The following is a 144,179-nucleotide window of genomic DNA, read 5'->3' on the forward strand; positions in this document are numbered from 1 at the left end:
TTCTACTGAATAATTTAACAGAAATAAAATAAGTTTAATCTGATCAGAAGAAACTGAGATTAGTTGGTTGTTGTTAAGTACAAAGTTGCATGATGAGCTATTTGTACTCTGCCCACCAAAGATGAATTGAAACCCGATTTTTAGTATCATAACTCTGCAGTCCTAGTGCTGAGTCACTTGGAGGACGAAGTAACTGTTGTATAGTTACATACTAGAAAATATTCAGATTTAAATATCATATTAGCAGGGGCATCGAGAGGCAGATCGGGCCCCTTTTTGAAGTACCATAAATTCATGGTACATTCATGGGTGTATGAAGAATTTTTCTGGTGGGCGGATGCCAAATGTGTTGAGAATTTACATTTTTTGATAAAAACGTATTTTTGAGGCAAAGCTAGTTCCTGCAGTATTACGATTTTTTCTCAAGTATATCATAAAAATGAGAATACATTATTATTTATCCCATGTTTTCCCGGGCTGTAATCCCATGACCCCCCTCCCATCAGGCCCACTTGTTGGTTTCGAAATAATTTTCTGTTTTATTGTCATATATATATATATACATTCTATCGTAAACTTTATTAATTTTATATTACTTTTGCATTATATTGTATATAGGTGGTTAAGAAGTTAAATAACAAAATACACATTTACAGTTAATTCATTTTGCGAATAACTTAAACGCAATAATTAGGCCTGAAATGTTTTCAATACGGTTATGCTGTTACATACGAAATACTTTTTTTCTGTAATATTTACTCATTTTATACTTAAAATACTTCAACGAACTCTCCTCATCTCAGATGTTAACAAATAATTGAACATATTTGAAAACGCAATAAACTTTAAACGAAGGAAATGATGCAGTGAAGAACGTGTAGTTCTCGTACACGATCTCTGATACTCTGTTATCTTCTGTGCGCTATTGCAGGCGTCTTTGACACTTGACAGTACGTTGCCAAAAAGATTAATTTAATACACAAAATACAAGAAAACTGTTTTAATCATTTTAACACCTAAACGTTCCATTTTAGTATTTTTTTATTTCTTTTTCGTATTGTTATAAAGAAAGAAACTGAAAAAAATAAGCCCAATAATATAGTATAATATCACATTATTTTACAACTTAGCCCTATCACACTTTGAGCTTTAACGCTATCTCTTATGAAGACTAGTTAGGTCTTAATTTGCCAAGTACAGAAAACATAAAATATGAAATATATATGTTTTTCATGTAATTTAAGCTCTGTATATTAAGATACCAGCCGGTTCCCTTGGCTGTGGTTTCGCTAGATAGACAGGGACAGTGGGAATCTCGTTAATCCATTCATACGCGTCACTAATTAGATGACGAGGCATTTGGCTACCTTATGAGAGTCATAGTTGTGGTTAACTTCAAACAAAGAAACAAAATGCATCTAAAGTTAAATACACACATATACATACACACGTACCTTACATTTCTACAATAAACGATTAACCGTCCTTATCCTTCTTTCTAAACTAGTTATATATGTTTGTTTGTTTTTTTAATTTCGCATAAAGCTACAAGAGGACTATCTGCGCTAGCTGTCCCGAATTTAGCAATGTAAGGCTAGAGGAAAAGAAACTGGTCATCACCACCCATCGCCAACTCTTGGGCTACTCTTTTATCAACGAATAGTGGGATTGACCGTTACATTATAACGCCCCCATGGCTGAAATAGCTAGTATGTTTGGTGTGACGAGGATTCGAACCCGTAAACCTCAGATTGTGAGTCGAAGCCCTAACTTCCTGGCCATGTCAGTCCAAACCTACATGTCTTCAACTAAAAATTTTTCTTAAACTTGAAATTACGAAAACATTATATTTTTATCACAAAATGTAAGGTTCTAGTCACTAGTCGAATTGGAAATTCGAAAATTAATAGATGACTTAATTCCTGCACCAAAGTTAGTTTGGCTTGAATACAAATCTAAATTTAGAAATGATCAAAATATTTCCTTTTACTTTATAATAAACTTTAAAATATATTTAAACATACAATATCTATCCGTAAAACTAAACAAAATAAACGATTTTGGAGGAACTGCTATATTTTACTGATCAGTTTTGTTTGAATAAAATACTTTACGTATTTTGATGAAAATATAGCCACATTGCTTGTACCAGTATAACCAAGCTACATATGTTTGGTTTGTTTAATTTTTGAATTTCGCGTAAAGCTACTCAAGGGCTATATGCGCTAGCCGTCCCTAATTTAGCAGTGTAAGACTAGAGGGAAGGCAGCTAGTCATCACCACCCACCGCCAACTCTTGGGCTATTCTTTTACCAACGAATAGTGGAAATGACCGTCACATTATAAGGCCCTCACGGCTGAAAGGACGAGCATGTTTGGTGTGACAGGGATTCGAACCCGCGGCCTTCAGATTACGAATCGCATGCCTTAACCCAATTGGCCATGTCGGGCCCTAGCTGCATATGAAAGTTGTGTCATGATTACATGAACTTTATTTCGTACAAAATATTATATATGTATATATATATTCATGCATTTCGTTCATTACACGATGATCATTACATGCACTTTGAGTATATGATTCATATATACATAATTTCGTTGCAACTAAACTTTCTTAGTCCAGATATCGAAAATTGGTTGTAATGTATTTCATTGTTTTATTAATGTAAGGTGATACGTTTGAATTTTATGTGTTCCTATAGTCTTGTTGTTAGAAGAAACATTAGAGGACACTCACTAGAGGGCATACTTCCACAACCTGGAGTTGATCATAATAGGTTCTAAATAAATAAGAAAATGTGCACTATGGCTGTTGTCATCAATGGACGCGGACTGTTTTTGGTATTGCAATGAGGAATAAACTTTTAGATAGTTACACTAAGTTTAATCAAAATCTGATCATTTACAATGCTAAAATCAGGGGTTTGTTTTCCCACTGTGGACACAGCAGATAGCCCAATATGGTTTTGCTATAAGGTTTTGAATAAGCACAAAGTTACATAATGGGCTATCTGTGTTCTGCCCACCATGGATATCGAAACCCGGTTTTTAGCGTTGTAAGTTTGCAGACATGCCGCTGAGCCACTGGGGGGCTTTGCTATAAGAAAGCACACACATTGATAATAAGGTAAACAGGGTTTTAGGTTTTATACATAGCAGTGTTGAATATAATAAGAGTTTAAGTTTTATACATAGAAATATTAATTTCTCTGATTAGGCCTCATTTGTTTTTTGCGTTCAGTTTCACCATCTTGTCAAATGATGCAGAATTGTTGGAGAGATTAAAAAAAAGCTATTAGGATGTTTCTGGGTTTGTGAAATTATGAGTTGGTTTGTTTTAACACAAAGTTACAATGGACTATCTGCTCCCTATTCACCAGGGGGGAGGGATAGAGCTCCAGGTTTTAACGTTGTAAGACTGTAAACTTGTTGCTGACACATCAGTAGGTGTAACTTGAAATATTTTACACGTTTTAATTAGAAAGAAAAAGGGGTTATAGGGATATGATTAAGATATTTGTGGTTATTAGAGGTTTTGGAATACATAGTAAAAAAGTTCATTCAAACAAAGTAGACGGTGCAAGATAAAGATATGGAAAAACATAAACAAGAATACTGTTAGTTTAAGACGGTGTTATTTTTCTAACAGAGTTGTCGCTTTATGAAATAATTTAAATTCAGTTGTAGTAGAAGCTGTAATGCTATAAGAGTTTTAATTAGAGATTGGATGAGTATGTTGCCAACTGTGGTTGTGCATTACAAAATATATATATTTCTCAAATATTTATTTAGTTCGCAGTAGAATTGTGGTAGAAAAAGGAATAGTCTAGATTGTTCAAATGGCTCCAGGTTATATCTTAAATGTTGTTGTTTGATATTAAACACAAAGCTACACAAAGTTTATCTGTGTTCTACCCACACTGTTTATAATACAGTATAAGTCCGTAGACGTGCTGCTGCATCACTGGGAGGGCTGTATCTTAGAAATTAAATAGTGTGTGTTTTTTTATATCAAAGCTACAGCAGGCTGTCTGCTGAGCCCAGCGAGGGAAATCGAACCCCTTATTTTAGCGTTGTAAATCCGTAGACTTACCGCTGTACTAGCGGGGAACTTATGTATTTTATGCAATAGTAAGTTGGTGAAATATATTTCACAAGAATGTTTTTAAAGTTATTTTTGAAGATTTTCACAAAGTGTTAGCAAATAAATTTTGAAAACTAGATTAAGTTTCAGCTTAGTTTCAAATGCTGGTGCTATTTTTCAAAATTTGAATTGTGATATTAGCGCATAATAAACGTTTTGAAATAACAAATGAATAAAAAGGTAATGTGTTCTTGTTCAAAAATTTTATTTGTTTGTGATATTAATTAGAAAATAATATCCTGAAGTGGTAATCTGTGTTTTTCATTAGATATCATTGGCACAAGACTATATATATTTCTAATGATACAATTGCGACAAAAGCGACGCGTAGTTTGTGTACTGTGTAACCGGTTAGTGTATCTACACGTAAGGAAGAAAGTGATTTAGCAAATTTATAAATAGTGGAATTTGATAGCAAGTCCTTTATTTCCTTTTTATTTCTGCCGTTTACAATTTATAAACATCAGCGAAAGTAAAGGTAGGCTTAAGGTTTAAATTAACATCTAAGTTGAACTAAATTTAAATTTTCGTACTGTTCAGTACCGGTAGGTTCCACATAGTATATCACGTTGTCATTAATTTATTTTTGTTTGCTATGTTATGACACCCGTTATAAAGTGTTGATGAAATCATTCGTATTGTATACAAAAACTTTTAATAAAATATAAAGGGATCCCCATCATTAATGAAAATATCGTTCCTGAGACTAATTGCATTTGCTGATTTCTGTTTGACCTTTTCGTGTAACACTAGTGGTAATAGTATTTTGCACTTTTATTTTAGTATTTAAGTTTTTAATACGTTTTTAACGAAGTCGCATATCCACAAGTTATTATGTGCATAAAAGTTTAGAAAAACTTCTTTAAAAAGCTAAATTTTGACCCAATTAATAATGCAAGGGTTTAGTCTAATTAAATTTTTAGGTTTTTGTAAGGTTTTTTTGCTTACATATAGTGATTTACAAGATCTAGAAGTTAGAATCTAAACTCTCAAAGGCAAATCTTATTTTCTGTATTGATAAACTCGAGTGTTGTAGAAATACTTTAGTAGGTTTTAGTAGTGTGTTGCAAATACAATGGGATTTATGCATACATAAAGACAAATCTTATTATGAATAAAAATTTGTTTAATAAATGAAGAACCTAGTGTCAAAAGTCAATATTTGTATAAGGGCATTCATTATTTCAGAAGGAAGGTTAGAGCATTAATTATATTGGTATGATATAAAGTTGAACTTAGTTTGAATGCCAGCCAGTAAAATAGAGAAAGTGAAAACTTAGGTGAAACACAGAAGAAAATTCTTGGAATTTGGAGAAGATGGTTTCACTAGTACTAAGAAATGAAATATTCACCTCCTATTTGCTTAAGGGTTTGAGGGTCTCACCATAGGAAATGTTACAGAAATAAGGCCAAAGTGGTGAATATGATTAGCATTACATAAAATAACTGGTTAATCAAAATTACAATTAAATTAACCAGTCATAAAAATAAATTATTAATTAAAATCATTGTTTCTGATTATTGCTGTTTTTGATTATTTCATATTTATCTTAATAATTGATATATTGCCATTATGATTTTTCTGTCATGTTTTCACTCAATTCAAATTGTTCAACTTACTTGACTGGCATTAAAACACAAAAATAAACTACTAATCAAAAGTAATGTTTTTGAATATTCCAACTGTCCAAATCTTATGGAAATAATCAGTTGATTAAATATAATCAATTAATTAGGCCAGTGATTAATAAATTAGCAAATTCCACTAATTGTGTAACTATAAGAGTAATTCTGTAGCACATTTCATCATGATTTGGACAACTATATTTCTTACATACAATAGCTTCACATTTTTATGTCCAAATAAACTATATTATTTATTAAAGTTATTTTCAGTTTTATTAAACTGAAAACAAAGTGGTAGAAGCTTTGTTTGCTTTAGGAGACATTCAGTTACTTTTGTTCTAGATTTATTAATAACAAGCTTTGTTTCAGTAATAAAAATAAAAAGGGCTAGCACAACCTAGCTGAGCATTAGTAGGTCCCACAGTGTAATGGGACATTATTTATATGTGCTGTATAAAAATTTAAAATTGTGGTTTGAATGCTGAACTCTAGCAGGAGATTGAAAATTCATGTGGCCAGCATGTAGTGAACTATGCATAAGCAGGACAAAGCCAGAGAAAATTGGCAGAGGTTTGCAAGTGATACTGGAGTACTGATTTCAAAGGAGACTGTTTCTATGACTTACAAGAGATATGAACTTGCATCAAATATTTGCAGTACTGCATGAATTCTACAGCAGTTCTACAATGCTTGCTGTTTTACATAAATGTCTGTGAGCATTTATTATGTTCTTCCAGAACTTTTGGTTGAAGTTATGAAATATCTTCTTGTATCGGTTCAGGTTATCTCATTTGATTGAAGCAAGTTCACTAACAGCTTCATATCAATAAAACTAAAGTTTAAACTGATGGCCATTGTATGGTGTACCTCAGGGCTCAGTATTGAGACCTTTGCTCTTTTTCGACTTTCATCAGTGAAATAGATGAAGGAATAGTCTATAAATTGCTCACCTTTGCAGATGACGCTAAGGGCTTGGGTATTGCTATCCATGAAGAGGATGCTGCAGTTGTATAAAAATATTTATACTTGGTGAGTTTAGCAGGTAAGTGAAACATGGCTATTAACTATAATAAGTGCAAGCAATGTAATACATGTGAGTTTTAATTTGACTAATTATGATTACAGTATCCTTAGCAGTATAACAAAAGAAAAGAAACTTGTTTTTTTGGTGGGTGAGCCTTTTAAACCATCCAAGCAATGTACTGTTGGTATGACAAGATATAGACAGTTTAAGGGCTCTGAAATGGTTTTCTCTTTAAAAAAGAAGGAAGAGTTAGGAGTAAGTCTTAATGATTGTTAAGGCAACTGATAGAATCAATACATCACTTTTTTCTTTTCATACTCAACAATGAGAAAGGTAAGACTAGAAGATCACCAGTATGAATTTTGGCAGGGTAGGAGTTAACTTCATCCAAGACGGTTTCACTTTTCTAGCAGTGGTCGGTTTTTGAATGAATTGCATTCAGATGCAGTAAATGTAAATGTCTTTAAAGGAAGGCTTGATGAATATTTAATGGTAAAGGCTGACCTTGAGATTTTATTTGTTAGTTTAGTTCAGCAGATGGGATAGCCTGGATGGAACAACAAACACCTTGTTGTTGTTAAATATCATATGTTAGCATTTGCTCTGTAAATTGCGGTAAAGTGTAGATTTCCCCAAAATGCAACTCACATCAAGAATTTTTAGTCCATGTAAATTATAAACAATATTTTATAGAAGCCTTATTACAGGAAAAACAAACATGACAAATGTTCTTAAAATTTATTTAAGAGATGAAGGAAAACTGTTACCTTGCTTATGAGAAAAAGCTGTTTTAGAATATTGATGCCACTAGTGAAAGGTTTGGTATTAGTTAAATGTTTTTGGGTGAGAAAAGATACATTTAGATAATTTAATATTTAGTATTTGTTTCTAAGGGTTGAGTGCTATTCTACCTCATCACTCAGTCTATTACTTTTACTTTTTTTTTTCAGATCTTGTGTATATTTCACGAACTGTTACACTATCACATGAATAATGTATTTCCATTTTGATTATTGTTCTGCATAGATGTGATTTTCATATACAAATGGCATTCCTTTGTGAAATCTTGCACTAGAAGAACCATCTAAATAGATGATTACTGTTTGTAAACATAAAGCCTATCTAATATGTATCTAGTTGAATGAAGCACTGAATTATGAATAAACATGATATTCAAATCTAAGGTTACAAGAAAGTGTACATACAATATTGTATTGCATTGAACAACAATAATTAAATATTTACTTGTCTAACAGCTTTTATACACATAGAACTAAAGTCAGCAACATGCAAAATGTCTACTAACCCTTCACTATGGGTCATGGGTCAAAAGCTTTGTCATTTCATTTGTTGACTTGCATTCAGAATTCTGTTTTACAAATTTGTGTCAGTAAGTTTGAAATCAAATTGTAGATTATATTTCAAACTTTAATATTATATGAGTTAATTTCTTAATTTAAAAGTCAATATTAAAAGAACACCTAGTATGCTGAATGCAGTGATGTTTAGATGTTTCTGATGTTAAAATTCTAAGTCTGTAGTTTTGTTCAAGTTAAGAAATCAAATTACTAATATCTTTATTTTGCTGAGATGTGGCTTATGTGCTGAATCAAAAATGGTGGCCCCATTCAATTTTCATTTTTTGAAACAGTCTCTTCTGTACTATTACTACAGTATATGACATGTGAATAACCAATCAACAGCTTAGGATGTACCCAGAGTGGTTTTTCTTAGTCCATTTTAATCTGTTAAAAGTCTACCACATTTGTTTAGTCAAGTTGACAAGAAGGTACATTGTGTCTTTAGTCTGCTGGAAGTTTCATATATTTTAAAACCTCAATACATCTTACTTACTAAGCTTAATATATTATAAGGGAATTTTGTGGTATCAGTGTAGTTATTTATGACTTTTTTGTCATTCAACTGTATATATAAAACCTTTAAAAAAATTTTTATATCCTACACATGTAAAATTTTAAAAGGCTTAGCAACATATGTCTAGCAACAACCGAATACAAGGGTCATTATTTATTTATTTATTGTTCTATATTTTAAGAAAAATAAGTCATAATATAATAATCAAAATGACTGTGTATTACAAAATAATAGTCCACTAAAATCCAGCCAAGACATGGAAGACTAAAGGTCAATTTTATATTGACAGTGCGAGTTCAAGTTATGTAATGTTAACTGGGCATTACTGGAAGATCAGTGCATAAAATGTGTGTGTTTATGTAAATGTGTAGCATTATGAGACTTGAGATACTTAGACTAAATATTTGTATTTTCATAGTGTAATATATAGTCATTATTGCATAAAAAGGATAATTTATATTTCCTACTTTTTATGATGGTTACAAGGTTGATTAAGTGATAGACCCCACACAGAGATTAGAAAATAACAGAATATAAAGTACTACTGAAAATAAATGTTTAAAATGTAGTTAAGATGTTTCAGAGATGAAGTAACTAATATTTGAGATTTTTGGAACAAAGAATATTTTTGATCATTAGATGAAATCACTTTGCACTCAGACTAATAATGAAAGAGACTATTTTCACAAATTTTTAGTAAAAATATTTCATTAAAAAATCTGAATTTTTGTTTACAAAATACTTGCAATCATTACTAAAAGTCTACCAAACTTTGTGAAGGTACACATGCTGTATCAAAAGTTATAGTGCAAATACTTAACATGTGCAAATGTGTAGACTAACTTGTGTATATTATACTGAGCCTGTAATGAAAAGAAAAAGAGGTAAAACATAGATCACAAAGTTTTTAAAACTATTTCTACATTAAGTATTACCACTCTGAATTCAGTTTATTGACCAATTGAAAATATCTTCTAACAGATAGCCTGTGCAAGTTCCTTATTTTGAGAGTATGATAAAATTATCTCAACTTTTATGCAGGATCAAAAACAATTGCAACTACTCATGAATCTTATCATAACTCAAGACTTATTGAAAGAGTAATTATAAATGTGAAAATGGTTTTCGTGCATGAAGTTACAGGTTTAGTAAAACCCTAAATGTATGTCCAGATATTCAGCTATAGGTACGTTTTTCTCACTGTTCACACTTCTAAATTTTATTGTTTCTAGCCATTCCAAGCAGTTCACTGGAATGTATGTTACTGCCAAACCACAATTCAGTTTTTTTACCAGTGGATTACTCATGTGCCTCTAGATTTGCTATTAGCTAGCTATATAAGCTTTTGCTTTTTTCTTACATTTTATATGCACTTCATTATCTCGCATATTTTCTAGTACTTTTATCAGTTCAATTACCTCATCATTTAACTAGCATATTTAACTTTCATCTTGAACAGTTCTTTCTCAAGAGGAGATGAAGCTGTTCTTTAACAAGCACAAGATTATAAGTCTCCTCAAAACTTTATTTAATCCTGTTTCTTTTAATTTTTCAGTCTTATTAGTTGATTATCCAACATAATTGATGCCATGTGTTCCTTTTATCCTTTTAACAACAAAAGTCGCTGTTGTGTCAAACAGTGTGGTTGTTTGAGTTGTTAAACAAGTGCCTTGATAGCAACTACTAAAGGGTTAACCCTTTAGCTCAGTTGAGCACTGGCCTAATGTACAAGAGTTCTGGGGTTCAGATCTGAGCAAACAAAATGATAAAGAAAGGTTTACCGTACAACTATTTTTTGAAAACCAGTGGGTCTGATAGCATGAAGTTTGATAAATCCGATAACTGTTAAATTTCTTAATTAAATTAGCTGAAATTTTCTTGTAACCCAAACAGGATAAGTTTTATCATCATAATATGTTTCTCTCTTAAACCACAAATAATTGCAGTACTGTAGCTTCCTTTGTATTGTCTGATAAATCCGGATAATATATATTGTCATAAACAAAGGTCGTAACTCTAAGCTGGGATTGTTACTTTAGTAAATGCATATAGTAGAAAATCATATGATCTTGCATGTCTGTTTATTCAGAATATTTTCTTTATTATCTTTTTGCCCAGCAAAACCTCGGCTATTTTTATCACCTGTTTTAGAAGAGTAGATGACTTGAAAATCTGTTGTACGTTGCAATTTTCTGTGCATAATGTCATATCTAAACTACCAGCAATGAGAGTGATAATAAGTTTTTTTAACTAATATTATGAGTGTAAAACTGAAGAGCAAAGTGTATGTATAGAAAATTATTTTGTGTAAATACTTGTATACATAACAAGACACTTGTAAACCACAAAACAAAAATTAGGAACTGCACACATACTAGTTGTTTACTAACTTTCATATATTGCAAAAAAATACTGTTTTATTTATGATCACACATGTTTTGATAATATGTAGCAGAAATAGTATTTTTTATTACTATTATTTAAGGCTCCCTTTCAAACTTATAATGATAAAACTTGCAGTTTTGCATGAATCCAATCTCAACTGTGGATAGTCCAATGGGACTTTTGTGCTTAAAAAGCAACAGTGTTATTGTTTAAGTCATCAAGATATTAAAGCATCAGCATTGTGATTGTAAAGTAAAACATGAGGATATGAAAAACCATAGTCTTAAATTTAAAAAAACATCCAAGTAACAGACCATATGACATCTGTTTTTTAAACACTTAGTATTTCAATAAAATGGGAATCTACAGAATGAGCCTTTAATTCTCCTATACTTTCTAACTTAATTATAAAACTCTTCCCAAATTTCCTTATCCTAAGTAAATAATCCTGTACTTTTCAATATTAAAACATGCATTTTTCTAATTTTGAGAGTTAATTGTCAGTAGAAAAACACTGTGTTTGTTCACTGTTGATACCAAAAATGAATATTGTTGAACATTCAGTTGTTTCAGAACTTTTGTGAATAATTATGAAAAATTCAAAACTATAAGAAACTACTAATGTAGCTAAATAAAGTTGCTGTTACACACAAACATGTCAGTCAAATGTGTATTATTTCACACAAGTGTCAAATCTGCATTATTTCTCATTCACTTTTGATAGTATCACATTTTGTTGTTTAAAGGTTCTGCTTTTATTATTGCCTGACCTATTTTTATTTTATTTAGATGTATTGTGTAGGAACTTGCAAAATTACTAGCTTTTTTTTTTAATAAATTAATCTGCAGTGATAAAATATAGTACAGAAGTGACAACAAGTATTTTGCAACGTACAGATTAAAGGTACCTAAAACAGCATATGTGTCCTGGAAAGTTGCCTGTTATACATTTTTTATTTAAAGGATTTTTTTAAATTGCTGAAATAAACAAACTAGCCTTGGGAAAAGAATTTGGTAGTATTCCATTACGAAAGTAAAATACTTGCATGTGTAAGAATAGACACGTACACAACTGTGCAACTGTTTTAATTATTTTTAATTAAACAATTAGTAAGTTAGTTGGACTTTGAAAAAATATTTAAGATAAAAGAGGCTTTTTTTTGTATGTGCATGTTGTTAACTTGTTCCAAAATAAGATAAGATTTTGTTACATGTTTAAACTGATTAGTTATCCATACTTGTAACCAGACTGATACACTAACAGTTAGTTGACATAAATATTAAGATAAAAATATATGACCAATAATAGTAAGCAATGTTGTAAAAAATTGTTGCCTTGTTGATATGTATATATACCTGTGTGATTTATTTTATACTAAATCATATTGAAACTGACCTATAATTCAGGTAGGGCCTTTTAAGTTTGTCTTTGAACTTTCTAGCATATTAAACTGTAGAATGGCTTTGGTTAGTTTTTATAAAGGCAGAGTTTTGGACATTTCTTATATCAAAATAATTCTTCTGGATGTTATATAACCTACTTATAATGAGTTGTAGAGTTGATAATATACAAAAACAAAACAAAAACTATCTACTCATATTTCAACTACTTGGTAATGGAAGACTTGTGAAATAATAACTAAAACATCTCATTGTCACTAATAGTTTTGAAGTTTTAGTTGAATGTGTCAATTTTATTTGTAAAATAATGTATGTAACCTGACTGAAAGTTTGAAAAGATTCAGTTGGAGCTTTTCAATAATAGTAATGTGGTAACCTTTTAATCATTACATTAAACTAATTAGTTATTTTCAGGTGAAATTTGGGTTGTTGGAATAACTGAATAGTAATAAGTGGAAGCACCCATTTGATTAATTGATTATTTTTGGGACATGAGTTGGTATAATCATAATTTTGATTAACTGATTATTCTCTGTAAGAAAAGTAATTTATGCTCATAAGTAGTCAGGTGTATCGATTAATGAAGTTAACTGTTCAGTGTTAGTATACTTTCTTGTGTCAAAAATACATAAAAAATTATGATTATTTGAAATCTTCATGTAGAAGTTTTAAAGATTTGTGATTGATCGTACCTTTAAGATTAGTAAAAACTTATTCTAAAATGGATTTTACGTAAATAGTTCAACCAAGATACCTTATTTTTATTTTTTAACATACTGCAGTGTTTCTTGATAGCTGTCCACTTAAATCATATTTTCTCTCAGAAATATGTATAATATAAATTACGTAGGATCAAATATAGTTAAATGACTGTTTAAGAAGCTTCATAATTGGTTGTTACTGGCTGTGAGGATGTTGTTACTGCTTTACAAAAGGATTTCGATCATTTAGTGAGTTAAGTTGGGTTTTAATTATAATAAATGTGAGATGATGCTTGTGAGTTATCATAATTTGAATTATAAATATAATTTGGATGAAAATAACCTTATGTCATGAAATGAAAGGATCTTAGTATGATAGTTGATTGCCATTGGTTGCCATCCAAGCAATATGCTGTTGCTAGTGGTAAGACAAATAGGATTTTAGGTTGTATCTACAGATATATTGAATACAAATGTAAAGGGGTGATGTGAAATATTGTGTCCATTCTTGGGCTTCTTACTTACAGAATGGCTTAAAAGAGGGTTACAAGAATGATGCCCAGGATGGAGGAGGAGTCATGTCAGGAGAGGTTAAGCTTTCAGAAGTTGTTTTCTTATTAGAAAAGAAGAATTAGAGGGAATCTTATTGAGTTATCTAAGATTGGAAATTGATAGTATTAATATATCTTTTTTCATATGTAATGGTGTGAATGGTAGGAGTACAGCACAAATACAAATTATGGCAAGGCTGGAGTCATCTTCAGCTAAGACACTTGTATTTTTGTAACAGTTTGATGTTGTAGAGGCAGAACATTTAAGTGAGTTTAGGATAACACTTGATAACTACATGAATGATAAGGGTTGCCTTTTGAGGATTTTAAATAGTTTTAGTTTAGAGAATGGGACAGACTATATGGTACCTTGTTGTCCATGACTATTATGTTGAGGTTTTTAGTTGTCTTGTTTCTTGTATTGTGGTTTAAATAAATGTAAGATATATTAGTGTGTATGTTAATTCATTAAAACGACAGTCACAACAATTTATTTTTTTTTCTGCAAGACTAAAATGTGGTTATCGATTATCAAAACTGTTTCTGTTAAGATAACTTTACCTTTATTTCTCTTTTAATTCATAGAATAACCAAATTCTAGATCCGTAAAACTTGTGAATGATTAATTGTGATTCCTGTCCTTGTATTTTAATGACTATTACTATGATTTCTCAAATAAACTTGATTTTTAACTCATTAAATCCAAATAACCAAATGCATAACAGTGGCACATTGCAGCATCTGATGTAACTATGATCAATCATTGTATGTAATGTATAGTTTTAATTGCAGTGAACAATGTAATCTGTGATCTGTCAAATGTGCCATGGTCTTATATGGTAGTCAAATAGATGTTAGCCTACTAAGAATAATGTTTCTTATAAAGCTAGAAGACATGTTAAAAGATAACTTCTACATGCAAAATGAGAAACAGCCAGTTGCTGAAGGCCCAACATTGATCTTTTCTGCCTCAGTTGTTTTTTTCATCTCCCACAAGTCATCATGGAGTCCTATCTCACACTAAAATGGGCATTTTCTCCAGATCTATGGCTGACCAAGATAGATGTCTCCAATGCTTATCTGCTTATTCCCATCTCTGTATGATTTTGTCTTTATCGTCAATTCATCCATTGAGAGACTGCATTTTCATTTATACATGAATGACTGACTACTTCTGGCCCATCACAAACAGGTGTCTGCCAGTCATACTCATCAGCTCATTTTTCTGGCTGTTAGGATGGGCTGGTTGGTCAAATTGGAGAAGTCCTTCCTACTTCTTACCTTATACTTTGTGCATTTAGGTGTATTTTTCAGTACTTACCTCAGCTGGGCCAACCTACTCCTCTCTGGCTCCATTCTGTGAAACTGTCAGCTCACCATACTTTGTCTGCTCCCTAATTTTCTGTATGCAAGGTTTTGTTACTTTTGAGAATGTGGTCTTCTATAATCCTTCTTGGCCATGCACACATGCACTCCCTTTAGTGGACTCTGTACAATCAATGGAATCTTGCTCAGAATCCCTGGATGCTCCCATTACCATTCCTTCTTCTTTTGTAAATTATCTTTTTTGGTGGTTGGACAAGATTTGCACATTGGTGGGTGTATCGATTCCTTCTCCTCCTCTGGAGTTGCTTCTCTTTACAGATATACCCTTCAGGGCTGAGGTGCATGGATGGATCACAAAGAGGCTTTGGGTCATTGATTGTCAACAAATAGTCTTTACATAACAACATCCTTTATCTCCTTGCCATTTGTCAGGCTTTGGAGCACATTCTTTCCATTGCCAGACATTGTCTGGTAATGGTCCATTTTAATAATTTAATGGTATCAATCACCAAGGAGGCATCTGGCTAAGATCTCTGTTTTCACACAATTAATTTCCTATATTGGTCCCATGTGCAACATATTCATTTAACTGCATATTACTTCCTGAGTTTTTTCAACTTTGTGGCAGATTGTCTTCCTTGCCCTGATAAGATTTACTTGATGGAGTGGTCCTTTCATCCTCTTGTTTTCAGGTGCCTTTGTAATCTGTTTTCTTCACATTGATGCATTCACCACCACCCTCAATCACCAGTTACCCCTCTTTTAGTCCCTGTTATCTCATCCTCATGTTTCAGCTACAGATGCCAGGATTGGTCACACAAGTACTTGTATGTTTGAAATCTTGTCTGATTGCTTCATTGGTTATTTCCCTTATTCATGCCACTTTGTGCCAGGCCTTTCTGATTGCTTCCTCCTATCTAGCTCAACTGTGATTTCCTCATTTACTTATCTATAACTATTCCCTCCTGTACCACATCCCATATTACCCAATCCCCAGTTACCAATTCTGTGTCTTGCACTTCATGTTCTTTGTCTTCACGCTTGGCTTTTATCCAGTCTTTGGAGAAGAGATATGATTTCTCTTATTGTGTAGGTTTTCACTTGGCTCACTCCATCTATCCTTCCTCTGTAGGTGTGTATCAGCATTTTGTAAATGGAAAAATTCTTAACCTTGTCTGAAGTCATGTTATTGTAATGAAATTTCTACAGAAATTCTTGTAAAGCCAGTACTCACCAGGAACTTTAAGGACAACTAGCAGATCTTCACTCAAAACTACAAATATCTTGGAGGACAGAAATCAGTAAGTATGAGATTCAAAGCTTACTAGCAAATGTGGAAGTGTTCAAGACAGAGAATCAAATGCAGAGAAAGCAAGTTATAAAAGAAGATAAAAAATAGTTTCTGTTAATAAATCAAAATTCTATATGGCTAAAAGAAGAAAAGCCTACCTTCAACATTTATAATGTGTTTAGTGCTCACTTCAAACTATTCTAATGATTAGCTTCCTCTAAATGAACAATAACCAGTACTGCCACAGCTGTCCTCTCAAAGTTAACATATTGACATGATAAGTCTGTCAAAAATGTTTACTGCAAGATAACTGAAGACTGATACTCTAGAAAACCTCCACAGTGATAAACCTTGACAAAGCAATTTGTCAGGAGCAACTCAGTGCAGGGTGATAAAGCATGATCAGTTTTAGGTCATTGAATATTGTTTACAGAGAAAGGGTTGAAATGCAGAATAACAAAAATGATGAAAACAAACATGCTGAGGACACTGAAAATGTTAGTGATGATGATGAAGAGGGTGCAGACTATAGAAGTTACGAGTTGTGGTAGAGAACAGTGAAATTGATGATGATAAAGCAGAATATCAAAGGAGAACTAAGGGTTGAAGAAGAATGTATGATGTAGAATGACTTCTTCATAAAGCTGTTTTCCATTGTGAACCAAAGAGTTAAATTTTGAGCAGTTGCAAAACTGACCATAACTGGTTGGACAACAATTACTAAAGTTAATTTTATGAAATACAAAACCATAACCATCATTTCCACAGAAAAAGCCACAACTAAAGAGTCTCCAGATAAATCCCAATACATTTATTTCAACTTTTTCAGATTTATGGACCTTGTGTGGACTCTTTCTTACCAAAAAAAAATTACACAATTTGTTTGATTAACTTGGAGATTCATTGTAAAAACTTGTCTTTAGTCTTAGTTGTTCTGAACAAGAATGATATTTTGTGCTCTGAAATCAAAGGAAATCGTAAGACTGTCAGGTATTAAATTATCTTATATAAACTCTGTGTGTGTGTATTGTATGGATGAAAGTAAAAGAAAATACAATGGACTAAAATATTATAGATACCTAATTATTTCTCTTCGAGGGACATATGTATGGGACCAGGGGCTACATTGTTGCTTATGAGTTTGCCAGAAATGTATGCATTTTGCAAGAGAGTAATACAACAAATTTATTAAGTTTTAAAATGTAATATGTTAGTGTAAATAATCATCACAAAAAGGAGAGTAATGTATGGTACCCTTTACTACAGTTGTGATTGGTGCTTTTTGTTTATTCTTTAAGTAGAGTGTAGTAGATCATATAAATAGATGGCTTTGTGCTGCAAGTGAAAACAAACAAACCTGGAACAAAATAAAAAAAGAAATAGAAATCTAAAGAAAGGAAGTGAAGGAAAAAAACATACTGTATTGGAATTGTTGAAGGGCTCTATTATTCTTGTAGACCATTGAACTTTCACTTTGTTTCATTTGCATTAACTGCATGTCTCAAGGATAGGATTTAGCAGCACACTTGTGAGCTAAACTACAGTATGGTATAAGTTTGTAAGAACTAAGTACACTAATACTCTACTATATATGGCATCACACCATGAAATTTACCTTTTTAACTTTTTATGATTCAATTTTCAAATCACTAAGTTGAGTACGGTGTTAATGGATTGTGTTATTGAATCAGGTTTTCTAGATGTATGTAACAATATTCATAAAATCTTAACAACTTGTATATATTTTATTTACTTTGTTTTTTAATTAAACCCTTGTTAGTGCCCTTGTTCATACAACATCCAGAATATCATACACTTGATTTGGTCAGGATTTTCAAGATTCAAACTGGATTAATCAACTTGTTATAGAATTTAAAAATTTGGCTTGTACCCAAATGTGGCACTCAAAGTAACATATACTTCAGCCTTGAAAGATTTGATATTAACTATACATAGTATCTCAGAATGGCTGGTAGGGGTATTTACACTTTTATTACATTTTGACTGTCCTAGGTAGAAATGTTGTTTTCTGCTTTATTAGTAAAAGTGTCAATGCCATATCAGCTGTTCTGAAACCTACTTGAAGTAAAAGGTTTCAAATATTGAATATCATAAAGAAGGGATATTACTTTTCATAGTTTACCACTTTCAAGTTTTGAAATAAGGAGTAAAATATTAAAACATGTCTCTGTGTTTTGGATTCTGTATCTGAAAATAAACCTGTCTTTAACAAGGTTGTGTAACAGTGAAACAATGAAAGAGCTGAAGTAAACTCTGTAATTTTTTTTATAGGGTTACCTTATTGGTGTAATCATTATGATGACATGATACACAAGAATGTTAGTCTTTAGTCTATCTTTATTTGTGAACCAGTGCTTTTCAATTGACTGGCAGAGGAAGAGTAGTTATGTTACTAAATAATGCTTTAGTTTTGATTTAATGTAGTACCAAATCTTGTTTTATTACTCTGTGTACTTGACAGGTACTAAAAATTATGGTTTTAACAAAAAAACCTCTTATTTAAACAAAAATGGTCACTCATGGAATTTCTTTTAATTACTTTTCAAATTTTTGAAGATGGTGTTTTATTTCTGATAGTAGATTATAAATGTTATTTTGAATAAGGTTGTCCATCTCTCTTACCCCATCTTCATGAAAATAAAATCAGTATTTTACTTTATGACCTGCAGTCTCTTTTTACATGAATTGTTTATATCCTGATAAACTTCATGATACACACACAGTACATGTATTATCCCCACTGAATCTAAAGAAGTCATAAAAGGGGCTAATAAAGAATTTGTGTTAGTAAATTAATATTCTCTTTGGCCAAATCCAGTTTATACCCTTTACAGGGCACATAATGCAACATTTACTTTAGCCTTAAAAGATTTTATATTAACAGTACCTATAACACCACTAACCATACATTATCACCAGCATTGCTATAAGAAAATTGAAGCAAGGAAAATTACTGAATGAAGTGGATTTTAATATTTCCAAAATTCGTGCAGATATATATTAACATGTGAAATATTTTTGTAAAATGTCATATAAAAGATTTTTCATAGGGTTGATAATGTCATACAAAAGAGGAATTTGTTTTTGTTGAAAACTCTAAGTTGAGATGAAATTTTTGTAGGAGCCTGTGATATTATTGATACTCTTAAACTTTTAGTTAATTGATGGAAAGGAAGGTTTAGTGTTACTCTTTGTTCACAGTGTATTAACACTGTTTTGTGCCAGTGCACAATTACCTGGCAAATTTTATCATTCATCACCACACAAGTATTGGTGCAATGTGTTTGATGTAACACTTACCTTGACTCGTAGTTTGTGTGGGAAGTAGCGTGTCTTGGCATCCATCCAAGGTTTTGGTTTTCTTTTGTGCTTTGGTTACTACTATTACCATACATGTATGTGAATCCAGACAATATAATTTGTAAATACTGTATTTAATTCAGACTGATGGTTCTCTGTTGTGTATATATTTGCTAATTATAATTACAGAACTTTAGGCTAGAGGTAGGTTAATATATTCAAACTGTTAAATTGCATAAATAATTAAATATAGTTGCTGCTTTTCTGTTCCTTTGATTTATATATAGTAGGTGTCATAAAACCAAAATTTCAGTTTTATTTTTTATATATTTTAAATATATGCTAATTCGTCATCACTATCAGATATAACTAAATTTAAAATGTAAGAATATTGGCTTGAACTATACAGTTCTCGTATGGTGACTCTTACAGATTTCTGAACACTAGTGTAGGAAAGGTGTATGAGATTGAAGAATAGATGTGGGTGATTAATTTGATTAATTGATGTAAGAAATTACCTATGAGCATAGATTTGTGTCATGCAAAAGAATCAACTAATTAAAATTAATGTTTGTAATTATTACTATTTTCAGTTATTTCAGTTATCAAAGTAATAAAATATTACCATTATGTATTGTTATTATTTTACATTAATTCAATATTGTTCAGAGTAACTGATAGTCAAGACTCAAAAATAATCCACTAACTGAAATTAGTGTTTCCAATTATTACTGTTCTTTATTATCACTCCTGCTATTCATGTGTCGTTGAAAAAAATCAATTAGTTGAATTTAATTGATGTACAAGTCTGACATCTAATTGATCAGCAAATTCCTCTAATTATCACCCATCTCTGTTGTTGATGGTGCTTTACCTTTTCTACACTTTAGAGCTCTAGGTGTGTTGTAAGAGTGGCAGCCAAAATTCAACCATTTGGTTAGAACTCATGGTTGGTGCTGTTGGTTAGATGCTTTCTTTTCAGTCTATTAGTTCAGTATCAGAAATGGTAGTAAAAGGTAGCCCTTGTGTGGTTTTGCAAGACCATCATAAACAAACAAACCAACACTAGTAAGAGAACAAATAACTTAAACTTATGATTCAAACTTAATTTCATTTCAGTGAATAGCTTTCAAGGAGAAAATTCTAAAGTAATGTTATTCTGACTTAATCAGGCCTAGCTAAAATGATGAAAAACATGATTAATGAATGTTTCATTCTTTCTTCTTTTTTTTTTACAAGATTAAAATACAGGAAATCAAGGTAATAAATTTGGAAATATTAATAATTTATGTTTTGATTATGTGGATGTGTATACCTGAGGTAGATGGTAATAATTTTTGACCAATTATGAGTAAATTACCCACATGCTTGTGAACAGGAGCCAAGCATTGCCTAAGTTTGCTTAGACTATGAATTCAAGGGTTCATGGTCCACATCATGTTTCTCCCAAATGTTAATGGACTATAAAAGTGACAATCAAATCCTGCTACTTGTCATGCAATAATAACCCAGTAGTTGGTAGTGGGTGTTATTGACTAGCTATCTTTTTTTTGTATTATGCAGATAGTCCTTGTGTATCTTCTCTCAAAAAAGTCTAAAGCACAACACCAGTACACATAGTTAAGTGGTGTTTAGTTTTGCTGTTGTAAGTGGCCCTACCACTTTCATACATATATAACTACATAACTGATACATGGAATGCAGTCTTTCAAGTAAAAAATTAGTGACTGTGTAGAAGTTTACTTAGCTGGTTTTTTGTTTTTAAAGATATAAACTTTATTTACCTGACTTAACTAAGGAAAGCTTAAGTATACAAAACATTTAGGAACAGTATTAAGTATGGTTGTGAGAATATAACTGTTTTTTTATTAAGGATATGAGTGATGGGCTCTATACATTGCCTCTGTGGAACTTTGGGCAAATATCTGGAGAAAAAAAATTGTATGCTTGAACATACTTATAAATTTACAAACCTAAGTGATTAATTTGGTATTTTGAGTTTATATTCTAGTTTGGCTTTGGTTATATTTTGTATGATTTTTAGCAATATTCCACTGTGTTATTCTAAATATCAAGTATATATTTTTAAGGAAATTTATACCATTAATATTGGCTCTTTAAGTGCATGTTTTCCCAAATAGCATCCAGATACAGAAAGGGAAATTGTTTTTCTTAAATATGTTTTTGGGCTAGATGTCATGTATATGAATGTACACATATAATATGGAAGGTATCAATGTTTCATTACTTAAAAGATAAGTTTACGGAACTTATTGTGTGTGAGCTTATTTCACTGGTTTTTATTTGAAACATTATCTTTGTTTCAACTGATTGAAAATAAATCTGTAGAAAGCATTATTAGAAGTAAAAGGCTTCACAGATGATAAATATTAGTAGTTTTGAATGTTAATTCACAGATCTTTAACTTATTTTTTCTCTGATTGCTCAAAAATCAGTAGACAAAAATAGAAGTAATTCAATATATTTTTAGCTTTTCAAACTTTCTTTTTTCATTATTTGTAGGTGTTATTCATAAGGAGCAATGGCAGCTATTGCACCATTTGTGTTGGGGGTTGCAGCATTCTTTTTTTATATTTTCTTCAAGGTTAGTAAGTATAAAACTGAATGTTTTCCTCTGTGAATCACTTATTCTAATCTGCGTTCCTTTGTTGTTGTGTTTTTCTTCTGTTATTCTATTGTGGTAATGAATCTCGTGACCAAAATCAGTTTTCATGTTTCTGTTTATACACATGCTGTGGAATTAGTGGTTTTTCCAGTAAACTCAGTTTGAAACTAAAATACTCAGGTGAAAGGTTAAAAAGGTGTGTTTTATACACTAAAAACTAATTATGTGTCTTTTTGTTTATTGTATTTCTCTCATCTGAGATTGTTAGTGTTTGAAAGAGAATTTTGTCTGGTATTCAGTGCATGATAAAAACTGGTTTAGAAGCAACCAGTTATTATTTTTTAAACATTTGATTTTATCAGTTGTGCATATGTTAATATAAATTGCATCTAATGAGAGATGCAAAATTTAATTTTACTACTGTTGGCATCTCCCACAACCAATTTTGATTATACTTTGTAGATTTGCCATAGGGCTAGGTAAGTATCCTGTTGATTTTGAGATTGAAAGTTCAAGTTCATTATTTTAAAGAATAAATTTGGTATCTGTGCAAAAGAAACTATAACCACAAAATATACACACACAGATGCAACCTATTTGTCAATGCACAAAATTAAACCAAAACTTAAGAGTTCAAGGGAACAGGCATTCTACTAATAGATATGTTTTTAATGTGGTTTGCAGCTGACATGGAAAATTTATTGAAATGGGAATTTTAAATGAATGTGGTGCAAAGGCCCAAAATGATCTAAACTTCTGGGTCAGATACTGCATATTTGCCAGAGGAAAATTAACAAAAACTCCTGTGTGAAAGTAGATTGTGCATGTCTGTAGTAATATGTCTAGTTGTCAACCACATTATATCTGCTATATTCAGTGCTGACAAGGCCTTTTGCCCAATACCAGGGCTTTTCAGGCCAGTTGAGACAGACAGATATAGCAGTGGTTGAGATGCTATTTATATTAGCAAATTGCTTATCACCATATATTACAGCGTGAACTGGGTAAGTTGGTGAAGTGTAATTTTTCATCAGTTTTCTTTATATTTCAATACATTGTAATTTATTCAAGGATTTTTAACTCTATTATTTATTTAAATTTAATGCCATATTTTATTTGGTAAATATTTCAGTTAAAAAAAAATTTCCTCAGTTGTGAGAATCAGATAATTTAAAGATGTGTTTGTTTGCAAAAAGTCCAAACCATATCTAATCTTGTTTTGATATAGGAATGTGTTTCACATGGTAGTGATGGAAACACAGTGTGGGAAGGAATAAGTATTTATAAACCTACTAATTACTACATTTTGTGAAATTGTATTTTTAATACTGAACATTATAGGAACCAAATTCCACAACTTTTAGTAATTAACTTTGATATCAGTGTGATGAATGACAATGCTCATCTCAACTATGCTCACTTGGTTGAGAAAGAGGTATCTTCCTGAATGAAGTGTACATTATGCTTATGGGATCCCAAATCCAATCAAGCATAGATAGGATGATGTTGGATGGGAGATGCATCATATTCCATTCCATTAAATGATTTCAGATACTAAAGATGCCCTGGAAATAAATATTTCAGAAGATAGGTTGGTGATATCTAAGGACTGTATCAAATACTTTCACTTTAAATTTGCAACTTTTATACTGGTCTCCTCTAGCTTTCATGCTGACCATTTCTGGAATTTGTATTAAAATAAAATGTCACAAACTTGAAAATGTGAAAGCTACTTTAATCAGATGTTCACAAACTAATTACCAATTATTTGCATGATGGATAATCATGTATTGGATTTGCTTAAAAGTGAACAGAGGGAGTGATTACAATTATAACTATAGATTTCCTTACCATTCCTAAAATATTTTGAATTCCAGTTAACCCTTAATTGTCTGGTTCATTTTAATACATGTGGTATGTATAGATCATTAAATCTGTGAGGAGACTGCATTCAAAGCTGATTTTCCCACCAAAAATTGCCCCAAAAAGAATTATATATACATTCTCATACTTATTGTGTTAGGAAATTACATAATAATTGGGTTGACTTAACAATTGTTCTGTGTTTGTTATTTATTAAGTTCCATGTTTATATATGCACACACATGCACAAATTTAAGAGGGAGAATATTTTTCCTTTAAATTAAAAGTTTTGCAGTTACATTTTGCATTGCTATTCTGCACATAATTTTTTAAATATTCATTAGGTCCAGAGTTATGTTTTGTTTTCAGTTTTACATAGATTAATTCTCTGTTCCAGTATGTACTAAAGCAAAATGCATCTGAAGCAGATGTTTCCACTGAAAAACAGGAAAAAAGTCTCATTGATTCAACACAGTCTGAAGCAAAAGAAACTGGAAGTGAAAAACAAACCTTAGAGGATTATGGGAATGAAAAAGGTTTTATATAATATATATAAATGTCATATTTTGAAATTTAATTTCTGTACCAAAGTAGGCCAATTCATTGTTTTTAAAATATTTTTTTAAATATTTGGTTTATAGGGAAATGAACTTCCTCTTCAATTTTTGTAAATCACTAAATATTAAAAAACAAATTATAAAAAATTAATAATTTACTAAGTGCACAATAGGAAAATAATCAAAACAAAAGTACTAGTTTTTAGTAATTTGTTTCTGTAAAAGGAATGTTTTAGTTTTACATTGAACCATGGTTCTGTTTTTTATCTATATTGTAAATTATTGATCTTATTAGATTTCACACATTTCTTTAACATTTTATTTTATTAAAGAGAACTTGTGTTAATTATTTACTGATAAATGTTAGTTTTATTTTTTTTTCTTTGAAATGTCTTTGTAGTTATCCTATAAAACTCTTGGTTACTTAAAAGTTTGGGTATTTTTAAGCTTAATAAAAATATTATTAAATACAACTTTCACTTTCTTCATGTTGAAAAAGACAGCAGAGGTATGCAGTAATCTTTAACTTGTTTTTATCATGTGAGATTGTTAGTACTCAAAAGAGAATTTTGTCTAATATTTTCATATTAGATATTCAGTAAGTGCATTTTAATTAACACCACCTTTCAAGAAGCGTGTTTTTTCATGTCTTTTTAATGTTCGTTGCACCATCTAATTAATGTGTGTATTTTTTATTAGTTTAATGCCTGTGCGATTTTATGTTTTGTTTGACAAACGTACCTGGGACTGTATGTTTTGACGTACTCTGAAACAAAAACTCTGATATTATAATTATGAAACTGTACTTAACAAACCAAAAGAATTAGGTTGCATTATCCATATATAGTTAACTCTTTAATTTATAATTTTTCAAAGTACAATTAAAGGAAGAGTTGTATTTGTTGTTTCACATCAATTTTTCTTCAGTTGGTTCAGTGCTTTAAGAAAGATTCACGATCACCATTTCTTTAATTTTGACAGTACACGTTTCTAGCATTACTGCTGCTTGTAGGCATTTTTCTTGAGCTTTCAGCATTATAACTATCTTCTTGAGACTTAAAAACTTCATTCAGATAAATTCTAAAGATGTATTGAGCAACAAAGTCTGTTCCATGTGATAATAACTGACAATGTTTGAGAAGTTGTTTTCCCCCCATCTTAAAATAGAAGGTGTGGAATTCTGGCCAAGCTGAAATTAGAAGTAAAGATGTTGAAAATATTTTAGCAATGTGTGACACATACAGGAAATTGTGTTTTTATAGTGTTTTCATCTTACAACTCTTGTAAACAGGTCTTTAAAAAAAACAACAGAGTTCTGAAGTAATCTCTGTAGAGTATTTTGGTTGATGTATACAGTATCAAGGGATAAGATCTGGAAAACTACCAAAAAGTGAAAGTAGTTTAAATGAGTAGAGATTCTGTGTATGTGATAGTTTTTTTGTTATGTTACACACACACGTGTATATGTGCGTATAGAAAGGAGTAGCGAATGAAAAGTAAAGGAGTATACAGTTTGCTTGAAACCATTTAATAGGTGGGATCATGGACATGGATGGCATTTGCTTGTTATTTTGATTCAACAGTGTTAGCATAGGAGATAGCTAGCTAGAGAAAAGATAATTTTCCTGTGTGTAGCAGAGAAAGATAACATTATTTGATAATATATTTATTAATTACAGATATCAAAGTATAAATTTATATATTTGACTAGTTGGGTTAAACAAGTAGTGTGCATATTGTACAAAATAAATGTTTTTTAAGAGAGTATTCCTTTGGCATTTACTTGTTTTCTGAAAGAACATTAAGAGATGTGTTTATAATTAATTGTATCTGAGACATATAATTTAGAATAGAATGCATTAGTTATTGAAGAAATCAAGCATTTTGGCTGTTCCATTTCAGTTGCTGATGTTTTGAGAACTGCAATGTCGGAACTTTCCTCAAAGTCGGTGAAAGAAAAACCTAAGGAAGAAGTACAGGTATTGCTTCTACTTATGTATTTATCTCATTGTACTCTTCACAGTTTATAATTAATGGCAGTTAATACTGCAGTGATACTGTATTGATTGTAACATTTCTTTGTCCTTACATAATTTGCCAAGGTTTTGTATTCTCGTTACTTGTTAGTGAAGCTGAGTAAATGCCGTTCTTTATTAAATTTGTTTTGTTTATTTTTATTGTTTTTGAAGGATATTCAGGGTTAAGTGATAAACTATACACAGAAAAGATGATGTTTATTTGGTTAAAATTTGAAGTTAATTGAAGCTTTGCTTCATGCTATTGTTTTTATTAATGTTAAATACTGATCAGAACAAGATATTTTTTTATTCATCCCTAAAATTCTAAAATAACAATTTTTCTGTTTTGGTTATTAGTTTACTAATCTTTCAGTATCACTGTAATCAGAACAAATAAATGCAGGGTAAGTCAGCTGATGTGTTAACTCTTTAAACCCATATTCTTTTGCAAATTCTGCCAGAATTATTGTTATATGTCCTAATAATTATAACTATACCTTTATAAAATTTCCAAGCTATTTATAAAAGGTGGTTTGGATAGGTTTTCCATCAGAGTGACATAAATTTTATTGGATATTGTCATCATCTGTCTAATGGATAAATCTGAATTTCTGGCCAGATGCTGGTAACATCTGCTCAGGTTTAAAGATTTACTAGACATGTTATAAAGATAACAGTGAACAATGTTTTATTTTAACATGAAAATAATTCCAAGCTTGGTTAATTTGTCTGTGAGTGTATAACTTACACACACACACACACACACACACACACACACACACACACACACACACACACACACACACACACACACACACACAAATGTATAAAACAAATCACAGATGACTTTTTAAGTTACTAAAATATTTGTAAGATAATTATTTGATTATATATTTTTGTTTCCAGAAGGTTGAGGAAGTAAAAGATACCATGAGCCAAACTGTCAAAGAACAAGATATGAATAAAGATGTTGGTACAGCTCCTACAGAATCTGTTAACAAAGTTGAACCAAAACAAGAAGAAATAAAAAAAAGTGAAGAAATATTAGACAGTGCAAAAACACCTGAAGTTCTTACTGAGAAGTCTAAAATTGTGTCAGCAACTCCTGTGGAAAGTTGTGAAAAACTTATTGTAAAAGAAGCTGTAGAAACTGATTCAAAAGAACCAAATAAAGAAGTAGCCAGTCAAGAAGCAGTTCGTAGTAATGTTCATGAAATACCAGTTACTCAAACCATTAGTCAACCTGTATCAGGAAAAGATGCTGACCAAGTACATCCTGCTGAAAGTTTAGTTGGTGTTCCCATTTCTGAAACAAAACCTGAACCACCTACTAAAGAAATTACCGAGGTTCTTGAGAAACGTCCAGAAAAGGAAGTTCCATCATCTGAAAAAACTGATAAATTACCAACTCCTGAAGTACTGAATAAGTGTTCAGTTACTGGTAAAACCCCTGGTGAAGTTGAAGAAGTTTTAACAGAGAAAATTGAACCTATCACTGAACCTGATCAAATTCCAATGGATAAAAATGTTGCTCTACCTGAACCTTCTGAGAAAACTTCTGATGAAGTTAGCAAAATACTTGTTGATGAAGGGGTTCTACTTAAAGAATCCAACCAAACACTATTGACTGAAGGAATTACCGAGCTACCAGCCTCTGGAAAGACTCCTGTTGAAGTTCAAGGACCAACTGCAAAGTCTAGTGTACCTACTGAAGAACACAGTCAGGCAGCCTTTGATAAAGTTGATCTTATTCCAGTGTCTCAGGAAAGTCACAAGAATGTTCAGTGCACTGATGAGTCTAGCACTACAAAAGCTACTGATTTACCAGCTGCCAAGACAGCTGATGATACTACTAATAAATGTGAAGAAGTTCCAGTGTCTAAGGTTATTGTAGATGAAAGTAGCCAAGCAATGACTGCTGGCATGAATGCTTCTGAAAGTGTTCAGAAAAGTCTTGTCAGTGGTCAAGAAAGTAGTGTTCCACCTGCAGTTGAGGAAGTTAAACCTCAAACTGTTGGATTAGAAACTCTTTCTAAAGAAGTTAGTTCTGTTAAAGATACAGATACACAATTATTATGTTCAGATGTTACTACACAGAAGAGTATTGACTCTTCTAGCAAAGAAACATCAGAGTCTGCAGTGACACAAGTAAGTTATGATCAAATCTTAATGGTTTCCCAGTAAACTTAAGAGATTTTAAGAAAATGCTTGATAAGTGTATGAATAAGGTCACTTATTTTAATTTAGTGTAGAGGATGGAACAGCCAAGATGAACCAGTTGGCCCCATGTTGAAAAAAAAAAAAAAAAAAAAAAAAAAAAAAAAAATTGTTTGTCCCCAATTTCAGAAATTTCTGATGTTTTATCTCATTGTGTCCAAAGTTTATAATCATCCAGTAGTTTGTAGTTGTTCAGTGCTAGTTTATCAACATAGTAGTTTTCAGTATCTCTATCTTATTACAAGTCCTATGATTATATGTAGCTACAAAATTTGCAGTATTAGTATTTTATGATAACAATTTTGAGCTTTCTATTTCTTTACGTCACTTTCTTAGTGTTTTTCTCATTGTTATAGTTCCAACAGCTAAATGTTATTACTTGCTGTTATGGTATTGATTGCTCTTTCTATAACAGTTTCCAATTCTATTATTATTATTACATTTCTTTTATTATTTTTTTTATAACAAGTCTGTGATTGTATCTAATCACAAGAAAAATGTTTCTTCCTTTTTCTAATAATTTCCATCTTTATGTACTTCTATAAAAACATTGTATTTTCACCTAATTATAATAGTTTACATTTTATTTTGTTATAATCCTATTTCGTTTATTTTTTTAAAAAGAAATGTTTTGTTTAGTTGGCTTTAACCTGTTCATTGCCGTAGACGAGATAACTCATCCAAGCCGATGGGTAACACAGTGCCACGGACGAGTTAATTCGTTCTCAGTAATACCTAACTTCAACGCTAGTTGTCAGCAACATACATGCATTTGACCTACTTACAAATTGTTACACTTTCGATCCAAAATGGCGTCACAAAAAAGTTACAAAATGAAGAAGCATTAGAGTTGTATTGTAGCAGCTGAAATACTTGGCAGTCAACAGGTTAAGAAACAATAGTAATATGTTCTGCATTTATGTATCAGTTTCATTTCTCTGTTGTGTGGTACTTAAAGTCACTGTTTGAATATAATAGTTCTATAAATATTAGTTTATCAGAATGACAACATATTTTTATAATGAATCACTGTAACAAATACCAGTAATAATATATCAGTCTGTCAGCTATAAATGTCATTATGTCAGTTAGAACTGAGTGACTAGTGAAATTTGCTTTTTGATTCAAAATCTGGCTCATTATGGATTATGTTCAATTAGCGTGTCATTGTTACATAAAACTTGGATGGCTGAAATAGTCAGGAACACTAATTTTCTTTAGTTGATCATTTCCGTGAATTGTGGCACTAATCCATTGAGCTGAACAACTTTGAATTAATCAAAAAGTAATAATGAGTAATTGTAATGGAAGTATTTCAGTTAGTTAGATAGTAATAAGTAGAAATACTAATTTATACTACTTGTTTATATTTGTGGCATTAATTTATTTCATTATAATTTTAATTAATAAATTGTATTGTGTTGCTCTGATCAATATAATGTATACTCACAAATACTGGATGATGTGAATTAATCAGTTTTGCTGCCTAACTGTTATATTACTGTGACATTGTATCAGTTTAACAAATACTAGCAATATCATACTATTATAGTAGTATTTCTACCAGTATTAATGTTATAAGGTTAAGTAACAAGTCCATGTTGGGGAGTGTATTAGTCTTTCCTACTTTTGGAAGTCTGGTTGAAATTAGCAGCCTATATATTTTGAACACAGTAGCACTCACACTAGGACATCAACAAAACATAGCAGGAAGCCCTTTATTAATTAAGTACAAAACTGCTTCTAGAGATTTTTTCTTTGTCTAGAAAACTGACTGAAGAAACATATATTTCTCCTTCTCTTCTTCCTTTCTGTACAGTGTGCGTACTTCCAGGCTGCACACACAATTGCAAATGTATCTTTCAAACCTAGAGCCTTAAGTGATCCATGATAGGTTTAACTACAGCCCAAAATATATACAATGAGAGAGATTGTTTAATATTGCCCAATTTGCATATAAATCAATAGATGGTGCAACCATCTTCTGATGTTAATGTTATCAGATTCAACATGTTTTGCAACATCATGAAAAATAATTTGTATGTTTATCAGGGAGCAATGTATCAATCCCTACGTAGAGGATGGGTCTGATTAAAATGTTGGCTTAAACATTGCATCTGATAGTTTATACACCAGACCTTGGTAAATCCCAGCCAAAAAATAGAGACTATAAGCCCTTCACTAATTAAGTACAAAGTGCTTCTCAAGTTCAGCTAATCTTCTTTAATATCTAAAAAAGGGGGCCACAAAGACATCAGTTTCCTTCTTGTTAAGCTTTAACTTATAAACTATAGAGTGCCTACAACAAACCTGCACCTTTTCATACATAGGTTAGTTACATAGTGTACTAATTACAGCATCTGATCAGTAAGTCATTATGTACATTATATGGAAGTATATGATGTGCAATATCTTGGTCATGACCTGTATTACTTTAATAAGTAACATTTATAGATTATATTATGACTTCCTATAGAATAGAAATGAATAAATTGGTGAAATGGTGCCTTCCACCTTGAAGTCATAGTTCAACAGAAAGTTAGTACTTTGACTCAGAAGAAGTGCATAAACTAGTTTCAAAAACCATTATCCAAAAATTGTCAGAATGGTAAAAGATCAGAAAATAACAGTTGGGATGGTTGGAAAACCTTTTACCCATTCCTGCATTCAATCACCCATACACTGCCATTCACAGAGTGGGTGGCTGAATGCAAGGATGTGTAACAGACTTTCTTTACATCTCAGATTCTAGTTCCTGATCTTCCATCTCACCAGTTTTGTATTAGTGTAAATGTTGTAAGTTTTACTACGTTGTTATGACTGTCTCAAATTTTAGATATCTTTATAAGGCTGCTCGGTGGGACACAATTAAAAATGTTTTCTGTATCTTTTCCTCGATGTATATCTTTACAAATGTGTTTTGGATACTTTGAAAATTACAGTTAGTGTTATTACTTTGTACTATATGAAAGTGTTAGGAAAAAATTGTTTTTTTATTAATTTTTGTATGTTTAATTAATTCTAAAAAAAAATCTATATTAGGAACCAAAAAAGGAACTTCAGGAACCAAAATCCAGTAATGAAGGTTCAAGTCCTGATTTAGGAAGCTTTATAGTTACAGATACTCAACTAAGTACCACATCAGACCCTTCTGTAATTGTAGAACAAAAAACTTCAGTAGAAACTTGTCAGGAATCAACTGATAAACAGACTGAGGCTGTAGAAAAAACTGGTGGCACAGAAAAGAAGTCTACCTCATCAAGAGAGGGTGAAATAGCTGGAAATGAGAAGGTTGAACAGCTTTCCTCAAAGGCTGAAAAGGTTTTATCCATGATTATTCAACAGCCTGATGATGGGGGTGAGGGAAAGGCTGCTGAAACATCTTCAAAAAAAGAATCTACACTTGAAGAAAGTATACAGCAAAAAGTACAGAAGGTGGAAGGCAAGGATGAAGAAATAAAGTCAGAAGTGATACAGACGACTGAAGAGGAAATGTCACTTCCTAAAAATAAGATAGAAGAAAAGCAGTGTGGTCAAGTTGAAACATCGGAGTTGTAAGAAACTTTCAGGTATAGAATGGCAATTTTAGTCTTAAGGTTATAAAAAAAAATAGAGCTATTGGTATTCTTTGTTCTCTAAATGCAGTCTGCCTTGTCTTATCACTTAAATACAGTAGTAGTTCTTATAATTATTCTGTCAATATTTGCCTTGCAGGAGTGAACAAGGAACTCCTTTTGTACAACTGCTTTTTTGTTTGTTAACTGAGGAAAATTGAAAAATATTTTGAAGAAATAATTTAAACATAATGCTTCAGTGTCCATGTGTGTATGAAAAATGTATGCTCAGTTCAGAAAGAATGATCTGAAAGATTTGTCATGTTGAACATGAAACTTTTTAGACAGAAGTTGTACAAGGTCAAAATTTGTTTTACATTTAGTGAAAATGTTGTGTAAGTTAAGAAGTTATTAGTATTTCACATTAAACAGAAGAGAATTAAAACTTGTATGAAATGTGGTGCTATGTCAGAGTTGTGATACACTTATTTTGTGTAGTTGTTTATTAACGTTTCTGCAGCTAGCTTCTCTGATATTGTCCATCAGTAAATGAACACAAATATATGTTTGATATTGACATTAACTCTTATAATTAAGGTTAGTCCTAAGAATCTTAGTGCTGTGATAATATGTAGGATACTTTGGTATAACTGTAAATGTTTAACTTTAGTTTTCCACTAAGGTTTGTTTGCATGTTAGAATTAAAGTTTCTTATGTATTTATAAAGCTGTTATCTTAAGTTTCTTTTGGCATATGCATTTTTTTAGTTTATATTATTACAGTTATTTTCTACGTCTGGTATTTACTGTGTTTTGTGTTAAGCTGTTATATGTCAAATTAAAGACTAAATTGCTTGTTCTTAAATAATTTTTATTATGAAAATAAACAGTTCCTTTAAAGTGTGTATGGATGAAACTATATTTTAATGAAAGGCAAGTGATATTTATAATGTTATTTTAAGCACTTATCAACTGGAGATGCTTTTAGGGCAAGACTTTTATAATTTTATCTAGATTTAATTATTCTGTACATCCACCAAAATCAAAGATTATTACATTATTTACCTGTACTTATGCTAATGTAGTTTTACACTCTGCTTTATGGCAGGAAAATTTGTACACGTATAACTGTCCTAATATAACTGTATTGCATCATCTCGTAACAGAACCAAAAAAGGTTCTCGTAACAGAAACAAGACAGGATTTAATATGGTGAGTTATATTAAAAATAATCTATTGTGTTTTTTCCTTATGCTATTAATACATTGAGCCAGTATTTAGCATATTTATGTGAATTTTCTTTTGTTATTAGGTGAATTTAAATAGGTGTGTATGTGTGTGTGTTTATTATATGATAAAACATCAAGATTGTCAGACAGAGATTCAGCTGTGTCTAGGCTTGTACCATGCAGGAATGCTAGGGTGAATTTTATCGCAATTGATATAGCCAATTTTTTTTTTTTTTTCATTATTGGTATTGTTTCAGCATTTGATTTAGACAATGGATATGTTGTTGTTTTTCCTAAATGAGTAAATTATTTCAGTGTATACTTACTACCCAGGATATCAGGTTTTACTCCTAGCATATGAACCTTAGAGCCCAAGCCTTGTACCTGTGTTGAGCTCTAGTTCAAGTTGTAAAATAATAGGTAAGGAATAACATTTATTGAGGTAGTATTGATTGGAACTTCCCCATTGTTTTACTTTTTTGTTTATTGTAAAATGTTGTCTATTATACATGTGGTCATTAAGACTATGAAACCATTAATAATTTCTTAACAGTATACAATGAATCAAAAGGTCCGTGTTCTAGTACATTATTTTTTTAACTTAGGTTCTTGCTTAATTGAGGTTGGTGATTACATAGTAAATTAATTTTAATTGAAAAGTGCCTTGGAGAGGAAGTTGATGCTCAAAAGATGGTAGGTATATAATTCTGTCAATTAATAATTTTCTTATACCTGTTTCACTATACAAGCTATAATGAAATATTAAAATAGGCATTAGGTTGTAACAAAATAATTAATATATTTAATTTACTTGTACCTTTTAAATTATTTAAGTTACTAAAGTTTGTTTTTTGTTATTGTGGAATAGCAAAATAAATTTTAAAAAGTACTGCACTTGTGAATTTTTATAACAATTATGTGTAAACTTTGTTTTGCTGTTTGACACCACTGTCTTAATTGTACTAACCAGATTTTAGAGGCAGATTGGTTAGACCTAAATCATGTGCAAAAAATTGATAATTTACTCATGTCTGAATAATTAAAGATAAATTTCAGTAAGTTGAAAATACTTTATAATAATTTCTGCTTGAAACAAATACCATTTTTGTGTAGTATTTTCAGATCAAATATTAATATATTTTTTGCAATATAATAATTTAGTTGTGACTATGTTTTCTCTGATTATGTTTCCATGTATTATGATTATAATTAACAACCCTAAATAGACAAAATATATTGTTTTTTCAACAACTCTGATAAATACTCATGACTTGTGAGCATCATCAAAGATGTTTCAACTATATTAGTAGTTAAAAAACTTATGTTAAAGCATTTTTTTGGGGGTGGGTTGATAAAACCATTTTAGACAAGGAAATTATCTCTAGAAATTCTCTTTTAATCTTTTATTTAACTGTGTAAAATTGAAATCTTAATGTTTCTTTTGTCATGCCAAGAACCATTGTTTCATTTTATGCTTTGATAAGTTTTCCAATGTGTATTGTTCATGAAAGTGATGTTATAATTATAAAGAAGAATAAATAGAAAAAGGGGGAACCTTAATTTAAAAAAAAAAAAAATCAATATTTACTACATTAGGTATATAACTTATCAACTAACAATTTTATGAGAAGGGGCTGGTAGTTTTTATGGAAATCAGGTTCTAAAACTTGTATGTTTACGTATCTATTTGTCTATCTGTACTGAGGATTTTCTTTTTCCTGGCCAAAGTTTTTGAGACTGTATCTTAAAGCTTCAATAAATGCAAAATTATACATATTCCTTGGAATGGTGTGTTGGTTTCTTTCAGTACTTTTTTGAAAATGTCTTGAAGTATGTCTTATTTAATTATTATGGTTCATAATTGACATGAATATAATATTTAGGGTTTGTAATTGTGATGTCTTCAAATCTGGGATTTTATGAAACATTTCCACATATTTTCTTCTCACAGTGACATTGCTTAATGAAATTGCATTAAAAATTTTTAACTAATGCAGGTTTTTAATTAAACTTCACTAAATGTTAATAGAAGGCTACCTGTACTCAAGATTAAATGCTTACATTCTGAATACTGATTACCTGAGACATATATAAAAAGGGATCCAGTTCAAGCAATTATAAGATGAATGGTAATATCAATGCTATTAATAAAGACAAATTAGCATGCAAAGTAAAATAAAAAAAAATTAGAGTATTGGGCAAGATTAACAAAAATGCTTTGGCATTACAAACCATAATACTATTTTTTTTCATAATCTAACATCATATTTTGTTAAATAGAAAGTTGTGTATATTTTCCACATTTATCTTTTCTTCATAAAGAAAAAGGAATGGTGGTGGTGCCTTTGAAAATAACTTTTATGGCACTTCAATAAAACAATTATTATTTGACAAGCCTCTTTTAACAAAATATCAAGACTTTTTAAAAGGGCAGTAATTTTCATTTTAGGAATAAACGGTGAATTTCATTATTAATTTTTGTTTTAATAATTGTAACATGTTTAACGTGTAATTTGGCTATTAGATTTGGTCGCATAGGTTTTGATTGGTATTGGTAGTTGGCTTTATAACTTTTCATGTATTTAAAACTGAAGACCAGGTAATTTTGATAATATCTGCAAAGACTATTTCTTGAAAATGTAGTAAGTGAAGTACTACATATATGTCAGTATGTAGGACCAATTTCTCTGAGTTGCAAGATAACCTAGCTTTCATGTACTTCTACTTTTAATTCTTTCTCAGGTTCATGATTGTTTTGCATTTTCATTGCCAGGATTAATTTGCTGTGATGTCAATTAATATATACATCTTTCAGTATCCTGAAAAAAAACATATTGGCCAATTAAAGGTACTGTGCAACAATCTTAAGGTGCTTATAAGTATATGTATGTTCTGTCAATCACTAACTTGAATGTTCAAGACATTACAACAGTTCTGAAACACTCTGCAGCCAAAAATACATCTAAATATTTAAAAGCATAGCTTACAATGTTATTTTAATGATATACTGTTTGCTGAAATTTCTTCCTTTTCTATAATAAGCAATGCTTGTTTCTTCCCATTATTTGCTATATCCATGGATTTTTGATGTTATTTACTTTCTAGGCAATTTGTCACATCAATGAAAACTATTTATAAAAAAGCAACATGATAATCCAATTTTAACCTCATAGAACGTATGAACCAACAGATCAAGAAAATACAATTTTCACAGCAGTCTTTCTGGAGGTTATTTTAACATATGACTGAGCCAATTTTGTGCAATCCATTTTTCTATATAAATATTGTAGATTTGTAGAATAGCAAACCTCTCTCTAAAAATGTTTGTCACATTTTATGTACAGAGTGGCTTGTAAGTCCCTACCTGTTCATATATCTTATGTATCCAGTGTATCTGTGTGCTGTCACCAATATTCTTGTGCTCATGTACCCACGTACTTGTCACAATACGCTCTTCATGTGTAAATGGGATTTCTCTGAAAAAAACCAAATTTATAATACATCCATAATTGAATATAACATAATAACATATGGATGGGTAGGGACTTACAGGCCACCCTGTATAATTATCAATGTAATGAAGTTCATGTGATTGCAGAGGTTGACTTTTGCATCCCAAAAAGTAAGTCAACACAAACTTAAATAAAATAATGCTCAGCACTCTCTGGTGGGAAATTACATGTAGTATACATTTTAACCAATAATTTGTGCAGCTCTGAAAATTCCATCCCTAGTCTTTCTTCTTTGTATTTTATTACCATTGGTATTTAATACTAATAAGAAGTGTAAAAAAACTAGCCAAATGTGAACATGAAAATGTTTCAAGAAGTTTTAACCCTAGCCACTCTCTTCACAAAGATCAGGATTTAATATGCCCTAAAAACATCTAGTTTTTCTAATTCTGAAAGCTGTTCTATACATAATAATAATTAACTTTATATCATTTCAAGAACTTCACTTGTATCAACAATTTATCCATTGGATCTCTTGCTTGCATTAATAGGTTTTATAGTATATTCTGCAATTGATAAATATACTGATATGTATACCTATTTCATAAACTTGTTCTTTGTCTTCATGTCTTCACTGCAAACAGTCTGAAGTGTCTGAATATGACATCTCTTCCGGTAGTATTCAGTTATCACGATGTTACAGCGATATGTATAATAACATACAAACTTTTTAGAACATTTACTATTAAATAGTCATTTAAATGAATGCATAATAAAATATGAAAAGTACTCAAATATATCAGGTTACTTTCCTCATCAGAATGGTATAACATTAAGATTTTTTTTCTCTTTATATTTTAATTGTGAGCTATGAGTTTTTGATCATTTCATTAATCATATTTGGTATTATTAAAGCCAGATGGCAATGTTCTAATAACACTTGGACTATAGAAGAGGTGTGGGCTATCAAAGCACTGTGGTATACAGCCTTTGACCACACTATAACCTCAATAGTGTTTAATATGTAGTAGAGTTCCATAAAGGATTATGAAAACTAAACACTTTGAAAATTTAACACTTTTTGCACTTAGTATCAATTACATAATTAAATAACTTTTCCAACAAATTATCTTTCCTCTTAGCCCTTCTTCCCCAATTTGGGATTATGGATTATAAGATCCATCTCAGTGTGTAGGATTAGTGAACACTGTCCAAAGCAGCTGGTGCTTGTGATGCATCATTTAGCAATAGATTTGATATGCCAATTGAAAATGATAAAAAGTATACTAAATGTCTATAACAGTTTTTAAAGACACTGTGTGTACCAATGTCAGAATTTCCAGAATAAAGCTAATGGTGTTTTTTGTAAGATTAGGTTCCTAGGTTCGGCCTAGGTTTCTAACATAAAACCATTATAAATATGGAGTTTTCTTTACAATAAAAACTTAAGGAAGAACAAGTTAAGTATACGAGGTCTGTTAAAAAAATACACGGACTGTTTGAATTGCGCTGCTCCAGTTGGTTCCAGGGGAATCCGCTTGATGTCGCTAGGTTCGCACAGATCAGCTGATTACGATGCCATTTCCCAATTGCAGATATCTTCATTTGTGTATTAGCTATGCGGTTTTAAGTAAAGTGCGATTTTTTCGTTTGGCGGATTTCAGAATGAATGACCTGAAGGAGCAACGACTTGCTGTGAAATTTTGTGTTAAACTTGGAAAATCTGCAACTGAAACTTTTGCTATGCTTAACACGGCTTACGGCGATGTTGCTATGAAGCGTACGGCATGTTTCAAGTGGCATGAACGTTTTAAGGATGGTCGACAGTCCATTGAAGATGGTGAGCGTCCTGGACGTCCTTCCACGTCAACTGACGACCCACACGTCAACAAAATCAACACCCTGGTGCGGGCAAATCGACGTCTGACTGTCAGGGAGCTTGCTGAAGACTGTGGGATATCAGTTGGATATTGTTACGAGATTTTGACCGAAAAATTGAAGATGCACCACATTGCTGCGAAATTTGTGCCTCAGAACTCGTGAGTTTTTGGCCAAACACTCGATCACTGTTCTTCCCCACCCCCCTACTCACCTGACCTTGCTCCTTGAGATATTTTCTTGTTCCCCAAACTCAAAAGACCCTTGAAAGGAAGAAGATTTGAGACGATTCCCGAGATTAAGGCAAATGCGACGAAGGAGCTGGAGGACATTACAAAAGAAGCGTACCAGGACTGTTTCAACAAGTGGAAACACCGTTGGGGATGAGAGTACTTTGAAGGGGTCCCAGGCCTGTAACTTCTAAATAAAGTACATTTTGTTTTATGACGTCAGTTCTCATATTTTTTGAACAGCCCTCGTAATAGCTTACAGGTATTTCTAGCAGTAATGAATGAATTTTAAATTGCACCACCTAGCTAAATAATTTATCACATACCTGAGGTTGGAAGTACAAAAAAAAACAGCCAGATCTGATGTACATTCCTTTTTTCTGCCCTTTTGTCAACCTGTTTTGCACTAACTGAAGTGCACAGTGTTTTATTTTTATGCAGAGATATTGCTGATACTGCACTTAAGAATTAAATATATGTGGAAAAAGTTCTGAGTTTCAAATTTATTGTACATGTTAACTGTATGCAGTTCTCAAAATGTTTTATTTTCATATTACAGTAAGGCTAAAACAAACCTAAATTAAAACATCCATTCCCACAGAATAGTTAAATAACTAAAACATAAGATTTCTGAAAGCATTTTGCTACACAGATAATCTAGAATCAATGAGAATTGGTCATGCAAACTGGATGGATTTGGACATTTCAGCAATAATTAAAAAAGAACCAACTTTACTCCATATGGTAAAAATAAAACGTTATAATTATTACTTTCTAGAGAGTAAAGGCTTTTTTTTAACTTTAAAATCAACCAGCAAATCTTTAAAATAGAAAAATGACTGTCTTATATCACTTTTACTGTTTCAGCAATTTCAAATTATTAAAAAGGATATTTGATACTTTTAACATGAAAACAATTGACTTCAAATTTAAGAGATATGATGGTTATTACCTAGATTAAAATTATCATCTATAAAATTGTAAGAAATATATATACATTAAGCAAAATGTGCTTTATCCAAATTACAGAATTTTTACTCAAGTATGTAGAACAGGAGCATACAGTACATTGCTTGGTTTGGGAAAGTTAATACCTCCATCACTTCTTTAATTCTCTTTGCTCCTGTAGTTGGCAAACTTTATATAAAGTAATTATGATATTGGTTAGAAAAACATAGAAGTACAGCAGTTAGATATTCTTCTATCACTAGAAGACCTAATCAAATAAATTTTATAGAAAATGAACAATAAAAAGACAAAAAAAAACAAATTATTTTAATAATTACTTCAGTGAATTACTTACAACTTACAATTATTAAAATACATTTTTAAAATGCTAGCAAAATAATTAATCTTTCAAAATATATATGAAATTTGCTTGATTCAAGCTGTATATTTTTCTATTCAGTAAAGAACAACTAACTGTACATTGAATAACTATATATATATCACCAAAATTGTTAGTTTAAAATTTCTTTAATTTACATATTTCTCAATAAAAGATGTATATAATTTTTTACAGACTTGTGGAAATCATATTAATAATGTAAGAAATTATTTCGTTTGAATTTTTCCTAATATATACAGAATTAAAAATTCAAAATGGAATAAATGTTAACATAAAAACCACACAAAATCTGATTTTCTTGTCTGATTCATTTTGAAAATGTAAATTTTAAAATATCAATGTGTGTCCATTTTTCAAATGATATTCTTTAAACTTAAAATTTAAGCAGTTTTTACTGGGTGTTCATTAGCACTCAGATAGCTTCAGTTATAATATAGTGAAAATAAATTTCAAGAAAAATATATAAAGACTACATACATTTATAAAGACAGTACCAATCAAAAATATGCATGTATATAATGATGACATAAATGGTGTAACTTTCATATCTTTGTACAATTTTATATACATTTCAAATGTACTAAGAACAGTAATAACTGCAGTCATTAGAATTCTTTTAAATTCATTTTCATGTTGTGTAAGTTTGTTTATTTGTCCACAAACCATTTCCCAGTTTTGGTGCCAATAAGACCAAACTTGGTTAGCAAGTCAGAGGTATCCTTATCTATGTGATGTAGCCTCTAAACAAGGGGGACTAAAATTTTCCTGGAAAGTCACCCTGGTGTGATAATAACCTAGGAGCAGGTCTTAAAGGTTACTTAATCTAAATCTGGTATTGGATTTGGTAATCCTGTCCCCCTTGGAATTCCATGAGTGTCATGTTTGAAAATGTGTTTGTAATACTCTACTCACATGGTAGAGGGACCATACTTGGTGGACATGCTCAGATACCACAGGTGGATTCCTGAAAGAAATTCTGTTCATGTACTTAACCCTCCCCCCAATACACAACCCTTGGAGTTTCTATTTCTATAGATGTAGTTCGGAGTAATAAAGGAGCTTGGTCAACACACATAACTCTTCATAAATTATAAACAGGTTTTCGAACATGGCAACATGGATTGCAAGTATTCTATGTTTGTTAATTGCACAAACGTATGAGTGAAAGTAAAGAAAATAAGAATATATTAACACATTAATCACATTATATATGCTATATCCTGTGAGGCCTTTTGCACAGTGCTTAATATCAGGGTAGGACACAACAGACAAAGTCGTGGTCATGACACTATATCATCCGTAGCTTGGACAATAACTACCTAGGTGTAAATTGTAATTACTATCAATTTCACTTAAGTCAAAATTGTGTTTATATTTTTATTAACATAACTGTTTATTTAACTCATTATTTTAAAAAAAAAGTAAACCAATAAACTATTTTTTTTATTCCTGTGTGGGAGAAGTTTACATCAATAAGTATAAGAATTTATGAGCACAAGTAAAGAATAACTTAAAAATGTCAACCATTTGATGTTTGATATATACAGTATTAATGATGCCTTTATCTGAATACAGGATAATCAGGGTCAGCTGATATATATAACAGACAAACAGCAGCAGCCAAAGCACTACTTACATTGTCAGTTGCTTGAATAAAAACTGCTTTCTTGTAAACTAGATTAAGCTGGTAAACTTTATATCAATTTCACTCAAGTCATTACAAATCAGATTTAGGCTTATGGGTTTTATTATTAACATCAAATTATTTAATCATTTTAACACCAAACTGTTTATTATTAATATTTATTTTGAATTAACTTGTATTTGGAAACTTGAATTAAAAAGTCCTACTTTACTTTAATTGATAAAATTGCTTAAAACAAATACCTTACTTTGGGCATTTATAAATTAAAAACTAGACTAAGAAAAGAGTGATCATATCATTTTTATAAGTTCAAACACCACTTCCTCAAGTAAAAAATTTCTGATATTCTAAAGTTTATACCCAAATCACATATAAACATAGTTTGTGAGAATGACTACTAATTTAAGATACCTTACAGCCTAATGATCCTTAGAAGGAAGGCACTTTAGGAATAAAATGCACTGAAGCATTTTAAGATCTCTAATTAGTCACTTCTAATATTATTAGCACCACACTGGTGGATGTTGTGCCCTTGTTGGAAGTTCAGAATCACAGGAGGGACAAAAACCTTGCCTTTCACAAATTCTTCAAGACCCTAAATAATAAAAGGTTTGAAGTCATGTTTAGGGCTATACAATTACAATGTTTATCTTTTTCAAGTATTAAGTTCTGACTTGGGTTACCAAAATTAGTAAGCAAAAATAGCCTTCATGAAAAACAACAAAAAAGTGAATAATTAGCTAAAAATATTTTACACAAACAATAGCAACCTATTGTGATGCCTCAAACAATACTATATAAAAATTATTATTTGTTTACAAAATAGGACATATTTTCAGCATATTTTTTTCAAACAAAGGTTTTTCTAATGCCTATGTGAATTATTATTATTTAAATTGTTTGTACTATATTGAAATTAATAAGTGTCTATGTAAATAAATGACTAGGAGTTACATTTGACATTTCTGAATATTTTTTAAGCATCAGTTTAATAACTGAAACAACTACTATATTTTAAGATTTCCTTACATGTGTAGAGAATATTTTGGAGTGCTACTCTTTGTAGTTTAGTTTTATCCTTAAATTACCAAACAGAAGACTATATTTAAGAGTGCAATAAACTTGGAAGAGTATCAAACTCAGATGTAAATACTGATTGCAATTCTGGAAGTTAATTTAACATATGAAAGCAAACGTTTATATTAATTAGTATTGGTGTTACATACTACTTCTAACAATTAAAGATTTTTTGGTGGTTTATTTTTTATTTTTTAATATTTGAGACAAATATGATTAAACTTATTATAAGAGAAACTCAACAATAGTTTGAAAAATGCAATACATTATTTAAAACAATATTCTGAATAATAATAACACAAAAATGTACAATATTCAAAATATACAAATGCTTTAAAATTGAATAATAAGAAACTAAGTAACCTCTTCTAAACGTTGTCTTCTGGTAGGATAAAAATCGTGATGCCAAATTGATGTATTTCAGATGAATATTGATAAAAAATATTTACATTTGAAGCTAGGATTAAGTAAAAATATATAGTCTGTTAATAATATAGTAATAGATTGTTTGATAAAAATCATTTGTGGAAAATGTAAATAAACATTATTACACAATACTTGCCTCTCCATCATATGTTATCAGTGGAGAAATTTCACATACCACTGTTTTTCCCATGCAAGACTTTAAACTGTAAAATCAATTTATTAAAATTCATTTAAACATTCTTAACCTCCAACCTTCCACATGTACATTAAATAAAAAAGTACAATCATATATACTAAATACAATTTACATCTATAATAAAAAATAGCATGTACTCTTAAAGATATTTTTTATGTAAATGTATCAGACTGGCCTTACAACTGCATCTTTCTAATCCACTAGTAGTAGATACAATTAGGTTTTTATAACAGTTGTAATTTAACATTATGCATAATATAAAAATTAAATGTTTTTAAAAATTGTCCTCTTTACAATCATTTAAATTTAAAGATTTTAAAAGTTTCTAACTAAATTGACTTTAGCATCAATAATTCAATATTATAAGAACCAATGAAGTTTAATCAAAGGCTAAAAAAATACACACACATGATGTTAGAAAAACACATAGGTTCAAGAAGTCTTGATGGAAATGAGATAAAAACCCTATAATCCTAGAGTTTTAATTTCATATATATTTGTATATACAGACAACTAATCTAAATAAAGTCACAAATTTGCACTGGAAATTTATGTAATGTTAAATATAAAAACATGCAAGTTAAGTACATTTTACCTTTCATCAAGTTAAGTACATTTTACCTTTCATCACTTATATGTTCACCATTGTGGTGTCCATGACCATCGGCAGTACCATTCTGACAAACTGATGATGCACTGCAATAAAAACAAGTCTGTATTCCTCAATCTTTTATAAATACTACTGAAAGACAATAATAAGTACTCAAACTTTGTGACATAAAATATTATTTAAGATAGTACTAATTACCTTATAACACCAATGGTTAACAAAAGCAAAGTAAAAACAAATTTGTCATCCTCACATCATTTTACAAACAGAAACTTTAATAACCACCTAAAATCATATAACCATTGTTATAATGGTTTTCGTGTTTGATTGATGTTTTATGATTATTTAGGGAAAAAAAAATGTAAAGTCCACTCCATTTAGTAATAACAAGCTACTAAAGGTTAGCTCAATTAAACTTTCACTGATAGGCCTATCTTCACAATAATTGCTAATACTCTCAACTATTACAGTATTTTCTTTCATCTTTAATATTTCAATTCAAAAACATAAAAATCACAGCAATGAACAAATAAACTCAATCAAATATGGGTCATTCCATGTCAAATCATCTAGGGGGCTGCAGGTAACCCCCACAAAATGCCTTGAAAAAATTCGCATGTGCTCATCTACCCATATAATGAAAAATTGCCAAAGATTAAATCAATATCTCTAATAGTTTCTGATTTACAGCCCTGTAACATTTAATTTTTTCATTTCTGGCAAATTCATTTTCGAGCAACTTTTGCTGCTTAAAGCTGCAAGAATAATGGTGGTAGAAGGCTGAAATTTGCTACACTGGCTGAATTAATCTCACAGAATTCAAATATGGTCTCAAACCAAGTTTATCTCTCATAGAATTTTCATAGTGAGGCTGTAAAATCACTTGAAAACCTAAAATCATAAAAAACATTCGTTTATGAATAAGCCATAGCTTTAAGACTTAATATGATACAAAGCTGAATTTTGTTTTCAAATTTCCTATAACATATCAGTTGATAAATCAGCAATTGTTGTAATTAAAAGTCTGTTAGATCTCCTGTAAAAAAATCTAGCTGCATGCAACTTTTTATGAGTTAACTAAAAATAGCCCTACTTCAGGCCACAGTTTGACCACGTCAGCCTTTTCAGATGTTTACCATATATTCTTATATCTCTGAATATGATACACAAAAAAAAATCAGGATGGTGTTCAACCTACTTTTAGGTTATAATTTTTTAAAGTATCCTCTGACCATACGTTGTTCACTTGAAAAATAGACCTTCAATTCAGGTGTGTTACTGTGTGCAAATATATCCATACAATTTTGAAATAATTTATGAATCCCATTGAAATATTCTAATCAGCCTTTACAATATATTCTTACATCTCTGAATATGATCTTCAAAAAAGTTCAAGGTTATGTGAAATAATAAATTATCAAATTTTAAGTGTCTGATATGTACCATTGGGAAAAGGACCACATTCAGGGCATTCAGTTCTTTCTTGTCAATCAGGAATCAGTCCTGCAGAATTGTGTAAAGTTTGATCTACTTGAGTGCTATGAAAAATACAAAACTGTGTCAGGTATTAGGTCACATCACAGCTTTATTCTACCAACAAATTGTATATGAGAAGGCTATCAGATGATGATGTGTACACAGTTGTAACTGTTGGTAGTAACAGTGAAAGTGATGCTGCAGCAGCTCAAATAGGGTCTAATGATAGCAATGACAATTATCAGCCAGGGAAATATGTGGTGTGTATACACGATCATGAATGGTATGTGGGAAACATAAAAGATAGATCAGATGGACATTCTGATGTGTTCGTGTCATTTGTGAAGAAATCAAGAAACGAACTGTTCTCATGGTCTACAAGGTCACATAAAGATGAAAGTTGGATTCCTTTCCAACATATTCTTTGTCTGATAAGTGCACCTACCATGCAAGGCAGTAGTGCTTGCCACTATGTTCTAAGTCAAAGTGATCTCAACATAATCAATCTTGAATTTCAGAAATTTATTCAAGCTGTCTGAACAAAGTAATGTTTATTTGATGTTGTTAAGGCTAATTTATCACCAAAGCAGTTTCTGAAACATTTTATTGTCACAATTATTGCAGTTTGATGTGACTATAATCTTTCTCAGTTATCCCCCTGTTGTAGCACTGTGCTTTTTGTGTCTGATTTACCTTTGTATTTATCATATTATGAATCTTAAACTCAGCCATATCTGCATAACTGTAATGCATACACAATATATTTGCATTGCCATGTGATCTAACTAGTTATGCCAATAAACTTGTTCAGAAATGAATTAATTCTTTCTTGTTTCTTACAACTTCATTATTTAACATTGTGAAAGGCTGGTCAGAATATTTCAGTGGGATTCATAAAATTCTCACAGGTATGCTTCAAAATTGTATGGATATATTTGTACAGAGTAACTCATCTGAACTGAATTTTGTCTTAAATAAAAAACGTATGGTCAGAGAATACTTTAAAAAATTATAACCTAAAAGTAGGTTGAACACCATCCTGATTTTTTTTTGTGTATCATATTCAGAGATATAAGAATATATGGTAAACATCTGAAAAGGCTGACGTGGTCAAACTGTGGCCTGAAGTAGGGCTATTTTTAGTTAACTCATAAAAAGTTGCATGCAGCTAGATTTTTTTACAGGAGATCTAACAGACTTTTAATTACAACAATTGCTGATTTATCAACTGATATGTTATAGGAAATTTGAAAACAAAATTCAGCATTGTATCATATTAAGTCTTAAAGCTATGGCTTATTAATTAAACCAATGTATTTTTACGATTTTAGGTTTTCATGTGATTTTACTGCCTCACTATGCAAATCCTAAGAGAGATAAACTTGGTTTGAGACCATTTTTGCTTTCTGTGAGATTAATTCAGTCAGTGTAGCAAATGTCAGCCTTCTACCACCATTACTCCTGCAGCTTTAAGCAGCCAAATTTACCCGAAAATGAATAATCTTTGGCAGTTTTTCATTATATAGGTAGATGAGCACATGTGAATTTTTTCAAGGCATTCTGAGGGGGTCACCTGGATATTTTTCCAAAATCTGGATGGTTTGACATGGAATGACCCATATTCCTTCAATTACCTTATTATTTATAATTATCTAATTAGTATTTTATATTGTTCAGACCATTTTAATAAGGCTCCTGATAATAATCCACAAACTCATAACATAATGTCAAACCATCTCCTAACCAAAGCACAATAAAAATGTTTAATTTACATATATACAGAAAAAATAGAACCTACAATGTAATCCTGATGTTCAATGTATAAAATAACAGACACAAATTATCTCGCCCTGAATATTTTTTTTCATTCAACCAGCTGTTTTTAACTGTGCAAAAAAATCGTCCCTCAAATAAAAAAAAGTTTCATTATTAACTAAAGTAACAAAAAATTTCCTCACGCTACTACGTCTTATATACACTTAAGAAAAATGATATGCAAGTATCTTCAGTTTTTGATAGGCTATATCATTATCATCGTAATAAACTAAATTAATATTATCATAATGAGATTATATTTTTAATATATATTAAAAGGAAAATTTTCTGGCGTTTTTGTTAGATTTTCCATTGAAACATTTCTGGTGACATCATTATTTCAATACAAAAGGTTTGTAGCTGATAGTCTGTTTGAGAAAGAACGTAACTGAGCGATACATATACATGTTAGGGAGACAAAATCATGGCTTACTTGGGTATCAAAGAAACTGGATTCTCTTTAACATCGGCAATCATTCCGCCTGCATTCAATAAATATCTCAGATGTAGGTTAAATAAATCTTCGCGAGCACTTGTGGGCGTATCTTTCTCAGCTCCGTCAGCATTTTTTAATGGTGAAAATTCATCTTTTCTTAATACTTCCCACACTGCAAATTTACTGAAAATAACATAAGAGTTTCTTGTAATAACGTGCCAATAATCTAAAATTTAATGAATGAAATAAACTCATCCTCAGATTTTTTTTCATATTATTATCAGACATTATTTAGAACAATAATCAAAACACGTTTTCTAAATGACATATTTATGGCTGATCGTGCATTCCTCTCAATCCGAGATTCATCCAACCGGTTGTGATACAATAAACACAGATATAGTAGCAATAAGATATGTATAAGCTGGTTGTTATAAAAATAATTCTTATGGTGTGAACGCCTTTTCCGATTTAACGAATGATGAATATAATTAATTATACTCGTCATAGACATTAGTTTTAGGTCTGTTATATGTCTAAGATCATATTCTTTATCTCGTTCTTAAGGGTTTTTAAAAATAGGAAGTATGTAATAGCAGTTTTAGTTCAAACCACACCTTATTCACCATATCTGAGAGCCTAAAAACCTCATAACTCTTATATTCAAGAAATTTAACATTAAATATCCTCCTGAAACATGATAACAATACAAATGTTTAGGTTCATATTTAAAAAAGCAGGTCCTGGCTAAAATCAAATCCACAAAGAGGCCAACTTGGTGGTAAACCTATTCAAATAGCCTAAAAATAACTGTGTTTACTCTCAATGGATTACCCTAATCTCAAAAAACGTTCTTATCTTACAAAAGAGTAAGTAAAAAAGGAATTAAAAAAAAACCTCATAAGTATAAGAGGTTTAATTATTCTCTTTTGGTTTCCTGGTCCAAATCGTGCTGATGAGCCTTGAGGAAGTGAAAGTACAAATCACAGCAGAAGGTGTGGTGAATCAAAGAATATTTTAGACTTGTATAATATTATATTTCAATCTTTACCCATTTGGTGAAAAGGAAAGAAATAAAATTAAAGTTAAAAATTGTTTACTTTGCTTAAATTTTGCACAAAGCTACTTGAAAGGCATTTGCTCCGACCATCCCTGGTTTAGCAGTTTCAATTATTGAGCTAATCTTTTACCAACAAGTAGTGAAATTGCCATAACACTATAACAATCCCATAGCTGAAAGGACGCACACCTTCGCTTGAGGGAATTCGAACCTGCTACCCACAAATGAGGAGTCGAGCACCATAATCACCAAATGATGCCAGGTTTAAGTAAAAAGGAAAAAAACACTCAAAATTTTATTTTCGTGAAAGTAAATAAGTTACAGATAATTAAATAATACATACTCAGTAAATTCAAAGACATCAAACACAAACTTCTCTAGCTTGATCCCATTGGGTTTCTCAGGTTTAATTTTTTGACCGTTTTCATTCGTATACGGGATTTTCTTCTTAGCTATATGATACTTCAAGCTGTTGCAACTGAAATTTAAAAATAATATCACATCATTCAAGCTACCAATCGTTTCTTCATAAGAGGTTTAAAGATTAAAAAGCAGCAAATCAAAAATAATAAATAGTTAATGAAAACTTTATGTAGCAGAAGCAAAAAGCAACACAGAAGTTTCAATTTGGATAGCATACATATGAATAACAATTAATAAAAACTAAGCGTTACGCGCAAAATGTTTTATTGCAAACCCAAAAGATTCTTTCGATGTAATGTTTGTGAATAAAGATTCAATATTGAAACTAGCAAGTGAATATTGACCAGCATTATTAATTTTAGAAATTTTTCGAGCAAAGAAAAGGAATCTTTAACTGTAAAGTTGTAGAAGGTGAACGAATTTGTAATAGGAATGAATAATTTAGACAATTTATAGGTATGGGGTTCGATAAAATAGGGATTGTTGTTTTGGTGACCAATATTCACTTGCTAGTTTTGCCATTCAATCTTTATTCACAAAGATTCTTTCGCAGTTTGCTATGTAACATAAATTAGTTAAGATTTGTTTATTTGGTTTTATTAATAATAGATATGTGAGTTTCTGGAGTAATAGAATTGTTCTTGATTTTATCATAAAATATCTTATTTTTACCAGAGAAATAGTCATGGGAATTGGTTTTTCGTAATCGAATAATTTTGTTACTTAGAAGGGCAATCTCCAACTTGGAGTTTAAAAATGCTAAAAAACAAATAAAAGCAATCTTACTTGGTTACATCACGTAAAAAGCCCAGCGTGAAAAAATGGTTACAAATGTTAGCAGCGTTAAACATTAAGCTACCATCAGGGTTACATTTCTGTGCCGTTCGAGAAGTTATTTCGCTATATTCCACAACTTGGTACTTTCCAGCAACCTTACATACCACGCCCACTGGCTCCATAGGATACGATTTCTCAACTACCTGATTGTAAAAAAAAAAAAAAAAGTCCGTATATGTCAAAGCGGATATCTATTGGTACATAAATAAATTCTTAAGCGCGAAATACTCGTATTCTTTAAAGTTATGAACTGGCTTGCTTCTGATGAATGGTCCATATTAAAAATGGTTCGCGGTAAGTTTACGGACTTACAACACTATACTCCAGTGTTCGATTCCCCACGTTGAATGAACGAATGTTTTAAAATATACACATGAAATACTTATATGATGTCTACAGATGTAATATTTGATATATTTGCGTTTTCTTATTGCAAAGCCACATTTTAGAGAACTAAACCTCATTTTTAAAGTTATAAAATATTTATTTTTTGTGTATGTAATTTTTTTAAATCACACGACTGATACACGAACCAGCCTTTTTAAGAAAAAAATGTTGTTTACAAAATTAAATGTTTATTTCATGAATGAATCATTTTAAAATATGTTTGCGAAATACTAATATCGTAACGACCTCTGTTGGCATTCAAATAAAGCTTTACCGTAGCAGCATCTCGTCATGTATATAACAGTTTGCCAAAGACGTTTTCTCCGAACGAAACTTTTTTTTTCTATTTGTTAACGGTAAAATCAACTATAGCAAATCATTCAGATCCATTTTCTTTCATGTTAAGTTTAAACATTTGTTCTTGACAATGTCCCATTAGTTTTCTTATTTTAGTATATACCAACCTTTGCAGCACAGTTTGCACCTTTGCTGATACAATATCCAATAAAAATTGGATCGGCCATTTTAACCAAAATATTGTCTACACAATATACGTGAACGTATTTGATCCCTCGTCTTTCCATGTCACTGATTATTCCTCTTTTCCTGAGCGCTCGATACAGACCCCCATTTCCATCTGAAGAAGCGATAAAAACAAAGTACTATAAGAAAAAATACCCAAACTTTAGTTTCACGTTAAAGTTAATAATGAAGTTATTGTCTTCCTAATAGTGATGTAGTGTAACTATTCAAGTAACTTGTAAAATCAAATATAATTCCGTATTATATGTAGTTTGTTTACTTTCGATGATCAGCCGTACTTCCAAACTTGTGAATATTTATTACGCACGATTTTTGACTATTCTACTTAACTAGATGTAGATATACAATCGTTAATATGTTTATCAATTTGAAGAAAAGAAATTAGCGGCACTACAGTATTGTTTGGTAATGAATTTTAATTATTTTCACAGTTCACTGTTGTTGTTTAAATTAAATGTTCTAAGCCTTTTAAATATCTCAGGCTTTGTTATTGACACGTTCTCGGTTGCTTTCTGTATTTATTCTTATTTCTTCTAGAACTGAGATAAAAACAATTTGGTACGTTTATTAACTTTTAAGTTATAGAGCCTCCACATAAATTATGATACATTTTAACGAGTGATGTATTTAATTCAAAACAATATATAAAAATGTTCAAAAATTATTTAATATAACTATATGTACGACATCTCTAAACGAAATAAGCCTGATACAGTTACTTCACAATGTGAAACATTCTTTAGGAAAGCTAAGTAATTTATGTTCTCTTTTTTCTATTTGCATAAGAAAGCATACGGCTTTCAGTGGCCTATTGATATATACTAAAGCTAACTAAAGTGTTCCTTCTAGATAAATGTTTAATATAAATCTTACAAACTTACCAGGGGCTCTAGCTATCTTCCAAGGACTTTCTAAAATCATTTTGCCGTCAAACGTGAAACAAGGAAGCATGCCTTGTTCAAAAACCGTCACATTTTCTTTTCTGAGACCAAAATATTCGTGGCTGGCGAAAAATTCTAAAGTAGGTTCCATAGTATGCTTGCTGGCCATTATGTACCTAAATGGTAAAATTAATTTTTGTATGAAATACAAAGTAAATATTAAAAGCACACAAGTTGAAGCTAGCTTATTATACGTGTCGTCTTGTGTGTTAGTTCAATTGTAACGTTAGTCGCCTTCCAGTGGCACAACAGTATGTCTACAAACTTGCAGCGTTATAAATCAGGTTTCGATATCCATGGTGGGCAAAGCACATTCAGCCCATCATGCAGCTTTATGTTTAACTTCAAAGAAACTACGCGATAGGTTTTTTTCTTCCATTTGAAATTTGTTTTAAAATGGATGAGGATAATCATTTACCAAAATCGTAGCAGTAACATCTCCATAATCTAACTTTTGAACTTTCTCGATTATTCCTTCGGGTTATCCTAGTAATTACAGAACCAAAGCTGTAAATTCGGATATGAATGACTTACAAACCATTTTCCCAAAAATGCGCTTCACAAGGGGGTGCGTATAAGAGTGTCGGTCAAATTCAGTTTAGATGCTGTTATCTACCTGTAGAGGTCTATCAGATAAAAGTTAAATATTAAGATATATATATGTTAAAACGGCTCGTTTGGGTTGAGAAAATTTTCTCAACAAGTGGGTTTTCTCGACATCACTAAATATTAAGATAGTTCTATAGAGTTAATGAAACGGTTTGCTTGTTTCTGATTAAAACTTGTCGCAATTTGATAACTTTAACGAAGTTGACTAATGACATACACCAACTAATACAAACTTCGACTTTAATATCACACGGAATTATTGTCTTATGAAATCACAAGCTAACACACCTTATGATTTCGTGTAAGATTTATTTTATTCATATAAGTTCCAAACATTCAGTTTGGCTTGCTTTACTAGGTTGAAAATTATTGTCCTTTTATTTTTAGTTGGACGTGTCCAACAGTGAAATGCGCTAAACCTTTCCTTCAGAGTTGTCATAAAATAAATTCAATAATGTTGCGTAATTAATGCCCTAAACATCTAAGTTGTTAATAAAGTAAATCAATTTTGTAATAATTACAATTTACTGACTGAATCTAGCTCGCAACATAACTCGTTGTTCATGAAAACTGATGATATAAATAAAGCCTATATCATTGCTATGTCCGTCATGTGATGAGCCATGAGTGCCCGGTATGGCCAAGCGCTTTAAGACGTTCAACTCTTAATCCGAGGGTCACGGGTTCGAATCCCGATCGCACCAATCCTGCTCGCCCTTTCAGTCGTGGGGGCGTCATAATGTGACGGTCTATCCTACTCTTCGTTGGTAAAAGAGTAGCCCAAGAGTTGGCGGTGGGTGGTGATAACTAGCTGCCTTTCCTCTAGTCTTACACTGCTAAATTAGGAACGGTTAGCGCAGATAGCCCTCGAGTAGCTTTGCGCGAAAAAAAAATCAAAAACAAACTGATGAGCCATGATATTGTCTTAAAGGCCTCTTCTTCGGCACTGGGTGTGGCAGGTATAGTGTGGTTGACATATTATAACAAAGTCGTCTCAGTGGCAGATTTAAGGCTGTATGGCCCGGGGGCTAATTATTTTTGTGGGCCCTATTTTCTATGTAATTTTACATTGAATAAAATTATCTATGAGCCCTGTAGCTGAGTCTCCTCTAGTCTAGGGACGCCACCGAGTCTTCTTTGCTTTTACTCACGAATTCTTAGAATTACTAATTTAGTTTTCTCCCGTCGTCGCTATGATTATTTGAACGAGTCTGGGAACAAGAATACAAGTTTGCTGGTTCATCAGTTCTTCTGACGAATACGTAGCAAAAGCATATAAAGTAGTAATAAGAAGAAATAGTATATAATTAGCGTTGAAAATAAATCAAATAATATTGTGTTATTCAACCTTACCCTTAAACTCTGACTTATAAATTAATTAAAATGTATAATGGCTGGTATGGGTATTAACACTTTCATTGATAAAGAGAAACAACGTTTCGACCTTCCTAGGCCATTTTCAAGTTAAATGATCTCTCTCTCTCTCTCGGTGTTTGGGTAAGAGATGTTCATACCCTGGAGGGTCAGGTTCTCTATGACCTCTTCCTCCTCCCCGTACTTATGGTCTTGCAGTATTGGAATTTGTAATTATTGAGCTGAATATTATTCTGATCCTTTTCAGGGCAATGTCCATGTATTGTGGTACATATATAGGTTGTTATTTTGCTCTATCAAAAGAATGTCAAATTTGTTGGTGGCACTTTTCTTTTAAATTAATTTTTATTATTTTTATTTATTTATTTATTATGATTTAAATAGAACGTAGAACAATAAAAAATTGCATACTTAATCTAGCGCCACCATAAAAGTCGTTTCCATGAAAATTAATAATTTTCCTATAATAATAGCCTAAATCAGTACTATCAGCGTCATATTCACGTCTACGAATGAGTATTGAGATAAGTCTAAAGGGCTTATTGGCACTGGATATGACATATATAGTGGGGTTGACGTTTAATTATGCTATGCTTTCCCTTACACATTTTTAGAATACGCGGTTTGAGGCTCGTCGAGAAATGTGTCCGTTTTCACAATTTGTGTTTGTTACGTCTTGTTGTGTCTGATTTATTTCTAGCCTGTAGTTAATAGTACAGAAAGACAACTCTTACAGGAGGCAGGGAAATATTCCTTATATTTATCACGTAACCCAGAATGTTGTGTGATATGTTTACATCTTTATTAAATTGCGTTTTAGTTGAGGAGCATCTGATGTCCATCTCTTTCAGTTAAGGTTAGAACAAGACAGTATAATAGAGCTATAGTTTTTCAAACAATTATTCTTACAAATGAAAACTGCTAATTTATTTTTTTTTTTTTAAGCTAATGTATCGACTGAATCCAAGCACGAGATCCGACTTCCTAGCACAGAAGTCTGATTCACATCCACAGTAAATAATTTCCCAGTAAAACTCATCTCTTCTTACAAAGGTCCCAAATACCTTCCTGTCTTTAATAAAAATTATTGGCGCAATAAGAAAAAACATTTTAAGCGCTTTGATATACTCGAAAACTAATGGGCCAATTGTTTTACAACGAAATTCCCTGCTCCAAATAATGCAGGTTTTTGTTAATCTGGTATACTTTGTACTGAATATTGTTGATTCGTGAGACATTATTATTCGCAATTTTGTTTAACGCAAACTGGAGTGTTTATTTTGTATGAGACATTTCTATAAACATAAATAAAATCAAGACCTACATATCCAAGAGCCATCAATAACCTGTAAGTTTACTAACTTGACTGGATTATTAAACTTGTATGGTATCTATAGATCCTGAAGAAGCTGTAATAGTGAAATATTGAACTAATAAATTTACATTCTGAAGATATAGGTCTGGATTTTTTTTTACACTTAGAAAAATAATTCGTAAAACGTGTTTTTGTGTCTTGAGATATTTTTAATCTACATATCCCAGTTTTTGGGACTTAAAGAAAAGTAAATCTTTAAACACGGAATTTATGTTATCAGTTCAAAAAAAGAAAGTGCGATAGCAGAAACGCCACTCTTAAATTTGCTGAAGCAGTAGTTCTCAGAACAATCAACAGATGGCAGGAAAGAAATAACCGAAGAAAGTTTTGAGGAGCACAAACCCAAAATTAGGATGTTGTAAAGATGTGTTTCTCTATTTATTCCTTAATATCATATTTCTGTAATTACACATTTCTTCATGGGTTCTTCAGATCTTTGTGTAACAAAGAAAAGGAAAAGCAGGAATAAGGCAGACAAAGTAATCTATAGCAAATTAGTCATAAACACGCAGATATCTTGAGAAAAAAACCTTTATATCAACCCTAAAAGCTTCTGCTACAATAGTGAGTGAAATATTGGTTTTGCAAAGATAACATTTCACTGCATTTTAACACTTAAACGGAGAACAATTCAGAAAACCTGATAATGACGGAGAATTTTTGTTCTTTGAATTTGAAAGAAGTCCAATCAAATCCACCAATCCCAAAAAATAATACAAATAATTTTTGACTCATAGTATTGGTAATTTTACTTAATGTACAGCAAGTGGAACATCGCAATATTTCGTGAAAGAAAGTCGTAATACTAGTAACAGCAACTCAGATGTATCTCTACATAAACTACTCACCAAGGTACTGTTCCTCTTTGTCCAGCAACTTCTTCGGCCAGGTGTTCCAGTCGGACAATTCGTTCGCCTTGAAGCTGGTACAAGGTTTTTTGTGAGGGTAATCCTACATTATACATCCCTTTTGGATATGTTACGCCAAGCCTCGTTCCCTGGCCTCCAGCGAGGAGAAGAACAGCAACACGTCCCTCTGCGACCTGTCTTAAACCTGCAAGGGAAGAGAGATATCAAGAACTTAAGAAAGCTGCTTGCTTGTTTTTGAATTTCGTGCAAAGCTACAAGAGAGCTCTTTGTGCTTGCTGTCCCTAATTTAGCAGTGATCGACTAGAGGGAAGGTAACTAGATAAAAAACAAACAAATTCATTACCAACATTTGAGCAACTCTTTTTACCAATGAATAATAGCATTGGCCGTCACAAATTAACGTCCCATGGCTGAAAACAAGAGACTGTGGGTGACGGGAATTCGAACTCGCGATTCTCAGAGGAGGAAGCCAGTGCGCTGACCACCAGGCTATTCCAGACCTCCTAAATAAAATAAAAGAACAATAATGCAGAGAATCTAAATAAGGAAATGCGGTTTCTATTATTCATTATCTTCCAATGATTTATATTTAATGAGTTCTGGATAGCTAGTGCAAATTTTATAAATACGGTTACATTTTCTAGCTACAGTGAGGTTGGTCAAGCCGCCTGTGGGTGACATGGTAATACAAGGTGGAGTCCACAAAAAACACGCTTAACAACGGATTGTAACTAAAACTTTATTATAATTCAAGATTTTCATTGTAAAGCGATTTATTATTTGTTTGTTTTTAAGCGCAAAGTTCCACTATAGACTTCGAATCCCCGTCACAACAAATATGCTCGCCCTTTCAGCCATGGAAGCGTTATAATGTGACAATCAAACCCAATATTCGTTGGTAAAAGAGTAATCCAAGAGTTGGCGGTGGGTGGTGATGAGTAGCTCCCTTCCCTCTAGTCTGACACTGCTAAATTAGGGACGGTTGGCATAGATAGCCCTCGAGTAGCTTTGCGCGAAATTCAAAACAAATCAACCCAAATCCATTATAGACTATCCGTACTGTGCCTACCACAAGGTTTAATTTCCGAGATTTAGCTTTATTAGATTTGAAGATTATCATTGATTCAAGACGCATTATGTGATAAGATACTAGAAAAAAGAAGTAAACACTCAAACATGAAGCAAGAATGACTGAAAGTCATAGAATGAAAATTATTTAGCGTCCGTCCTATCTCAGTGGCTCTGCGGTAAACTTAGGTGTTTATAATACTAAATATTGAAGTTTGATAGCCGCAGAAGGTACAACGCAGATAACTCACTATGTAGCTTTACGCTTAAACCTAAACTAAAAAAAATGTTTACATCTTACTTGCTTCATAATCTACGTAAATCTACCTTCACTTTTCTTTTAAATGTAAAAGAAATAAAGTTTTGAATTTCATGCAAAACTACACGTGGGCCATCTGCGCGAGCCGTCCCTAATTTATTAGTGGTGAAAGACTAGATAGACCAACTCTTTTACCAACGAATACGGTGATTGACCGTCACATTATGATGTCCCCACGGCTGAAACGACGAACATCTTTGTTTGGATGGGGACTCGAACTCGCGATTCTCAGATTGCGAGAAAGAAAATTCTTTAATTGAATTGAATATGAAGAAAGCACAGTTATCATATTGTGCAATACCTAATCATTGTTTTATCCAGGAAAAATATATCTATATATCAGACGAATTCTTTCGTCACCTTTATCCAATATTTAATGCTCGCAAAGATATAGAATATTTACTTTAAAAATTCATAAAGATATACACAAATGTTTTCAGAGTTGTGCCTGAAATGTTATCAAGTTTCTTGGCAGCTAATAATGGTTGGTTTGCTATGCTTTAAATGTTATCATGCTAGTCTGAAGATAACAAGAATGGGCTGCTATGCTTAAATGTTAACATGGCAGTGTAAATACTAATATGACTGAGTTATGTTGTCAAATAACGTGAGGTGGATAAAAAAAAATCTGACATGCAGTTAGATTCTAGAAACACGCAAGCTATATAGGTGTTTAAATAAAAATTTTGTAAATGTTTTCATAACAAAAGACCCGGGATTGCCAGGTGGTTAAGACACTCGACTCATTATCCGAGGGTCGCGGGTTCGAATCCCCATCGCACCAAACATTCTCGCCCTTTCAGCCATGGGTGCGTTATATGTGACGGTCAATCTCACTACTGGTTGGTAAAATAGTAGCCCAACAGTTGGCTGTGGATGGTGATGACTAGTTGCATTCCCTCTAGCCTTACACTGCTAAATTAGGGACGGCTAGCGCAAATAGCCCTCATGTAGCTTTGCGTAAAATCTAAAAAAAAAAAACAATCACCTACCCGTGTCAAATATAAAATAATTGTTTAATTACTTGTTTGTCTCTATGGGTTGATAAAAAATATTATAGCAACAAGGAGAGGGAAAATTTTAAAGTCTCGTCCCCATTAAAGAGATTAGGGGTAAATTAAGTTCGCACTTTTCTATATACATGCTATCTTTTACCTTGAAATTTCAGAGCTTTAGTTGCTATAGTTTTCAAGTTCTATCTGGTACTTGTAATGATGTCAGCTATACGTAATATTCGAAAAAAAATAACTTAAGTAAATAAGAGAATATTGAAGTTCTGCAACACTTTGGGTTAAAATTTTGAGATAAAACATTTGTTAGTTGTAGAAATTGCTTTATCACTTCATTGTAATAAGTGCAATCATCGGAAAGTTTCAGTTATTCATCAATTCAAATCAATACCAGAAAACTTCAGTCTTAACACTTTTTGTCTTACTTCATTTAATGCCCACTGGTGGCGCAGCGGAAAGTCTGGGGGCCTGTATCGTTAACTATCTGGTTTCCGTATTTGTGGCGGACGCAACACAGATACCTCGTTATATGGCTTTGTTTTAACAAACAATATTTAATCTCTCCTGATCTGTTCTGTTAGGAGTACTTTTGGAAAATAACCTAAACATATTCTCGTCTGATTCATATATATATATTGTTTAATACGTTTGCTGAATGTTGTTAAGTAAAACAATCGTTTGGCTTGCAATATTAAATAAAGATTATCGATTTAGATTTTTGACTGGGACCAAACGTTATGAAAAATAACTGATAGGAGTTACAGAAGAAGTATTTGAAGTTGCGATCAAAAACCTCAACGAATTAAGAAAAGATAACTTTTTAAAGTAATATGTTCAATAATTAAAAAACATTAAACGGTAATTAACTGAGCGAACTAATTAACTAAAGTTAATGATAATTGTTAAGCACAAAGCCACACAAAAGGCTATCCGTGCTCTGTCAACCACGGATATCGAAATCCAGTTTTTAATGGTATATGTTCGCAGACTGTAATAAAGTTGCATAAATGTTTCGCTGATACCTCACTTGATAAGAGTTATAGTAGCAGTATTCGAGAGTTGCGATCAAAAACCTCGACGAATTTTGGGATATAATTCAGCAATCCTGTTATTTGCAAAAATTAAAACAGAGTTCCAGTTAAAAGAGAATAAATGGTTACTCTAAAAATATATAATTGCTTCGGACTTCGACCTTGATTAGTCTAGAAATGAGGTGATAGATTCTTTAAATTTTCTCAGGTAAGTAAGCCATGTACTATTAAAAGCAAACATAATTCGTTAACAACACGAAGGGAAACACTTATTGCAAATAGCGTACACTTTTTAATTAGCTGACATATAAGTCACGAAGAACGTAGATTTTAGTTTTATATTAATTTATGATTTTTAACATAAGAGTTAATTAGTTTAGGTGAGCGTTACAGATTATTTTTCACAGCAATTTATGCTCTGTTAGGCCTATTCCTATTTAGGATATTTCATCAAATAAGAAGTTTATTATTTATTTTGTTAAAGATGTTTTTTATTTACCAACCAATAACAAGTTTGGATGAAATGTATGATAATTTTGGCTCATTTATTAAAAAATATAGCGTTTACAAAATTGTGACATAGTCCTGAAACATATGCAGTTATATATGCATATGTGAAAACAAGAGACATCGCGTTACTACAAGTCAGGCAGCATAAATTCTTACGAACACAAATTCCGTAAAAAAAACTTCTTTTGCTGGAATCGCATCTTTAGCTGTATGTTTGTTTGGTTTAAACTTCGCGCAAAGCTACATGAGGACTATCTGCGCTAGCCGTCCCTAATTTTGCAGTGTAAGACTAGAGGGAAGGCAGCTAATCATCATCGTCCACCGCCAACTCTTGGGTTATTCTTTTACCAACGAATAGTGGGACTGACTGTCACATTATAACGCCCCCACGGCTGAAAGAGCGAGCATGTTTGGTGTGACGGGAATTCGAACCCGCGACCTACGGAATACGAGTCGAGTGCCTTATCCATCTAGCCATGCTGGGCCTATTTAGCCATACCTGTTCGACATAGAGTTAAGAAAGTGAATGGTTCGCACCTTTTTAAGATACACATTTCCCCTTAACAATTTAGTTTATCTTTAAACGCAACAAATCTTTACCACATAATAACGTATTCCAAAGACGATTGGTATGGCCATTAAAAAGTTTAATTAAAATAAAGTACAGAACAACGTTTCGATCTTTTTAGGTCAGATGTCTGATCAAATAATAGTCATTTTTCCTCCATCATCTTGAATATTTACTTCTTTAAGTGCTTCATTATTTTCTGGACACAAAGGAGTTGGAGTGATGGTAAGAAGAGGAAAAAATGGACAGTGTGCCAACCTAATCGCTTTTATATTCTCATTAAACCACACAAAGTCAAGACACGAACGTTAATTCTAGTTTTAAGCCTAATCGTGTTTTATTAAAACAGATCCAGGAAAACATATACATGATAAGAGAGAAAGAGAGAAAAAAAGTGCTTTGTTGTATCGAGTTCGTTACGTGAAGTTACGGAAACGTCTACGAAAGTTTTGTCCTCGGCAAGCGAGGTTGAGGGCCTGTTGGACCGGTTGAACCAGCTATCGACAGGCGTATGTATGACCTATATCGCTAATCCTTCTTCTTTTCATTTATTTTTTATATAACATTATATCAACACCAAAGAACGTTGTACAGAGGTCGCTGTCAAAGGCTACTGGAAGTAAACTCATCATACAGGCTTTACAGCTTTCGAAGCGCACGAGCTGTGAAAGTGTCAAAATGTTTCAAAAATGCAAAACTTATCTTATCATAGATATTCTTCAACGTAAATATCAGCAACACTTATCAGCACTGATAAGTTTGATTATTAATTCCACATTGATTTGAAACAAAGACATACCGCATTAGCTCGAGCAGTTGTCACTGGAATATTGTAATGACAAGTACAAAACAAACAAAAATACTTGTACTTTGTATCATATTAAACTTGAATAGATACAATATCAATATTTTATATTCATTAGTAAGGCCTCGTTTGTATATATATACATACAAACACACAGTTGATTCTGAAACAAAACTAGGAGTGGTCTAGTGTTTCGTGCTATGAGAGCGACTGTCAGATTTTACTTTTCGATCTGACAAGAAGAGTCTAAGAGTTGCCTTTTTGATTGGTTGGCTTCTCTCTAACCTTATCAGTTCAATACTGGGGACAGTTATCAGATAAACTTCGCACAAAATTCTGAACAAACAAACACTTTAAAAAATAGAATATCAATACAAGAAGAACAGATAAAATGAGGTTCAATTCCCTTCCATTTATAAGGTGTAATGGATGTTGCTGATAGCAGTAACTTACAATATTTCGAATAGTCTACTGAGTCTTACCAGGTGAGACGCCATACCTTTATTTAAAACGTTTTTTCGTTCTACAAAAAATATACTAGAATGAATTATTATCGTCACTGACGATACAAAGTGGAATAAAATCTACTGCTTTACTCATGCAGTGTCGTCCAACATATAATACTCGGTCTTTTTTAATCTGATAAATTAATGCACTTACATATGTTTTCATTTCGAGGCAATGGTTCTGTATACCAGTTAATGTCATTACAGGTATTATATCAATGTTACCACTCTTATAAAACTTTAATCTTTTGACAGAACGTAATAGTTTATCCGTCAGAACGTACTCGTTGATAACGTAGAGTGAAATATAGACTAAACCAGTTTTAATACTTAAACACTGTATTTTCTTGCTCACTTTTACTTAACAACCTAACACACAACTTCTGACTTTCTTTATAAAACCTAACTGACAAAATCTCAAAGTAGTCTGTACATATTAACTCTATAATAACCAATATGTCTATATAGTAACCCTGCTCATCCGTATTACACACTATGAGTTATCACTTCAATATGTGCACAGCAATTTATTAACCGTATTTGGGATCCAGACCGCTCCAGATGTTTTTAGGCATAAAACTGGGTGAATAATGTATGGACATTTTGTACGTAAACGTTGTGTGTGTGTGAGTATGCATGCTGTCTGCCACATGCATACATATTGTAACGATAACTTATGCTTGGTGAGTCTGAAACAACCACAAAAAATGAAATTGATTTTTTACAGATCCTGCACTATAGTCGACCTTGTAAAAGCATAAATTCTACAATTACGTATTGCAGCAAAACGATGATTTATTGAAAGTTAAAAATGAACTCATCCATATCTAATCCCGTCACGATTACTGATTGTTTGCTTGTTGTTTTTTGGATTTCGCGCATTGCTACACGAGGGCTATCGGCGCTAGCCGTCCCTAATTTAGCAATGTAAGACAAGAGAGAAAGCAGCTAGTCGTCATCACCACCCACCACCAACTCTATAGCTATGGTTTTATCAACGAAGAGTGGGATTGATAGAAAATTATAACGCCCCCACGGCTGAAAGGGTGAACGTGTTTGGCGTGACGGGGAGTCGAACCTGCGACCCTCAGAGTACGATTCGAGCGTCCTAACCACCTGTTCCTGCCGAATCACTACGATTAATATATTAACACCTATAACATCCATGAAACTGATTCCTATACTTTTCTTACCACCTTAAAAAGAATTTTAGATCAAAATAGCTATTATATTTTCATTTTTTAACCTCGTAAAAAACAACATTGAGCAGTGTAACGTGTATGGTATACAGGTTTGTGAAGTACGAATTTCAATAATAAAGTATAGTTTTCGTAATTATAAAGTGAGTTATAAAATACATATCTTTCACTGCTAGTTTTTTTTCCAAATAATAGATTTATTTGTAGTTAACACTGCTTAACAACTAAAGGCGTATACTTAAAATGGGTCAGGTGCGGTGTTAGAGCTAACGTTCTGAACTGCAGATCGAGTGGTTCAAAGTTTACGCCCCGATCCTCTGAATATTCCATAAAATCGGCTGCAGGTGAGCAATAAAAGTTATAGTCCATTCTTTAATCGGTTCAAAACTGTCCAAATCCCTTGTGACTGCAAATGCTTGGTCACTAATTCAAAATGATCAAAGATAGATATATCTGAATCCCAGGGTTATTTAAGAAACTCAATTAGCGCGTGTACACATAAGATGTTCTTCAAGTTAAAACGACACTAACTTCGATCACAGTAAGTTAACTACATAGATCAGAACCGAAAATAGCTTAAAATAATTTAGATCAATTCATATAATGAACTAAATATGATATATCCATGCAATGTCATAGCCAGCCGGTGGCTCAGCGGTAAGCTTGAAGGGTTATAACACTGAATATCTGGTTTCGATACCCAAGGTGGACAGAGAACAAGGAACTCTGTATTATATTTCCAATTATTTCTTCATTTTTTGGTGTTTATTACTAGAAATAATTATTCTTTTCTATTTTTTCTTTTCACTGAACTACATTCTTTTATATTTCTTTCTCAAATACATGCCGAACCAGTCCATTTCTTTTCAACCTTGCATCTGTTTTTTGTACATCGGAATATAATGATTCATAACCGTAGACTAAACGTAGAAAGATGGTCGCAATACCCGCTCTTTCCAATCATTTTCTAACAACTTGAAATATTGTCGTCTCATAATTACTTAAACTGACCAAAATCCGATCGCTTTCTCAGATTTTCTTAACTGCAACCGGTGTTATCTAACACCCAGTTTCATAAAAAACTAAATTTGTCAGTCTTGTGTTTCACAACACACGAACATACAAAACGCAATTTCATAAATCAATACACAAGAAAACTGAAACCTATTGTGATTGTAATGTATTAAATCTTCAGTTTGGTATACTCGTTATTAGCAAAATTTAGAGACCCAGCATGGCCAGGTGGTTAAGGTACTCGATTCATAATCCGAGGGTCGCGGGCTCAAATTCACGTCACATCAAACATCCTCGCCTTTACAGCTGTGGAGGCGTTATAATGTTACGGTGAATCCCACTATTCGTTAGTAAAAGAGTAGCCCAAGAGTTGGCGGTGGGTGGTGATGGCTAGCTGCCTTCCCTCTAGCCTTACACTACAAAATTAGGGACCAAACATGTGAGTAATGAACGGCGCGTAAATGTTCAAATGTTCAAATGTTCTTTAACAGCACTCGTGAATTTAATTTATAACATCCGCATTCTGGTGATGCAGAATCTCTGGTTCAAGTTGAACTTACGAATAAATGCTTTCAAGCTACGCCTCGCACTTTGTTAAAACTGATTCGTTCACATTCGCTTTAGCATTAGCGCTATATCGTTTTAAATGATGGTGTCTATGGAATAGAAATTGGAATTTTCAAATTAAACATCTTATTCGCACTTAAGGTCAAAAGACCCTCAGGAACCAGGCACAGCCGTCCTTTATTTTGAACTACTTAGGGAGGGCAATCAGCAGCATCCGCCGCCACAAGACTATTTCAATCGAATAATGGGACTTAATCTAACTTTTATAACGAACCCACCCCTAAAAATGTGGAGCTTATTTATCAGCATCACGACTCAAACCGTGAATCCATCCATCTGTAACCTGCTACGTTAATTATTTACGCTATGCCCCGCCTATGGTCCTTGTTACTTTTACAATTGAACGGATTAGAATCGAAATCAAACTAAACAATATAATTACTATTAAAATGGTTCTTAAATTTTACTTCGTTTCCTTTTAGGAGGCCATGAAGGGCCGCGAGTTTGAATCCCCGTCTGCGAAACATACTCGCTTCCGTGGGTGCGTTATACTGTGATGACCAATCACACTATTCGTTGGTAAATGAGTAGCCCAAAAATTGTCAGAAGCTGGTGATGACTAGCTGCCTTTCCTGTAGCCCGTCACTGCTAAATTAGGGATGGCTAGCGCAGATGACCAATCACACTATTCGTTGGTAAATGAGTAGCCCAAAAATTGTCAGAAGGTGGTGATGACTAGCTGCTTTTCCTGTAGCCCGTCACTGCTAAATTAGGGATGGCTAGCGCAGATAGCCTTCGTGTAGCTTTATGCGAAATACAAACCAAACCAAACATTCAAAAATTTTAGGCTAAATTTCAGCGAAGAAGTCAGTGGTTGTTCCTCAAAAATCATACATTTCTGAGCAGTAATTCCAATACATTATTGAAGTTAAGCTAAGATTAATAACAACATATTTTGTAGTGATATTTCTTCAGCCTTTTAAGAAGTAATTTCTTTGTTTAGACGATAACCTAAATATTTTGTTGTAGTTTAAGTAGTAATAATATAAATTCACTTGTTTGTATTTATCCATAAACTTGTATTCCGTTGAAAGAGATTAAGCCAAACTCGTTTATACATGTTAGAAAACTTCGGTCCTTGCAAAATTTTAGAAAAGGGTGAAGATAAATTTCATTATTTTTTTTTTTTTTTGGTTTTAGGAATAATTACGATACTTAAGTAGATCAGCGGAATTCGTTTTTACAATACTAAATATTGGAATGCTTGGCAGGTTCATGTACATTTCAGACTGTCGAGGCTAAGACTACTAACATAACTCGACATGAAAATTTTATGAGTCAATTTAATATGTAGTCATAAGTTAGATAGCTTAACAGTCTAAATTTTATGCGTGATTGTTGCTTTTGGCACATAATAAAGTTATGGAACTTAAGAAAAGGCGTCCGTAGAGTGAAATATGCTTGTTTGTTATTCTATATAGAGAATGAAAATATTTCGTGTGTTGCATGATACTAGTTGTTTATGAAATAGCGTTCAAAGAATGAATGACTACCAATAACGTTTGATCAAAGCAAATTACTCACAGAAAGCAAAACAAAAATTAACTCAATAATCAAAATAGCTAATATAACATAAAGATTATAACGTATAACATATGTTCGGCACCCTCACTGCTATCTGTTGGCCATAATTTCACTAATACCTCATAAAGTTTGGTCAGTTTAGGAGATTCAGGTATGTAAAAAAAAATCATATTCTAAACTAATAATACAAAATAACAAAAACAAATTAACGAATAAAATTTGACCTGTAGTAAACATTTTAATTAATATGGTTAATGAAACTAACATTTCAGAAAGAAAATAACTTAAAAAACACAAAAAATGGTTGTTTGTTTCATGTTCTATCAATAATTCTCTGATGTTTTTAATTTGAGTTCATTCACCTAAAGAAATTGGCTAAAAAGTGCCCATAGGATGAGTGACTCCACCATCCTCTCCTCACATTTATGAATCTCTTCCTATTCTAATGGACGTGGAGTCTATGTCACTATTTATGTATGCAACCAAAACTCATTCGCTACCTATAGAATGGTATCACAAACAAAAATTCTTACAATGTTTCACACTTTTGGCATTCAAGATTCAGAGAATTAGAAAAATAAGTGCAATATGTGTAACAAACATTTCTTTATAACAGAACATAATTAACGTAATTATAAATAAATATATTCTCCTCGCAACAAGAAAACGACTTTCACTAAAACTCAACATGAGTGTTTGATTACATCTTTATTAAAGTAATTTTAACTGTAGTACTGAAAAAACTGCAGTTCTTAAGAAACTATTATTATTTATTACCACTTTTAAAATATGCAACATGACGATTTATATTAGTAAAATTTATGACAGATTTAAGCTCTGTACATTGAAGATTTTGATGCAATGAGTTGTTTCACGAAAGAGCACAATCCCAATACTTTTCCCGTGCAGAACTTCCCATAAAGAAAAAAAGAAAGCACATTTTAGAAAACTTTCACTTTTCAAAATAGTTTTCACTGAGGTATAAATACTATGATTAATAATTATTCTTAGAATTAAGGTTTGTTTATTTTTGAATTTCTCTCAAAGCTACTCAAGGGCTATCTGCGCTAACCGTCCCTAATTTAGCAGTGTAAGACTAGAGGGAAAGCAGCTAGTCATCACCACCCACCGCCAACTCTTGGGCTACTCTTTTACCAACGAATAGGCCCCCCGCTAGTACAGCGGTATGTCTCCGGATTTACAACGCTAAAATCAGGGGTTCGATTCCCCTCGGTGGGCTGAGCAGATAGCCCTTTGTGGCTTTGCTATATGAAAAACACACACAAACACATTACCAACGAATAGTGGGATTGACCGTCACATTATAACGCCCCTACGGCTGAAAGGGTGAACGTGTTTGGTGCGCCGGGAAACGAACCCGTGACCCTCGGATTACGAATCGAGTGCCTTAACCACCTGGCCGTGCCAGGCCTTGGAATTAAGAGCTTTTTGTCCCTAGTTTACAAATACGACTTGGCTGAAATGCACCTATGAAATCTCGAATGGTATGCTTTGAAGGACGCTCTTTTTTTTGGCTTCGTTAATAAACATATATATAATATGTTGAAGGATAAAGAGCATATACCTTTACTCCTTTAGATGGTGGAAGTTTGTTTTTTTTCTTTTTCACTCCTCTGTGTGAACAGAATCAACTTGAAAAGTTACAAATGTTCTGGTTAATGTAGCACAAGGTCACAGATCATCGCATTGAAGGTCGACCTCTTTCGTCATAACGGTAGCAGATTGTAATCTTCAAAAACGGTCAAGACTCGAGAACAAATTAAGGATCCTGGCACCTACATTACTCATATGAGGATGAGGGTTCTTTGTTTTTTTTTGGAGGAAGGGAATGAACATTCAAGGTTGGTTGTCCAAAAAGCAAAGAACCTGGCAGATGATCAAGTTGAGATGTTCGAAAAGTGACCATCGTTGTGTCACAATAATGAAAAATTTTAGCATAATAACATTTAAGAGTAAGGCAATATTAAGAGGGAGGGGGGAGCAAATGGTTTCAATCACTCCGACCCCCACTCGGAAATAAAGAAAATTAATAAAAAATGAATATCTGTCTCCTTGAAAAAAAGGCATTCACAACTATATCACTATGACAACAGCGACTATAGTCATTTCATAACAATCCATCATTTTGTGAGCTTTCACTAACTTTTTATTGAACAATTACCGAATAAAATCATTGTTGTTGCATTATATTTATGACATATATTATGATTAGTGTATTGTATATCCTTTACCCATCGCTTTAGTTTGTGTATTTCTATAGTAGTTATTAATAGGCAGTTTTGAACTGCATTTGACGTATTTAAGAAAAACGGTACTGAGCCTCACCCCCCACAAAATTCATTCTGTGTCCCTAAGTCCTTAATTTGGTTCTGTTTATGAAGGGTTTAGTTGATCAAATTAAAAAGAAAAGTTATAATAATGCAGAATTTAGAAAAGCGATGAATAGCGAGTGATTTTATTATAGTACGCAAGTTTTTGTGTTGTTTTCTGGTTGACGAACACCATTACATTCCTCTTTCGACAGTGCATATTCTGTAAACTTTCAAAGAGGGTTGAGGAAGTACCGGATTTATTCCCACCGGATATTCTATACTTTATACGATCTAGTCGACTCAGTGATTCGTCGTTGTAGCTATACAGAATCTTAGTAATGAAGAGACTTACATATGTTTATATAACACAGTATATCTGAGAAGTAAACTAATTCGTCTATCCAGTTACAACTATATAATATTATTGAATGGTGTGTAAAATATGAAAAGCACTTGTGTGTTTTCACGCACAACAATATAATATTGGTTGGATGGTATATAAAACGCTACAAAGTTGTTTATTTTTGCTACGGGCTCGGCATGGACAGGTGGTTACAGCGCTCGACTCGTAATCTGAGGGTCCCGGGTTCGAATTCCCGTCATATCAAGCATGCTCGTCCTTTCAGCCGTGGGGGCGTTATGACATGACGGTGAATCCCATTATTCGTTGGTAAAAGAGTAGCCCAAGAATTGGCGCTGGATGGTAATGACTGGCTAACTGTCTTTACTCGAGTCTTGCATTGCTAAATTCGGGACGGCTACCACAGATGTGTAGCTTTGTGCGAAATTGAAAAAGAAAAATTTTTGCTACACCGACCAAGAGTATTGAAATCCTACTTTTAGCATTAGAAGCCCTCATACTGAGTCACTGGAGGTCGAAGAGTAATTAGCTTGGTTTATTTAAATATTTGATTATTATGTTATGAACATGGTACTCTGCTACTGTATGATATGTTGTAATATTTATGAAGAGATCATAAATCGTTCGATCTTTGTTGTTATGTGTGTGTTAAATTGAGTTAATTATTATTAATTTTATCATTTCTTAGATATCTTCCAATAAAATAAATACAGTTAGATAAAAACCATAAGTAGTATCAAAAAATACTATATATAAGTATACTTATACATGCACAGTCATGTGAAAAAGTTAGGACATCCCCACATTTATTCCCACTTAAAATGGCTCAACTCACACACAGGTGTATCACACCAGGTGTACATGATCAGAAGATCGTTACTCAACATTTTGAATGAGGCTTGCCCTATTTAAACCTCAGACATTTAGTTTGGTGTGCTCCTGACTGTTGAAGTAAGAGTGAGCACCATGATGAGAGCAAAAGAGCTGTCTGAGGACTTCAGAAAGAAAATTGTAGCAGTTTATGAGTCTCGTAAGGGATTTAAAAAGATCCCAAAAGATTTTGAAATAAGCCATTCCATTGTCCGGAAAATAGCCAACAAGTGGAGGGCTTTCAAAATAACTGCCAACATGTCCAGGTCTGGTCGTCCAAGCAAGTTCACCTCAAGAGCAGACCGCAAAATGCTAAAAGAGGTCTCCAAACACCCTAACATGTCATCACTGGACCTACAGCAGGCTCTGGCTATTGTTGATGTGAAAGTGCATGCCTCTACAATCACAAAGAGACTGCACAAGTATAATTTGCATGGGAAGTGTGCAAGGAGGAAACCTTTGCTCTCTAAGATAAACATCAAGGCCAGACTGAAGTTTGCCAGAGAGAATGTAGACAAAGACCATGACTTCTGGAATAATGTTCTTTGGACATATGAGTCCAAAATTGAATTACTTTGGACACCAGAACAAAGGACATGTTTGGCGTAAACCAAATACAGCATTCCAGGAAAAGAACCTCATACCAACGATGAAGCATGGAGGTGGAAGTGTCATGGTTTGGGGCTGCTTTGTTGCAGCAGGACCTGGACAGCTCACAATCATAAAATCCACCATGAATTCTACTGTGTATCAGAGGGTCCTTGAGGAACATGTGAGTCTATCTGTAAGAAAATTACAGCTGAAGCGGAACTGGACCAACACGACAATAACCCAAAATATACCTGTAAATCCACCAAGGACTGGCTGAAAACTAAGAAATGGAGAGTACTGGAATGGCCGAGTCAAAGCCCAGATTTTAATCCCATTGAGATGCTGTGGGGTGACTTGAAACGAGCTGTAAATGCAAGAAACCCCTCAAACATCTCACAGCTGAAAGAATTCTGCATTGAGGAATGGGGCAAACTTTCTCCAGACCGATGTCAGAGACTGGTAGATGGCTACAAGAAGCGTCTCACTGCAGTTATTTCAGCCAAAGGGGGTAACACTAGCTATTAGGGGATAGGGTGTCCTAATTTTTTCCTCAGTTAGAATATGCATTTTTGTAGAATTACATTTACAGAAGATCTTGAAAAGTCTTTTCTTCAGTTTTAATTGTTTAGTTATATTCGTATAATCTCTCAGTATTGTTAAAACTGAGATTAAATATCTATATATCCAAAAATGTTACAAAAATACACAGGTTTTCATAGGGTGTCCTAACTTTTTCACATGACTGTATGTGTGTGTATACCCATGGCACGCACAGCATTTGTCGTTTAGTTTAGTTTCTTTCTCACCCACTAGAGATGAAAGTAAAAAACAGGACCTGTGACACAGAGATCTAAAGCTTTTTTTTTGGGTCCAGTGCTGGGGGCTGTAGTTTCGCATCATTGATGGCTTATCATCACAGCTTGAGTCAGCAAACCAAATAAATACCATTAGACCTTATCACTCTGCATTAGGGTGCAGATTAATATTGGGTTCCGAGGAGAAGGCCATCATACCACGAAAGCATTTATGATATAACTTTGTACCATGAATTCGTGAAGCCCCCTTTTTTAATTCCATTTTAAAGGTGTGAAACCAAAAGCTGTCACTTCTGTGATTGATTTATTTGAACTAAACTATATGAAACACACGGTATTAGTCTATCCTCCCATCACTACCTAATTTTATTCAATATCATAGAATATATCAGAAAATTAACACTGGAGTGAGACGTTTCATTATATTATTTTCGTTAGTTTTCATGGTTCATTTAAGCTAGCTAAGATAATTAAGGTGTCTTCGTCTTTATATGAAAGTAAGCGTTTCCGTTCCATTTAGTTAAACGCTATTTGGCTGATACTGGTTTAAATATTGGGCATTCCATATCAAAACCGAATATTTGGATTCTTGTGTAAAACCCACACCAGTTAGTCTCGTTTATTGACATTCCTTCAAATATAATTGAAGAAAAAAAGAATTTGTATGACATTAAAATAGACGTTGTTTTATAATCCTGAACTGTTCAAACTTTTTTTTATGTAAATACCACATACTTTGAAAAATAGCTCATATTACGATTTCATTTCAATAAACCGTTATGTAACATAGAAGCATGCCATAAGAACCAAGTTCTCTCTGACGTTTGAAAACTTTTGCAGAACTTTATCTAATGCGGTAATGAACATTTTTAGACGCTTGGTTTAGTTTGTTTCGAATTTCGCGCAAAGTTACACGAGGGCTATCTGCACTAGCTGTCCCCAGTTTAGCAGGATAAGGCTAGAGGGAAGGCAGCTTGTCATCACCAACCACCGCCAATTCTTGAGACACTCTTTTATCAACGAACAGCAGGATTAACCGTCACATAATAACGCCTCCACGGCTGAAAGGATGAGTAATTTTAGTGGGGCAAAGATTCGAACCCGCGACCCTCAGATTGCGAATGGAGTGCCCTGACCACTTGAACATTCCTGATCTTTTGTATGCGATCTTGTGTGATAACTCCTTAATCAGAACTTAATTTTTAACTGCTAAACTGAAAAGCGAGTAGCTACTCAACAGTGCGCACCGCCAACTCTTGGGCTGCTCTTGTCTGAAAAAATAATTATATTTGACTGTCTTCTCGTTAAGCAAATATTTTTGACGCATCTGCTTAAAAAAGTGATTGAGCAGAAACGACAACGCAACATTTTATTTTTTCTGTTTTCAACATCAGACATTTTCGTTCTGGAACACAAACAGATAATTGTATTATATCGGAAAATGATAGCTTGCGTAAATATGTCGTGTGTATACATATGAGGCCATCTATCTGTTAGGTCTCTGTTAAAAATATAATATAGTTTATCTAACCTTTAACTTTTTAAGCAGCTGAAAGGATAAACGTGTTAGTTTTTATCTCAAGTGTAATTCCTGTATGTTAATTGTAACAACATCTGCTTCAATTTTCTGATATAATTTTAAGATACTACGTTTGACATTTCTTCTTTCTTGATAAGTAAATAAATTCGATTTGTTTTTAATTTTCACTTTCACTGTAACCTATATCACAAGTTTCAACACAACGAAAATAATAATAATAAATAGAAGACAATCACTTAAATATTTTATGTAATATCTGACTTTTGATTTCCTGGGAAACGAACCATATTCGAAATTGATTTTGATTGGCCAACAAGTTGGTATAAGATATGCGTAGCATGCGCGCAAACAATTTTTAATAATAACCTTTTGGATTTTTATGGTCATTAAACGTACCATTCCAAATTCGAACATTTCTAGTTTGTTTGTTTTTTCACTCAAACGACAACTTAGGCACACATGAGTCATATATTCAGTTCAAATTCTGTACTGGTCAGGCATAGCCGTCCATAATCTTGAACTGTGACTAGATGGAAGGAAATCAATTGGCTGTATCTGTCGCCTTGAGTGACTACCCTTAACAGAACGATGGGATTAACTGTTGCTCTTATAACGCATCCACGGTTTACAATGTAAAGTAAGTTAACCACAATGCTACGCTCGAGCTTTACATCTTTAGGACAAAAAGTCTGCTTGTTTGTTTAAAGTTAAGCACAAACTACACAATCTAAGCGCTTTATTTAAAATATATTGAAGACATGTAAAACATTTTTTTTGAAAATTTTCCATCGTGTTATACATTTTTTTTAAATCATTTACATGTGTTTGGAATGAGATTTATTAAAAATCAAGGAGAATCGAGATCAGGAGAGAAAAGCACATACACTTTCATCATACCAAAATCAGGTGTAGTAACTGAATTTTGACATCACTATCTTTTAACCACTAAAACTCATTTTGATTGTTTAAAATTGATGCTATCAGAACTGGGTAAATTGTACGTGTTGGGAACTCGTTAGGATCCGTAAACAAAGTTGACAAATGACGTAATATGTAGATAAGTTACTAATGCTCACAAAAAACATTTCCTTCTGACTAATGAGAAATTTATCAGAAAGGTCAGGTGCAATGAGTTGTTATTTTTTAAACTTTCCTCGTATGCTTTAACCAATTGAAGTGTAGTAATATTTGAAGTCAATACTTCATCCTAATATCTACTATAAATTTGAACGTTTTATTTTTTGTCTCTCTCTACGTGACAGACGTTAGTCAGGGAATTTAAGAAAAGTTATTTTAAAATGTATGTTGGTAATTTACAAAAATAGTCATATATTTAAGATTGGGTTTGGCTTATTTTGTATTTAGCACAAAGATACACGAGAGCTATCTGCACTAGCTGTCTCTAATTTAGCAGTGTAAGACTAGATGAAAGGCAGCTGGTCATCACCGCTTACTGTTGGGCTACTCATTTATCCAAAAACAACGTGATTGACCGTAACATCACAACGCTCCCATAGCTGAAAGGACAAGCTTGTTTGGATATTATAAAGAAATCAACAAATTTGTCTGTCTCATACATTTTTTTGTATAGTTCATTCTAGTTCAGTGTTATACGTAATTAACCAAGTAGGACACCTTTTTACTTTAGCTTTCATTTATAAGAAATTCATTTTTTATCCACATAAATCGTACCGTGTGTTAAGTGTTAAAAGCGTACACTAATGACGAAAGTGATTCATATATTCTATATTCAGATTTAAACGATACCTTGTCTTTTATTCATATGACCTTTAATTACCAAAGTAGCTGGTTACATTCGACAAAGATAGCGTGAAGTCATGCTTTGGCTGCTTATGTTTTTTATTTAAAAAATTATGTTCAACAGAAATTTTTCGCGCTAGATAATAATAAGAATTTAGGACTAATATGCGTTGCGGGTATTTAGATCTCGTGAAATTTTTGTTAGGTACGGGCCACCAATGCGTTAAAATTATAATTTTCTTTCAACTTTAGAAGAACCAAAAACAAACAAAAACGGTTACATTTATTCTGTGTTACTTAATTGCTGTAAATTGATTAATAATACAAAAGTACAATTTACAGTTAATGTATATTTCATGTTAGGCCAAATTTTTATTATCAGTACCGAGGGAATATGCCGTACAGATATCGATCGAACTAGGTGTTTTATTAAAATATTAACTATTTTTAGCTCACTATAATATTTAAATAAACATTAAGACGAATATGACTTTACTTTTTCCTTAAAAATGCAGCAATAGCAAAAAGTATCAAACACTCACCTTCTGTTCTGTAGCTCATGAGAAGAATGGGATCGGTGCGAGACGATTTACCGTGAAGTTCGGCAGGGATTGGTTGCAGTAGTTCGTCAAGTTTCTCATTCTCGTCGTTTGGTGTTAAGTTACAACGCTGCAGAATGTCTGTCACCTCAGCAAAGTCGATACTAATTAGATCATTGTAGAGTAGGGAACGTTGATCGGGGGTCAGTGACGGCCAAAATTTCAGCAGATGTTCTTGACCATGACAAGCTAGGTTCTCCTGTAAAGTCTTTATGTCCATGCCTGTGAGAATGGAGACCATAAAGTGTCTCAGTACGTGACGTTTAAAAATGAAGAATATGCCATTGCATTCTGGTTAAGACAAGTTTATAAAGTTTCAGTACAATTCCGATTATTGATGAAGTTTGATAGGCGCACTTGGTAACAGTTAGTTTAGAGATGCCCAACTCCATAATTAACGCCAGATTTGATTTGGAACCCGCTCAAGGATTCGTAAAGTTTGGGTACAAAACATGACTATACCAAGCTAAACGAAAGAAGAAACTGTACAAAGTTTTAATACAAAATATGACAATACAAAGCTGAACTATAACATAAAAAATACAAAGTTTAATGCAAAACATGACTATACCAAGCTAAACTGTAGTATAAACAGTACAAAGTTTTAATACAAAACATGACTATACAAAGCTAAACTATAACATAAACATGACTATACCAAGCTAAATGATTGAAAAAAAAAACTGTACAAAGTCTTAATAAAAATGCATGACTATACATGACTATACCAAGCTAAGTTGTAGGAAGAACTGCAAGCTTGTATACAAAAAACGACACACTTGCTTGAAAAATGAAATACAGCGTTTTAATGCAAAGAAAACTAACCCTGAAATAAAAGGGAAATTGTAATCTCAAACTTTTCTAACTATTCAAACTTCCTTATCTTCTGAGTCTATATAATCTTAAAGCAAAATGTAATTAGTATTTTTTAATTACCTTTTCTCCACCTGAGGTACTTTTATAAACGTTCAGTCGATATAATGTAATTTTTAAGACTGACCAGATTCTCATGAAATCGAAAAAGGTACTACCTCCTCAGGGTCTAGTAAACGAATGGGAAATGAGTGTAGTCACAAGGCCGCTGGAATGCCACCAAACTGTGTCATGCCCTGATTAAATCCTTGTTAGACCTGAAAGCAGACTGAGGTTTTATCCAGAACTACATTAGCCTACGAATATGCTTGTAACCTAACTCGAAATATATTGTCATGAGCTCATTGAAAGCACGAGTAACGTTAACGTGGCTCTGACTGAACGTCGCGCGTGATTTTGAACAGAATTTCACTTTTCATTTGTGAAAGTGTATGCAAATAAACCACGAAAGGGTAACGTTACGATTTCAGGAACCCCTTTCGGCAGGGTGGGCTTTCGTAAAATGATGACGATTGTGTGATAAAGTCCTTCTGTGGGTCAGCGGTAAATCCACGGACTTACAATGCTTAAATTCGAGGCTCGATTTCCTACGATGGACAGTGTGAAGATAGTCTCTTAAAATTCTTTGCGCCAAGAAATGGTCGAATTAAATTAGGAAAACATTTTTTTTTTTCAAATAAAATCTCTGTATACATTAACATTCAATATAAATGTACTGAGACGATGAGGGTCACCAAACTTTACAAACAAGAGCACATGTCGTTTATATAACTGTTTAAAATTTCTGATTGGCTAACGTGTGTTTGTTTTTGTTGTTGTTTTCATTCACCTATTTGGAAAATAATATATATTTTTATAATTCTTATTGATTGTTTGTATATTTTGAATTTTCGCACAAAGCTACTCGAGGGTTAACACGCTTGGCCATCCCGGGCCTAATTCTTATTGATGATCAGCAATTAGTGTAAAGTTTTTACTGAAAATTTTGTCTGTGAGTATACAAATGAAAGGTAAGCATTTATAAAGACAAGCACATTCCTTTTATTTCTATAAATAATAACTTTGGAGTAAAAAATAATTATTAACATTGTTAGTAATTCATAAAAAATATTGAACTCATTGTGAAGTACGTTTAGTAAAGCACAGAAAGTAAATACAAATATTTGTTTGTGTCGAATCAAGCATAAATCTACACAATGGGCTATCTGTGCTTTGCCCACCACGGGTATCAAAACCCGGTTTCTAGCGGTGTGATTCCACAAACATACCACTGTGCCACTGGGGGCTAAATACAACGAAGATGTTAAATAGTTATTACAGTGTTAAACATGTGTAATAATGACTTCGTTGTTGTATATGGTTATTACAGTTTCAAACTCTTGGAGTAACGACTTGGTTGATATACCTGGTTGTTTCGCTGTTAGACACGCTCGTGGCATAACGATTTGGTCGTTGGTTGAATAGGAAGTTAATTTGTCAAAATGTTGGCCAGATCTGTTTCTGGAATTTTTGTTTCAACCAACTTTTAAGTTTTACCGGTTACACAGCAACAGTACTTGTTTATTTAAAGAATCAAATAAACGTAACCATGTTCGATTCCTGATGATGGAATGTTGTTTGTTTTCTGAATTTCTCACAAAGCTACACGAAGGCTATCTGTGCTAGCCGTCCCTAATTTAGCAGTAAGACTACAGGGAAGGCAGCGAGTCATCACCACCCACAGCCAACTCTTGAGCAACTCTTTTACGCACAGTATAACACTCCCACGGCTGAAAAGGCGAGGGTATATCTCGATGTGACAGGGATTCGAACCCACGATCCTCAGATTACGAGTTGAGCGCTCTAACCACCTGGCCAAGCCAGACCCAGGAATAAAGAATTTCCGAAAAGTCAATATTAGAAAATGTTTTGTTTTACTGTGGTGCTCCAGCTTTTAATGATTAGATTTATTTTCAACAAGTGTAAAGAACTACACACAGTTGACTAAACTAGCGTGTCATATTTGGTGGAGATTAAGTCTGTCTTGAGCAACAGAGTTCTTGTATAGCTATAGCATTCTGCTTCGTTCCTCTGACGTCTCAACTCTTAACCTCGAACTACACGTGACACTCAAACAACCTACGTCATATTTCAAACGTTGTATATATATGAAACTGAACTTAGCACTCTTTATAATTTAAATGTATTTGCTTTAAAGCCTTGGACTTACCTTATGAATATTCATATATGCTCTGTTGCAGTAACATACAAATCACTACAAGCTCTAGAACGATGGGACAGTTTTAGTATTTTGTTGCTCTATAGGCAAGACTTGAAAATGCCGTCCCGAACGGAATTTCTATACCACTACCTTCGATGGATGTACCTATGACATCACCTGTGTAAACTGACTCGCAAACTGCAATTTGCTTGTGATCACGCACAAAGATGCACAATGGACCACTTGTGCTCTTGTCACCTCAAGTATCGAAACCCGGTTTTTAGCGTTTTAAGTCCACAGACATACTACTAGGCCACTAGGGGGCCACAACCCCTAGTAAACTCTTACTTTAGCGGGACCATCTGTGTTTTTCTTCGAACTGTTCAGATTTAAAATAATTTAGAATTTTACTTCGTTCAACTTTTTTATACATTATCATTTGCAAAAGCATGTATCAGAGGCTACTTGGAGTTGTGTTTTCTTGAACCTGTAGACACTCTTTCATATTTAAATCAAGTATCTTATGTCACAATGTCTGTGTCTGTGAACTCATTTTATAAGTCTGTAAGACACGGCAAAATATACGAAGTAAGCGCTAAATAGTTGATTTTAATTTAAAGTGAAATTAATATAAAACAATTATTGATTTTTTTCCGCCTTGAGCATTGCCTACCGCTAAAACACCGGACTTACAACAATGTATTTATTGTTATTAACGTCTGATCAAAACATTCTGTTACATACAGATCACAGATCACAACAACTAATCCAATAATGAACCTATCAAATCTTGTATACCCTTCTAAGTTATACGGATATAGAATGCCTTTACCCATCGATAACAGAATACATCTTGAAACTAACAACTGCATTGGTAAGGTTTTAGATATTCTAACGTAATCTTTTATTCGAATGGTCAGTACGATGAGACTTTCATTAAATTTATTCAACACTCATTAAGACTCCTTGTTCTGTAATATTCAGCTTGGCATGGTCAGGTGGTTAGGACGCTCGACTCGCAATCTGAGGGTCACGGGTTCGAATCCCCGTCATACCGAAATATGCTCGCCTTTTCAGTGGTGGGGGCGTTATACTGTGTCGGTCAATCCACTATTCGTTGGTAAAAGAATAGCGCAAGAGTTGGCGGCGGGTGGTGATGACTAGCTGCCTTCTCTCTAGTCTTACGCTGCTAAATTAGGGAAAGCTGGAGCAGCTAGCCCTAGTGTAACTTTGCGCGAAATTCGAAAACAAACAGCCCGGCTTGGCCAGGTGGTTAAGGCATTCGACTCGTAATCTGAGAGTTGCAGGCTCGAATCCCCGTCACACCAAACATTCTCGCTCTTTCAGCCGTGAAGGGCGTTATATGTGACCGTCAATCCCATTATTCGTTGGTAAAAGTTGGCGGTGGGTGGTGATGACTAGCTGCCTTTCCTCTAGTCTTAAACTGCTAAATTAGGGATATCTAACGCAGATAGCCCTCGTGAAGTTTTGTGCGAAATCCAAAACAAACAAACAAACAATCTGTGATATTCTTCAGTAGCTTAAGGGAAGGGATCGAACGTCTTGAAAGTGTCGTATAGTATCTTTAAGACAATATCAAAGAAAAGCTGTCTTTTGCACGTGAAAGAGCTTTTAAATATATACATATAAATGTGTTCTCGTATGCAGCCGGACAGTTAATGTGGAAATTTCACCGTGAAACGGAAATTAGAATAAGGAAATCCAATCATGATAAATCCATCCTCTTTCTCCGAAAAGCTTTGCGCGAAATTCAAAACAAACTAAACCTTCTCTTTCCTTTACGTAGGACGTTACTAGGTGTCCAGATTTTATGTTTTAAGTGTTTATTTGTCTGACTATTAATAATGTGATTTGAAGCTACTTCGTGCACTAATAAGTACATTGTAACTTTTCTTAAAATTCATTAAATCCCCTGCCCTTTCAGCCGTTCGGGGAGGGGGACAATAATGTGTCTACCAATCCCATTTTTCTTGTGTTATACAGTAGCTCAAAAGTTGGTGATAGTTTGCGTTGGCTAGTTGCATTTCGCTAGTCTATTATCACTTCTAAATTAAAGGACTGTTAGCGCAGGTAACCTTGCGCTAAATTAAACAAAACAAACAAAACTTTTCTAGTTAGTACACGTTCTAGTTGCTTCAATACTGCCTTCCTGACAAAATTATCGACTTTACTCAAGGATAAAGCTATTTCTATGCTATTAATATTATTATTACTTAAAAACACTATTTCCACAGTACTGTGTCAGCGAAGTGCCAATTTTGTTACTTACCTTTGTATTCCTGTCTGTTCAGAAGTATGCAAACAAGATCACGAAAGTGATCAAACTTGAGTACTAACTTAAAAGTTTCGGATAATAAAGAAGTTTCCGATTTACTTCTGACACTTTATGATTTTAAGTCGCTTAAAATGTCTGACAACTCCGCCCTTATGTAATGACGTCATAGGGAAACAACTAAGCAACTGATATGTTCGTGTTTACTTCAACTGTATCTTACATAACACCTGATAATACGAGATAACTGAACAAGTGTTAACTTCATGTGATATTGAACAAGTTTGAAATCAATCCTTGGTAGGTGTTCTTCCAACATTCACTATTCATATATACAGTTTCCCAAGAAAATACCCAAAATTACTATGTTTGGGTTTAGGGGAAAACATTACACAACTTGTTTGTCGAGGAAAAATATAATTTTCCTTAGTCATCTAAAGATAAATGCTTCATATATATAGGATATTAGTATAAATTTGAAAGATAGAACGTTAATCGAAATCTGCATACAATTTTAGGCTTAGTTCATCTGCACCTTTTAATCACTGCTTGAACATTTAAAATCCAAGGTATTAAAAAATTGCTTCCCAGTGGCACAGCGATATGTCTGCGGACTCACACTGCTAGAAACTGGGTTTTGATATCCCTGGTGGGCAGAGCACATATAGCCCATTGTGTAGCTTTGTGCTTAATTCCAAACAAAGAAACTTTTTTTTTTTCAATTTCATTATTATTAACTTCTGATCAAGGCAAGCTACGTGCATAAAACAGAACTAAAATTTTAATAGTTATGAATGTAGTTAATTTAATACACCGTTCGTACTTATAATGATTAGAATGCATTAGTTCATTAATTAGGCATCCTCACTGTTGGTGATATTTTTGGCCGTAATCCCAAAAATATCGCACAATGTTCGACCAAATAAAAAAATCCAAGTTTGTTCTAAATCGACACTAAGTTAGTAATGAAAAACAATCCTCATAATGTATATAATCAATAGCGAATGTTTAATAACGTTTTCGAAATTATTAATTTGTACAAGCCTAGATATTTAAAATAATATTATTGCCCAAGGTTTAAAGAAATTGCTTTTAGCGGCCATGCATAAACCAAAAGGAACTATTGTAAGTCAAACACATGGCTAGTAGTTTTAGGTGAACTTCAGTCTTACCACTGAATCACTACGGATTAAATAAAGAAAGCTAGAAATAGTGTGTTTGTTTGTTTGTTTTGAATTTCTCGCAAAGCTACGCGAGAGCAATCTATGCTAGTCTCCCTAATTAAAAAGTAAAAGAGTAGAGGGAAAGCAGCTAGTCATCACTACCCACAGCCAACTGTTGGGCTTCTCTTTTACCAATAAATCGTGGGATTGACCATTACATTATAACGTCTCAACAGCTAAAAGGGCGAGCATGTTTGGTCTCACGGGAATTCGAACCTGTAACCCTCAGATTGTGAGTCGAGCCCCCTAACCACCAAATGAGACATACTATTTAACGTTCGTTTTGGCCTTGAAAAGTGCGGTATCAAAGAGCATAAGAATTTTAAATTTTGTGTCACCATGAAGAATAAAAATTATCATAAGTAGTGAAATTAAATTTTGTTTCTATTATTTAAAACTTACATAAGAGGTAAATCTTCAGTTAAATTAAAGAATTAAATTAAAGAAGCTTGTCAAAATGACGGGAAAAACAATGGAAACCAAAACTGTTCTTTATAAAATTGACAATACAGAAATGCAAAGTTTCGTTTCCCAGGAACATACTACGTATTGGTGCATTTGAATAAAAGATTAACACATAAGTTGCCACATGACTGCATACACACCTGTTTTCCTTCCGAGAAGCCCCCCCCCCGCTAGTACAGCGGTATGTCTCCGGATTTACAACGCTAAAATCAGGGGTTCGATTCACCTCGGTGGGCTCAGCAGATAGCATGATGTGGCTTTGCTCTAAGAAAACATACACAAAACACACTCCTTCTGATAAAAAGTAGCCCTCTTTCCTACAAATAATTGATATATTCAGTCTGTTTCCAGAAAAGTTCTTTTTGTAATAACTCTCAAACATACATTTGTGCTATTTTTTTACTTATTCTTCAGAGGTGTTGATTAGGTGCAAACGGAATTACGTGTCTTTGATCGCGAGAATCTTCCTGGGTTTCCTATTCGGATTCTACCTAGCTTGACGTCATAATGATGTCATGTCACACATATAACACCATACCTGATACGGTCCTGTGAACTCCCTCCTTGACAGGCTTTTATGTAGCAAAAAATATCCCGAAATTTAGGGACTGTTTACGCTTATGTTAACGATTAAAGGCAGTTAAAATGGGAAAGGGCAATCAAAGAGAAAATGTAAAACTGGGATCGTGTAACTCACGAAATTTGGAATTAAGGGCATGTAATGTTTATGGCCCTTTTCATTCACGTTTCGCCCAAAACGAAAATGGTTTTAATATGTGCTAGAGCTATTGTGATAAGACGTCTACCGAGATATGTATATTTCATTTAATTTTATTAAGTGTAGGGCTTTAGAAAAGCTTTTGTTAAAAAATAATTTTACTTGTAATATACCCTAAGCAGTGGTTTTACTAAGTCATCAAACTTGTCCCATATTGATCAGTGAAAAGTAATCAAATTTCAAAAAAGGTTCAAAGCTTTTCCCAATTAAAACCTATGATTAAACTAACAAGTACTTTAGATAACTGTGAGAAACTAGTTTTATTGTTCTAAAAACGTTTACATTAGCAATAATTTATCTCTTGCTGTCCAGTATCTTTCCCTCAGGAATTCTTACAGAATTATTATATTCCATTTGTTTTTATGAAATTAACATTTCATATAATAGTTACTGTGACTTGTAATATGTATTGTGGCAACATATTGTATTGGTATTACAATATTGCTGTATGATTCAGCTTTGTTGTGAATATTGTCGTTGTTTTATCACTAGTTTGTGTAAATGTATGTATATATTCAGCAACCGGAAAGAAACTACAATAATATTTGTATAGAGAGCAAAATGAAACCCTAAATAAAATATAATTTTTAATCCCAAATTTACATTTTGGAAAATTCAAAATATACAAACATTCAATAAGAATTATAAAAATATATATTATTTTCCAAATAGGTGAATGAAAACAACAACAAAAACAAACACACGTTAGCCAATCAGAAATTTCAAACAGTTATATAAGCGACATGTGCTCTTGTTTGTAAAGTTTGGTGACCCTCATCGTCTCAGTACATTTATATTGAATGTTAATGTATACAGAGATGCCTTCCCTCTGGTCTTACACTGCTAAATTAGGGACAGCTAGCACAGATAGCCCTCGAGTAGCTTTGTGCGAAATTCAAAAACAAACAAACAAAAATTCTGTGTACCAAGATGTTCACCTGATTGTTTTGAGAATGAAAGCTCCTATATAGAGCTCCTATAAATACGAAAAGGGACGAACCGAAATATTAACTAAAGTAAGCCTTTGGAATTACGAAATGGACAACAGAAACGCTGAGTTGTAAACTACGTTTCGGTTATTATATAGATTTATATAACGAAGAACGTGATACAGTTAGGGTTAGTCTTGACACTATCACACTTCAAATAATTAAAAAAAAAGAAAAATAATGACACAACCACACTTAACAAATCTGAGCATTCTCACTTAAACTAATTCACAAATATATCTAAGTTTCTATTTACTTGAGAATAATGTTCTCAGAGTTCTGATAGCTCTTCGCAAGAACGCTTCTAGAGCCCCTGAGAATTATTCCACGGATTCATTTCTGCGAGATAAAAAAGTACTCAGCCTTGATCTGAATTCTCTATCATTTTATCAAGACAAATAGCAGTGAATGAAGGTCAACAAAGTTGTCCACTAAACCATGCCCTTTATATTTAGAAGATTCAGCTTTTCAAATTCCTTTCCTTTTAAATGTGAAACAAAACGTGTAATGATTGACAGAGAGCTCGCTGAAGAATTACGAAATACGATCTTGAATATATGTCAGATATTTTCTGATAATTAAATCATTGAAACTCCACTTGTGTAAATAATGATATAAAACAGAGGCACGTGATCACCGAGCCTACCGCACATCTCTCTCTCCATTGTTTTCTGTAATGTTAACATGTAAGATGCGGAAACAAATGACGATTGATTTTTTTTAATTAATTATTAACAGGTCTGATACAAAATACATCCTTGTTGGGAAAGCACGTGGACTGATGTTAAACCTGGGGATACAAGTGTCGATAATTAAAATGTTGAGGACTCACTACTTCAATGTATTGAACGAATTGACACAACTACACGTGCTTATAATCTTACCCTGGAGTGTGCGTAGAAATTCAGTTTTAGTTCCAAATGTTTTTTAGAGAATATGTTTTTATGATATATATAGATCCTCATGTTTCACATTGAACCCTAACTAAACAAACGTTGTAGAGTTGGTTATTGGGGATAAGTCCCCACATACATACGCCTCTGGTCTTTCACTAGGCTGTATAAACAAAGTTATTAAACACAATTTGAGAGAAGAAGCATAGTTCTGAAGAAACGTTTAATTGGGATTACCAGGTTACCTGTATATTTACTGCGGAAAAGAATATTGAAGTGATTACATTCGTACAAGTTATTTGTAATATGTTTTGTATTTCAACCAAACAGTTTACTGAAACCTCACTCCTTCTATATATTTAACCATTAATTACCTTTAAATTCAACGCTTCTCAACTGGTATCCCACGAGATTTTTGTCAAAATATTATTATATATATGACCCCCTGACTACGCCACTGCTAACTAGACTACGAAACGTTAGAGATATTGTTGAAATTATAGACTGCGTATAGGGATTTCTTGAGTAAAAAAATGGTTGCGAAACACTGCTTCAGATAATCGCGACCAACATATGAACTTCATCTGCCTTTCTTTGCTTGGTAGCTTGACAGTATTAAAACTATTTTCTACAGTTCTATTCTTAAATTAAGCCCCCCGCTAGTACAGCGGTAAGTGTACGGATTTACAACGTTAAAATCAGGGGTCAATTCCCCTCGTTGGGCTCTCCCAGATAGCCCAATGTGACTTTGCTATAAGAAAAAAAAAAAATTTAAACTGATTTTTTAAACTTATTTATATCTGAGGCACAAAGTAAATGTCTAATTTTCCAAGTATTCATTATGACTTATGAATGACAAATATTTTTTTTCCTTTTACTGAAACTCAATTCAAGACCTCCTAACCACTCAAAGTCCTGGAAATTCTATAATATTTTCATTCAGCTAGCATCACTCTTGAAAGAAAAAAGTGAAATAAGATGTTTATTTTGTCAATCATGGACTAAACGTAACCTAGCAATTAGAGTTATCAAATAAAAACCGGGCATGTCTTAGTTGTTTCCGAAGGTTAATGGTTCGCATCCATTTGCCACAAAAATTCGCGCTTCATACATTGGAGCCATGGGTGCGTTAGAAGAGTGTTGATAAAATCCTACTATTCGATTAAAGTAGCCCAAGGGATAGCTGTGTGAGCTGTTGACAAGTTACCTTCCTACTAGGCTTTCAGCTCAAATTTATAAAGCTTTACATGAATTTCCAAAACAACTAGCCAACCAGTCACCAAACATAACTACTCTGAATTATTCAATGTATATTTTATGTATGATTTACAAAGATGTAAGTTATTAAAAACTGTCATTTTTATGATACATGTATTGTTCCACATCTCGTGTTTTTCGTCCTACGCCATTTACATGTTGCATGAGAAGTCATACAATGTGTTCCATTTTCTGAAACTAAGGTTAGTTGAATATGATATACATGGATTTAAAAAGTAAAATTTGATCTCTATCATTGCAGTGTTTATGGTTATAACAGTAAACAGACAGACTGACACAGATATCTTTTTTCTCCATTGTTGAATTTTGAATTTAATAAAATTCGGTAACAAGAATTGTAGTCAGTTATGGACATAAGTCAAAATTAAAAAAAAACAACATGTTAATACTAAAGTCATTATTTCATTTAGTTTTTAGAACAGGTACAACGTTTCGGTCACTGGTAAAATTATTACCGACAACGTAAATTTTTATAGTGGAATCCTCTGTTGGTATAGTGGTATGTCTACGGATTTATGATGCTAAAATCAACGGTTTGTTTTCCCTCGGTAGACACAGCAAATAGTCCGATGTGGCTTTTCTATAAGAAAACACACACATTTTACAGTGAAGAACGTTTTAGTACTTGAAAAACAAAAATTAAAACTAATTTTACTTACTGTAGAAGCTGTAAGTTGTAATAAAAATCACAATAAAATATAGAAATAAATATTAATTTCTAAAAACAATGTTTATGGTTAGGGAAACAAAATTATAGTGACATTTTATAATAAGAATTAAAGCAGTGATTGGATTAAGATAATAAAGAAATAAATGTCCCCTAGGGATATTGAAAAATTTTATCAAGTTGCAATACGATAACGAAAACAAACAAACAAATAACTTCAGATGTCATTTTATATCAAAACGATTTTTTTTTCATTCATGTTGTGAAAAGTAAAGCTTCCGAAAACAGTTGTATAATAAAGTGTAATAACATTAAATAGTGGCACATAAACCAATCCTGTAGTTCTGCCACTAGTCGAAAGGCGAATAAACAACTTGACACCGTTATACATGGATAAAATGTATAACAGAATGAAAACAAGATACAATATTCTTCGTAAAGAAATGAGGAATGTCTCACCTATAAAGTGCTGCTTTACTAAAGAAGTGAGGAATGTCTCACTGATAAAATGCTGCTTTACTAAAGAAATAAATGTCTCACCTATAAAGTGCTGCTTTACTAAAGAAATGAATGTCTCACCTATAAAGTGCTGCTTTACTAAAGAAATGAGGAATGTCTCACCTATAAAATGCTGCTTTACTAAAGAAATGAATGTCTCACCTATAAAGTGCTGCTTTACTAAAGAAATGAGGAATGTCTCACCTATAAAATGCTGCTTTACTAAAGAAATAAATGTCTCACCTATAAAGTGCTGCTTTACTAAAGAAATGAATGTCTCACCTATAAAGTGCTGCTTTACTAAAGAAATGAGGAATGTCTCACCTTTAAAATGCTGCTTTACTAAAGAAATAAATGTCTCACCTATAAAGTGCTGCTTTACTAAAGAAATGAGGAATGTCTCACCTATAAAATGCTGCTTTACTAAAGAAATAAATGTCTCACCTATAAAGTGTTGCTTTACTAAAGAAATGAGGAATGTCTCACCTATAAAGTCCTGCTTTACTAAAGAAATGAATGTCTCACCTATAAAGTGCTGCTTTACTAAAGAAATGAGGAATGTCTCACCTATAAAATGCTGCTTTACTAAAGAAATGAATGTCTCACCTATAAAGTCCTGCTTTACGAAAGAAATGAATGTCTCACCTATAAAGTGCTGCTTTACTAAAGAAATGAGGAATGTCTCACCTATAAAATGCTGCTTTACTAAAGAAATGAATGTCTCACCTATAAAGTCCTGCTTTACGAAAGAAATGAATGTCTCACCTATAAAGTGCTGCTTTACTCTAAGACTTGCTCACTTTTTTTTTGGTTATCATAAATAAGTTCAAAATATCGTTGCTGTTACATGATCCTTTTATGTGTATTTGTTTACATTGTTAAAGTAAGGCCGAGCTCGGAAGATTTTGCACTCAACCATCTTGTTAAACATGTCAATATTTACAAACCTTACATCAAATATTTAATCTCTATAGGACAATAAGTTTAACTGGAAGCATTCCATCATTTGGAAGCACTCGAGTTCCGATGTCTTTTGAAATCTACTTATATTATGTGTGCACCTTAAAAACAAACTAATTAAACTATTCTAATTCACTCATTTTTGGCGTTTTTATATTGCATTCTATATTATGGTGGAACTCGAGCTTTCCATGATGTAGTCAACTCCGGAAAGAGGTTTGATTGAGATATTTGTTTGTTTGTTTGTTATTTTAGCTGTTCCTAATTTAGCAGTGTACGACTAGAGGGAAGGCAGCTATAGCATCACCCCCACCGCCAACTCTTGGACTACTCTTTTACCAACGAATAGTGGGATTGACCGTAACATTATAACGTCCCCGTGGCTGGAAGGGTGAGCATGTTTGGAGTAACGGTGATTCGAATCCGCGACCCTCGGATTACCAGTTGAGTGCCTTAACCATCTGGCCATACCGGGTCATAGAACAATAAAGTATCACCCCATGACTGCAAGGCACGATACTATTAAACTAGTTTTTTTCTTATAATATTTGTGCTAATAATAACACGAAAAAAGGTACGTAAGTCTTCTTCATTAGTCCCCAGATGGGACAGTTATAAGTTTACGGACAACGCTAAAATTCGGGGTTAGATTCCACGCGGTGGACACAGAAAATAGCACAATATAGCTTTGATCTAATAAACAAACACTCTTCTTCAATAAACGTATACCAGCATTATCTAACCATTTTCATTCGCATTATAACTTATTTCTTATTTTCATTCTCACTTCAAGTTGTCATTAATTTCTCTAAATACGAGAGCGTCCTGAACTCAATTTTAATGTAAAGCTTTCCACAAACTAATTAAAAAGCTATAATGGGATTGTAAAACTTTTCGCTAACCAATCACAAAGCTATGATCTGATTGTAAACTTTCTACTGGCCAGTCAAAAAACTACTATTAGATTGTAAGACTTTCCACTAGCCAATCACAAAACTATAATCAGATTGTAAAATTTCCACTAATCAATCACAAAGCTATAAGCAGGATAAAGTTGGGTAATTTTCAAAACACGAAGAGTTTACGGCAAAAGAAAAAAAAAGCTAACTCGTAAATTGATTTATTTATAACCAAACCATTTCTCAAAGAACACGTTCTTTAGTGAGTCAAAGATAAGCGTATGGACTCACAACGCTTAAGTCCGGAGCTCAGTTCTTCGTAGTGGACAGAGTGAAATTACATTATTGTGTAACTTTACGTTGAAACAAATAAAGAAAACAACCGGAGAGGGCATATTGGTTGTAGTTATGTTATTACAGAAATTCTAAACAAACAAACAAATTTAACTTTGATACATTTATATATAAACTAAATCTGATCTCGTGTACATTTTCGTTCTTAAATGTGCAATTACCACTGAAATTATAAGAGCAAAATGGTTGAGATTAAATTATTATTATTTTGTAAACAGAAATAATTTTATTTTAAATATAGCAGGCGATGGAATTGTTTGGAATTTCGCACAAAGCTACTCGAGGGCTATCTGTGCTAGCCGTCCCTAATTTAGCAGTGTAAGACTAGAGGGAAGGCAGCTAGTCATCACCACCCACCGCCAACTTTTGGGCTACTTTTTTACCAACGAATAATGGGATTGACTGTCACATTATAACGCCCCCACGGCTGAAAGGGCGAGCATGTTTGGCGCGACGGGGATGCGAACACGCGGCCCTCAAATTACGAATCGCACGCCTTAACACGCTTGGCCATACCGGGCCGCAGGCGATGGAAACTTGTTATTATTTCATATTTAAGTTTGTCATATAAGTTCTTTTTCCTGTTTATATTAGTATTATTTTATAGAAATTTGTTACTTTGTGATGAGAGAAGTAAAAAGTTTTAGTAGATAATTATCAATTTTCTTTTGAAAAATAAAATATATAAGTACATATTACAAATAATTTTAAAATAAACTTTAATATCATTAGACGTAAAACTTTTTTTTGGGGGGGGCGGTATTAAATATTCCTGTGTAGTCTAACAAACGCGACTTGTTCCTGTCTCTTTTTTTTTTTTTGTATGTTTGAGGTGGCCCACTCGCTTGGACCCACGGAGCTCACTGGGATGAAGGAAGTTTCTCCTAAACATTCCAAAAACGACAAAAAGAAACTCATACACGATTTTTTTGCAATCGAGTTATAACTAAGAGACAGAAAAGTAGAACTGAACCGTTGTTTTTCAGATTACTTAACAGATTGGATATACCGTTGGTTAGTAACATACTGAAGGTGAAAAGGACAATTGTGACGTGATTACCAGTGGCACTGATAATGGCCGATGATATGAGATCTAAGGTATGTATTTTTAACGTGTTTGTTTATGGACAGTTTCTTAAACAGTACATTATGATATAAAGACGAAAATAAAACGTTCGACATTAATGATAGCACAAAATGACTTGAGGATCTTTATACTGATCTGCAGGATGTAAAACATAACGAAACTCATACGATACGTGGTGTAATCCACCTTCTGATACTTTACACCATCACCAGATTCATTATTAGCCTACGTTGAAATATCCTATTTAACCATTAGACAAATAAACTTTCACTCGATTATATTGTTACCAATTTCTGAATGGTTTTATACTATTAAACTAAGAGAGGAATGTGTAAGCATTTGCGTTTCTGTTTGTGGCTTTGAAATTAAGAACAAAGCTACACAAGGGGCTATCTGTGCTGTTCCGGCCATGGATATAGAAACCTGGATTCTAGCGTTGTAAGTCCGCAGACATAACGCTGTGCCACTGAAGAAATTCTCTATGGCAAAACTATTAAAGCTATATACCACTGTCCATGCTTTTGAACTATCGACCGTGGGGAAAACAATCGGCTCACAGCCTCACCAACACTTCGGTTACTCGTTACAAAGGAATAGTGGAATGTATTTTCATATTATAATCCACTCATAGCTGAAAGGGCGAACGAGTTCGGCGGCAGGTTTTAATCTCGCGACTCTTAGAATCCTTAAGCGTCCTTACCACCAGGCCAAACTCTATGATATTATCTTAACAGACGATTCTCTTTTTTATGTAAAACGCAATGATTTTTATTAGTTTGTTAAATTTCGGACAAAACCACTCGAGAAATATTTGGGGTCGCTGTCACAAATTTTGAAGATACAAACTAATTTGTTTATTTAAAGATAAGCACATAGCAACATAATAGAATACCTGTGCTCTGGCCACCATAGGTATCGAAACCCGGATTCTAGCATTATGTGTCCGCAGACATACCACTGCGCCACTGAGGGCGATAAAAAACAACTAGTCAACACTATCCACAGTCAACTCTTGGACTATTTTTACCACGAATAGTGAGATTGACCAACACATAACAATGCTCTCACGGATGAAAAGGCGAACATATTTGATGAGGGATCGATTCCACGATCTGCAGTTTGTAAGTCGAAAGCCCTAACCACCAGGATATGTCAAGCACATAAATTAGGAAATGTAACTAATACTAAAATATTATACTAATGTTTCACACCACGACTAACGTAACACATTTTATATATATATATAACAAATATTGAGATTTCAAGTTTTCCCTTCTTCATTTTGAGGTAAATTCATATTTTCGTTCTTCGCTCACAAAACTTACATCTTCGTCAGGCAAAGAAAAAATGAGTTAAAGGAAATAGTTTTTTGATTAGAACAACATATAGCATAATTTTCCTAGTTTCCATGCCAATAAAAGTGATGCTTTTTAAACACAATAACAAGTTCTAAATAGAACGTTATGCTAATGTATTTAATAAGTACTAAGTATATAGTTTCAATAGTTTATATCGTTCTTAAATAAATTTTTGATATAACATTATCGGAAATAAATTGTATTTTATACAATTAATACAATACAATATAAGTATGATAAGATACTACATGTGGCAATGTAAAACATAACTACGTATGTTTTGTTGTTGTTTTTCTTGTAGGTTTTACGTTTCGTCAGTTTAGGCCTAAATATCAAACAATAACACTATGTAACAAAATTTTCATTTTTTCTTGTTCCTGGGCAGAAAATTTTATTTCCCAATTGCTTCTGCCTAAAGTAAATCGAAAAGACCTATTTTTCTTTTCAAACTTTGCTTTTGTGAACTAGGAGCGTACAACGAAAACATGATGGGAGGCTATATTTGGGGGCTGATACGTGAAAGTGATTTACATTACCAGAGATGCCAACCATTACGATTTTGGTGTATACATTACGACTATACGCTCATACAGACAAATATTACGACTTGTTGCAACTCCCAAATTATTATATATTATATAGGCCTATACAATAAAGTGATAAATTGTTCTTTCAGGGCTTGAAAGGGGTGAAAAGAAAATTTCTAGTGAGATACAAATAACTTTTGATAATAAATAAAAGACATAGTCCAAATAGCTACTTGCGATAATCATGTTTGTGCTTTAAAGACGTCTACCAATAGTTTGAGTGCGGTGCTTCTCCATACTGGGTACGTGTGGGAATCCACAGTTACGTCATTGGCGCTTGTCAGCCAATCAGCGCTCGCCTAGATGGGTATTTCTCGTTTTCTAAGCGGCATAGAAACACCAATGCGATCGTTTACAAGATGGAAAAAAAAGAGGCCTCATTCACCAGATTGTCTTGTTTCTGGCAAATCTAAAAGGACTAAAACTCTGAATCAACAATTTAGGAAAGAATATAGTTCAAAATATCCGGTCATTGCATCAAACGTCAGTGACAGTCATGCGTTTTGTACAGTTTGTCACATCGATTTTTCTGTGGCGCATGGCGGGAAAAACGATTGTTCAAAACATACAAAATCGGCATCTCCCCAACAAAAGGCTAAGGCGAAGACAAAAACGATGCGGATAACGCCATTTATGAGTAAGAATTCAGAATATGAAATAAATGAGCAATCTATAGCAGTAATAAATAATAATATAATAATAAACAGCTTAGAGCCACTGGTCAGGCCTAGTAGCCGGAAATGATAAAGGGCTCTGTTTACAATCATTACGCTCAGTCATTTGAAATAGTTGGCATCTCTGCATTACAGTCACAAATCTCGAAAAACTACTCACTTCTATACATTTTTGTATAACTTTAGTGTAAATGCATGTAAATCTTGATTCATATATTGTTTTATTAAGACCTTATGTAAATGAAAATGTGCAAATTTGCCCGTTTTTACTTGGAAAATAGGTTAATTTCTACATTTCATTATCGAGGTCATAAAAGCAAAGTTTGAAGGGAATAATGGCCATTTTCTATACTTTTACAACATGAACAATTAAGAAATAACACATACTGTCCAGGAACAAAATTTATGTTACATTGCGTAATTTTTCGTGTTTAGCACATAGGGCTGTCTTATTTAAGTGCCATTTTATTTATAAAAAAAACAAAACATAACATTTTAGCTGCCACAGATTCTGTTTAATTAAGCTATTGCAGAAATGCATATAGTCCAGACAATTCTTTGTGACAAAAAAACATAAGTCGTGAATAAAATGTTCTACAAATTCTGATTTAGCGCAGATTGTTGCGCCATCTATGGGTAATTTCTCAAAAGATGCATATGGTTTCAAACTTGCTGACAGTTGTTGATTCAACAAGACTGTTTACTTAGTAAATATGGCATGTTTTTCTCAAACCGTTAAAACTGAAAACATATTTGATAAGCCAGTTCACTTTCTCGTAGCCCCTCGCTAGTACAGCGGCAAGTCTATGGATTTACAACGCTAAATTCAGGGAATCGATTCCCCTCGGTGGGCTCAGCACATAGCTTGATGTGGCTTTGCTATAAGAAACACACTTACTCGTATTTAATCAAGTCAGGTTAGATAAAGGTTGGTTATCCAATGTTCATTCTAGTAACTTCTATCTATGCACAAGATCTGATCAAAAAGTTCGAAGACTTCTTCTGTTACAGGTGCCAGTACAGAGGCAGTGAGCTTTGCTGTGGTGTGCCCAAAATACAAATAGTGATTTACCCCACCAACAAGTCATTTCTCTAGACCTTATTCCCGTGTTGCGATAAACGTGTTCAGAGACAGACGTATCTCTTATCCCTGTCGTAATAAAAATGAAGAGAAAAGAAGAACAACATGTTTGCATCAAGTTTTGTGTGAAAAATGGTAAAGAAGGAACAGAAATCCTTGAAATGTTAATAACTGCATTTGGTGATGACTGCTTAAGTAAGGCTGTCGTTCTTCAATGGATAAAACACTTTCAAGATGGCTGGGAATCGGTCAAAGATGACCCACGTTCTGGGCGATCGTCGACAATGTCTACTGATGAAACGGTCGCTTAGATGAAAGAAAAAATTGGAAGTGATCGACGATTAACTCTCCGCGAAATTGCTGATGAGCTGGACGTTTCGTTTGGATCGTGTCAGGCGATTTCAACTAAAAATCTCTGGATATGTCGAGTGTCTGCAAACTTTGTTCCAAGTCTGTTGAGGGATGACCAAAAGTTTCACTGTCGACACATGTAAGAGGATCTGAAAGGAAGACTAGAAATATATCCTAATATCATCAACGTCATTATTACCGGTGATGAGCCATGGGTATATGATTATGACTCTAAAACGAAACTTCAGTCATCCCAGTGGAAGTCTCCATCAACATCACGTCCGAAAAATGCACGACAGTCTCGATCAAATATAAAGACAATGTTGATTGTGTTTTGTTTTGTTTTAATGTTCATCATAAATTCGTATCTCATGGCCAGGCAGTTAACCATGCCTTTTATAAAGAGGTATCAATTCGCTTAAAGGAGAAAGTTAGAAGAAACCGCCGTGAGTTGTGAGATAATTGTCACTGGTTTCTTCATCATGACAACGCGCCTTCACACACTGCTGTGTCTATTCAAGAATTTTTGACAGAAAGAAAACATTCCTGTGATACCACACCCCCCGTATTCTCCCGATCTTGCCTCGTGTGATTTTTGTTATTTTCCCAAAAATCAAAATTAAGTTGAAAGGACAGAGATTTGATTGTATTCCAACCATCCATAATACAGTGAAAGCAGAACTTAGTCACATAACAGTTGAAGACTTCCAGCATTGCTCCCAAAAATGGCAGAAACATTGAAACAAGTGTTTATCAGCTGGGAGAGATTACTTTGAAGGGGATAACATATAATACTGATGTACGTACATTATTCTTCAGAATGAAAGTGTAGTCTTATAACTTTTTGATCGCAACTCGCATATTTCTATTTCAAGGTGAGTTTAAGCAGAACATTCTACACATGAACAGACGTATGTGTGTACTTTTCCTACTCTTTATTTATGAGGTTTTCAGATAAATCGCCGCAATATTTTACTTTCTTTCTTCAAATGGATTAAAAAAAGATCTTCAAGGGTCGTTCGAATAAGAAATAGAAAAACAAATTATGTAACTAACTATTGCCTAATGATGCATTTCAAAATTGACTTCACACTGTATTGAGAAAAAAGAAGATAGAAACGTTTGCAGTTTACTAAAATATAAAGTAAATTGTTTTGTTAACAAATTAGAAGTTATAATTCTGCGTAACATTTGTATATAACTAAATAAACATAATATCAACTTAGAAAACAGGTGAATTTTATTATATTTTACGTTATGTGTACCAAATATATTAGAATCATACATTTAAATCTAATAATGATATAAAGCCCTCCAGGGCTAAGTAATAAATCTAGAATTTGACAAAGCTAAAAATTTAGTTTAGATACTCGTAGGAATTGGAGTTGATCATATCACAGACTGCCAATTGTGTTGCCTTATGCTTAACAGCAAACAAACTTATATTATAAAAATATATTAGATATTCATCATCGCATATTTCGCTTACGTTTATGCGTAGAAATTTATTAAAAGTAAATAAGTAAATATATCAACCAATTAGTTATCAGTGTTATTAATTTATATCACAAAGAAACAAACAGTTGTGATTTAGCATAGAGATGCGATGAGTTATAAAGTTTCAGTTAATTTGTTTTAGAAAGTATAAAATGAAGTATATATTTCGTGTACTTGTCTGAAAAAAAAAATACAGAGCGAATTTAAAAATATATTATGCCCCAGTGTTTACAGATCCTGCTTATGGTTATTTCTGGTATCCTCTCAAATATGTTTGTGGCAATTTTGTATTAGTATCCTGCATATCCTTACAAAATTTTAGAAAAAAATAATTCTGTCGAAAATGTATTACGCATCTTTCGAACAGATTTCATGTTTTTGACCTTATTTAGTGGGGCCGGGCTTGGCTAAACAATTAACATGCCCAAAATTTAAATCTGAGAGTTCATTTCTTTCATCCAATTGCCGCAAGATTGTGCCCCAATAAAATTTTACGGTCAAATCCAGCTGTCCATTTAGATAAAGATAACTCATAAAAAGATAGCGATGGACTTTTGACCAGCTGTATTCTCTTTTGTCTATTTGTTCAAACTTAAGGACGGCTATGCGTAGATAGCCCTTGTGTATCTTTGCTAGATAATTCTGAACAGACAGCTATCATTTATTGACAAAGTAATAAAGTACAATATTATTATAATTTATAAACAAAAAAGGAGCTAGTTAGTCATGTGAATTACAGACATTAGTTTGATTTCTGTTGTTGCAATCAGCGATTAAAATACTTTATATAATAATTGTGAAAATTAGTGTTTCAACTAACGATTCTCAGCATGTTTTTTAGAAAAGGGTTTTCTTGTGTTACATATGCGTAGTAGCTTTGTTTCTTCTAAGAATTACAAAATTCATTGATAATTTGTCTCCAAAGAAAACCTTTATTAATTAACGTTGTGTGTCTGTTTATCAATGAATTCCTCTCACAGTTTTGGAGCTGTCAGATTTGACAGGGGGACTCGGAGTAGCCCGAATGGTGGCCTTATCTATAATGGTTATCCCCTTACCAAGAAGACACTAAAGGAGATTAAAACGTGGTAGGAAATTTACCTAGGCCTGATGATGGTCTGAGCATGCGTTTTCCTAGTCGTTAAATCCGAATATGACGGTGGATCACAGGAGTGTCATATTTGAAACTGTAATATATACTTCCAGTCACAAACGTGGCCTAGGTGGTCAGGTATTATGGGTGGGAGTCCAAACGATTTGGTTTTGGGTAAGGATCTCCAGTCATGGGGTAGATATAGAAGTAATTGGGATAACAGAGAATCCTATCAGTACATTGGAGTCTCTATGAGTCATGAGAGGATTTTAAACCCTGCAGGAGGCACAAGTAGTTTATGCTAGTAATTACTAATTAGAATTTTTTTCTACCATTATTTTTAAAGTTAATAACTGTATATAAAATTGTCTTGGTGGTAAAAGAAACTCTGTTCTATTTCGAGAATTTTAATCAATGAAAGAATCCAAGAAAAGTAATTTAATATGATTACAGATAAAAATAAAATAAAATTTCAAAGTATTTTATTATTGTTGTGGTGAATTTAAGTTTTTTAATTGAACTCTGATATTTATTCATATAAGTTCTTAAACTCACTGCTAGGTGAAAAGGGGAGGGGCGATTAATTTGGAACATCAACGTGGAAAATTGTTAAGAAACAAGAACTAATCAATCCATTAGTTATCTGTTTCATTGGGTTTGGTTTTGTTTTGAATTTCGCGCAAAGCTACACGAGGGGGCCCGGCATGGCCAAGCGCGTTAAGGCGTGTACTTCGTAATCCGAGGGTCGCGGGTTCGCACCCGAGTCGCGACAAACATGCTCGCCCTCCAAGCCGTGGGGGCGTTATAATGTGACGGTCAATCCCACTATTCGTTGGTAAAAGAGTAGCCCAAGAGTTGGCGGTGGGTGGTGATGACTAGATGTCTTCCCTCTAGTCTTACACTGCTAAATTAGGGACGGCTAGCACAGATAGCCCTCGAGTAGCTTTGTGCGAAATTCAATAACAAACAACTACACGAGGCCTATCTGCGCTAGCCGTCCCTAATTTTGCAGTGTAAGACTAGAGAGAAGGCAGCCAGTCATCACCACCTACCGCCAATTCTTGAGCTACTCTTTTACCAACGAATAGTGGGATTGATTCTCACATTATTACGCCCCCCACGGCTGAAAGGGCGAGCATATTTGGTGTGACGGGGATTCGAACCCGCTACCCTCAGATTACGAGTCGAGTGCCTTGACCACCTGGCCATGTCGGGCCTCGTTTCATTGGGTTGTATCACAAATACGATTTACTTTGAAGTTTAAAAACTGTGATGTTTGATCATAAAGATACAATGAGTTATAAAACATTAGTTTAAAGTTTTGTGAAAAGTTAAAACCAAATATACACTGTGTAAAGTTCTTAAATAATCTGATGGTATAAAAAATAATGTGTATTCATTACGGTTAGTTTTGCTTCCGTCGAAAAAAAGCAAAAGCAAATCACATAAAGTAATTAAGTAAACAGTATACCTGGGAATACCACGATACCATAAAGTGAGGCAGTACGATGAAATTTGATCTCCTGCAGTACAGCGGTATATCTGCGGACTTACACGCTAGAAAATGAATTTTGATAATTGCAGTTGGCAAAGCACAGATAGCCCATTATGAAGCTTTGTGTTTCACTACAAAACAATCAAGTAAACAATGAAATTTTGGTACTGTAATCAAAGAATTGTGTGTGTGTTGTTGTTTTTTTTCTGATCTGTGATGGATATATTTTTCAGTTGTTATTTGTACTTTCGTTTAGTATCCGTTTTGTAGTTTAGTAAAACTTGGAAATGGTGTTTTCCACATGAATAATTTATGCAAAAGAAGAGACATTTAACATCGATATGAAAGATTATCAAGGTCTAGGAGAAATTTTTTTTCTTGGATGTAGGCGTTTTACCATTGATCCAAAAGCCGTATTTATGATTCCAACTCAGGAAGGAGAACTATAGCCTGGAACTTCCAGAGCTCCTAAAGAGGTTCTACTCCTGAACTTTAGATTGGGCTCACAAAGTGCTTGGATGACTCATGGTCAACAAAGGCTGAAAGGGGAGATCATTATAGGGCACAAAGGCTGTGGCCAATCATAGAAGCCCAACTACAACCTTAGCTGTTATTACTCGTAACCAGCAGAAATATAACCTAGGTATTCAAGACTCATATGAAAGATTCATTGCAGAACTGAGCAGGTTCATGCATACGATTTGTGCTGTCTACATGTGAAGGGATATCCCAACATAGCATTAACAAATTTCAAGGATGTTGTCATGGATGTGTTCATGAAGGGACTGACAGGTACAGTGATATATCATTTTTTTACAAGGGTGTTAGGGACATCCACACCATAATGGAGGCACTACCTGTAGTGACTAGGCTCGAAACAGTAACATCAAGAATAACAGGAAAGGAAGAAGCTCACGGTGGCTACACCTTAATCATAGGTGGTTAAAGCACTCGACTCGTAATCTGAGGGTCTCTGGTTCGAATTCCTGTTTCACAAAATATGCTTCCCATTTCAGCCTCGAGGGCGTTATAATATGACGATCAGTCCCACAGTTTGTTGGTAAAAGAGAAGCCCAAGAGTTGGCGGTAGGTGGTGACGACTAGCTGCCTTCCCTCTAGTCTTACACTACTAAATTAGGGACGAGTAGTGCAGATAGCCCTCGTGTTGCTTTGCGCGAAATTCAAAACAAACAAACACCTCAATCAAACCTCTCTCCGGAGATGACTACATCATGGAAAGCTTAAGTTCCACCATAATATTGAATGCAATACAAAAACGCCAAAATTAGTGAATTAGAACAGTTTAATCAGTTTGTTTTTAAGGTGCCAACATAATATAAGTAGATTTCAAAAGACATCGAAACTCGAGTGCTCGCAAATAATGGATTTTAGGAGTGAGTAAATCATTCTCCAAGTTACACTTCTAGCGCAAAAAAACACACCCAAAAGCCGGGTTTTCATACTAGTGGTGGGCAAAAAACAACAACAAATGATATCCAATCCTGTAACTTTATGTTTTACTCGAAATAAACAACGTTAATTATTAGAGAAGCATAAACTGCCACCTGGGGTTTTTTAATTACACTTTTAAGAGCAAGTAAAGTAGGAAATGGCTACCAGCACACCTGTAAGTGTAACAGAGGATAATCAATCAAAAAGCAAAAAGCCTTCAAGTAAGATTTTCTGAATATTTTTTCGTTTTATGTAAGAATTTGGTGTTATAATAATATTTGTTCTCACTGTAAAAGTATTACAAGTGGTACTGTTACTACTACTATTGCTGATACTAGTGCAACTCAAGTTTAGCCTCGGTTTCGACCTGCGTTACTAACAGTAACACGAGCAATATTTCAGTAACTTAAAAGTTACAAGACTGAATTACATTTTTAGTTTTACAGTATAAGTTTTGCCACATAGATTTGGCATTACAGTGTTAGGTGTAATTTTAATCACGTTTCTCAGAGTTATACTTACAACTTGTATCCGACTTGGTCTGTATTCAGGGTAGCAATATCAGTGAACAAAATAAAAAAAATACGATGTTGGAGGTTTTTCTAGTAAAGTAAGTGGTTTCCGGGGATAACGATTACAAATACGAGGTGTGTTCATATATGTTTAGCATTGATGCCGAAACTGCAGTAGTGTTCGTTGAAATTTAATAAATATGAGTAATGTATATTGGCCCTAATTTGAGATCATTTATATTCATTATATACGTGACCTACTCTGAAATGAAAAAAATTAGTTTCAAAATTATTCATATTTTGTTATAAAACTATGGTAGTCCATTAAGATGTATAAGGTGGGTAGAAGTTGAAAAACAGAACAATAATTGTCATAAATTAACGTTAATTAAGATATAGAATAAGGATTTTAAAAAAAATGAGAGTAATGATTTTAATGGGACAGTTAACCAATTGTTTTTTCTCATACTAAATCATAGATAATTACCATCTTGTGGGTTCTTTCAATGTTACATTTTAGGACTTTTTATTACCTCAAAATCTTTATTTAAAAATACCTAAAGACTTGTGTCAAACTATCCAGTACCACTAATAGTAATAGTAACCTTTAGTGTTTCTAAGGCTGTTTATGAGTTGAACTTCTTGTGTGTCCAAGCCAAAATTATTTACAGTGGTAGGTGTTTTCTTCTCATTGTGTAGTGGAGAAGTTTCTGCATTTAACCCCAGTTCTTCCATTTTTCTTGGAGTGTTTTTTTCTAGATTTGATGATTTTATTTCTAAACTATATATTTTTCTACAAAAAAAGTGATGTCCCCTTAAAACTGTACAAAATTATTCCTCTCAGTTGTTACAGAGTTAGAGCTGTAACCTTGTGAACTGATGTGCCTTCATTATTTTGAAACAAGTTGTTGATTAAATATATAACTGTGAAATGCTATGTTTAATTTCACTTTGTTGATCAGTTTGGTGAGTATAGGGGTAACCCTGATAAACTGAATAGCATCTCGTATTTGACTTAAGGTATTTTAACATCTTGCCTGTTATTGTTACCTCTTGAATTCCGTAATTCAGTAGCTTGTGTGAAAGTAAATAAATATTTAATTTTTCTTTCAGGTACTATTATTCTTTATAAAGATACTTCTTTTACCATAGGAGAAGCATTAAAAACAGTGTCCTGACATGTGGATATATGCACTTCTAAAACCATTAATTTTGTAAGAAGTGTCCATGGTACTTTCACACCATTATTTACACAACTCTTAATGAATATGAATCCTTTTGAACATAGTAGAGGTGATGCTCCCAATACTGATAGGTATATTTATTTTTAGTTTAGTGCTTGTGTTGTATTGTAGATTGATATCATGAGTGTTAACTTGTTGGCAAGACAGCTTATTTTAGTATGCTAGAGCACAGTGTTTTTTCTGGATCTGCACATTTATTTTCAAGTGGACTGTTGCACCAGAGGTAAAGGAAGTTGTCAAAATGGCAAAGGGAGGACCCCTGGATATAACTATCAGACAGTTGTTATTATTTATAAATAGTGACTCAGTGAAAGATACAAAAGGTCTCGTATTATTATCAGATTTTTGAAAATTGACAATTTGAAAAGAATTAACATAGAGGTTTAATGTTAATTTATAAGAAAAAGTAAACATTATTAGAAAGAGAAATCCACGCCAGTTTAGTTAATAGTGTGTAAGATTTGTGATAGTGTTCTTATGGCATTTTTGAAAATAAATAATTGTTTTAAAATTTTAATTTGATCTGTCTTGTTTATAGGTAGTGCCTTTAAACAACAGAAACTTCAAGCATGGCAACCCATATTAACAGCAGGAACTGTACTACCATCTTTCTTCATAATTGGATTGGCATTTATTCCAATTGGTATAGGGTTACTTGTTTCTTCAGATAAGGTATTTTTTTTAATATCCTAAAGGACTTATTTTAAGCTCAGTAAGTCTGCTGATAGGATATATACTAATTTATAGTGGTGCAATTACTGGAAATGTTTTTTTAAATTTTTGATTTTTGTGCATGCTATGATAATTTTTTGACATTGAATGTTCTTGGGAAGTTGAATGTACAGGATGTTTTTTGAATTACAATACTATAGCATTTAATTAAAAAATGGTTCGTAATTTGTACAAAATGTATACATTTTTTTCTCTTAACGTCTCAGTCATTGAATGTGACAATTTAGTAATAATGATGTCTAAGCACATCAACATATGCATTTTCTTCTAAACTGACAATTTATTAGAAAAAACAAACCTTACAGCTTTATTTAGAACAATTGTAAGCCTTGTAAGTTTAATTAGTAAGGTAGTGTTATATTATAATGAGCATTAATCTACAAGATTTTTTTTTACAGATATTCCTTATATGATAACACTAACTTACTGACTAAAATTAATGTTAAAAGGCTTACAATTTTTCTAGAATAACAAGTGAATACTTGGCACACACTGACCCTTGAAAAAGGATAACATTTAAATCAATCTTTGTTATTCAGGAAATCATCAATTCAAGAGGAGGGTCAATTATTTCTTGAAAGTGAAAAATGAATTCAAACTTTTAACTTTGCCAAGGGTGGATGTTCAAGGATAGCCATAAAAAATGAAATTATTTCTTGTCGTTCTTAGCTAATTTTATGTCAAACTTGTGTAAAGTTTTGATTTCCGCTACTGCTAATGGCAAAAGTACTTTTTTGTGCTGTCCAGCTATGTGCAGTATGAAGCAAACATGGTAACTTCATACCAGAGCATTATAAAGCTATTCAAATTAACATTTTATGAAATAAACTATTTGTAAATTATCATTAATGGGATATAGCACTTTAACAGTTTAACATTTATTGATTATGCTAAAAGTATAAGGGTACCTGAAAAAATTATTACAAATATAAAATACATTATAATCCAAGTGCTTTTAAAAGGTGAACATTTCAAAATTGTTTGAGTTATAGGATGCCATATCTCTGTGTTAAATTTATTTCTTGAGCTATCATGTTTTTATAACATCATGAATAAATTATTATTCTGACACAGTACTTCTCTCCCTTTCACACAATATTAGCTATTCTTGTTCATTGCTGGTCCCTATATGCGTACTTTTTCTGTATGCATTCCACAAGCCTTCAGCTCTCTCCCACTTATTGGAATAAATTGATTCCAGTGTGTGTCTTATGTAAATCATCAGGCATCACCTCTCCACCAATAGGAGCATAGTACACTCACATGACACTTGTGACATTCTCTGCACTCCTCCACAAAACTATCACTTTGAAGTTTAGCAGAAAATGGCAGCACTGCCAGAAGTGTAGGAAGATGGAAGTACCTATTGAAAATACATTTTCTGTATAGGAAAATTATAACTTCAGGTACAATACTTATCTCTTCTCAAGATGTTATCTACAATTCCACATTGGCATGCTTAAAGAAAAATTTGCATGTAAGGCAGCACTGAACAAGAATAACTTATTTCATAAGCAGAGGGAAGAACCTATCAGTAATACATTTTCAATAGAGGAAAATTACACCTTTATAGTATTTTGTATCCATGTCAATAGAAATTACTTGTATTTCAAAGTTTTTGTAGAAAGCTAATAATACTTTATTATTAATGTTCTCCTTGGAAGGTAAAAGTTTTGATGACTAACAGAGAGACCTGTAATTTGTAAGAGGCTTTATATGGGTTAATGTTTTTGTAAGTTATGAACTTTTATGTATGATAGAAAAGAATGGTAATGATGCTACTTTTATTCTATTTCTGTTGAAATTTCTTTATGTAAAACATTGATTTCATTTCTGGTGAACAGTATTTCATGAATATTTCAACATTTTTTAAACTATTTTCTCCAGGTTCAAGAATTTCAACTTGATTATACTCATTGCAAAAACTCAGGTAATGTAGAATGTGCTGAAGTCATCATGAAAAATATTTCAGAAAGCTGTATCTGTGAAATCACTTTTAATTTGACCGAAAATTACGAGGTAAATAATTTTAAGGATTTTGTCATTGTGCATAAAATTAACAAAAAATGGGTTGTAAATTTTATATGATCAAAACTTGTCCTAACAAAATTTGAGATCCTTCAGTTCTTACACCTCACACAGTACAATCACTGTTAGTTAGAGTTCTTTGCTTTCTTTATTGGTTTTCACTGCATATTTGAAGAGTTTGCAAAACATGTTATAGGCTAACCAGAACTGTAAACAGGTAATCTGAGACTATATGTTGTACAGGTTTTTTTGTCTTATTTGCAGTTATTAATCAGAAGATGTATGCAATTTTTCATTACTTGTGGCCTTCTAGTGGCACAGCAGTTTTGATACCCATGTTGGGCAGAGCATAGATAACCCATTGTGTATCTTTGCTGGGCTTCTACTAGAAAAATAACTGTCTTAGCCACTGTTGCTAAACAAAGTAATTTTCGTTTAGCCACAGTGACAGTTGTTTAGCCACAATTTTAGGTCACTAAAAAATGTGTGGTGTGTGACTTTTAATATGCATCAATTCCATCCAGTAAAATATAGTTGTAATTATGTGAAAATCTACAAGACATTAAATTTTGTACTATTTTTTATTCCCCAGCTATCTTCCCTGCCAAAAACAACAACAAAATAAAATAAACATGATAAAGAGGAAAATAAAGAGATACATTTCTCAAAATAACACAGAAACAAAATAAAATGACATTAAACTAGAATACAGTAGCATGACTAGTAAGTAGATAAATCCAATGGCAGCTCTTCAGCCAAATTATTCTCAACAGAAGATGTGGTAGAAGTTGACATCTGAGGTTCCGAAACACATTTCTTCAACAGGGAATGGTACCCACGTCTGTCTTTGTGAGTGACCCAGTATCTGAATGCAGAGTCAAAGTTAAAATGATCTAAAGGTTTGGACTCCATGGATAAGTTCAATAACATTTCTGTCTTGGCCACAGACAGACTGCTCCTGGCATCTGTTTTGATGCTGTTGTACCTGCTAATTCACCGCTTACAGTCAACAGATGTAACTGGAATTATTAATCCAATTGCTGCAAGCTGAGACAGATTTGGAAATGTTTGAGTCTGGTGGATGTATTCCTTGTAGAAGCTCTTCATGTTTCTATTTTTGTGAGCATCCTGTTTCATTATGTTCCTTAGTAGCAGCCATTCAGTCAGTGCCTCATCCTCATTGACGAAAGGAGAGAAGAGCTCGATGAGTTTCTTCAGATTATCCTCATCAGATACTGCTCTGCTGTGACATGGGCTAAATATTGAAAAAAATGACATGATGTTAGTGTCTGGGAATGCTACTTGTAGTCTTGTGACCACCTCTTCAACAAGTGACTCAGCAGCTGATCTGTACTTTTCACATTGTTTATCAATATCTTTGATGTCATGGCCTCTGTAAGAAGTGTAACCACTGGCATCAGGAACTTGTGGGAGTTCCTTCGGTGCAGTCTGTGTGTAAGGACCAGGGATGTGTACCAACAACTGAATTGACAGAATTGACCCATCAATAATTGCTTTAGCCTGATCATAAGATAAATCGGCTCTCTGTAGAGATCTTGACAAAAGTCCAAGAATGCCAACAGCATTAGCCAAAAAATGTGTCATCATGACAAAGCTGCAACATGACATTTGCTAGACTAGACCATGTAGCAAGGCTCAGCGTGGAATACCACGTTCCATTGCTACGACCTGCAGGCAGCTTATCACAGATGCAATACGGTTGACTAGTGCTTGGATGAAATCATTAAAAGAGAGCCATCGTGTGAAAAACACTTGCTTGATTTTGTTGCTTTTCTCTCCATGCAATGCTTTGCTCTCTTCCAGAACCCGACACAACTTGGGAGAATATTTTAGGCTTTTTGCAAACTGGTTCAAAACTGAAATGTACTTCACAAGGCATGGCACCTGGTTTGCTGCCTTTTCAGCTACCAACTGTAATCTGTGTGCCAAACAATGACTTGTTATTATCCAGGGGCATTGCTCCTTAAATTTTGTAGCAACACCTGTTTTATTCTCACCATGACATTTGCACCATCAGTTGCAAGTCCAACCAAGTCATCATCAAACAATCCTCAATTTGCCATGACTGAGCACATTGTGTTGTAGATAGAATCAGCCCCAGTGTTGATCAGCTCATGCACAGTAACCTCACCTAATGATGAAAGATACCTGATATAAATTATCAGTATAGAGGTGTTTCCTGCATCAGTTGCTTCATCTGCTTCAAGAGCAAAAAATGGGAAAGGCAATGCCCAAAAGTCTGCCTGTATTTCATCCTGAACTACATGATTTAGGGCACTGTACATGTCATCCAGAGACTAGCTGTGGGTGTGTATGAAGCTCTCTGTTCCACTTTGTGACTGAGTCTGTAGTTTCTTTAGAGAGGTCACTCCCTGTTAAAAAATATACAAGAACTTGTGTTTTGAAATAAGACCACCAATTAAAGTAATAAAGATATTTGGAAGAGTTGGCTAGCTACTTAATTTTTGATAGATATTTTCAAAATGTTTCACTTTTAGAAAATTGTCAAGTTGCCTTTTGTTTTAAGAATATACTGTAGAAAACAGAAAGTATATTATTAATACTAGAATGAAGAATATTCTTACATTGAATACTAGTAGTGAAAGGAGGAAATGAAACTTCACAGTTGGGATGGCTTCCTTTGCTTGTCAGAAAGTCAGGTTTTCTCTGATTACTGTTTGTGTACCACGGGCAGAATCAAACATGTAGCATAAGAAATGAAAATAAAAGAAATCATTAGCACAGCTGAGTAATATTTTTTTTAAATTTAATTTGTTAGTTGTCATATCCCTGAAATCATAAAAATACATATATAAAGAAAATATAGATTACAGTCAGTGGTAGTTTTTAAAGACGTTTCTTGTTTCTTCAACTTGCTGGGGGCGCCTCTGGTCATTTGTCATCATAAATGGTGTGGATGGCGATAAAAACCACGAAAGCTGTCAAGATCAAAACTTGAGCAGAATAAATAGAGGAAAACCATCCAAGACCGAAAAATTATCATCTTTCGCCACTGTGGCAAAACCAAGACTAGATTTTTTAGCCACAGACTGTTTCTTTTTGCCAATGGTGATGTGGCTAATGGCTAGTGGAAGCCTAGCTTTGTGCTTAACTACAAAACAAACAGCCAGTCATTACTCATGAGTTCATGGTGTGTATTTTTAGAAACCCTAACTTAACTTCTAATTACAACTGATATGATTTATTCATTTGAACTAACAATAAAGATTCTAGCATTAAGCTTTTTAACCCTCTTGCCATGGGTAGGTAAACATTTTGTATATCATGACTTTTTACAGAGTTACTTTCACAATTGTTATCAGTTTATATAAAAAACTTGATGTCAAAACATGGTTAATAAATCACTTTCATGTCACGCATGTTTTAATTTAAAAGGAAAAATCTAAAGTTATCTGTCATCACTTGTCTGTGTAACATGACATTTGTTTTCTGTGATTTGCTCATTTTCTAGTTTTTCATAATGGCCATATATTGTCTTAAATTTAATGTAATTGTTACAGTCTAGACATTATGAATTTATGGTAGTTTCCAGGGCCTACAGTCATTTTTGTTTATGGAGGTACAAACCATAAAATCAAACTCACTTGCTACACTCTTCTATCACATTTTTACTTTCAAGTTTGTCAGTAACACTTCCTAGCATTTGCTATTAAGTCATGTAAAACCAGTAGAAAGACACAGTTTTAATTTTTTTATATTTGTTCTTCCAATAAATGTCAAACTACCTGATGTTGTTAAATTATCTGAAAATAACATCAAAGGAACAGGGATATATTTAGGTTACATTATTATTTTGTTATTCCAACTAGTAATAATTAGTTTTGGAAATTCGTCCTTATATATATATATTTATTTCTTCATTATAGAGAAGGTTTGATTGGAGTGTACAGAGGTTGAGTATGTTATGTTAAAACAAGTGTAGAGCCTTCGTTACATCATTACAGTCACCATGTTAAGTCATGTTGTGTTTGCTAATAATGCATCTTGACAATAGTCCTGCAGCATAGTTTCTATTCCAAAAGACTGTTTAAGGTGGACACCATCCTCCCAGTAAACCTTCAATAATCCTTTTACTGTAGGAGGATTTTCTTACTGCTATTTTAAACATTCTGTCAGCACAGGAATTCATGGATATTCCTTCCAATGACTTGACCAGTATTTCTTCTATTTTTAGAAACTTGTGTACTGTTCTATGTTATGATTCATTGTAGATTTCTTTCTGAATGGCCCAGACTTTGTTTTCTTATGTCATTAAGTACAAGTCTTGTTTGGTGAATTATAAATTTTTTATCTGAAATGGAGCTGAATGGTTAATGGTCTTCAGTGTTTGGTCAAGAACCACATTAACACATTTGGTTAATCTATTGGAACATTGTTCTTCAAACCATGGTATGTAAAAGCAGAAAAATAAAAAGTTGGCAGCAGATGATGGAAGCCAATTGTCTTCTTTCCAGTTAGTAGTTCAGTAAGGTTAAAAAAAACAAAAATATTCACAGTGTATGCTGCCAGACATTTATTTACTTCCCCTCTATTAGTAATACAACAAGAAAAACATTGGTAGTGGGTACTGTCCAGCAGTTGCCTTATCCTTGTCAGTCGTACAAAATTAGTAACAGTGGTAGATAACCTCAGTGGCTTTACCATAACAAAGACAAGGTGAGCAAGTTTGATGACAGTATTTCAATTACATTGATAGTTGGAATAATTTACAATAATAGAATGCACAAATTTTTAACTTAACTTTTTGTGACAACTGATTTAATCATAATTTAAATTAATAAATTGTTGGAATAATCAAACACAGTAATAATCATAAATACTCATTTTGAGTATTTTATTTAATTTTAATATCAATTAATCATTTTATGTGACACTAAACAATGTAATTTTTGCTTACAGTAATTGATTGAATTTTACTGCTCAAATCTGAATATACTTCTGTAACCTGTATATATGAATATTTTATGTTGGAAAGGGGTGTTACACTTCTCAAAAGCAATGAGTTTTTGGTCACATAGAACTTCGTACAAGGTATGTGGTTCTGATATAGAAACTCTTCCACTATGATTTTATATAATGACTGTGGTTGCCACTTCTTGCACAAATATTCAAATTAGATTTAATATAATATACTCAACCCTCCGTATCTTACATTTTTGTTGCACAGTTATCAGAAATAAAAATTTTGTAACAAATTGTTGTTAATAAAACTTCACATTACTCCATTGCAAAAAAAAAAAAAAAAAAAGAAGATATAAAGGGTTTGTGGGGAACTTTGTTTAACAATTTTTCTCTTTTTTTGTAGCGAAATGTTTTTGTGTATTATGGACTGACCAACTATTATCAGAATCACAGACGATATGTTAAATCCAGAGATGACCAACAACTTCTAGGGAAAGTCAGCACCACTTTATCTGCAGATTGTGAACCATTTGCATATGTTGAGAATGGAACATCCAAAATACCTATTGCACCATGTGGGGCCATAGCCAACAGCTTATTTAATGGTAAATGGTTAGAATTGTAGAATAGATATGCAAAACATAAGGGTAAAAATGGGAAAAATTTGATTTGTATCTACACTTTTACCTAGTACGGTAGTTGGATAGTAAAAACTGATGGAATATTTCCATGTAAGTTAATATAAATATTCTTTACACTTATTCCAAAAATATCATGGCTTAACTTGCTTTCTTAAGGGAGGGTGGCATCTATTTGTCAGATTAGCAATGAGTGAAGAGAGTGCAATATCATTTATAAAATTATGCATTGGATGAAGTGTGACACTTAAAATTGTGCAAGTTTTCAACTTTGCTGAAAAAAAAGAAACTGAAAACATTTTATTGATTTTTGCATTTAGTTTAAGTCTGATTCTAGCTACATTAGCTGTGAGTGATATTAAAGGCCTGCTCAAAATAATAAGAAACTGCATGGTTCATCACTGTCATTTTGTTATTTATACCCTTCATTATGTTAGCACAGACCAAGTTTACATTTTTTTTGGTTGAAAAAGCTGCAATGAATGTTTTGGCTGATTTGAGTACTTTTTTAATGGTTATTAATTACTTGCTTCATGATATGCATGTAATAATGTAGCCAAACAAAGGATTTGAATGTGAAGTTTTCACAGACACAGATTCTTTGTATTATAACATACATACATTAAAGATTTTTTATAAGTCATTCTGCAAGTATGACTAACTCAAAATACATGGGATCCTGTATGTCACATGTAAAAAAAATTACATGGTTATTCATAACAACATACTTACATAAAGTAAAGATTTTTTATAGGTTATTCTGCAAGTATGACCAACTCAAAATACATGTGATCCTGCATGTTATATGTCAAAAAATTATATGGTTATTTATAACAACATACATATAAACATTAGATATTTTTTATAAGCCATTCTGCAAGTATGACCAAGTATGATCCTGTGTATCACATGTAAGAACAATTACATGGTTATTTATAACAACATGTCTTAGATATTTTTTTATAAGCCATTCTTGTAACTGTTTTAAAAGTGCATCAAAAACAAGAATTTCTTGAATGGTTAAGGATTTTACCTTCTCAACAGATACCTTAACACTTGCTCATCTTGAAGCTGGCAATGTTACACTATTGAAGACAGGAATAGCTTGGCCAACAGATATCAATGTTAAGTTTCAGAATCCCCCTGGAGATGTGTCTTCAGGAGAAGGTAAAGCTCAGTTATTGTGTCAGTGTGTTTTTAAAGTTTTAGTATAAATTCCAAGAGAACCACAAATCAGAAATTTTTTGTGTGGGAAATATAAATTCTAAACTTGATTTAGAAGAATGACTGGTATCATTGTGAATCTGTTTCTATAATAGAACTTTGATTTGGAACATTATGTTGTGTATTACTTCAGAAAATACACTTAAGCGTGGTGAGATGAATTGGTTTTAATGTGTATGAGACATGCATGTTCAAGAAATGCCTTGCTAATATTGTGATAAAGAAGTGTGCATGCTGTGATGTGAATTAAGCAAGAAGTTAGGCTTAGGTGATGTAGTATAAATATATTCATGATGTTACATTTAAGAAATCAATTTAACACAAATATATGATACCCCATATTCCAAGCATTTTTGGAAGGTGCATCTTCTTCAGGGATAAATTGAAGAAGTGAACCATTTAAAAGTGTTTGGGTTATAGGATATTGTATTTTATGTAAAACAGCATAAATTGATTTTAGTTATATAATGTGACTAAGGAGAAACTGTAGTTCAGGTATGATTTTAAAGACTGTAACAGAGTTTTGATTTGGTGCATTCAAGGAACTTCTAAAATATGAATGTTGTGTATTTGTGTATGTTAATAACATTAATTTATCAAGCATTAAACAACTCATAGGTTTAAAAAAAACAAAGACAATAAACTAATATATTAGCAGTTGAATCCTGCCAGTTACAGCTGTTTAAATAACTTTTCTTCACAGATGTTTATAGTTTTGTCACCATAAGTTGATGATAGAGAAATATTTGACAGTAATATTGTTGCACTCTAGTTATTATCTTATTACTTTAGGGGCAAATTACTGTCTTAATGAACTTATCACAAAAACTAAAGTCTTCATTAAAATAGTCAGTTAACAAAAAAGTAAGTTGTTTTTAGAGGTAAAACTTAACATTCACTTACATACAAGTTTCATACACTGTAATGAACTTTGTACTGAATAATATATGGTACATATCCTGTGAAGTGTGTATGTTAATTTTTCTTTTACACAGCACTGTAAGTGTAATATTCTGCTTATTATGGTCTTACTTTGATTTTTCAGTGTAATAATTGATTTTCAATAGTAGTCATAAGTAATTGTACGTAGTATAACATCTGAAAAAAGAATCAAGCTTCTGCTGTGTAATAATATGCAGAATACTTGTGTTTGATTGTACTCATACAAATTCCTAAAACTTTAAGTGAATCATAATAGCTGCTTACAAAATATAAAATTATTTTAATGATTGCTTACATTTTATGTTGCAAACAACACAGTTTCTCTTCATTTGCATATTGACATTGTAATTCATGATAAACAGCTAATAAACAAACTGTAATTTCTTTACATGTATTATATTTATTTCTCCATTTAATTCTGATTGAATTGAAACATAAACAAATATTTAAATATAGATTATTATTTCTTGTAACTTGGACGTATATATCTGCCAGTTATAAATCTTTCCTTTTATGGTGTTTCTAGTAAAATAACAAATGTTCAAAGCCATATACTGCATGTTTTATGCTTGTAAGCATTAAATATTGTTCCATGGCATTACTCCTTCCCTACTGTTCATATATTTTGCTCAAGCACATGCATATAAAATTATCACAATACCAGAAAACGGTACGAGACGAGGAGAATTTTCTTTCAATACGTATGTTTTTTATAAGTATTATGGTGAGAAAAGATGTACTGGAGAAATTTAAAAATGGTCAGGTAATATATATTTATACAAACATTCAATTAATTGTCATCTTTGTATGTAAATTTTCAATGAGTAGTAGTTGTCTCAATTTATATATGGTAGGTACCTATCAGAAATACAGTTTCAGTGTAGGAAAACTGTAACTTTCAGTTATAGTTGTAACATTTTTGTGATGAAGAAAGATCTGTCTTCCAAATGTTTTATGTTACCATTTCTTTAATAGTGATTATTAATTGTATCCCACTATATTTTCCAAGTATCACAAGTGCTCACATGAAACTAGTTGGAATGAATAAAATAATTATAAAAGTATAATAAATTTAATTACTGTATATGTGATGACAGGAAACCCACTTGAAGTAAAAATGTATTCTCAGGACAGCTGGTATGGGTATTAGAACATTAATTAAAATAAAGTACAGAACAATCTTTCGACCTTCTTAAGTCCTCTTTAGGTTAACATACTTTAACAAGTCTTAGAAAATTATTATATTAAAGTGTCTACATTTTGGGAGCAGATGCACATTTTATGTACTTAGAAGTTTAAAAATTTTAAACTGTGTATTAATTAGAAAGTGTGAAATTGATTTTGGCATGTATGAGATACATAAATTCATGATTATTAATATTTTCAGTAATATAAATATATGTCAATATACTTAAACAGAGCTTTAACTTTTTTAGTATCAATTTTTTATTATCTTTGATTTGATTACTGTATTAGCTGTATATTAATGTTAAACAAAAAGAGGGTTTAAATAACAATTCATACCTGCATTGAACTGTAAAACTTTAAACTGGTGCTTAAGGAAAGCACATGATAAAAGTAAAATCTATCTGTAAATTTATTTTCAATTTTACATGAATTATTTCAGCGATATCCTACATTAAAACTACTCTTTCTTTGTTCACTCTAAAGAATGCAAGTATTTTAATGAAACAAACAAAGAAATGATTGCATCTAACACCTTGTTAAACTTCAATTTTTATCTTTAATTTGTCATTCTAGCCTTTACAAATACAGCTAAGCCACCGAACTGGAAGAAGCCCGTGTGGCAACTGGATCCAAATGATCCAAAAAATAATGGATACCAGAATGAAGACTTGATTGTGTGGATGCGAACTGCAGCTTTGCCCACATTCCGCAAGTTGTATCGTAGGGTTGACCACGAGGCTAAGGGATTTAAGAACCACCTCCCTAAAGGCTTGTATAACCTGACTGTCAAGTATGGTATCCTTTATTGAAATACTCTTTTTTTTTTTTTTCAAACTGGTCTTATAAAAATGTATATCTTTGATAGATTGTTTAGGCATAGTATTCATGACGAAACTTTGTAGAATGGACGGTAACTGCCTGTTGTGGAGACATAGTGTAAAGGAAGACTTTCGAAACGTTGTCCTCTACACTTGTGTCTCCACAACAGGCAGTTACCGTCCATTCTACAAAGTTTCGTCCAAAATGTACATGTTTTCATATGTGTACACATTTCAACCTTTGAGACTAAAATAACTATACATTTCTGGGGCATACCTTCAATTGTCTCTGTAGTTAAAGTGGATTTTAATTAAGATTTGTAAAATTACAAGCCTGGCTGTTATAACTGAAAGTGTAATAATTGAGGACAGGTTGTTTCAAGGCATTATTTTACTAGAAACACGTTTCACATGAAGTAGATAAAACAGTAAGTAAATTGTATTAGAACTTTCTGATTTGTCTGTATTTTTAAATCACACATTTTGTAAAATATTTACTGACCCTGAAGAACCTGAGCTTAACCTGGTTGAAGCTTATCCTGTGACTTCCTTCAAAGGGACTAAAAGATTCATCTTGTCCACCACCACCTGGTTGGGAGGCAAAAACCCTTTCTTAGGAATAGCCTACATTGTTGTAGGTAGCATTTGTCTAATCCTTTCTCTTGTGTTTCTAGTCATCCACAAGAAGTTTGGCAGAAGGTAAGAAAAATATTACCTTAGTACTTACTTAATCATTTAAATATATACGTTTTCAAGTATCTCTCAGAACTCATAGATTGTAAGTTGTCTGTCTAATAGATACAGCTTATGGAAATTGTCTTTATTTTATTTTAGGAGCAGTTGACAGTGTGCAGGAATTTTTTTTGGCCACCCCTAAAAATTACTAATGACATTATTTCCAAAAGATATATACCAACAAAATACATACTAATACACTTTGTTAAAAGTCATCTCTCTTTTCATGCTAACACTATGCCATCTCTGTTTTTCTCAAATCATGCACACCTGAGACCTGGTCACATGCCTGGTTGTTGATTTTACAAACTAAGCTAGAGAGTAAACCTATTAAAATTATTGGTAGTATTTTTTAACAATTCAATCCACTACATTGAAAATGTCCTTGAACTGTTTAATAATTTCTGTAGGCTTGCATCTGTTATTTTAAAACACATGAAAAGATTTCCATACAAATGTCTAAAGCAGCATTCCTAAATCCATGGGCCAAACTGTGTGATCAGAATGCAAAAAAGGATTGTAAGCAGACTTTTAAAATAGATAATTGTTTGTTTATTTAATAAGTCATGTTGTATGTACTAAGAGCTATGTTCTTCAATGTTTACAAATGAATCTTTTGCAAATAAAGTTTCGAACCATTTGGTCTGAGTAACAATACAAGAAATTATTTATAAGATTGGACAGTTTTTAGATGATTAGCAGCAAGTTTTCATCATTAAATAACTGTAATGCAGTAATTTGCATGTGTTGATGGTAATGGTTTAAAATTTAATGTAACTACATAATTTAATAATGATAATAATATACATATATTTGTGAATGTTTATATATTTCTGCCTTTTTCCACCCAGCCCTCATGAAATAATAGGAAATATTACTGAAAGAACCCCATATTGATGTCATAATCCTGCACTGTTTCCAAGAAAATTGATTGGACTTTGAAGAATTTATCAGTATCTAGGTGCATTCCATTACTTTGAGTGTGTAAAGAAATTAGACACTTTTAACTAGTTGATTATAATGAATTTGTAGTGAACATGTTTCCTAGGTAATTTATTGGCATTGAAGAAAGAAATGTTTTGGATATTTTATGATAATTGGCTTGGGTATTTGACTTAAACCAACGAAATAACGAACTTAGAAACACATGGTTCTCAGGGATAATTTATAGAAACAAGTTTTTTCTGCATTAATAACTTGAAATAAAAAGCAAAAGAACTGTCTTCTACAGTATAATATATTAACTATATGTAACTTTCTTTGCAGTGATAACAAAGAAATACTGCAGGTTTGTTTCTTTTGTCTACAGAAATTTGTAGGTAGAGTACATTTCAACATATTAATACATGACAAGGAAAGTGGAGTACAGATTATAATTCCTTAAGCTTTTGTTGTTGTTTTTAACAGTTGATCTATGTAGAATTTTTGCCAAGCTTTTTGTAATTTCTTTCCAAATTGGATTTCTTTCTGAACTATTCTGTTGCGATGTTGATAAAAAATTGTACATTTCACTCAAGCTGAGCAAGAATGTGATATTTTGCCACAAAAGTTAATTTGCATTCTTTACGCTCATATGTTTTATTACTGTGTTAAAAAGGAATTACATTACTTTAAAATTATTGCAATGGAGTGTTTACAGCAATACTCCTAAGATTTTTGACAGACTAGCTTAATGTTTTTTCTTAATGATAAAGTTAGAAAATTGTTTGAAATGCCTTTTAAATATTAAGCAGTTATAATTTTCCATGTTTGTTTGTTGCAAAGCATGAAACAACTTTAGAATTTTATTTACCCTTTCCTTGACATGACATAATATGCTGAAATATAGTTTAGAAAATGAGTTATTTATTTGATACCAAAAACTAATTATGAGATTCTCTGTCATAACTAAGTTAAAAAGTGAAAAGTTTAGATGTCCACATATGTTTTTAAGATTTAACAGTTAACCTACTTTTGTTTGTGATGTTGAGACAAGTTAAATTTTTCTGCTCTAAACCTTTGTATTAGTCATTCTTTATTGTTTCTACAGCTCTTATGGTTAACTCATGTTTTTTTACTTTATACTAATTTCTCTATTTTCATGCATGTAAAGATTTTTAGTCCTAACCTGAACTGCAAATAAGTGTTGAAAGACTTGTGTTAAAACTTCATAAAAGAAACAGATTATCTTGTTTAACTGTTGTTTCAAGAGATGGTTGTTTCCTGTTGTTTACCTGAAGGGTTAGGCATCTTTAAAGATATTTGGATCAATAACATTAGATCATATTGCATAATATATGTTTACTAGCTGAATTGTCATTAATTGAGAATTTTGAAAACTAAGTGTTGCTTTACAGGTCAGAAATGTAAATTAGTTTCAAGAAAACCAAAATATAAATGTAATTTTACATTTATGCTTTGTTCGTGTCTCATTTCTGGCTACTTCCTGGCTTAAGAAATTATTTGCTGTTACCTCAACTGTGCAAAGTCATTTCTGTGTAATGTTTTTATGGCAATAATTTTTATTTTACAACTATAGATAACTTGAATTATTAACATTATGGAGCTTTCTCATATGTCTAGATTGGTAAATAAGAAAATTTGCAACACAAACTTGTGAAATGACTATAATATTTGACTTCTTGGGTGATTTTATTTTCTATATTTTTATTTACTTATACCCTTCATATATATTTATTTGTACTTCAAGATGTTGATACAGATGTGTAAACACAAATTCCTCTTATTTGTTTCAGCCAAGTTTTTCCAGCCCAAGGGGAAACTTGACTAATTAATTAAGCTTTAATGGGTGGGTTTAGCCTAATTTTTTAAATAGTTTATGTTTGTAAGAAACTTTTGTCCTTCTAGAAATGATACAGGTTATTGTAGGTGACACACTGGCATTACTGCTGTAGTCATAATGAATTATATTAGTTTGTAATCAAAGAAAAAACATGAAAGGAATTTCAGATGATAATTGGTTATTCATATACTTTAAGCAACAAACAAATCACATTTTCTAGTATTTTCCTTCATACAAGTGAATTGGTTACACCAATCCATTATTTTTAGGGTCAGTAACAATAATGTTGAAATTAAAGCCTCTGTGGTGTTGGATTATGTGTTGTTGATTCCTTCAGAATTATAATATTGTTATCCACACATTATAAGAACTGATTGAAAATCAAGAACTTATCACATAGCAATTAACTAAAAATCATAGAGATTAATGTTACACTATACATTTACCTTGTGTGTTTTCATGTTAGTATAAGAGAACGTGTTACAGTCTGTGTAAGATATAATGTAGATTGTTTTACGTGAAACATACAGTATTCAGTGTGATAAATATTTTGTTTATCCAATGATATAGCAGTATCAGCTCCTTGTTTGTGATGGGAAAAATGTTTATTTTAATTTTTCAGCTGCAACATTTGCAAAAAAAAAAGGGGGAGACTCATACCAGGATTTGTATTGTTGTGGGTCTTAAAATATTTACTGTTACATGAAATACTGATTAATATGCAAATTGCAAGGGTTATGGATAAAGATATAAAGGTCATATTTCAAACATGCATGGTATTGGTTAATTAAACTAAATATTAACTATAATGAGATTGCCTGAGAACCTGGTTTCTAAGCACTCCAGTGTTTTATTATATTTTTCAAAAATATTCAGTTTAACATTGTTACAAGATGTTATACTTGTCTCGTTTGTTAGGTTCACTAGAGTTGAAAAATAATTAGTTTGTTCATAAACGTTAAGTTTGAAATTTTTTATGATGTACAAAAATATAAGTGGCTGCATATCTGTTAAACGATTTCAAAAAAATTGTAAATTTTGTGATTTTTGGAAAATTAATTTTTCTTTTTATCTTGCGTGTTTTTTGTTTTTATTATTATTGATGAAAGGAAGTCTGTCTTCATCTGTGTTGCTTTTTGAGTTATTTCAATATTTATAGATACCTGTATATAGAATAAAAAATCAGAGATAAAAAATAATCTAAGAAACTGATAAATCAGTATTAACCATAAGTTTGTATGTAAATAATAACCATAATAATTTGTGTTGGAACATTTTCTATTATTTTTGGAGTTTCAAGGTTCATGGAAAATGTTTTTAATTTCTTACAAAAACCCCTTAAAGACTACTGCAAATAAGTGGTTGTGCCTCAAAAATGTCTTGAAATATCAGTCCTAAATATTTCAAAAAAATCTTTGCTTGTTCATTCTCATAGCATTCCAAATAATTAACATTTTCCTTTTCCAAAGTTCAAAACTTTGCTCGCACAGGACTTTGAGAAATCTCTTCTCATTATTTTTAAGAAAGACTTGTACTAAATTTTCATTCTTTACCACTTGTTACAACTCTGTCATCAACCACTAACTAATATTTGTGGATTAATATATGTATCTAAGGAAACTTGAACAGTTTTAAAATACTTTATACTTTTAATACACTTTTGCTGGTTTTAATATTTTAAGGATTAATACTTACATGGGTGAAAGTTCCCCATCTAAAGACTGAAATACATTATATTTCTCTTTCCTGAGCATAACTAAAAGATGGTTTATCCATTATATTTCTCTTTCCTGAGCATAACTAAAAGATGGTTTATCCATTATATTTCTCTTTCCTGAGCATAACTAAAAGATGGTTTATCCATTATATTTCTCTTTCCTGAGCATAACTAAAAGATGGTTTATCCATTATATTTCTCTTTCCTGAGCATAACTGTAAAAGATGGTTTATCCACTATATTTCTCTTTCCTGAGCATAACTGTAAGAGATGGTTTATCCATTATATTTCTCTTTCCTGAGCATGACTGTAAAAGATGGTTTATCCATTATATTTTTCTTTCCTGAGCATGACTGTAAAAGATGGTTTATCCATTATATTTCTGATTCCTGAGCATAACTGAAAGATAGTTTAAATTTAATGTGAAATAAACACATTTTGCATTGTATTGCCACTGATGTTCTAATCCTTATTGGTCTAAACTTCCAACCATTTTCATTTCTACAAGGAAAAGGTCTTAACTGGTCAATTGATTGATCTGTTTTTATGTACAACTGAGGCTCAAAAAATTAATTAGGCATACTTATAACAGGACTATTAATTTTTAAGACATATAACTAGCTTTGTGTGGTCTGAAGATTGATCCATCTCTAATGTAAGTTTTATATGATTTCTGAATGTTGTCCAAAATGATTTAAAATACATTTGAAACCATCTACAATTCCACGTCTGTTGGAGGCAACCTAAGCTACCAAATTCCCAGCCAGTAGTTATGATTCAGTCAAGTTACCACTGGAAACTTTTACCTTTATTTCTGTTGTAGACATTTACTTAATAAATGTGTATTCATACACTGAGTAAAGACCAGTTTAAAGTTTGAAAATAGGTTGGAACATTTAATTTTATTTTTCATAAGTTATTGCAGGTTTGCAAGGTGACTGTAATTTTCAATACATTTTTTATTAGGGCATGTGGATCAGAACCGGTTTCTGGTACACGGATTGGAATTGGTCTCTGGTAAGTTAGTTAAAAAACCAGAACAACCTTCACTTTCTGATGTAAATGAAACAAATACACATTAAAAAATATATTTCATTACGTATTTAGTTTTACAATACTTCTAATTTTGTTGCTTGGGTTTATTTGGTAATAAAAGTTTTGTTGTGTTACTTGGTTAGTGGTATTCCATTTAGTTATAAGGATAAGAATATCCTTGAACAGCAAAATATTTAAAAGACAAAGATGTTAGAACATTTGGTTTTAAGGCATTAGTATTAAATAATTATTTGCTTGTAAACACAATACTGGGATGTTTATACATATTACTTCTGTGTTCTATGTTTATTTTAATAATTTTGGGGTAGTCAAAATTGTGCACATCTTACACAGTTATAAACACATTCACATGTACAAACACATAAACATGTTTTTATATATTAAAACTTACATAAAGACAAACTAAAATTATCAGATTCGTCTTAATACCAAGTATAGTTCTATGCTTGCTGAATGTATGCTGCAAGAGATTAAAAACATTACCTGAAGTAACATATTCTATACATGATGATGAGAAATCCACTGGGAGTATAAATGTATTCTAGTGCATTTCATCTAGGTATTATTTAATTCATCTATGTGAATTTAATGATTAAAAAATCATAGAAGTCTAGTGAAACTTTTAGGTTTTTATTGTTTGGTGTGTCTAACTTAGAATGAAACCTCTGTACAAATTTTATCTTTTCTAGCTTTAAAATAATATTCACATGATAATTGTAGAGTGCAAAAAGAAATTGTATCTTGCAAATTTTAAAAGTTGTGCATTTTAAGTAAAAACCTGTGATCTAAAAAATACATTTTGTAAAATGAGTTTGAAGCTGTGACTCACTTCTCTTTTTGATCAGTTGTTTTTGAGGCATTTGAAATCTTAAAATTGTGAAATATATTCTGCAGGTGCCATTTGTCCAACTTTCAGAAAATTAATTAAAACAAAAAGCTAGACTTTAATTTTTGTAAAGCTGCATTCCTTTAAGATTTTAAAAATAAACTACATTTTATGAGCTATTGTTCATATGATGCATATGATTTACTTATGGACTCTTGTGGAAATGAAAACCTCAAATTTCTTAATGACACATCTTGTTATTCTTGGTGTGACTTCAGTTCTGTTTTATGTAGATTCTCTCTGAAAATGCCCATTTGTTATGTTCTGTTATACTGACTGAGCTAGTACTCGCTAATATTTTGTTGACAACAGACAGCTAATATCCTGACTAGTTTTGCTGTGTAAAATAAAACTGACATCTGTATTATGTGCTGGAAAAATTTAGTATAATAAAAACAAGCGACCTTAAATGCACTTGAAAAGCATCTGTCATTTCCTGAAATGGTCTTAGTAATAAATGTAAAGTGAAAACATAATTACCCAGTGTTGTTGTTGGTAAAAAGTTAAACTTTAATTATACTTCTGTATTATTTTAAACTATAAAAATTGAAATATGTTGCCACTGAGTCATGAGGAATTTATTTTGTGGGAAAAGAAATGGAGTGCATTGCAGTGTAAAACTTAATGTGAATAGCACAAATGCTATTTCAGTATATATCAATTCCACCAGTAATGTTGTGTTGCTTTGCATTAAAACAGTAACTGCAACCATGTTCTTTGTTTATAGTATTTGTCACGAAGTCTAATGTTATCAGATAATTTTATGAGTGAGAATTGATTTTTGTGCTAATTGTGATAGTATGTGATTTTTACTCACTATATCTTAACACTCCTACGAAAAGTGGGGCCTAATAGGCCCCAGAGCAACTTTGAAAGGTTATTAATATTAGGCTAATAATTTTGTATTTAAATGAAATTGCCATTTAAATCCATTAATGAATGGATTAACGAGATTCCCACTGTCCCTATCTACTATCTAGAGAAACCACAGCCAGGGGAACAGGCTTGGAGAAATCAGGACTAGAAACGTCTTTTCGTAGGAGTGTTAATAAATATCCTGAACTTGTTCTCTTACTTATAATGATTATAATCCATTATTTCATCAATTTTAGCAGTTTTGCTGTTAGCTATATTTTTGGCCATAATTCCAAAAAATACTTTGCAGAGTTTGGCAAACTTAGATTTAAATTGGTCCTAAATCTATATACTAAGCTAATAATGCAAAATAATATTTCTAATAAACAGAGAAATATTAGACATTCTGATCATTACAGTTGAAAAATAATATCAAAGAAAATACAGTATGGCTTACAGAATATGCAATACATGATTGAAGTCAACAATCTTGCAGATATTTAGATTTGGTATTTGATGAGTAAGATATTAGAAGTATGTGGTACTTTCTGGCTTTACCTCATAGTACTTAGATAAAGCTTGCTAAGAATTTTGACTGAGTTCATAGTACATAAGGAAATGGTAAACACATCCATAAACCTAAAATCTCTGTTAAACATTAAAACAGAACACAAGGGCAAGTGAACTAGTTGAGTACCAAACACTGAATCTAGCATTAGCCAAAAGTTGTGGTCCACATAATATTTTTCAGTATTTTGTCTTTCTTTGAGGGTTACTGATCAAGAATCTGACTAGTGCCACTTCAGCTCCCTTGAAGAAATTAAAACATTCAAGATGGCTGCTGTAACATGAAAGCAACCATAGCTTGGCCACATATATTAGGTAGGGTGATACTTTCAGGCATTTGATTAGGTTTTGTGAGATCAGTGATTTCATTTCACTTATAGGGTCATTATTTGTTTTTTTAAATTACAAGTCAGACTACAAAATATCCAAATGACCACAAATTACTTCTTTTGGTAATCTGGTATGTGAGTAAATGAGGTAGATTTATAGCACAAATGAAATCACTAGCTGATAGTATTTATTAGCAGAAGCTTACGAAAAACTAGAATATGAATTTTTCAATCAACTTGGGATGAGAGTGATCACAAACAAGTTCTCAAAAATTGATAACCCAAATACAGTGTCTATGAAATTTACAAGTAAGCAGATAGAAGACTAATGGATTAATAGTGTCTGTAAAACAATAGATCTGTTAGTAAATGAGCTAGTTCAAACACCATCTAATATACTGAGTTCTTTGACGTCATTAATAGAATCCTCATCACGTGACTCGGTAATTTCTTGTGTTCACCTGTTGCGATAGTTCTCTCGTTGCAGCTACAGTGCCCACATCGTGTTGTTCATCAGTCGTACATAACCACACTATATGGAAAGATGAAACGGACATATTTAATAAACTATTAACACGTGAAAAAAATAGGCACCGCCAAACAAGAGGCGAATGAATTATTACAGAAAACCCAGACGACAAGAAAGGCAAATGAGCGAGATACAGTTTGAACACAGAAACAAGTAAAAAAAGACAAACACATACAGTATAATAAAATATTGAACCAAAATTACTGAAAGTAAATCAAGCAGATTAACACATGGTATTAAATTATTTCAAATCAAAATATCTGGAAAAGATACGCCAAGGCATGAAGAAAATATTAAAGCGAAAGATAACTAGAACTTTTAAAGGAAGTAATCTCATAACAAAATATAAAGAATCGCTTGTTTCAGAATTTTCGCGCTGAGTCACACAAAGAACTGACAGGCTACAAGGCTGTCCTGATCTCTCTGAACAATAGGACTTTGACGTCAATGCTAACCAATAAGCTATGTCCCTTTCCCAAATACGTAAAGGACTGAGAAAATGAAGGAGCTACATTCTAAAGAAAATAATGCAATATAGAGTCGCAATCATGAAAACGGCAACAAGTGTCAATATAAGGAAATTAAAAGTTTTTAAAGAATCTAATCACGTATACGGATAAAGCAACAATGTTGGAAAGTGATTTCAAACCAGATGTTATATAAATCGAATTATATTGTAGGTAAATCTACTACGTAAGTAGTTAATAGAACACGTTTCTCTATAAGTGATGTAATTTTGGAAACATAATACAGAATACATGTAATGAAGGCTCACTGATGGCATATTCGGAGTATATGCTAGAAACCGGATTTCGAACCCGTGGCGAATAGAGCATAGAATACCTTTTATGTAGCTTTTTAATTGATAATAACTAACAGCACATAATAGAGAGATACACAAACCATATTATCGGAAAGTAAACACTTTTCAAAGTTTTCTTTCCAAGTATCAATACTGTGATTAAAGATACAATGACTGTTGTCTTTACCAAATCATCATATAGAAAAATACAAGTACTGCATGCAGTTTAGGGAACATCCACAAAGTTCGATAATAAGCTAGGGTGAGATTGAAAAGTGAAGCGACTTTTTCCTAGGAATAAAAAGCAGGTATAGAAATAAATTACCTTCTATGGAATCTCTATCGTATATAAAAGCATATTCACATTTACAAGGTACAACATCGCATAGAAATATAACGTTATGATTGTCATCACATAAAGAAAAGGAAACCACATCTTAGAATAGCAACGCTCTCTCGATAGGTCTACTATAAAATATCGTTAAACTTCTACTTAATAGTTCTACAAATTGTTAATATTATCCTCTGAAACGAAATTACAATCTCTTATGCACACAAACTGAGCAAAAGAAATTTGTCATTTCTATTTCCCACCAAAGTCTCGCGTATTTTTATAATCAGCACTTTCAATATTGTTAATTTTTTGTTTGTTTTTTAATTTCTCGTAAAGCTACACGACGGCTAACTACTTTAGCCGTCCCTAATTTAGCACTGTAAAACTAGAGGAAAGGCAGGTAGTCATCACCGCCCACCGCCAATTCTTGGGCTACTCTTTTACCAACGAATAGTGGGATTGGCCTTAACATTATAACGCCATCACGGCTGAAAGGGCGAGCATGTTTTGTGGGGATTCGAACCCGCAACCCTCAAATTATGAGTCAAATGCCTTAACCCACCTGGCCATGCCGGGCCCCACGTTTAAGAAATTCTAGAATGTGTGATGAACATATTTTTTTCTTTTGTAAATAGTTCATTTACTAGATTTATTCAATTTTTGTACATTTATTATTGTACATAATCTTAAAATATCATAGTTATTCTACATGTTCTTCCAGCTGAAAAGTCTATTTTCATTTCCTCTCCTGAACAAATTATTATGTAAAATCTTACATTCCGGGAGCTTTTAATATTTTTAATACGTAGGGTCCTGAAACTATTTTATATTTCATTTAAAAACATAAAACAAGTAATATTTCAACCTCTTTAGGTCATCATGAGATTAATATATGTATTTATTTTGAGTTCCTCGCCATCTTGAATGTAAATTAGTTTTAGTGGCGCCCTCTACTGTTGATATTGTAAAATTATATTTAAATAGTGGAAGAGCTACTTGATTTGGAACTCGATGGTTTTGAAGAGAAATACATTCAATTATTTAAAATTCATTTTTCAATGTTTGCTTTCTTGAGCAGTAATGAGTGATAAACAAGATACTCCTCTTCCATCGTCATTATATATCCTTTAACATTGTTCTTTAATCTTTGATTTCTGGGCCAGAAAAATTCCTAAGAGCTTCAATGGCTTTATAATTTAATTTAAATATGTAACATTAAACCACTATAAACTGAAGTAAACAAAAGATGGAAAGATCTGATGAAGTCATATTTTTGAGAAGACATTCCCTTTACATTTCATTAACACGTCAATGTAAAACTGATGCTAATAATTGTTTTTGGCTTAAATCAAAATCAAACAATAAGTTACACGGTGTTGTCTGTGAGTAATCGAACCATGGATTTTAATGTTAGAAGTCTGTAAGCTTACCATTTATTTATCAGAGGGCACTAATAATTACAGAAAATGTACTTCTAAAAACTGAGTATGTGAGGGTTTTGTGATTCCTGAACAGAGCAGATAAGAGTGAAAAGAAGAAAAAATGGTACAATTCACTACAATTATATCGAGAGCAAGTAATATATCTGAACAGTATATTTTTATTTTACACCAGCACAATACAGTAACTGTTTGAAGTTATCAAAAACGCATGCAATTTACCCATTAAACTTAATTTCACAGCATAAATATATTGTACTGAGTTGATTGCATGGTTTTTCACAAAGTACTGATAAAATATTGAAATATGTGTTACGATAACTAATAATATAGAGGTGATGTACAAATTCTAAGTACATTTTTGGAATTAGCATCAAATCATCACTTTTCTCCAAATTATTTGTTGCCAAGTATTATTTATTCTTCTTCTAAGAATGTTTGATCTGTTTAGTACAACGAATATTATTATTTGGTAAGACAAAGTAAAGACCAATTTCTCTCGCCTCTATCAACAGAAGGCGTCATAGAATCGAGGGGTCTGGCATGGCCTAGCGCGTTAAGGCGTGCGCTTCGTAATCTGAGGGTCGCGGGTTCGCGCCCAAGTCGCGCCAAACATGCTCGCCCTCCCAGCCGTGGGGGCGTTATAATGTTACGGTCAATCCTACTTTTCGTTGGTAAAAGAGTAGCCCAAGAGTTGGTGGTGGGTGGTGATGACTAGCTGCCTACCCTCTAGTCTTACACTGCAAAATTAGGGACGGCTAGCACAGATAGCCCTCGAGTAGCTTTGTGCGAAATTCCAAAACAAACAAACAAATATAGAATCGGAATGTATACGCTAATAGTATCGTTTCGTCGAATGTGCTAAAGATCCGGATTACATTTATCAATTAGTTGGTTGGTTTGTTCGTTGTTAAACGCAAAGCTACACAATAAGTAATCTGTGTGGCACACATAAAGTTCCAATAAATGTTCAATAAAACAAGTTTTCGTCTTATTCGACCTGTTTGTTCCAGACTTCTTTAAGCCTATGCATGTTTACAAAACTACAGTGGTTTGTGTAGTATTTCCTTTCCTAGTTAACCCACGTTTAGCGGCGAAAAAGCGTTGAACATCTAGTGTGAGATACTTTATTATTACGATAACAAGTTATGTTAGTTTTTTAGACCAAGAACAAATTTCGGTATGAAAAAAACGCCAGTAGCAGTGTGCTCGTAACGACCAATTAAATGAACTGGTACTATTAGATATAGTGATATAAAATTTAGGTTTTTATACCACCAGAACGAGCGAGCAGTGAACTCCGTTTTCACAGGATCGAGATATCTTAAAGCAAGATGGCTTAGAAACCCAGATTCACACACGATCAGAAAGACTTGTTTTACAATTCAGATAGATACACATTAAGAACAAAGCACCTTACACCTGGGAACTTACAAACTGGAACTATAACACAATGAGAACTGATTGTCTTGGATGGGGTAGCTAACGGATTCAGTGTTTGTTTCGATCACAATGGACGCAGACAGTCTTACACGTGATATATAACACTATTTTGTCTGTTTCAATTTATTTGGTTATCTCACCTGATAGATCGTGCGTCTTGTGCGCTTCTTCTTCTCTCTCGTAATGTTCTGAATCGTTCGATTAAAGTCATATATTAATTTGTGTAATGATCAAAATCCCGTAGCCAGACAGACGTCAATCGAATATTTTTCTCTTTATTGATAAGCGAGTCTACGACGAATTTTGTACCTATAGTTCTACAAGAAATTCCTTTCCTTTAACGAAACCTTATTTTAGCTAACCAGAAAAAAAAATGACATTTTTACTTCATATACTAATAGATGTTATGCAAAAAATACTTTATTGGATTGTTTAGTTGTTAGTTATCCTCAAAGATTTAAACATCCATATACGTCCATCTAGACCACACTAGTGTCCAACCCACAAGAAGATATATTTTACATTATGTAATGTCAATTATATTAATTAATACTTACGTTCCAAAACAAAATCAGGTTCGATCATGTTCACAAACATGGATTGTAATGAATGAAAACTGATTTATATCAAACTTTCTTTCAGCTTATATATGTAAAAACGGCTCGTTTGGGTTGAGAAATTTGTTTTACGTAGAGGAGCGAACAACGTTTCGACTTTCTTCGGTCATCGTCAGTTTCACAAAGAAAGAAAGAAAGGTAACTGACCGGAAGCTGACCACATGTTTGAAAGGGGTTGTGTAACTGAGTGTCGGAATGTAGAGGGTGTGCTTAGATGTTTGAATATATAATTTTATATTATTTATTTTATTATTATTATTTATTATATCATTTTTAATATAGGTATAAAGGTGTTCCTTTGTATTGGTTTATTTTAGGCTTGAATTGTTGTATAAGTAAGGCTTCTTTAATTTTGCACTTGTTTATATTTGTTTCTTAATTTAGTGTATACAAACAAATGGGGTAACCATGGACAATCCAGTATCACCAATTCTAGCCAATATTTTTATGACACAAGTTGAAACACAAGCAAGTAACACAGCATTACATCCACCACTATACTGGTACAGATATATAGATGACACGGTTGCGGGATTCAGATCTACAGAACACATACTTAATTTTTTTCAATCACATTAACTCTATACATCCCAACATTAACTTCACATGTGAAACAGGAAGAAAGCAATCAAATATCATTTCTTAACCTCAAAATTACAAGAACTGATACACAATTTAAAAGAGAAATCCACCGAAAAATCACCCACACTGGACTATACATTCCTTGGGACTCAGCACATGAAACAAAACAAAAAATCAACATACTAAGAAACCAATTAAACTCAGCCATAAAACTATGCTCACCAGATAAAATTAACGATGAATTAGACAAAATAAAACAATACTTTATCAACATCAATAAGTTTCCTCTACAAACCATAGAAAACATTATACACACACACCTAGACAAAAAGCAAAACCAACCAGCAAAAGTAAATATATCTCACGAATCAATAAACCACGAAACCATATACTGCTGCATACCATATATTCCCGACATCAGCAGAAAAATAAACAACATTTGGCAAGAACTAGTAACAAAATATGACATTCCAGTTAATATCAAATTTATTCAAAAACCAGGCACAAAACTGAGGTCTATACTATGTAAAAACTACACTGATAAACACCACACCAACATTATTTATAAAATACAATGTGATAACTGCTACGGCTTCTATATTGGAGAAACAAGTAGAAAAATGGAAACAAGATTCAAAGAACACAAAAAGTCACCTTCACACGTTTTCGAACACTGCAAGTCAAATAAACGCAACATAATCATAGAAAACACTCAAATACTAAATAAAGAAACAAACATAAACAAACGCAAAATTAAAGAAGCCTTACTTATACAACAAAATAAACAGATACAAAGGAACACCTTTAGACCTATATTAAAAATGATATTATAATAATAATAAAGTAAATAATATAAAATGATGTATTCAAACATCTAAGCACGCCCTCTACATTCCGACACTCAGTTACACAACCCCTTTCAAACATGTGGTCAGCTTCCAGTAAGTTACCTCTTTCTTTCTTTGTGAACCTGACAATGACTGAAAAAGGTCGAAACATTGTTCGCTCCTTTACGTAAAATATTTTCTCAACCCAAACGAGCCGTTTTTACATATGTATTTCTCTACAAGTGGGTTTTCTCGACATCACTGAATTTTTTTCAGCTTATTTATTCTGGTATTATATTGCCTTCTTTTAATACTTTTGTTACTTTACTTAATTTCAGTCTCAAATTCAATTATTTGTTCACCAAGTTTAACCTTCGAGTCAAACGCATAAAAATACGTAATTTTTAACTTCCAAAAAAAGATTATATCTCCATCTATGATTACTAGAAAATGAAAATACCGATATAGGGTTTTGGGTATGCAAAAGACTATTGGTCACGATAGTTTCACTGAATTTGAATTTACGATAGCATTGGAAAGAAAATGGATTTAGAAGTTTCACTTTGCTTATAATTTAGTTTCGCGCTTAAACAAACACATTCCACTTAGAATTTCAGAAAATAAATTATTTTATGAGGATATTTTTAGAAAAACACACTGTCACCAAACACTCTTGGGAACGTTTAAACAGCTCACGTGTTTGTTGTTTTTTTCTCATTAGCTGTTCCGCCAGGAAGCAAACTTTCCATTGGAAAAAAACAAAATCACTAATAACCTCAACAAGTTGACGGAGGAGATTTGGTTCCTCTAACTATTTCCCTAACAAACCACCTGGTGGCTCAGCGATTAATATGGGGAAATTATAACCTTAACAACTGGGGTACGGTACCCACGGTTGGTAGAGCCACAACAGTCTATCGTACAGTTTTGTGCTAAAAAAAAACCAACAAGAGTTCAATATTATGAAAAGCAGTCTTTTGTAACATGACCTCTGTTGAATCACTTTGGAACATACAATCTGTATAATTACCACATGCAATCGAATCGTTTTTAATCTAAACTTGTTTTCCTAAGACACAAAGTCACAGCACTGAAGAATAATAACCAGTTCAAATTCGAATATATTTGTGGTAGATCAATAATATATGATAAGTGTCTCAGCGGTAAGCCTGTGGGCTCACACTAAAAAAAAAAACAGTGTCTGTGTGTGTGTGTGTGTGTGATTCTCTCGAAATATTAAATTTCCGTAATTTGGTTTCGACTGCATATCCTGCTTTCCACTCAGTAAACACATATTGCTTATTTAAAAAAGTAAAAAACGTGCAATAAAAATACTTATATCTTGAGTATGAATATCTTTTTTGAATTAAAGTAAGGCCTAAGGTGTGTTTTTTTATTTCATTATAACATTTATTGTCCCCCAGTAACACGGAGATAAGTTTGTGGAATTAAAAATGCTAAAAATCGAGTTTCAACATCCGTTGTGAGTACAGTACAGATAACCAGTTGTGTACCTTTGTGTTCAACTACAAACAAACACGATATGACATTTAATCACTGCTATAAAATGCATGTTCTTTATCGCTTTAAACGTATTATGTTTCATCAAGTTTTTTAATGTTTTTTTAATACAAAGAATAAAATACGCAAAAAGACGTGCGATTAACCATTACTTTTACGCTAAAATCTATATTTTAAATTGTGGTTAAATTTAAAATAACATGAAATATATTATAAAAATAATTTAATTTGACCAAAATAATCTGTATTTTTTCGAATTAAAGGTGAATTTATATACTTCATTTAAGCCGCTATATTTACACATATTTGCATTTTCCGTAGAAAGAGTTAGTGTTCTGATATGGCCGAAGTGTGTGTATTATCTTATTGTGGATAATTCACTTAAAGTGTTTCTATGTGGAAATTATAGAATAAAAGAAAATCTGGAATTATCTATAATAGAACCATTGTTGTATGTGGATTAACTACAACTTTTAAAGTATTAATTTGTGGAATGACAGTGAAAAACACTTGAAATAAATGTTAATACATCTATTACTTATGTGGAAAAACTGTTCGTTTAAAAGGTATTTCCTTGCAGAATAACAATAAACACACTCGAAGTACAGACTAAAGCATTCTACAAGCATTTCCTTGTAGAATAACAATGAAAACACTCGAAGAACAAACTAAGATAAGGTTTGTTTGTTTGTTTTTTGACTTAAGCACAAAGCTACACAATGGGCTATCTGTGCTCTGCCCGCCACGGATATCGAAACCCGGTTTTTAGCGTTGTAAGTACGCAGACATACCGCTGAGCCACTGGGGGACACTAAGATAAGGACATTTCCTTGTAGAATAACAATAAGAACACTCAAAATATATAAGAAGTTATTTTAGGGTAACTTCCAGCAAAATTTAACGATGAATTGCTGTGAACTTTAAAAAAAAAACATGGTGTTTTCTATTATGTTTTGAACATATTTTTACGAAAAAAGCCCTAGGAGCTTAAGATGCCAGTATTTTTGCCGTACATTAACAACAAAGTTGTTTTATTATTGTTATTACTATCACAGCAGTACAACCTACTGACTAGCGTGTCCAGAGCACGAGAAGGAGAGCTTATGATTCGCTGCTCGTTGCCACAGAAACGAGCTCCCCGATTTGGGTTGTGAGACATGCTCTAAAAATGACGCTCAACCCTAGGTTTATTCTTGTTTCACCCAACAGATAGTCACTTATTACCCCTCACAATACTCTCTCTTGCATAAGACTCTTCTGATTTTCACACTATCTGTCGTCTCTTGGCTTTAGCCTTTCCAGCCGAGCAGCTCTCTGCGAAAGAAAACAGAAAACGTTTGGAGACTTTATACGCGGTTGTGAGAAAATATTTTGTTTACCTGTACAACTGAATTTGCTTATTTCCCTTTACTGTCTGTATTCATTTCATTCTTTGCGTAACGTTTCCTGAACATTCGTTTTGTGAATATTTTTGGTTACCTGTTGAATACCAGCGTGATTAGTTTGGTGTTAACTGATTAACACAATGTTCATGCCGTTGAAACTGCGAGTCCTGGTGTCCAAAATCTCTCTAAAACAGTCGGTTAGAGCTGCTTTGGTTACCAGGCGCCTGCGTTACCTATGTCTGTTTTATTATATGATTCCCTTTTAACGTTTAAAATAATTACGAAATATAGTGATTAGGACTGCTTTGGTTGCCATATACTTCTGGTTTATCCATATGAAAATAAACCATTTATGATGCTTTGGTCACCATGTTCCAACTGTGGCTATAAAACAATCATAAAAGGTAGTTGTTATTCTTAATTACTCAAAAAGGTTGCAACATCATAATAAGAGTTACGTTTTAAATGTAGAATTAAGAATGGAGACGATTTTTTTAAGCAAACGTGAATTTATATTCTAATATTCAACATAATGGAAACATTTGTAAAAGAACAATTACGAATAAGGCGAAAAAACGAACACTATTTTATACCAGCTAACATACTTAAACGTATTGCTCAACGGATTTAAAGGAATGATTCATAGTAGATGGTTGAAACAAAATAACATAGCAACTCAGTTTCATGGCAGATGAGTGGATTCGACGTATAACTCACGACGTCACAAATTGCAAAAGCTTCAATGATGACAAGCCATTAGCTTTCCTCCACCAAACGGAGAGCACTTAAGCTATATTTGAAAACTGCACTCGTGTCTCCCAATAACTAAAAGTCTTTTGTCCAATCCTAGACTAGATGAGATATAAAATGGTAGCTGTGTCAACAGACTAGATACTGAATAAGTCAAATTGAATTACGATCGAAGAGGTCTCAAGCTAACTTAGCTTGAAATCAGCAATGTTCCGTAGAAATGTTCGTTATATAAGTGGTTGGTACTGATAAAATGACTTTAAACCATTAAGACATCCGCCATCAAACTACAATCAGTAGGAGTATTGCCAAGTAAATATTATGTTGCACTACACGAGATCCGCAATATGGAACAAAAATATGTATCTATATATATCATGTTGAAAGTTTATATCTATATAAACATAATAGTACTACCTCTTGTATGCCCATGTATTTACATCGAAAGATGTGGATAGATATTTTTAAATTTTGATATGAAAGTTCATTAGGTTCATGCCGGTGTACTTATAAATTTTCAGTTTTTCATTTTACGTTATATATTGTTACAGACGTTTTTGCGTATTCTGCCACTACTTCGCCTCCTGTTGGTGGAGCTTCACCAAATTGGGTATGAGGGTTTATTGGGTCCACGAGGAGATGCATGCAAATTTGTGGTTTCTTGTTTTGTAGTTGGGAAATGTAATTAAAATTATTCTATAATTAAAGCCCCCCAGTGGCTCAGCGGTATGTCTGCGGACTTACAACGCTAAAAACCGGGTTTCGATACCCGTGGTGGGCAGAGCACAGATAGTCCATTGTGTAGCTTTGCGCTTAATTCAAAACAACAACAACAATTATAATTAAGTCATAACACATATTGATAAATGCTCTTTTAAAAACCTTCATATAGTAGTCCTAAGATAAACATTTATTACATAACGACATTTCAGTTATTACTGAGTCCAAACGTACAATCTAAGAGAGTTATGTGGTGTATACTTGCAAAAGAACATAACCAAAAACATTGGATCTAGTTTGTTGTTAATTTATTTATTTTTTTTCAATTACATAAGGGAAGCAACTTTTCATGCCCTGAGATAACCTTTCGCTAATCATGAATTTACATAACTTCGGTCTACGGAACAGATACACCGGTTAGTTATTAATAAAACAGCTTTAACGTAAATATAGTCTTCCTATGTAATCTTGCATACTATTACAATGTAATACTTTTTTATGGTATACGAACTAATTCTTTAATTCATATGATCGATTGTCTGTTTCTTAGCAAAGCTACAAGTGGCTATCTGCAGTGTCCACCGCGAGGAATCAAACCACGGATTTCAATATTGTAAATCTGTAACCTTATCGCTATAATTTTCACCGTGTTTCTCTTTTAAAACATTTGTGAAAAAATATTAAAAATCAGGTTTTTTATGACTTTTGGAACCTATTGCACTAACAATAGTTTCTGTGGACATTTTTTTTGTCTCTTAAAATTATACACTTCGAACATTATCTCAAACAATAAATTTGCAAACAAGATATTTGTTGTAGGTAATTCCGTATTTAAGCAGTAATTACCTTAAATCCAAAGTAACCAATAAAAATATACGTGTTTACATTAAAAAAACATTTCAGCAAACCATCGTATACTCTGCTTTTTGATTGGATTTCTGCTGCAGATGTATACAGATTTGTTTTGTGAATTTCGCACAAAGCTACACGAGGATTATCTGCGCTAGCCGTTCCTAATTTAGTAGTGTAAGACTACAGGGAACTCAGCTAGTCATCACTACCCAACGCCAATTCTTACCAATGGGATTGACCATTACATTATAACGTTCCTACGGCTGAAAGGGCGAGCATGTTTGGCGTGACGGGATTGGAACCCGCGACCCTCAGATTGCGAGTCGAGTGCCTTAACTATCTGGCCATGCCTGGCCAGAATGTGTACAAGAACAACCTTTAGTAACTTCCAAATGCCTACATACGTGAAATACTGTAAGAAAAAGCAGGCGTTTCGGTTGTTTAGATAAATAATTCCTTCCTTCAATGTTACATTTTCATTACCTTTGAGAGGACACTGAAGTAGTTTTTTTTTTCTTTTACTGCTGTCATTAAAATTGTTTATATTCATCAAATACGAATACATAAACACAACCAACATCTTTTTAAAATACCTTATCTGTACTATTTAAAGGAAAATACAATCTATACACGTGAACACAGCAACATATCCACTCCCTTCAACTTAATTTTTACCAACATTTCAAACACAAGATTAAGTAATATTATTCAAGTATTCAGGTTTCGTTTTTCTAACCAGTTCTAAACACACTTTTCAAGAAAACTGTTTCAGGCCTATTGTTGCCCTAGAAATCTCGTTCCTCATCACTGACCATTCCGATGACCATGATTGCGCATTATTGTCAAATGCTATGAAATTCACTGTTAACAAGTTTCTGCGAATAACAATGAGGTCAGTTTTAGATCACACATGTCGTTCGTGAATTAAGGCTTCCAAAATTACATATAAACAGGATCTTTGGGGCTACGTCAGATTGCGAAGAGATGTGAAAAGATGTTTTGATCCGCGTACTGTGTTTATGTTGTTACATGTTGGCAGGGATGTAAAATATGCTTACTCTGAAAATGATATTTTATTTTCGTGGAAGACAAAAACGTTATTACTTTGATAAAAAGAAAATACAGTTAACTGCACAGGCTTCAAAGATATCTAAATTAGAGAATAGGATAAACAATCACGAAAGTTTTGTTTTTTATATACCTTTTAAGAGGATGACGTTTCGCGGAAGCGCGCTACATCGAAACACGTCATCCTCTTAAAATAAAACTCTAAAACAAAGTTGCGATCATTTTAACCTATTCTTTTTCACTGGTAGATCGAAACCTGTTCCAAAGAACAATTCAAACGGGGAAATACCGAGATAGGAAAAACAAAACATGAATGCAATTATCGGATCACAGATATGAAATATAGCGTTTAAACGTATATTCAGCTAAACTGTTATAAATACTTAGATGGCACTGTAGTTTCTATAAGATAGGGGTATATTCCTACGAGACTTCTAAAGAGCCGTTTAGCTGATACCCAAATATCTAATAGCGATATAAATCAAGAAATGCAAGGCTCGTGATTTTCGAGAAAGGACGTTGGGACACAATGAAAAATCAATAATGAAAGAGGAACACAACCTAGTAGGCGTTCTGAAAGAATGGTTCTACTCCAACAATAACATGAGTGATGGATTGTTAGATAATCACATTACCTTAAGCAATGTGATAAACTCGGGACAGCATAGCGATAACTTTCTTATCTTTTTATTATTATTATTATTACAGTCGTGCTTTGTGTATAAAACCGAATACAGAAAATGCACTCGACTTCGTTTCGTGTTTAAGATTTACGATTACGTTCTTTGACGAGAAATATAAAGCAGTAAAGTTGTTCAGATTCATAGCCTGGTAAAATACGTTAAATCTATAAACATGTAGATGTCGTGTTTTTTTTTAAATGTGAAGAGAAATATCACTTAATATTTACACGTATTTTAACCGCCGAACTCGTAGTCCTCACAAATATTAAAAATTACTGAATTTGTATTATTTTATCATGTATATAACATGAATTTTTGACATGTTATTTTCAAGTTTTCATATCTATACTGATGAATTTTAGCACAAAACTGTTTTTATGTACTAAACTATTTCTACTAATTATTTTATTCTTAATTGAAACTGTTTACATATAAATTTATGCATATGACCCACAGAAACGTAAAATCGTTGGGTCCAAGTGTGGGTGTGTATATTTATATCTAACACAACGAAGCGTAAACTCAGAGTTTAATCAAATGCGTCATCTGATCATTGAAACCTGAAACAACTGTATATATATGTATCTAACTCTTTCACTGCCACACTTATAAATAAAAAATTGTCCTGGTGCCACGTAGCTCAGTAAATCTTTGGATCTATCTTTCACTTCCTGTTACCGAATAAATCGTATTCCTCACTCTGGGTCTGGGCGTGTGTTATAACGACGACGGCTAAGTCGTACCATTCTGTTAAACACTAGTAGCCCACGAGTTAGCAATTGGCGATGTTAAGTAGCTATCTTCCCTTAATCTCTGAGTTTACGTGTGTTTTAGAGAAACAAACACAGTGTGATGATTACCTTTAGGTAAACAATAAAAAGACATACGTTACTTTACTGAAAACTTAAAACTAGTAAACCTTAGGAAGTTTAGTTAGTATATTGTATTAGTTTAATTAATAATTAAATACTAATTACTTATTACTTTACATCCTATATATCAGCTGCCACCATGTTTCGGAATATGCCAAGAAGGGCCAGTTCTCTGGAAGTAGCAGCCAGGATTCGATCCTCGATGCTTGAAAGAGAGCTATCCACTGTCCAGGGTTTGAATCAATTAACTTATTTGAATACTTTCAAATATCCAGATTTTTGTCGACTTTTGTGCAAGGCTGACTGTACGTTATCAATATTGAATGTAGAAGGTTTCGTTTCTTTTATTTTCCTCATCTATGGTTCCTATCCTGCTGGTAAATTTACCAAAATATCTTAATACGATAGATTATTGCAGCTAGACCGATAATCAGTCGTATATGTGTATTTTGCTCGTGAATTCTAACATAAGGGAATACCTTTCTTTGTGATTGCCCCCAGTGGAAAAGCGATGTGCCTGCAGAATTACAACGCTAGTAACCAGGTTTCGAAACCCATTGTAGGCAGAGCACAAAAAGCCCTTTTTGTAGTTTTGTGCTTATCTACAAACAAAACCAAAACAAACAAAAATTATTCGTGATGGTAAAGAATTCGAAAGTTATGTGTGGTTAATATCAAAATATTCAAGATCAGAACAAAGCGGCCCAGCATGACCAGGTGGGTTAAGGCGTTCGATATGTAACCTGAGGGTCGCGGGTTCGAATCCCCGTCGCACCCAATATGCTCGCCCTTTCAGCCGTGGGGGCGTTATAATATGACGATCAATCCCACTATTCGTTGGCAAAAGAGTATCCCAAGAGTTGGCGGTGGGTGGTGATGACTTGCTGCCTTCCCTCTAGTCTTACACTGCAAAATTAGGGACGGCTAGCGCAGATAGCCCTCGTGTAGCTTTGCGTGAAATTCAAAAAACAAACAAACAAAACAAAGCTCATATAGTGTTTCCCAAATACGTACTCATGGTAGTGAACTAGATCACCCAAGGAAACTGTAAATTTAATATTCAGCATTTCTTAAAATGGTTTTCAAAATGTACTTTACACAATTCTACGAAGAATTAACTTTTAGTCTAAGCAAATAATTTCTGTTGTACATATATAGATAATTCATGATTAAAATTTATACATAATTTTCCCGAAAGGGGCCAAGGGTCTTCTGGAGAGGTTTGTTTTGTTTTTTAATTACAGTAGTGTGTTGCCTGTACGTCAGTAGACACTAAAATGACGTCATACAGGGAATGCTTAACGTTTCAGTTTGTTCTGGTGTTCGTCAGCAAAAAGTGCGAATGCCATTAATCACGAGAAACATTAGAAACCCTGTTGCTACAACACAGCATGACATACGAACAATAAATAAAAATATTTGTTACTTTTCATTTTCATTTTATTTCCTCTTTAAAGAGAACACGGTGATGGGCCCGGCGGAAGGATATTTAGTAATAATATACGTCTTTAATCAACATACAAGTCATAGATATGGAAGAGTTAAGATTTTATTTTATTATTTGCTTTAGAATGACCAGCTAGATCTAGAACTTTTGATGTTTTTAAGACAATAGCGTGAACCACGTTAGCTCACATGCTAAAAGAACAGGTTTCCTTATTTAAAGAAAACTAATGAGATTGGAAAGTTTTTAATTTTTAGATGAGATTACAAAAGCAAATAGTACAGTGAGGTTGTGGCATTTTCATATTCATCGGCGTCTTGGTCGAAATGGTCAGGCCACAGACAAGTTTCAAGTGTAGATTTAACACTGGTGACAAAAAAGGGGGGGGGGACAAGCTAGAAACACCCTCAGCATATAAAACCACCCTAGACCAGACAGCGGGATCATGAGTACCCCTAAGTACAGGTGTGAGGTCGTGTGCAAAGTGAAGAACGTTGGGGTGAAAATTGCGAATTCAAAACGTGACTGTGTGGTCGTGAATAACATGTATATAAAAACTAAGAATTTAATAACGCCTCCTGACGCTAGACTAAGAAACCAACGTCAGTTTTAAGTTGATATAACAGCATTGACAGGGTATTTTGTGTAGATGCTCTTGATTAGTGTAAAACCAATGTAACAACATAATAAATACATACGGTACGGGATCTTCCAACACTGAATAAAAAAGAAACCTATGTGGACATTGTCCTGAAATTGGTCAACGATTCTCTGACCCTCATTTATTTATATTCATATTATCTTGAAACAGCTAACACCAACCAGAAAATGGAAAAGATCACGTGCATCTGACCCTCCCATGTCTATAAGACCTAAACACCGATAATGAGAAAATGCGATTAACCAGTGAACCTTCTCCTCTTATAAAGAAAACTTTAAATAAAAAAAAACGTCCAAATAAAAACCTCGTAGCAAGTAATGCTTCAAAAGTTAACTACAAGTATTTCTAAAGGGTGTAACTTGTGGAAATCTGGTGGAAACTGTGATAAATAAATAACAATAAACACTAACTACATGCTTTCCAAGTGGTACGTACTGGTTTGTTTTGAGTTTCGCGTAAAACTACACGAGGGCTATCTGCGGTGGTTTGTATTAAGACAGAACAACTGAAATTTTACTGGGACTCCTTCATATGTAATGGGAGATTTTAACGAGTCAGAACAGTTGAAGTACTATGGATGCTGTTTCACATGTAATGGTACTTTGTGAAAAAAGGTACAGACTGGGTTAACGTTTTGAAAATGCATCTTCTCACAGGCGCCCTACAGATCGAAAAGCAAACTTTAATTAAATTAATGCACGTAAAGGTTCACTCAAACTCATGATACGTCGTATGTAATCACTTCTCACACGCACATTCTCTTTTTAATGGGCCTCCCAGTGGTTCAGCGGCATAAAATTGTGGCTCGATACCCGCGGTGGACAGAGCACTACATTGTGTAGTTATGCACTTAACAACAAACTGTCTGTGAACAAATGTTATTACACTCTTGAGTTTGGTTAGTATGGTACCAAACCTGAATATTTCCGCAATAGCACAAGCAACTACAATTTAAATCAGTGGTGCACAAACTTTTTGAGTCAGGGACCACATACAGACTTCTCGTAACCGTTGGGGGGGGGGCACAAAAAGTTAAGATTAAAATCGTCCCACAGTTGTTTCACACAAGATGGACATCACATTCCAGAACACACAAATAACGATTACATCAAAGAGTTTGTGACAGTTGACGTATCATAACATTTCTTATAATAATGCGCAAAGTCAGTGCGATGGATGGTGCTGCATGTCATCTACGAGCTTAGAAATGTCCGGCTTGATGTTTGACGTTGAAGGACGCAAGACTGCTTCCAGATGATCATCAGTCAGCTGATTGTGAGTGTTGTTTTTGTTCAGTTTCATATGCGAGAAAGCCTGTTCGCAGCAGTACATGCTGCCAAACATACTGGTGTGGACAAGTGCGTTCTCTTTCAGATTAGCAAATGTATCAGGCAACGTTTTGTAGAAGTCAAGGTACCTGTTCTCCATACGTCGTGTCTCAGATATACTTCACAATGCTCCGAATATATATATATTGATATCTTACATAAATAATGACATATTCTACATTGTAATTATGATTTAGATATTTTAGGCAGCAACTGTTTCTTCGGGTCTGAAACTGGCTATAGTTTATACAGCACAAAAAACAAAAAATGTACTTTGTTCTACAAAAAATATATTATAAAAGAAAATGAAAATCCCTTTTACATTAAGACAAAACAATAAATATATACCTTTATCTCCTTGATAATAACAAAGATATGTTATCAAAGAATAGCTGTAGGGTTTTATTGAAATGAGAAACTACACAGCATAAATAATTTGAAAAATAATCGATCGAAATTTGAGTCGTCATAGCTATAATAAGGCAAACTCATCGGCATATAGTCACCTCAAGTTGACTGTTGTAGCTATAACAAGACAAACTCATCGGCATATAGTCACCTCAAGTTGACTGTTGTAGCTATAAGAAGGCAAACTCATCGGCATATAGTCACCTCAAGTTGACTGTTGTAGCTATAACAAGGCAAACTCATCGGCATATAGTCACCTCAAGTTGATTGTTATAGCTATAACAAGGCAAACTCATCGGCATATAGTCACCTCAAGTTGACTGTTGTAGCTATAACAAGGCAAACTCATCGGCATATAGTCACCTCAAGTTGATTGTTATAGCTATAACAAGGCAAACTCATCGGCATATAGTCACCTCAAGTTGACTGCTGTAGCTATAGTAAGGCAACCGATAAATATTAATGCGACACGAAGTCTAAATGGCTGGTCATTTAGCCTACATATAAAGTGGTTTCACACAGTCTCGTCCGATTTGCTACTCTAGAGTAAATTAGCGAATGTTATATCCTGCATATTGTTTTTGAATCGTAACTAGACATCGAGAAAGGAACCTGAGTGTTTCCAATGAATTTTAAATCGTCTACTGAATTTTAGCCAGCCAATCACAATAGGTTGTTGAGAATAAGCAGTAAGTGCCTTTAGGAGAACATGAAACTGCTTCCAGACCAATGATATAGAGATGTGGGAACGAGTCACACCATCGGTCACAACTAAAAAGAGACGTCTTCTATTCAGTTTCTCCACTGTCATCCTGAAACGAGTCACATGCTCCATAATCTTAACTACTATATATACGGTTATAAGATTACTTAACAAGGCTGACACGTGGGCCAAAAACAACAACAAAAGTGAATTACGTTCCTCTCCAAAAAAGGTACAAACAACTCTCCTGGAGTTGTACCAAGAACGCTTTCAGTGGGCCAACATGAGAAAAACACAATATTTCAAAATATGTCGCGCTTTACCCTGCAGCCAGACAACTGGCGTATACTCCATTGGAAGGAATGATTTTTGTTTTTGAATTTCACAGAAAGCTACTCGAGGGCTATCTGTGCTAGCCGTCCCTAATTTAGCAGTGTAAGACTAGAGGGAAGGCAGCTAGTCATCACCACCCACCGCCAACTTTTGGGCTACTATCTTACACATGAATAGTGGGATTGACCATCACATTATAACGCCCCCACGGCTGAAAGGGCGAACATGTTTGGTGCGACCGGGATTCGAACCCGCGACCCTCAGATTACGAGTCGAACGCCTTAAACACCCTGGAATCTGAAAACGAGTACAATGCAGGAATGTGAATAAATATAATATAATATATAATAAATATAATATATGGTAAGAGAAGAATAGTTTGTGCGTTTGCGTTCAAGAGTAACAATTACAGAGACCACCGATATTACTACTAGTGGTAAACATTATAGACACTATATTCTGTAACTCTTTCGCTACCAAATGCTGGTTCTGTTAGCCCTAACTTTACCTTAGTAAATGATGATACCAATATATCCATTGAAAAAACGGGGATTGGTCCCTCATCAAAATTAGATCCAATCGAATATGCGTGGAATGTTTTTTGGAAGACGTGTCTCATACTGTAAAGTAATCACGTGACTTCCAATATTAAAAATATTCTGGAAATATCTTTTCAGAAAAGTGATTGAGAACATGTTAGAATCTTATGAACGATACTTTAAGATTGGAACGGCAGTGCCGCTTGTAGCGGGACCATATTCCATATTTTACAGTAAAGGTGAAAATTTTCTACCAGATGTTTATTTATCAGCGTATGTTTAATGACAAGTCACTTCCACCTCAGATTACATCATTGACAACACATCG

General features: G+C 32.8%; 5 protein-coding genes across 24 annotated transcripts in view; 2 read left to right on the forward strand and 3 right to left on the reverse strand.

Moving 5' to 3' along the window:
- The first annotated feature begins 4,459 nt into the window (after positions 1–4,459).
- LOC143241776 (uncharacterized) lies at positions 4,460–35,487 on the forward strand. Of its 13 annotated transcripts, XM_076485033.1 has the most exons (7): positions 4,494–4,625; positions 6,732–6,815; positions 22,172–22,253; positions 24,535–24,673; positions 26,597–26,673; positions 27,619–28,860; positions 31,972–35,487. In XM_076485033.1, exons 3-7 carry the CDS (start codon positions 22,191–22,193, stop codon positions 32,485–32,487), a joined length of 2,037 nt encoding a protein of 678 aa, XP_076341148.1. In that variant the 5' UTR covers positions 4,494–4,625; positions 6,732–6,815; positions 22,172–22,190; the 3' UTR covers positions 32,488–35,487. The 13 variants fall into 13 exon arrangements, with proteins under 13 accessions (XP_076341126.1, XP_076341172.1, XP_076341148.1 ...); XM_076485011.1 differs by lacking the exon at positions 6,732–6,815 and having other exon boundaries at positions 4,460–4,625; XM_076485057.1 differs by lacking the exon at positions 6,732–6,815 and having other exon boundaries at positions 4,473–4,625; positions 27,622–28,860.
- A 4,308-nt stretch (positions 35,488–39,795) lies between these two features.
- On the reverse strand, positions 39,796–81,275 carry LOC143241834 (UDP-N-acetylhexosamine pyrophosphorylase-like). Of its 2 annotated transcripts, none has more exons than XM_076485117.1 (11): positions 81,133–81,275; positions 75,713–75,991; positions 56,698–56,902; positions 52,432–52,607; positions 51,472–51,644; positions 50,570–50,763; positions 49,704–49,838; positions 48,298–48,483; positions 44,585–44,659; positions 43,904–43,970; positions 39,796–42,859 (listed from the first exon to the last, which is right to left on the reverse strand). In XM_076485117.1, exons 2-11 carry the CDS (start codon positions 75,987–75,989, stop codon positions 42,749–42,751), a joined length of 1,599 nt encoding a protein of 532 aa, XP_076341232.1. In that variant the 5' UTR covers positions 75,990–75,991; positions 81,133–81,275; the 3' UTR covers positions 39,796–42,748. The 2 variants fall into 2 exon arrangements, with proteins under 2 accessions (XP_076341232.1, XP_076341223.1); XM_076485108.1 differs by lacking the exon at positions 81,133–81,275 and adding an exon at positions 76,706–76,863.
- Positions 81,276–100,916: 19,641 nt separating this feature from the next.
- On the forward strand, positions 100,917–121,487 carry Cdc50 (cell cycle control protein 50A). Of its 2 annotated transcripts, XM_076484957.1 has the most exons (8): positions 100,917–101,035; positions 103,109–103,242; positions 105,190–105,321; positions 110,678–110,879; positions 111,957–112,079; positions 114,840–115,061; positions 115,618–115,783; positions 116,671–121,487. In XM_076484957.1, exons 1-8 carry the CDS (start codon positions 100,972–100,974, stop codon positions 116,714–116,716), a joined length of 1,089 nt encoding a protein of 362 aa, XP_076341072.1. In that variant the 5' UTR covers positions 100,917–100,971; the 3' UTR covers positions 116,717–121,487. The 2 variants fall into 2 exon arrangements, with proteins under 2 accessions (XP_076341072.1, XP_076341079.1); XM_076484964.1 differs by lacking the exon at positions 111,957–112,079.
- LOC143241746 (uncharacterized) lies at positions 105,638–108,054 on the reverse strand. The gene is made up of 2 exons (XM_076484973.1): positions 107,937–108,054; positions 105,638–107,723 (listed from the first exon to the last, which is right to left on the reverse strand). The coding sequence occupies exon 2, from the start codon at positions 106,957–106,959 to the stop codon at positions 106,324–106,326; it is 636 nt and encodes a 211-aa protein (XP_076341088.1). The 5' UTR covers positions 106,960–107,723; positions 107,937–108,054; the 3' UTR covers positions 105,638–106,323.
- A 2,699-nt stretch (positions 121,488–124,186) lies between the features above and the next one.
- The window catches only part of LOC143241756 (EPM2A-interacting protein 1-like), a 33,888-nt gene continuing 13,895 nt past the window's right edge, over positions 124,187–144,179 (reverse strand). For 4 of the 6 annotated variants that reach the window (XR_013022268.1, XR_013022271.1, XR_013022267.1 and 1 more), the window contains one exon: positions 124,187–124,543. Coding sequence is in view for 1 of the 6 variants with exons in the window: in XM_076484982.1 (XP_076341097.1) it covers positions 141,705–141,968 (264 nt within the window). In the remaining 5 variants the exon portion in view is untranslated. Of the gene's footprint in view, positions 124,544–132,958; positions 133,420–139,970; positions 143,089–144,179 lie in introns of those variants that run through there. The other 2 variants (XR_013022270.1, XM_076484982.1) reach the window with 2 other exon arrangements.

This window comes from Tachypleus tridentatus, chromosome 2 (genome assembly GCF_004210375.1).
Source record: "Tachypleus tridentatus isolate NWPU-2018 chromosome 2, ASM421037v1, whole genome shotgun sequence".
Classification (NCBI taxonomy): Eukaryota; Metazoa; Arthropoda; class Merostomata; order Xiphosura; family Limulidae; genus Tachypleus; species Tachypleus tridentatus.

What these genes read in the sequence shown, in the direction of transcription:
- Cdc50 (XM_076484957.1), top strand. Translation starts at nt 100,972, where the DNA reads ATGGCTACCAGCACACCTGTAAGTGTAACAGAGGATAATCAATCAAAA. An exon ending in AGCCAACAGCTTATTTAATG is followed by an intron (nt 110,880 to 111,956) that starts GTAAATGGTTAG and finishes CCTTCTCAACAG; the next exon opens with ATACCTTAACACTTGCTCAT. An exon ending in TAACCTGACTGTCAAGTATG is followed by an intron (nt 115,062 to 115,617) that starts GTATCCTTTATT and finishes ACCTGGTTGAAG; the next exon opens with CTTATCCTGTGACTTCCTTC.
- LOC143241746 (XM_076484973.1), bottom strand. Translation starts at nt 106,959, where the DNA reads ATGTCATGTTGCAGCTTTGTCATGATGACACATTTTTTGGCTAATGCT.
- LOC143241776 (XM_076485011.1), top strand. Translation starts at nt 22,191, where the DNA reads ATGGCAGCTATTGCACCATTTGTGTTGGGGGTTGCAGCATTCTTTTTT. An exon ending in TTTTTTATATTTTCTTCAAG is followed by an intron (nt 22,254 to 24,534) that starts GTTAGTAAGTAT and finishes TCTCTGTTCCAG; the next exon opens with TATGTACTAAAGCAAAATGC. An exon ending in AACCTAAGGAAGAAGTACAG is followed by an intron (nt 26,674 to 27,618) that starts GTATTGCTTCTA and finishes TTTTGTTTCCAG; the next exon opens with AAGGTTGAGGAAGTAAAAGA.
- LOC143241834 (XM_076485117.1), bottom strand. Translation starts at nt 75,989, where the DNA reads ATGGACATAAAGACTTTACAGGAGAACCTAGCTTGTCATGGTCAAGAA. An exon ending in CATGAGCTACAGAACAGAAG is followed by an intron (nt 56,903 to 75,712) that starts GTGAGTGTTTGA and finishes CTTCCCTTGCAG; the next exon opens with GTTTAAGACAGGTCGCAGAG. An exon ending in GAACATATAAGTGATGAAAG is followed by an intron (nt 43,971 to 44,584) that starts GTAAAATGTACT and finishes TTGATTTTACAG; the next exon opens with TTTAAAGTCTTGCATGGGAA.